Source organism: Hydra vulgaris, chromosome 13, assembly GCF_038396675.1.
Source record: "Hydra vulgaris chromosome 13, alternate assembly HydraT2T_AEP".
In the NCBI taxonomy this organism is placed as follows: domain Eukaryota; kingdom Metazoa; phylum Cnidaria; class Hydrozoa; order Anthoathecata; family Hydridae; genus Hydra; species Hydra vulgaris.
In genome coordinates this window covers 34839229-34962500 of record NC_088932.1, presented here as the reverse complement: position 1 = coordinate 34962500, position 123272 = coordinate 34839229, and the positions used below count along the sequence as shown (strand labels likewise).

The 123272-nt window shown below is 27.7% G+C and overlaps 3 protein-coding genes and 2 long non-coding RNA genes across 6 annotated transcripts; 1 reads left to right on the top strand and 4 right to left on the bottom strand.

Annotated features, from left to right (window-relative positions):
- The first annotated feature begins 8837 nt into the window (after positions 1 to 8837).
- On the top strand, positions 8838 to 47156 carry LOC124815289 (uncharacterized). The gene is made up of 2 exons (XR_010642836.1): positions 8838 to 9030; positions 46668 to 47156. It is a non-coding gene; the product is annotated as an uncharacterized LOC124815289 (long non-coding RNA).
- Positions 47157 to 48530: 1374 nt separating this feature from the next.
- Positions 48531 to 62676, bottom strand: LOC136089347 (uncharacterized). 2 transcript variants are annotated; one of them, XR_010642976.1, is made up of 4 exons: positions 62494 to 62676; positions 52450 to 52506; positions 48788 to 49033; positions 48531 to 48670 (listed from the first exon to the last, which is right to left on the bottom strand). It is a non-coding gene; the product is annotated as an uncharacterized LOC136089347 (long non-coding RNA). The 2 variants fall into 2 exon arrangements; XR_010642975.1 differs by lacking the exon at positions 62494 to 62676 and adding an exon at positions 52609 to 58523.
- A 6767-nt stretch (positions 62677 to 69443) lies between these two features.
- Positions 69444 to 71817, bottom strand: LOC100207920 (metalloproteinase inhibitor 2). Its single transcript, XM_065814949.1, has 2 exons — positions 71574 to 71817; positions 69444 to 70412 (listed from the first exon to the last, which is right to left on the bottom strand). Exons 1-2 carry the CDS (start codon positions 71677 to 71679, stop codon positions 69889 to 69891), a joined length of 630 nt encoding a protein of 209 aa, XP_065671021.1. The 5' UTR covers positions 71680 to 71817; the 3' UTR covers positions 69444 to 69888.
- A 9519-nt stretch (positions 71818 to 81336) lies between these two features.
- Positions 81337 to 101355, bottom strand: LOC136090316 (small ribosomal subunit protein uS11-like). The gene is made up of 6 exons (XM_065816763.1): positions 101005 to 101355; positions 100772 to 100917; positions 100455 to 100480; positions 85252 to 85326; positions 85011 to 85076; positions 81337 to 81799 (listed from the first exon to the last, which is right to left on the bottom strand). Exons 1-6 carry the CDS (start codon positions 101106 to 101108, stop codon positions 81695 to 81697), a joined length of 522 nt encoding a protein of 173 aa, XP_065672835.1. The 5' UTR covers positions 101109 to 101355; the 3' UTR covers positions 81337 to 81694.
- A 4974-nt stretch (positions 101356 to 106329) lies between these two features.
- On the bottom strand, positions 106330 to 108289 carry LOC136089841 (zinc finger MYM-type protein 1-like). Its single transcript, XM_065815931.1, has 3 exons — positions 108197 to 108289; positions 107948 to 108102; positions 106330 to 107770 (listed from the first exon to the last, which is right to left on the bottom strand). Exons 1-3 carry the CDS (start codon positions 108287 to 108289, stop codon positions 106330 to 106332), a joined length of 1689 nt encoding a protein of 562 aa, XP_065672003.1.
- Positions 108290 to 123272: the final 14983 nt, after the last annotated feature.

Genomic DNA, 123272 nt, shown 5'->3' with positions numbered 1-123272 from the left:
TCCAATAAGTCAAATTGCAATTTAAAAAATATTGTACGTATTGCCCTTTGATATATTATGATATTATTTTTTCAATTTAGTTCTTTGTAATGGTTTGTAACTTTGTTATGTTATAATGTATAATATTAATAACTTTTATTTATGTATAATGTTAATAACTTTTATGTATTATAAAATACCTTTATGTTCTAAAAAAATTACACTAACTTTATGTTCTACAAAACTTTTTTTGTTCTACAAATTGTTTTTTCCCCATTATCTCATTCTTATTGAAACATTCTAATGATTATCTTAACAAACTTGATGTATCTTCAAAATTGATATGTAGGTCCGGCAGGACATTGCAGAATGCAATTTTGATCAATTAACAGGAGTTTCACGAAATGGATAGGCTTTGATAAAAATTTGCAAGGACATAACTTTTGATTAGGATATTGTACAAAAAAAGTTGGGTACTCTTGTCCAAAATTGTTTTTAAAAACGCAAAATTTTGGAAAACATTTCCTAAAAATGAATATGTTACTTGCATAGTTTCAAACAGACTGTTCAAAATTAGATTAAACTTTGAACAGTCTGTTTGAAGTTAATATGCTCACTGGGAATCAACAGTAATGTATTATCCAAGCTCTAAATCTAAAGTTGATTGTTTAAGGATTATTTTAGTATATAATGTTAAATAATATTGGTTAATGGTTTAAAATTAAAGCGTTTTTACCCTTAAAGTTACGATGGGGCAAGTTGACCCAATGCAAACGGGGCACGTTCGGCGTTATAATGTTGACCATAATAATAAAAATAATAGGAATTGGTGAATTAAGTTTACATCAGTTTTATACCCCTGGGCCAACTTACCCCGTTAGCGGGCCTGTCAGATATAACCTCACAAAAGCAATAAAAAAAATGTATTAAAAACCGATTATGAACTTTTAATAACATTAATTATGGGTAGTCTTGGGTCAAGTTAACCTTTTTTCATAAAAATTAAAATAAAACATCAAAATTTAAAAGTTTTCTCATTCAAAAAAAAAAAAAAGCAGACCAACGTGCCCCGGTCTACACTGACCTTTATTAACTCTGATTTATAGTTTTTTTAATCTTCTATATCACTCACAAATTAAAATATAGAAATTTTTTTATTCAAATTTTTTAGGGGTAAAACGGCGTTGAACGTTGAAACGTTGTTGAACCACGACCAGGTACCCATTATAAACTTAATTTATAATTTCAATGACGTATTTATAAACAAGAAACTTAGTTGTAAAAAAATGTTTATGTTAAAGTAGTATGCAATTTGATGCAGAATTGCACTTCTCATTTAAACACTACTCGGTTAATAATTTACAGCGTAGAAAATCAAACTTTAACAATAAGCTTTGACTTATGCAGAGAATTACAGTATTGTAGCTCAGGATGAAGTCAAGAGTTTTTACTGAAATAGCATTCAATGCATATTAGATCAAGTTGCAATATACTATATACCCATAACTTATTCATAACATGCATATGAAGCATAATCCTGATATCGTGTATAAAGTGTATGGAATTATATATGAACTTTAAGAAAAATTAAGATAGATACGTATTTTTTTTTTATAGATAGTATAGACAGTTTTTAGGACGCGCATATGGGCATGCTTTTAATTTTTCGATTTAATATATTTTTAAACTTATACTTTGTTTAATTTTATTTGTACTAATAACATTTTTAATTACAAACGTTTAACGTTTAAAAATGTACGTGGTGTTATCGGTTCCTAAAAACTAAAAATCATTTAAACTTACGAGCGGTTCTCAATAGCAAAGTCTGATCTGAGTCTCCGCATTCTTTAAATTCATTTTATATTTATTTTATTTTATTTTAGTTTATCTCAGTAGTCAATAATTTTAAATATTTACAACAGTCCGTTAGGATTTTTTAAGTTTTAAAAAATAAAAAAACAATGCTTGCTACTTTTTGCATCAGTCACCTCTGTATTGACAGTCTTTGGTACTTGTGCACATCTGTCACACAAGTAGCATACCTTAAAACCTATTAAAAGACATTATGCTATAATGGTTCTCTTTTGCCGATTTAAATATTCATCCAGACGATTTTTAAACATGTCCAGAGAAGGTTGCGACAATTACTGTTTGCGGCAGGGTATTCCACTGAGAAACAACATAGTTTGTAAAGAATTTCTCTCTCTGCATGTAGTCAAGTACTTGTTTCTGTGGCAGTTGTTGATTATAACCTCACATAATGTACTTTGATGATGATGGGCGTCACAGTGGTACGTGGAAGTTTATTTCGTCAATTTTGTGCAAGTATTTAAACATCTGGATTAAATCTTTTGCTCACTTTTTATTGCGTTACATTTTTTTTTTCATCTCGACAATTTCACTGTAAAACAATTTACTAAATTGTGTAAAAACATAAGGAAATACAAAACAACAACAACAACAACAACAACAACAACAACAACAACAACAACAACAGCAACAACAGCAACAACAACAACAGCAACAACAACAACAGCAACAACAACAACAACAAAAAACAACGAACAGCAATACTTTTTTGCTTGTATTGATTGCTTTTAAAGCGCGACGATTATTCGATAAACAAGTTTTTTAAAGATTCTTCGTTAAACGTTTACGAGTAGCCGCTCGTTTTCATTTTACTTGTTGAACGATTACTGAACGAATAATATTGTTCGACATATAAATATTTTACGAATATTCGTTAAACAAATACATTCGTTCCCACTTATTCGTTGAACGAATAAAATAATCGTTCAGAAAATAAGCAGTACCGATTATACTCGTTAAAAAAATAATTTAGTTAGTATAATGGTCACTAGCTTAGATATATCTACAACATTTTTCAGATTTAATTATGCCACATCGCTGAAGTCGGTGTTAAATAAAGTTTTTTATTATATTTTTAAAATTTTTATCGTTATCCTGTATCTATCTACTTGTTACAGACCACCTGATGGCAATATTATCAATTTTTCATAATAATTGAAACAAGTTTTTATTAAAAACAACATCGAAAAAACATTTTTTATTACATATTAGAAAGTATATTTTTTCATAATTTCTTGCCTTTTAATGTTATCTACTTCATACATCGGCCAGGTGATAATTTTCATCTCCTTTAAGTTTTCTTTCATTAAAACCATCATTTCAATATTGTCAATGCCAAGGTTGTTTCTTCTTTCAGAATATTTCCTGCAGTTGAAAATACACGTTCCGAGGTAGCTGATGATGCAAGGATGCACAAGATCTTCCTTGCTAGTCTGCTGAGATAAAAAAATCTCTTATGGTTGGTCATCAAATATTCGATGATATCTGCGTTGTCTTTTGTATCTCCTTCATCAAAATAACGTGCTATCTCGCATTCGGCATAAGTTAACGGACAATTTCAGCTTATTTTTTTTTAAGATTATAGATTTTCAGTATCGCCAAGTTTATTTTGAATCCTTGTCAGAGCTTAAAACTTGTGAAATTTTATCGATTGGATTAAGAAATTCAATAATATTTAATTACATCAGATTATTTAGTAGTGGGCATCCAACCTTCAATTTTAGTTGACGTTTCGCTATAACAGATTGAATTTTAGATCTATAATTGATTTTAACTACCACAGGACAGAATTCCAACGAATTGGTACTTTCTGGATACGTCAAGTTCGTTGTTAGCTATGCTCAATAGCAATTTTCCTCAAAATACTCGTAGTATTAGAAGAACTACTGAAGTGCCTAACTTATTAGTTTAGCTTTAGTAAAATTACTAACCACTCAGGAACACTAGCTAGGGCTTTTGTGATAATTAAATGTATCTGATGATAAGTTAGGAAAGATAAGTCATCAACTTTGTTGATGACTTATCTTTCCGAACATTTTTGTTCGTTGCCCATGTATATGTTTTTTTTCTCTAAGTTCAAGCGTTTTATAAGTAATCTGGTTTTTCTACAATATTTTCAGTATGTGCATTAGGAAATGGATCAAGTTTAACAAGAAGTCGTTTAATCTGAAAACGTTTTGTAATGAAATGAAGAGAGAGAAATTGGAAAGCAAGATTATTACTAAAAGTTCAGATATCAGTAGTAAAGGCACAACCAGCAAGGTCAATCTTCTCATTGTCTATAATTTTTTCACATGATCACTGATGAACTTATGAATTTAGGAATTCTGTCCTGAGAAAGTGATTTTGATGAAACAGGATTATACTTCCACTTCATTGCTTACTTCATTATTTCATAAAATTATTTACAATCCATTATCCTAAAAGGTAATTGTTCGTGGAAGATCCACTTAGACAATGATGTAGTTATATTTACATTTTCAATACGGTTTTTGGGCCATGGAGTAACAATGCGAGAAGTTTTAGACGCTTTAGCAGTTTTAAATTTACCAGATGATGTTAAAAACTGAGGGTATGACTCAGGAGTGGCATCAAGATGGGCTGACTTGGGTGTACTGATGAAATCGGTTTCTAAAGAGTCGTTATCATCAATAACGCGAAGCTTTTTCGCAATCTATTGGGCATTATTGAGTTTCTCATATTCCATAAAAACTTGGCAGTGCTGCCCTTTTAGATGATTAATAAGACCTGAAGTAGTACCGGCTTTAGCAACAAGTTCTTTTTCGCACAATTACACCTTGCATGATTAGCATCAGTCATTTAAATTCCGAATACAAGAATTTCTGGGCATTTATAAAGAAAGGCAGCTTGCACCTGAAAAAAACATTCAATTGTTTAATCTAAATTAACAAATGTAAATGAAAGGAAATCCGTTTGGAATATCATTAGTATAAACAGGTAAAATTTCTTAGGAAACAAATACCTGTGCCAAAAATCGACACGGGTAATAGCTAGTATTTAACTAACTTTAGCATATTATTTCATATATATATTAAGTAAAGTAATAAATTTTATAAATAATTATAGCAAAAAACAAAAAAATTACAAAGCTTAAAATAATATTTTCGTTCGGAGTAGCCCCGGGTAACCCACCTAAATTAGATTTATTTCAACGAAGAAATTGCAGAAAAAAAATTCAGCTGGAAAGTTATTTTGCTGATAATTAACTTAATTTAAAAATTTTGTTAATATAATTGTTATATTATATTATCTATAATAAGTAACAAAACATTAATTATTAATACAAACAAGCTAATAAGTAATATTTTCTTATTCATTATAAAATGCGGTGCGGCCGTGGCGCAGCGGTTAGAGCGCTTGCTTTATAAGCAGGAGATCCAGGCCCGAAACGAGCTCTGGACATATTTTCGCGTCACTGTAAGGAAGGAGGCGTGAACTTCCTTGTTAAATGCACTTCCGCGGTGCTCTGTGACAAGACCGTTAGGACTTTTTGGTGCACCTAAAAAAAAATAAAAAATGAAAAAATATAAAGTATATAATATAGTACAAATAAGTACATAATAAGTACAAATCACAAAACCTATATATTTGTTTAACATTTTCAAATATTAAAAAATAAAATATATATAATTATAATATCATAATTAATTTGTAAAATACAAATTACATTCGTTTTATATTCGTTTAACAAATGGTATTCATTTAAGTAATAAAATTCGCTAAACAAATTTTGTTCGTTGAACAAATATTTATTCGTTGAGCGAATAAAAGTAAACCAATATATGTTCGTTCCCGGTTATTTGTTCGACGAGTATATTTTTGTTAAACGGTTATTATTTATTAAACGAATATAGGTTTACGAATATATTCGTACCCTGCAAATAATTTAAACGATTAGTTTTTAATTTAGCGAATAATTTAACCGAATAATTTACCAAATATTCTCTAATAATCGTCGTACTCTAATTGTTTTTAATAAAGTACTAATTTTCGACCATTATCGTTCATATTAACAATTAACGTAACTTTCGTAAAACTTTAATTACTGGTACTTTAGATAACTAGCTACAAATTCAAACGTGGGCAATTCCATTTTTAACTTACGTTACACGCGCAACAACTTTATCAAATATTTGCCTATTTAAACTGTATATTAAACTTTCAGCTACTTTGCATGAAAGCTGTTAGTCTAAAGAATAAAATAAGCTAAAAAGTTTTGAGTCTGACCAAAAAAGGGCGAATTTATTGCTGAAAATTCCATTTAACTTACGTTACACGGAAAACAAGGTAAAAATTGCTTCAACTTTTAAGTCAGATTTTTGCGAATCAGTAAAGCGGTTTGTATTAGAAACTTTCACAAGATGTTAAGAATTCTATTCCATTTTTAAAAATAAACAAAATTTTGTCAGAGGTGGCCGGCTAAGGAAAAAAACTTGTTTTTGTGATACTATATATTTAACGTACGTTACATCACTTACGTTACCGAGCGACATTTTCGTCAAATTTCTGTATCTATTATTAAGAGTTAGAGTAACGTAACAAAAGAATTGAACTCATTCATTTAAAAGTAATAAACAAGTTTTTAAAAGTTAACATCTTGGATAAGTTTTTATATAATTTAATTAAGTTGAAACATCTGGTATAGTATGTAAACTTATCCTTATAAATTTCTTTATATTAAATTACTATATTTCTAGGGGTTATATATATACCCTCGTTATTCAAGTTATGTAAAATAATAATATAAATAAACAAAGGAAATTTTAAAAAACTGGTGGCACTCTTTCGGAGTGATTTTTCATAACGTTTATGAAAGTTATCGAATCGAAACTTTAAAAAATTATTTTAGTATTACGACTTTATTAATACTTATTTAAGTCATTTAAATAAGAAAATCTTTGGTTTGTCGAGGTTTTTCCTTACGTTTATGCGTCTTGCCTTATTTTCATTAGGCTGAATTTTTAAAATGCTGCAAAATATTCACATTTAAATCTTTTAAAAAATATTTTTGACGAAAAACTACCATCACAGTTTAGGAGGGAGAAGGGTTCAGGTATATGTGATCGTTTGTTACAGGAGGGAAAGGTATAAGAATTAACAGATATAGGGTGGCGTGCTTTATGGATGACCCATAATTGCATTTACAAACGAGTTGTTTTACTAAAATAAAAATAAAAAAGATTCTAACTGATTTTTTTATATTAGGAGGATAGCAAATGAATCTTTTTTTTTTTTTTTTTAATGTCTAAATACAAATACTTATATTATTCTTATTTTTATTAATTTATGTGTATATATGTCAACAGAAATAAGAATACATAAACAAATAAAAAAGGAATATTATAAATAATTTCAATTAACATTAAAAAAAAATAAAAAAATTTTCTTCTATATTCTCCTAACCAACGCGACGAAATAAGTTTACTTAATGACGTAATTCATTTTATTAACGAAAAAGCGCCTGAACTTTAGTAAAGGCACGTAGTTTTAACAGTAAAGGCACGTAGTTTTAATGTTACACAAATTTAAAATTAAAATGTGCTTTAATTAAGCATCATTATTCAAAACTTCAAATGTAAAAACATAATATTTAATAATCTTTCGCATATATTATTAAAAAACCTAAGTTTTTTAACTAAATTTTAGAAAAAACAAAACTTTATCATTTTGTTAACTTACGTTACAAGAAAATTACAAAAGTTTTTTCGTTATTTTCTTATAATATATATATTTTATAAAGTATAAAATCTGACCAATAACAATTTGAACATGTTAGCTCCATTTTCACGCTAATTTAACTCCGATTGTGCAAATAAATTCATGGTTAAAATAACATTTTACTATGATACCTTTTTTATCATGCGACAATGAGAAAAACCGTAACTTTCGGAGGCATAAAAAATGACCTTCATAAATTAATTTTAGTAATAAAGGTATATTTTAAATAAACTTTCATGTGTCTACATCAATACTCATTTGCTAAAAGTTGACGAAAATGAGAATAAAAATTTACTACTTTTTCATTTTCCGCCCTGGAATTACCCGTATGTTTTTTTTTATTTTATTTAGACGCTGTTATGACACATATTCATGAACATGCTTATGAGCCTTTAATGTAATCATATCAAAAGAACATATAAAATGTTTTAATTTCTTAATTTGGCAGTTTCTATAGATCTTTTTTATTTATTTGTTATTATTATTTTTGATTTTTGTTTTAGGTATCTCAAGAAGATCGGCCTTGTCACAATGGCCTTGTCACAGAGCAAAGAAGAAGCGTGGATCTAGGAGGTTCACGCTTCCTTACCGACCGATAACGTGAAAAATGCCCAGAGTTTGTTTCGAACCCCAGATCTCTTGCTTCTAAAGCAAGCATTCTAACCACTTTGCTACGGCCGTTTTATTATTTTTAGGTGTCCCTAGAAGATCTAACGGTATAATTATTATTTCAGAATATAAGAGTTTTTTTCTTAAGAAATAAGCTGAAATTAAATTATTATTATCGTTTTATTATTATTATCATTTCAAAATTTCGTTTTATTTTTATTATCGTTTTATTATTATATCATCATTTCAAACTTTCAGAAAGTTTTTTTCAAGAAATAAGCTGAAATTTATTTTGTACTTTACCTCACTTTTGGTGATCTTTCTTAACGCTATAACTACAAACGTTGACTATAAAAAGACTTCAATATTAAATTAAAAAGGCTTGCAAACTTGATTCAATTTCTTTGAATCAAATTTGCAAGCAATTTAATTCAGATTACTTTGTTGGTTTACTTCAAAATGTTTTTTCATTTTATCTTTTAAATTCATTTGCCACGCTACTCAGTTAGCACAGCCTTACACTTCCTCTAAATGCAAAATAAATTAAAATACATGCCATTAAATTGAAAACTGAATTATTGAGTAATATAATTTGATAAACTCTTGTTTTCTAATTGAGTTTATAATTGTTTTCAGGTTGAGCATTTTCTGCATGGTTGGTTTTCAATTCACTTTATATTGTAATATTAAACGGTACGACGACGCTTTCATTTGCAGATATCTTGCTGGCATTAATTTATATTAGATAAATCATTAAAAACAAAAAAGAAAAAATTATTTCCATAAAAAAACCCTGTGGTTTTGGTATTTATTTCGAATTTTGGTTTGTTTCAGGTATGTGAGTAAATATTTTTGTTAGGTTCTTAACGATTTTAAAAACACCATTTGAGTGACAGGGAATGTGCGTTTAGGTTGTTTTAAATATTATAAAAAAGTTGCTTTTATTTTTGCTTTAATGGCGCCTAATCAATCAATATATTGTATAAATTAAACCGTTTAGTAGCTAAATGAACTTTAATATAAACTCACTTTTTCTTAATTAATTTTTTAATTTTCTTCTTTATTTTTTGTTGTTGTAATGTTTTGACATTAACATAGGTTTTGTTATTAACATAAATTATGTATTGTTTGGTTAAGTTATAAAATCTCACAGCATAAATTACGTTTTGTTTGGTTAAATTAAGAAAACTCAAAGCCTTTTATTCAAGCATATTTGATTTTCCAAGCTACTAAATACTAATTATTACCTAATTAGTAGATTATGTCTTTAGAACAAATTTTAACTTATATTTTGATTACCATTAATTTTTATAACTATTATTTTTTGTTTATTTTTTGTATAAGAGGAAATAGATCTTTCTTAGTCTATTTTTCTTGGGAAAAAAAACAGCCGAAAAGTTGTTTTATTAATACTTAAATATGAAATACACCAACTTACCATTTTGGGTTTATTACAATAAACACTTTTTTATTTGTTTCTTAAATTTTTAAATAAACACTTTCATTTTTTATCACTCATTTTATTTTACTTTCTTTTTTTTTCTCAGTTCAAGATAAATTTCAAGTAGATAGTAAAATTCGAAATAAAGGTTAAAGCAGATACGGACTCAAAAACAAATGAGGATAACATCATCTCATCGCAATCTTTTTCTAGAGTTTTTTTAAAAAAACATTAACAATATATCGTAGGATAAAACCCTCATAGTAATCGATAAATAAATTAAAAAAATATAACTAAAAGGTTACCGTTAAAATCCGTTTAAGCATAGTTAAAGAAAAAGAAAAAATGAAAAAGAAAAAACTCTCTAAAATATCAGATTTAAAAAAAATTATTTTTTTGTTTAAAACTGATTGAAATACAATCGTAAACAAACATATATTTGTATACGTTTGTATTCTTTTTTACAGGCGTTTAATATTTTAGGTCCTCGATATACTATACAATTTTCTGAGAGTTTGTTATATTTCCGAGGCAATTTATAAGTGTTAATTCCATTTGATCTTAAATTTTACTTTTCATTTAAATTTATTTTAAACATGTTAATAAAGTTTGTCTTTCATAAAAGGTTTTGAATTCTCGCAGAATATGATCCTGCGAGAGTGTTTTTTTAGTCAATAAATTTACACTTTTTTTTTTTGGGTTCTTGCCCATGGTATTTTGGCATAGTTGATGTAACAGTGAATTAGACCAAAGTATATCAATTTGAGACTTTGCATATAAGCTATGAGCAAAATTAATGAATCACGCCAATAAATGTCGATACGTCACGCCAAAACATGTTACATTAATTTTTAAAAGAAATCTCGTTGATTTAAAAAGCGTCATTTATTTTGGAAATAACATAATGATTTTTTAAGTTAATGTTATCTTTTTGAATAATCAGCTTTTTTTTAAATAAAAAAGTTTTAGTTTTAACCTTATCCAGTTCTTTCACCAAACTTATTCGAAGACATAATTACTACGTAAAAGAAGGTGGTCGGGCGGACGGTGGGGCGGTTCATTTGAATACTCAATTACTCAGCCCTTTTTTAAGTATAAACATATAAAAGCTTTATGATGTGGTTGAGGTACATTAGCTAGAATTTAGAACATACATGGTTAAATAGTTTAAGAGATAACTAAAGCTGTGGTTCAAGTCCGTAATCTTCACACTAGACAGTGATTAGAGAGCTTGCCTCTGAATCAAAAGTTTCGTGGTTTAATGCCAGATCAGGCCATATCTGCAATATCGGTAAGGAAGGAAGAGTGAACTTCCACTTTAAATGTTTTTCCATGGTGATCACTGATGACACATAAGGATAGTTTAGAAAATTCTTAAAAAGATAAAAAAGCTTTTTCAAAAATCTTATAAATTATTATCGGAATTATAATATGTAATAAATAATAGTATGTAATAAATGATAGTATGTAATAAATAAAAAATAATGGTGTATATGATTTTTTTTTTTTTTATATAAAAATAATAAAATGTTTGAAGATTTTTAATAAATAAATGTCATTGATTACTAATTAATACGTTTCAAATCAATGATTTTCAAATTTATTAAATCTACGAATCTTAATTTATTAAGATTCGTAGGTTTAATAAAATTTTCAAACTTTAAACGTTTTTCAAACGTCTTTTAAACTTGGCTGCTTTTTTTTTTTACAGGGTAAACATGCTAGTTTTTTCAATTTTATTTTCTGTTTTTAAACAATTGGTTGCTTAGCATCAGAAAATCATTTAATAAGACTTTTTAGATATTTCATATTATAGATTTTTTTAGAATGACTAGTCAAAGATCTTGAATATCCTATAGGCATTTAAATACACACACTTACACGCACACAAAAAATTGGTAATTATTTTAACTCATTTGTTTCAACTTAATGTGTGTTAAATATTTTTATTCGACATTCGATTTCAAATAAAATGGTCTACACCAATAAAGAATTTTCAAAAAGTTAAATAAAATTAGTATTTGAATAATATCTTTGTAATCTCATTAGAGTTTCGACAGTTTATAAAAAAATTGTTTGGCTTGTTTAATATATAATAGAAACCTGATTAAAAATATTTTTTCATTATTAGTATAATTCATCCAGAAAATATATAAATGACCATTGTGCAACTTTGATATAATTGTGCATCTATATAATTACCAAATGCAAGTAACATTATTTAATGCTTATATTTAATATATAATAATACATATATGTATGTATATATATATATGTATATATATATATATATATATATATATATATATATATATATATATATATATGTATATATATATATATATATATATATATATACTGTATATATATCTACTATAAATAGTATAGTAGATACTTCTATACTGTATACTACTATACTATATATAGTATAGTAGTATACAGTATAGAAGTATGCTTTGGGTTAATGTACTGCTGAATTATCCATTTTTGTGGCATTTTGTTTTTAGCATGTATTCATTGTAATATTCTTAACGATTTCCTTAAGTAAATTTTTGTCTATTATGTAAGTTATAGTTACAGTTATAGTTATTTGTCTATTATGTAAGTTATAGTTACACATGCAAAATTTGAATTTCCAGCAGAGTTTTGAAACACCTTTGAGATTGCTTTGTAACTTATCAAAATTTAAATAAAATTAAATTAAGGATGAAAAGATATCTATAACAAAAGTTTATTTAATAATATATTTACTTACGTAATTTAAACAAATATTAACAAATCATAATCAAAGACATCCTATGATTTATATTTCTTAAAACAAAATTAAGTTTAACAATTAAAATTATGCAAAGTTTAGAGGTCAAATTTTTGAATTAAAACTCGAACTTCAAAAATTCTTAAATTGATAAGATAATTGCATAAATAACTTTGATTTGAAAAAAATCATATATAAATTCTAACTTATGTATATAGTTTTTTTTATTTTTACCTTGACAGCAGTAAAAAAACCTAGCTGGGAAACATTGACAACGGTTTATATTTAAAATGTTTACTTTATATTTCAATCAAAAATAATATACATATGTCAATCACACCCAAATGAAGTTCTAATCGGATGCGAATGAAATATGTACATTATATTAACAACAAAAATGGATTAAGTTGTTTAAGCGTGGTTCGTACCCCCTAAAATAAATTAAGTGTTGACTTCTGTTAACATGAATAAATTAAGAAACAAATTTTAATAAAACAAAAAAATTTTTAAAACTTAAACGTAAAAACTTTTTTTTGCTTCTATTATGCTTGATAAGATAAAATTTAAAATTATGATTAAGGATGAAAAGTTTGCTTTATGAACTTTAAATTTTCAGGCTATCATTATTAGGTAATTGCACAGGACATAAAGTAGTTTCACAAGTTTTCAACGTTTTTTACAGAAGTTATTACAAAAATACTTAAAAAAATATTAAAAAATTCACTAAAAGAGCCTTACATTAGACGATACAATCTATATTTTCTATAAAAACTTGCTTAGATGCTGCAGGGGCGGATCTCAGATTTTAAATTGTGATGAAAAGTTTTTTATTAACCCACAACCCGCTTACCCTGAGCGCATAAGTATTGTCAATTTAAATGGAGGAGGGACAGAAAAAGGCGTAGCAAGGGTGAAGCGAACCGCTCAGGGTGACTTTATTTTAGGAGGAGCGTCGCTGTTTATGTCATTGAATAATAACTAAAATTGTTTTGTGTTGCTTTTGTAGTATCTATTTTTAATAGAAATTTTTACAAATGTTACTTTGGCTATTTCGTTTATAAATTAGACATGTAATTTTAAGACTAATTTTCTTAACAAAGTGCACAAATGAAAAGGTATGTCAAAGGACTTTGCCTTTCGACTGTAAACTGTCATTTTTCCTGAGTTTGCCCTCCATTTGTGAATTCTATTCTTCTCTTGATAGGCAGTTTATGTAAAACATGAGTAATAATGGCTGAGGTTACCTTCCATTTTTATATTCTTTCCTAGTCATGATAGGCTTGTTATGTAAACAGTGTTCCGTTAGGTTAGCCCACCCATTCTGGGTTCTTGCCTTTTTTTGATAGGCATTTTATGTTAGTATACTAGTAATGTTGCCTGTGCTTACCCTCCTTTTCTTGATTCTTTCCTAGCCTTGATTTAGGTCTGACATATATCAATTTTGTTTTTAAGTTCTTATTACAGATTTTTTAGATTAATTATTTCAAAATACTGCTGAGATATGTCAAAAGATTTAGTTTGAAGAGTAACAATGATTGCATTAAAAAAATCTATTAACTTTTTTGTTATAACTAAACTTACAATAAAAGAGATATATGTGATTAACCTTAAAAAAGAAGAGGATTTGGAATCATTATTACAGTTGTATTTCCTTGATTCATTTAATCCCATTTCCTTTAAATAACAAGTGAAAAATTATCCACAAAAAAAAATATTAAGACCTCTCGACTTCTGAATCCATCTTGTTTAACAATTATCTATAAATTTTTCCTGATTCGGATTTGAATACTTTTTGAGACAACTGCTATGTTTAGAAGATAAATTCAAAATATAAGAAAGATCTTTTACTTGACCTAGATAATTTTTCACTTTTTAAACTTGACATGCAACTGCCACATCTAAACCAAGTTTATGGTTTGCACAATGAACAAGAGGTTGTGTTTCAGAAAAACTTGTTTATATTCACCTACCACACAACCCGCACCATTATACTCAATTTCATTAATTAAGTCGAAAATATTGAAGTGTATTAAGGACATTTAGAAATATTTTCTCAGTATTGGAACAGTCAACTTCTTCATAGCAAAGAATTAAAAAGAAATTGAATGTTTAACTTTTTTTTATTAAAACTTTCTCAGTTTCTTTCCCACATGAATCAATAGGATGGTTATGGGAAGTTTTTGATATATAGGTTACCTATTTTGGACTTGAAGAATAATGGTTGTCTAACATTTGATCACCAGCATCAACACAAAAATTTAAAAGGTCTATAAAATTACCTACTCCAAGTTTTTTTATAGAAGATTCCCCAATATCAGGATGATAATTGCAATCATCAGGATGTCCGCAAAATGCAAGATCGTAGCAACCGAGAAATGTTATTGTTTTTATTATTGAAACTAATTTTTTCGGCTGTTAGAAAGAAGTTTCAAACGAGAATTATTTAAACCAACTTTAACAACAACGTGAAAGTAATGCATTAAACAAAAATTGCAAGGTGAAAGTAATGTATGAAACATAAACATAGACCTATCATGTAAAGCACAACTTTTCTATATTTTTTTAATATCACAAACAGCATTACTCCATTTATGATGAGGCTTGAAAATTAAATTTAATGATCCAGACTTATTTGGAACACTAACACCTAGCAAAGTACAAGACAGTAAGCTCCACCTTCTTTGCTCGGCTTTGCTAACCAAAGAAAACTGGCTGAACCATTCAATTTTATATGGTCTTTTTGTATTATAAGATATTGAAAAAAATATATAGAATTAGGATGAAATATTTTTTTAATCATATCTATCAAAATTGCATTTTCTTTGCCTACGCTCAAAAGTTTACCACAGGCATGATACGTTGAAACATTATATAGTCTTTATGTAAAGGAATATAATTAAGAATATTTAAGAATCTACAGTAGGTTCAAAAGGCAACTCTAAAAAAGACAATGCTTTCATGGTTTTTCAAAACTGATTTCAAAATGGGTTTTAGCATGTTTTGCAAAATTAACTTCTTCTGTGAAAGAAACATCAGAGGATTGTTTTTAATTTGTTTTGGATTTAGAACTAACAAAAGGTAAAGTAGCATCTCATTTTATAGTCAAGTATTTATTTTCACATGAAGTTAATCTGGACTTTTTAATAATTGGTACAATATGGTTAGGTGACCAGTAATTATTATTTTGCATTACTGACATAATAAAAGTATTACACCATAAAATATTTAAAATATATTGATTTTGATTTTAATAAAACGAAATGGAAAATTAATTGTATTAAAAAGTTTTTTAAATTTTCTAAACTAAATTCAGGGTAGTTTTACCATTTTTAATTGATGATAAAAAGCTGTTAGACATAAAAACAAAGAAAATTTGTTAGCTAGGCAGTCGATCAATGCTTCCATTTTGATGATTTTTGAATCTGATTTATTGTTTATTAATTTGAATTGATCTGAACATGCATAAGAAACACAAACTATTACCACACTGGAAAGATCTGAAAAGTTATTATTTTCAACCTGTTTAATAAAAAATCTCGCATAGTTAGAAGTTTTTTCAAACAATTTAATCGAAGTTAAAAGCTTAAAAACATTATTAAAAAAAGGTATACTAAAACAAGCTCAGCATCTATTTAGCTGGAATTATGAAACTTCTTTAACTTTAGTAATAGTGTTTTACCTTAAAGCAACATAATCTTTACTATCTTCTTGCTTCGAGATAAAACAATTCAATTTAGAACTTTCAAAAACTGCACTGGACACTCATTATTTAAAATTTTAGATTATATTTGTAATAAATCTTATCTGTAATTGTAATTTTTTTTATTGCAAATAGTTATTGAAAAAAAAAAATTTCAACTCTTCAGCTGGCTGATTTTTATATTTGCGGATATTTGGCCTCAATTGCATTTAAAACAAAAAAATTCGTTTTTTTTCTTCTAAAAACTGAGTACTCTAGTAAAGTCTTAACGAATTTGCGAGCAAAGAACGTATATTTGGCATATCAGAATTTGATAATTCGAAAGATTTGGAACTGACGCAATTGTCCTAAACTTTTTACAAAATTGAATGGTTATATGTTTTAAATGAATTGTTTTATCCCTAAGCAAGAAGGTAGTAAAGATTATGTTGCTTCAAGGTAAAACACTACTACTAAAGTTAAAGAAGTTTTATATTTCCAGCTAAAAAATAATATAAACTGAGCTTGTTTGAGTGTTTAGTGTTTATGTGTTTAGGCTTCTAATTTCGATTAAATTGTTTAAAAAAGTTTTTAAGAATTTTTTTTTGTGGAAAGTTTGTGGCAACTGTTGCAATTTAATAAATAGTAAAAGGTTTGAACCGTTTTTTAACCAATCATTTATGATTTAGAGTTGCGACAAGTTTGCGTCACTTGCTACAAAGTTTCAGAATCGCGACAAGTTTTGCGTCACTTGCTACAAAGTGATCGGAAAAGTGCGTGAAAAGGTGCAAATAAGATTGATCAAAGCGTAAAAATTTTAACACAGGAAATTTTGTCCAAGCAACGAATAAGTAACTACAAAAATCAAACCAAATTGAGTTTACATTAAAAATTTTTTTTCGACTTTACATTAAATAGTTTTTATTTTTGTAATAATTAATACTATGACTTTTAATTAAAAAAAAAGTACAAAAGAGATACACTTAAATTTAATTGGATCAGTAGCGACACCCTAGACCCGTTCTTGTAGCATGTATTATTAATCAGAGTCGTAGTAAGAGAAGTGCAAGTGGCACAATCGTACAGGGTGAAAGGTCACCTAAATTCCAAAAGGGCGCCAAATTTTAATAAATTTAATATTATTTTCTCGTTTTAATTTAATTTAAAGCTGAAAAATTATTAAGTCTAAATTTCTGATTATGTCCTATGTGATTAGGGCCTTCACCTTTAATTTTTCCTATATTAAGAGTAAATGACCTTTTTTTTTCAAATTTATTATAAGAACCTGCCATCTAACGCTCAGGACAAACCTTTTTCCTATACATATATATATATATATATATATATATATATATATATATATATATATATATATATATATATATATATATATATATATATATATATATATATATACTGGTCCTAATTTGCAAACAGCCCCCCTTTCCTAAAATTGGGGCTCTAGGTACGGCGCTGATTGTAGGTATGCATATTATATGCAATAAATGTTTATAAACAATAATGGAGATGACCAACATTTTAATAGTATTAAATTTAAAAAGTTTAGATCCTTCAACCAGGGGTGGATTCAGCACTTTTTGATGTTTAAGATAGCTTACTTCTAGACATGGAGTAAATTCCGATTATTCATTTGTTTATACTAATGTCAAATTAGTATGTCAAATAAGGATATTTTTTCAAAAATTGTAATGATTGAAACCTGCGAACAAAAAAAAAAAAAAACAAAGTTTTTGTTCTGGATACACCTTAATATCCACCAAAAAATATATATACATATATAACCATAATTTTAGAACTTTAATAGATTATAGTATGAAATTTAAAGATTATCTGTGAATATAAGTTTAGTTACGAATATTAAAAAAAAAATTTGTCAATTTTTTGCTCTCTCATTTGGGGAAAGAGGAGGTCAAAAATTTTTAGGCTTTTTTTATTCCCAGGCTCCACTTACCGCGATTCTTTGCAAAGCATTATTATTTGACAAAAGTATAAACTTTAATACGTTTAAACATATATGTCCGGAAATTGCTCTAACACCAAATAATGGTAAACCCACCCCTGCCTTTAACTAAAAAAGCTTATAAAAATGGTTTTAATGAGATAATATATGACATATTCATCACGTGACTATGTTATAAAAAAATAAAGTGCATATTGTTGCATTTCTTTATAAAACAAATAAAAAGTACTTTTTCATTTTCATTTTTTGTGAATATTGTTAAAAGTCTTTTAAATCTGGTATTATTGATAGGTAATACAGGTTATAATTCTGATGAAGATGAATCTTAGCAAAGTTCATTAAACAACGCTTAAGAAAAAAAAAGTCTATTAGTAGTATATTATAAAAAGTTTATAATATACTACTAATGCTTTAATTAGATTCAATTCTTGTCAATATAAAATCTACTCAAGATTGCTTAATTGCAGCTACAAATTCTCACAGTGTTCAATGAAAAATATATTACACAGTTGCATATCGTCTCGAATTTTATCACAAGAACAATCTTTTTTTAAGAATTGCCCCAATTGACACTACTAAGGCACCTAATCAGACTTAAATAATTAGTATTCCATTATATTATAAAATTCTAGTCCAAATATTTGCTGCATGTATTGACAATGCAGCAATCTATAATATTGACAAAAAGTAATTAAAGATTTTTTATTATGTTTATTATGCCAACATCACATAAATGTATTAAACATATTATATTATATATTAGCATATTTAAAAGGTACAAACTATAGATACGACAAGAGACCAAGAAAGTCCATTTAATCAAACATTAGCAAGCAATCAAAAACCTTAAAATAAACTAACCATTAAAAACCATGAAGTCTCTCATTTTGAAGGTGCTGTCAAAGTACCCGTACGCAAGACAATAATTTAAAGTTGCCCTTTTGAAAAAGGAAAAATGGTAAATTTAAGAAAACTAAACTGAAATACAGCACATTGCTCCTAACGCCATTGCAACATAAATTTCTAATTGGTTTTTTATTTGCCCTTTCTTCACTTCCGCCATTGGTTTGGTTAATTTATATCAGCAAAATGATCTGCAGCATCAAAAGGCGAATTTACAGTCAAATATGATTGTTTACATTTTTTGTATAACTGGAATTATTTACAACCCTGATAAAAAACATGGTAGTTATTTAGAATCTGCAACCACCTGCAACCACGCCTCATGGTAATAAATGACAACAATAAAGCTTTTTATCAGTCAGTATATGGTGAATGCTTATAAAATAGGTTCATACTAATGCTGTGACGCTGACGGTTTCTGGTGATAAAAACTAGTTCAAACAATATATTTTTAAAAAAGATACAAAATATTCTGCTATTTAAATTCAGTAATTTATCTTACTCATAAGCATTTTTATATTAAAATGTATAATAACATATGTTGTATTATGAGTTTGCAATCAAACTTCTTTGTGGGCTCTCATCAAGACTACTGGTCTTCAACTAATAACGACCAACAGTTTTTAATTCTCAAAATATTGTGTTATATAAGTCATTATTTTTTTTTCAAAGTACTCATTGCTGCAAGTACAAATGCAAAAGTTCAGTCGTATGTTGTTGTCATATCAAGAAAAATTTTGCTTAGTTTAAATAAAAACTTTTAGTGATTTGTCTATTTTAACAAGGACACAGAACAAAACATTTTTTATGAAAAACTGATAAGATGTCTATTAAGGTAGGCGGTAGTGGTGTAGTGGTAAAGCGCTCGCTTCATAAGCGAGAGGTTCGGAGTTCAATCCCCACCACGTACCTGGCAATACCACGCTTTACTTGTTTTTCCGCGCAGCGGCCTTGTTCGTCAAGGTTCGTGCTTTGGAGTTATAGAGTCGAGAGAGAGTTTTAACCACAATTAGGTAGCCCTCCTTGTCTGTGTTGGCCTTCTCGGCCTTGGGGAGGTGAGTTAAAAAAAAAAAAAAAAAGTCTTGCAATTCAAAAAATCCATAATCTTAGAGTTTTAATTAAGGCATAAAAATCAAGAAACAGTTCTTTTGATTCTATTAATTAATAGATAAAAGTAACTTTTGCATTGTTAAGTAGGGATATGCGGCCGTGGTGCAGTGGTAAGAGCGCTTGCTTTAGAAGCAGGAGATCCAGGTTCGAAACGAACTTTGGATGTACTTTCGCGTTCCGGAAAAGAAGGAGGCGTGAACTTCCTAGTTAAATGCACTTCCACGGGGTTCTGTGACAAGACTGTTAGGTCTTCTTGGGGCACCTAAATAACAAAACAAAAAAAGCAACAAAAAAAGAAGTATTGCTAAAAGAAATTTTGCGTTGTTTTTGTAGAGTTTTAATACGAAAATCAGTTAAATAAATGGTTGTAAGTGTCCTTAAAAAGTTTTATTCCCGAAGACACCCGTTGGCATGGTGGGTTAATATCAAGCATGGTTTTTTTCTGTAAATATATAAAATTGGATTTCATATATATAAAATTGCAAAATTTTATTGAATTTTTAAAAGTTATTGTTAATAATCAAAAAAAAATTTGTTATAAAAAAAAATCTTTAAAAAAAGTGAAAAAATACATCTTTTAAGACGTTTTTTGACATTATCTTTTTTCACGATGCCACATTTATAAAAAATTGCTGTTAATAAAACATCTATGAAACTTCCATCAATCTATAAAACTAATACAATTTTCAAAAAATTCCTAACAATCAACAAATAAGTCATTGAAAGATTAACTCAAAGGGGCAAATCTAGCATTTTTTGGCGTTTGAGATAACTAACTTCCAGACATAGAGCAAACTCCAAACATTTATATGCTTGTCGAATAAGGATGCCTTCTGAATATTGCGGTGTTTGTAGCCTGGGAACAAAAACACCACTATATTTGCGACGTAGCTAGCCTTAACGTAAAAGCAACAAGTTGATAAATATTTTTTAACGATTATAAAACAAAATAATATTCATCAATAAATTTAAAATTTATCGATAAATAGAATAATCTCTTAGCCTTCAAAACTTGTTTAAAATTAAATTAATATTCATCAACAATTTGATTTTTTTGATAAAATTTTTTTATTAAAAATTTTTCTTACCAACTTGTTGCTCTCACGTTTTAAGAAAAGGAAAAAATTTGGTGGCTATTTTTATCCTAGGTTCCAACCCTTGTAACTTTTTGCAAAGCATCTTTGTTTATTTTAATAATTAACATATATATGTTTGGAGTTAGATCATGTCTGGAAATTCAAACACCAAAAAGTGCTACATCCGCCCTTAAACACTACTTGAACGGTTTCCATATTTAGTAAATTAAATTATAAATGTTCGCTTACCTTCGTTTTGTTAATTTATCCTAGTTAGTAAATAGTTTAGTTCCTAAATATTTTCAACTGACAATCATTGTGGTATTGTGCAACATTAATAACCGTTATATTTAAATAAATATTAAAGTAATAAGGCTAATAATAGTTGAAATGCAGTTTTAAATTACCTAAATTAAATTCTGTTAGGTAATGTTTTCTAGTTAACTAACATTTCTAATAACAGCAACAAGACAACTAGCATAAAGTTAAAATCTTTAATGAATCATAATGTTTTCTAATTTTTAAGGTGCTCTATAAAATCTAATGGTCTTGTCGCAAATCACTTTCGGTTTTTAATTCTGCCAGGTTCATTCTAACCAGGTTATTTGTTTTATGATCAACATGTGAGTACTGGGGAAAGAACCCATAAAAGCTGAACTTTTTAGTACTAAGTTTCATTAGCTTATCAATAGCTTCCATTGTTTGATGAAAAAATATTTTTGTATAAGTATGCATATGGCCTAGTAGCACTTGTGGCCAAGGAGTTTTTCATGATAGGTACCATCTTTGTTGTGATTTAAACCAGCTAGATTTAAACCACTCTTGCATTGATGTATTTTATAATGACATGAATATTAATTTATTGCATATTTAACATAAATAAATAAATTTTTTTCTTTTCACATAAAACTTTCTTGTTGCAATACTTTGTATTCATAGGGTTTTGATTTTAAAACAACTAATTACTCCCAATTAAATAATGTTGGTTGTAATACTTTATAATCAATAGATAATACTTTTCTTCGTAGAATATTAGTGCTTACTACCCAAAGATTTAAATAATAAGTAAACAACTTTTTTATAATAACGACAAAATTGGCAATAGAAAAAAAATACAATAAAAAAATACTCAAATATTTAACAAAAGGTTAACGACTTATGAAATCGTAACTACTCTATATAAATGATTTATATTTAGCATCCAAAATTTTAAATATTATTATGTTTGCTGATGATTCGAATTTTTTTACTCAAACAGTAATATAAAAGATCTGTTTAGAATATTTAACAAAAATTATTAAAAATAAATGACTGGATTATAAATTAATAAACTTTCATTAAATGTTGAGAAAACTAAATTTATATTGTTCCACAAACTTTCTAGGGAAGATAACCATTTCTTCAAATTTACCCAATCTCGTTATGAATAAAACTTTATTAAAAGAGAGACAGCTGTTAACTTTTCTAAAAATTATTAGCAAACAAAAAAATGCATGTAGGATTATATTTGGAGTTTACAGAACTGTTAATGGTGAACCTCTTTTAAGGAACTTAATGCACTCAATGTTTGTAAACTTAATATATACCAAGTTATGCTTCTAATGTTTAAATCAAAACATTGTTTATCTCCTAATTTATTTCATTCTTACTTCACCGAAATTACTCATCAACACCCCACAAAATTTTCAACTAACAACTATGTCGTTTCAAGATCTTATTAAAACTCAGTTCATTTTAAACTCAATACCGTTTTATATAGACAACTTATATGAAAAAGTTTTTTAAAAAATATTATTAAAAGGAAAATTTTTTTAAATTTTTCCCTGAAACAATTCAAAAGAGAATCTATTAGAAAAAAAATTTATTTATAAGATTAAAGTTTTTTTAATGTAATTCCTGTTATATAGGCGAAATTTCTAGCCACATAAAATCACGAATGATTAAACACTACAGGACAGACAAACACATATGCAAACATCTTGATGCTAACAATAATTATTTTAACAATTATGATAATAATTCTTCTTCTATATTGGGTTCTGCCTCCAATAAATTCGAGTTTTAAGCTAAGGAACGTTTGTTCATTAAATAAAAAAATGCAGATATGAAATAACAGTTGAACCATTTTAAGATATCTCATTTTAAATAATATTACCATATTATAAGTCTTTAACTTTTTTGTTAAATATTTTTATATTCTTTTTTTTTTTTTTTTGCTGTTGTCTATTTTGTATTATAAATATAAAAAAGTTGTAATATATATATACATATATATATATAAATATAAATATATATATATATATATATATATATATATATATATAATATAAATATATATATATATATATATATACATACATATATAAATATATAAATATATATGGGCGCCCACAGGTTATTTTGATGCTTCAGATATGACACTTTCACGTATTGTGCTAACTCCAAACTTAAGCATGATCATGCCTATGTCAAATAAGGAGGCTTTGCAAAAAATCGCGATGATGGAGGTCTGAGAACAAAAATACTCTGAAATTTTGGCCCCCCTTGCCCAAAGGTAAGGGCAGTTATATAGTAAAATTTTAAACTTTGCTATTTTATACTAAATTTAAATTCATCGACAGGTTTTAAATTTCATTCAAAAAAAAATTTAAATTACAAAAGTCATTACCACGCAAAATTTTCGACCCTTCCACAAAAAAAAATAAAGGGCTTGTAGATTTTGCATTGTGATAACTTTTGTAATTTACAATATTTTTAAATATTTAAAACCTGTCGATGAAAATAAGTTTGTATAAAATAATAAAGTTTAAAATTTTACAACTTAACTGCCCTCACCTTTGGGCAAGACGGTCTAACATTTTAGAGTATTTTTTTCACGGGGACGTACAAAAAACCTACAACAAACGTTCAGACGGAACGTCTCGGACACGTTCTAAACTGATTCTAGATTAGACACTTAAAGGCGTCCTTTTAGGACGTTCTAAAGACGTCGTAAAAAGACTTAAATAAGAGCAATTCCACATCAAATCACCCAGTCCATTGAACCATGTGTCTTCCTTTTGTGTTATATTTTGACACATTATTACTAATTATAAAAAAATCTTGCATGCAAAATTTCAGCTAAAAAAGTTTAGCGGTTGACAAGATATTGCAATTTTAATACTGACCTGGTTTCCCAAAATGACCCGGTTTTCATAACACTCTGAAAAAACATTTTCCTTAAAATAATAAGAAATAAAAATGGCAAAAATATGAAAATGAACATATATAATGTTTTTTTGATGCTGAATTCAATAAATGTACTTAAAATGCTCAAATATAAAAAGAACATGCATTAAAATTATTAAAACAACTAGTTTTTATAAACCAACTTTGGGGCCCAATATCTCAAAACACCCCCATCAAAAAAAATTTTTTTTTGCTGTTAAAATTTTCAGCGGTTTATAATCTTACTAGGCACAAAAAATCTAACTGGAAAAACAGCTAAAACATACGGAACTTTAATTTCAAAGATGTATTACTTTTTCAAGAAATTCCCAAAAAATATTTGTAAATAAAATAAAGTTAATCGTAATTTAAAAAGTTACTTAAATATACAAGATTTGTAAAGGTATCAAAGATGAAAGTTATTTTGACTGTGTTTGTAATAGTTTACAATATTACTCCCATTTTACTTGTACTTCCTCTATTTCAGCATTTTCAAACACATAGTTTCTACCAGAACTAGAGCAAGCTTGTGGAACAGATAGTTTTTTCAATATGTTGGTGTTTGGAATAAAACAGTAGTCGTCTCTTTCAGGCCAGTTAAAACAGATTGATGGACCATTTGGATGAAGAAACTTAACTTAAGCATCAACTTCTTCTAAGTTGGTTTTAGTTACAATGCCGATCCACCACTTATCATCACAGACTACAGCGACATAACAACCTAAAGTGACAGTACCAAGTTGAGATATGTCTTGTTTCTTTTTAAGATTGTGGATTATTGTATTATTAGTGTCTGTACTACACCTCTTTGCCCCAACCTTGTTATCTCCAAGATGTATAAATTGATAAAAGCTACGAGTACCAGGTAGAGTTGTTACACCAGTGTACCTTTCTTTTTGCTCTTCACGTTGCAATTGTAAGTCCAATCCCTTTATGTAAATGAAGTTAACAACTTTGATTTTATCAATACAAAATTCATACATAACTTCTGATGTGAGAATTTGGTTTCTGTACGGTCGTTTTAAACTTTCTTGTGCTGTTAATCTCTTTACAGTACCACCAATCCCATCGCATGGTAACTTTCCGTGGGACGTGGCAAAAAAGTTCCATTCAATTTTAAGGCTAAATTCGCTCTCTAGTTGACATAGATTGTAAAAGCTTTAACAACTTTTGTACTGTCCTGCGCAACCATCAGTGAATAAATGTAATTTGGACAGATTGGAAAATTTTATTTTTAATATTGGTATGATTAGTTGGAATATTTTGTACACATAAGTTACATCATGTATAATGTCATCTGATATAAAACAGTAAGAAATATGTTTCAGTTCACCTTTATCATCTTTATATTATATGACTAATAGATGTAAAGAACATTGTTGGATGTTCCAATGATAGCTCTGTATTTCATCTTGGACAACAAAGCATAATTTTCAGCAAAGTCGCCAATAATGATAATGTTTGATTGATCCATATATTGTTTCAGTTGGTTATCCATATATTGTTTCAGTTGATTGATCCATATATTGTTTCAGTTGGTTAAGGTACTGTGATTGAGAGTGAGCAGTAAAAGAATGAGCTTGTAGCTTTTCAAAACAAAATAATAGTTTAACAAACGTTGGAACATCAGCTGTTAAACTTAATAGTGTTGCACGGTCAGTAGTTTGCCATTGCTTGTAGTGTATCTCAAAACCATCTTCGTATTCTCCAAATTCTCATACAAATATTTGGTGAGGGGTTCTTTACCAGGACAATCATCACACTGTGCAAGCATGCATTCTTTGTTTTCTACTGAGCAAACGGTTTTTGAAAGTAAGTCCTTATACTTTAGTCCAATATTTAAAGCATCTACTAGCAATATGGCATTTTGGTGATAAGAACAAACACAAACAGAATGTGTACCACTTGCACCTGGCAAAATGCACCACTTTGGTCTAAGTGAAGCAAATTTTGAGTAACTTATTTGTATTTCTGGATTGTTTTCTTTGTATAATAAATATAGTTCCTTTAAATTACACAAAAGCAGTTTTTTTTGTTTATGGACGTTCTTTTGAATGCTAACATAATCTTTTTTTCCAGGCATAGTTCTACATAAATCACTTGAATCATAAAAAAGTTGAACAGAATCTTCTATTTCTTTTTGTAAGACTTTCCCTTTATACAAAGGTGAGATAGCCAACAATCCTTTTTTATTAAAAAGTTGTCTAGCCTTTTTTGCTTGGTATTCTGTAACTGCAAAGTTATTTTGTACTTCTAATATTGACTAACTTGGGGGTGCCAGTGTTAGAAGTTGAACAATAGTCCTTTTGTCAGAACATAGAATTTTTTCTTTTATCAAGCTCATAATTTCATCAAAGTTTTCAGCCTTCTTTTTAATGTCATTTGGTTCATAACACAGTTTTGAGGGAACATTGAATTGACTTTCAGTTTTTCTAGTAAGGTTACTTACCATTTCGTTGATGCGCGCAACTTTTCGCTTTCCTTCTGAGAGTATATGTTTTGACATTGACATGACATTGAATGAGATTTTAGAGGAGATATATTAAAATTTTCAAGTTCTTCATTGATCTCCTGTCTTTTTAATTTGAATGATAATATTAGAAAATCTTCATCTTGTTCACCCTGACTTTGCTTCTCTTCTTCAAGATCTGCTTTTTTGGCAATCTTTTGCTTACAGGGTTTGCAAAGTTTCTTCCCAGGAGCAATATTTAAGCTACTTCTCATCATGTCTTGTGACTCATTTATCGTAACTACTCTAAGATTTTCTAAAAGTAATTAAATTGTACATATAATTGCATATAGCTTTATGTATTTTGTATATAGTATAATTGTATGTATAGTTGTATATAGCTTATCTGCACAATTGTAATAACTTGTAATAATAAACTTTTACAAAAGTTGTCAAAATTTTAAAAACAAATGCACATTCATTTCACACTAATTCAGTTTTTATATAAAACAAAATAGGATGTTTTTTTCAGTTGTTAAGTTCAAATAACTAAGTTATCATATAATTAAGACTTCCTTAAATATAACAAAATTGTTTTTTTTTTAAGGAGTCTTTTAACTAAATATAATATTTTACAGAATTCTATTTGAAAGTTTTTTAAAATAGCTTATTGAAAATTTGATACATCTTTGAAATTAAAGTTTCGTATGTTTCAGTCGTTTTTCCAGTTAGATTTTTTGTGCCTAGTAAGATTATAAACAGCTGAAAATATTAACAGCAAAAAAAAATTTTTTTTGATGGGGGTGTTTTGAGATATTGGGCCCCAAAGTTGGTTTATAAAAACTAGTTGTTTTATTAATTTTTAAGCATGTTTCTTTTATATTTTAGCATTTTAAGTACATTTATTGAATTCAGCATCAAAAAAACATTATATATGTTTATTTTCATGTTTTTGCCATTTTTATTTCTTATTATTTTAAGAAAAATGTTTTTTCAGAGTGTTATGAAAATCGGGTCATTTTAGGAAACCAGGTCAGTATTAAAATTGCACTATCTTGTCAACCTCTCAACATTTTTAGCTAAAATTTTATATTTTAACTTTTCTTTTAAAGAATTTGTTAAAAACCTCTTTGGCTGTTGCCAAAGAGGTTTTTAAAAAATTTAAAAACATATGGTTCAAAATTTTCTAAATTTTGGGTGATTTGATGCGGAATTACCCATAAGACTTTGCGTTTAAGTGCAATTATAAAAAATTGGTCTAGAAAATACGTCTTTTAGACGTTTTAGACATTTGTTATGCAATGAGCGTATTGTAGCAATCACAGAACTTGTTGGGTTTTAGGAACAAAAATTTAACATCCAAAAAACTTAACAAAAAAGGCAACCAGTGTGCCTTATTGATTAAAACAAATAAAACACAAAATTCAAAGTTTCAAATTACAGATCTAAATAACATTATTAAAACTGTTGTCGTGGTTTAATTTTTCACAGTCATTGACACCTTTCTATCCCGCGATCTTTTCAGAATATCTCAACGCAATTTTCTAGTTCATTCTCGGAATACTTGGCATGGTCTCTGCAAAATACAAAAAAATATATATATAAATAAGATTTATAGAACATAAAATAAAGAATATAATAAAGATTCATTGTTAAAACAAAGATTCATACATTGTCCCGGGTTTTACGTAGGAGAGCGCATCGCTAAACTAAATTTTCGTTACGTTTTCCCGAGGAGAAGCGTTTTACGTTTTAATTACATTTTAATGGACGTTTAACACATAGTTTAAAAGCCAAGATAAGCGCTCGCAACTGTTCTAAATAACAATAGTCAAACAATAGAAAACAATTGCGTCACGTTGAAATACATTTATATAACTATACATCAAAATGATAACTGTCTCATCTATCCTATTAAATAAAAAAACTTTATTATTCAAAGTATTGTGATTAAAATGTTTTACTATTTCGTTAAAAATTATTCTATCTATTTAATTACCATTGTGTAACTCCTGTATAACTATATAAGAAAAAGTTTTTAAATCATATGATTATTCTAGAACTCTACTAGTAAAAAAGATTCAAATACCAAAAAATATCAAAACAAAGTTGTGAGACAAAAAACGATTTGATTTCCATCAAGAAATAGAAGTTTAAATAGTTTAAGAAAGTAGTAAAATCAAAGTGTAGGGAGTAATGGTTGCCATCAATCTCAAGTTCAATCTATAAATGATCTATGATATGACCTACAACACGTAGAAAATTCTTTTTACTTTAAAATATTCATATTAGAATAGCATATGTTGCATTTTTACAAAAACATTATTTTTGACATCAAAGATTTTTTTACAAATAAGTTATTATAAAACATAGCTTGTATATTAATTAAAATGTTTTTGAATACATGAAGCATTTTTTGATACATTTTGATACATGAAGCATTCTCAATTACATTAAATGCATTTATATTTTGCAAAAGTTAGTATTTTACGAGTTATAAAACATTTACTGAAAGAAGTTAGCAAACTAAAAATGTCGGTTAAATGTCGGTTTAAATTTTGTAAAATTATTTCAAAAAATGACGCTAAGAACCCGCTTAGAATTTCAGTAATTGGCGCCTTTGATCTAAACAATACGTCCATCTAAAAATACGTCCGTGGTTTTTCTAAGGCAAAACCGGGACAATGGCAAACCTACATATTTCTAGTATTGTCATATATTAGCATACTTCCCATACGTTTTAAAAGGTTTTCTATATAATTTATTGCCGTATTTATAATTATCAATATTTACGTTAAACGTAATTCAATTGAATTTTAAAAAATATGATCTACGCATGTAATCCATTAACGTCTTAAGAAAAGCTAATCGATATAAAATAAAAACTTGTTCTTCAAATTGACGCTAATAGTATACACCTTGAGAATAAAAAAAACTTAACAAAATTTTGTTCAAGTTCTTCCAAAGTTTGTTTTGATTGTGGAATGCTTTAGCTTTGGAATTGTCGAAGTACTTTGATTTCATAAACTGTTTTTAGGTCAAACGCCTAACGTAACACTACTAATCGCCACGCCTAACGTCCTAATTATAAACGTTTCAATTAATTGATGAAAAAATAATAGTAATAGTATTTAATGTAATTAAAGCAATTGAGCCTCTGAAATGCATAGTGGTATAAGTCACTAATATCTATTTTTGAGATACAGAGGTATTTTGTAGACATCATATCATAAATCATCAAACTGTTTTAGAGGAAGTAAATAAAAATAGCATCATTATCGATATCATTAGACTTATACCACTCTGCCATGTAATAGAATAAACAAAATGCTAACCATTGGTGGCAATAACTCAAAATATTGAAAAAAGTGACTTATACCATTATGCATCTCATGAGCTCAATTATGAATACTTATAGTTCTATTGAAAGATAAGGATACAGTTTTGTTAAAAATTGTTCTGTGTTCAATTTTGATTATTTTTTTTTGTAGTTATTATGGTGCTCCCAGAAACCTAACGGTCTTATCACAGAGTCCCGCGGAAGAGCATTTAAGTAGGAAGTTCTCGCCTCCTTTTATACTAAATTCGCTTAATGGACTAGCCCGGCGTTGAATCACGGGTCTCTTTGTTCTGAACTCTAACTGCGCCACGGCTGTACGTTGATTAGAAAATTAAGTAATGGAGTTTCTTTAAATTTCTGAAATTTCTTTAAACTTCTTAAAACTTCTTTAAATTTTGAAAAATCACAAAATAGAATTAGATAAATGACAAAATAAACCATCAAAATCAAAAACAGGCAAAACAAAAAAACCGATGTTTTTTTTTGTGGATAAAAAAACTACCCTATTTTTATATTTATTTAAAATTTGATCATTAAATATATTTTTATACACGTAAAAAAGTAACGTATTTTTTTTATATACTCAAACAATTTTTTTTAAATAATAAAATAAAAGATAACTCAATAGCTTAAATATTCCCGGCCCTGCAGTCTTTAATTAGACCAGCTCACATAAAAATGTTGCGGTGGTCCACCGGCCTAGCCCACCACTGGAGAAAATGAAGAAGCTCTTCTTTTGTCTTTTTCTGATAACAAAATCATCAGAAAAAGACAAAAGAAAATTGAAACTTAAGGACGACAAGATCTAAACTCTGAATAAGAAAGTCATGTACAAGAAATTGATATCAATCATACAAGTTGCTCAAGGCCAAATTTAAAATAGTTTCTGTTACAGTACTTTTTTTTAGTTATTACACTTTTAATTAGTGCCACCTCTGTCAGATGTAAATTATGCTTATTTTACAAATAACTAAGCAATTCTACTTCTTGGGATTATAATGGAAAAATCAGGAATCTCTGAGGAAAAAATGTTTATAAGAAAAGAAATTCAAAAAACGAAAAAATATTACACATCAGGTAAAAGTTTGCAGTTTTTCACAAGAATAAAAAAAATTCTGGCAAACGATGATGGCCGTGTTTTTATTGCCTGATAGATTAGCTATTTTCGGGAAAAATTGCTGAATTTTTACAAAGAATTTTTTTTAAATTTAAAACATAAAGTTAATGCAGGTTTACAAACAAACAAAAAAATGAATTAATCTTTTGTACCAGTGAAATGTTGAAAAAAATGTTAATTCTTGTTAGAATACAACAGTCAAAAACACTGGATGCATACAGAATATTTCTGTTGTTCTCAAAAAACACTTTAATAAAATAATACACTATCTTGCTCGAAGACATTATTTTCATGAGATAATTAGTAAAGAAGTCTGGGAATAGTTATTTGGAAAAGATAGGTCTCCTAATTATGAAATGTTCAAGAGCTTACAAAAAAACTATGCCAAAAACAAAAATATTAATAAGGCGATAAACTACAAATCGCCTTGTTCTTTACAATCCACGTGTTTTTCAAAAATCTCATTAGACTGCTTTTCTTTTTTCAAAGCAAATATGTTTCTGTTTAAAATCCATGTTACAATACTTTTCAAACGATTATTTTAAACTTATTTGAACAACTTGCATTTCTAAATTATGCGAAGAATATTTCTAATTGATGCGAAGAACTGATTTTTCTGCTCTAACTTAACAGCTGCTTTAATGAGTTGAATCTGATAGATGTCACTATTTTTAAGTATTAAAATGATAAAAAATCGAGAAAAGAGAGAATTGACAGTCATTAAAAGACATAAAGTTTCTCACAGGCAAGCTTTACTATCAAATGCCATCATAGATAAAACCGGGTATTGCCAGGAAGCTCTTATAATATAGCCAACATTCAATAACTTTACTCAAAAAACTTGTCATGCCTTGTTTGGCAAAAAATTCACAACAAGCAAAGAACAGTTTTTGGCTTTTAAGTTTCTGCTGTGTATTTCAAACTTTTAGAAATTTTACTATATCACATAGCTTTCTTAAGAATTGAATGAATGGGAATACAATGATGGAGAGCGACATTTGAATTTACAGTTAGTTAAAGACCAAAATTTAAGTGATGAAGATGAGAAAGAAAGTTTTCAAGCAATGAAACTCCTCCTCTTGAAAATAAAAAGAAATTAATCAGAATGGAAAAAATAAATTTTGAACAGAATTAAAACATAAAAATTGTACAATTTTTAACTACGACACAGATTAAATGTAAAAAATATTGAATGTCATGCAAAATACAATTTTTTATCAAAAACATGTTTAAAAGTTTAACAGAAAACGTTCATAGATAAATACTCTTCAGAAAATTATTATTAAAAAAAAACCTTTAGTTCTTATAACAAAACAATGCATTTTAAATTGAGCTATGTTTTGGCAATAAGAGAAATGGAATAAAAAAACTTAAGTTAAGAGTTGAACGTTAGGTCGTCAAAAAATGTTTTTGCACACTATATTAATCACAAAAGTCTAATCTACCAGAAGCACTTTGATAAATTTCCAAAATAAATGAAAGAATGTGTATTTTTGATGAAATTAGTTTTTTATTCAATAAACACATTTGCAAAAACTTCTTGATAAAAAAAACTTTTGTAACCGATAAATACACTACTTACGTCACTAAATACTACTAGAGTAATTGTTTCCTAGATAAGGAGTGCTCAGGGAGTATTTATTGAATGAGAAAGAAGAATTCCATTAAATATTTATTTTCTAGGAAATAAATATCATCTTAAAAATAAGTACTCTCTTAACGTTGTTTTTTTAATTTAACTGATGTTTAACTTAACTGATTTTAACTTAACTGATGTTTTTTTAATTTAAATTAGTTAATGATAAACAAAAACCATTTGTTACATTGGGTACAAACAAAAATGGTTTTATAATACATAAGCATTGTAAAGAATCCAATTTTAGCTATCATTTTTACTATAACTGTTTTGAACCCTTTTTAAAATATTTTCAAAAATTTTTTTTAATTGAAAGTCCTTGAAATATATTTAATTATAGACAAAACCATCCGGAAACCTAACGTAAAATATCAAGCATAAAAAAATTGATAAAATTCAATAATATAATTACATAAACATAAACAAAAATAATGAAATATAGACATTTTCAAAAGTTCAAGCTCATTTAAAAACAATTTTGAGGAATATGAGAAATCGCTTCTAATGAGTCTCAGAGAACCTTCAAATTATTAAAAAAGAAACAAACTCAAATAGCAAAAAAAAAACTATTTGATAATTTTATGAGTTTAACATTGCTTTAACTATTCATGCGTTCATAAGTGATAACCTTGGCACATCGGCAGTGTTATGGAAGAGTGGTGGAGATGTGGGACGCGGGAGAAGTGGGATAACCTTAAAAATCCAATTAAGTGGGGTCCCTAATTTTTTTTTTTTAATGAAAATAAAACAAAAAATTGTAGTGATATTTTGAAAATGTATAAAATGGTTTTTTTTTAATCCCATTCAGCAATCACAAAAGTTGAAAAAAATGTTTAATAAAATCAAACAATAGCGAGCCATAGTCTGGTTATAAACAGTTTATCAGTTTAATAATTAAAATCTTCAAATCTATGATACTGTTTTCTTACATGATAAACCACATGATTATGCAAATATTATAATCTGCAAAAATAAAAATATTTTCAATAAATGAAAATTAAATAGTATTTCCATGTTTTTAGAAGAAATGTTTAAGCCAATGGCGCTTCTTACTTTTTATTATTAGATGTTTTATTTATCACTTTACCACAATAACGTTTGCTAATTTTATAAAGTTAACAGAATTCCTTATTTTTAAATTAAACTTTATATTTATAGAATTTATCGAGGGGTTTGGCGATAAGACATATTAGTCCTTTTCTTGCATCTGCTAACTATATATCTTGTTAGTAACGGAATGTATATATTTACATAGCAAAAAAACAAACAAACTATATTTGTGTAAAATTTTATTACTTGGTAAAAGAATAATAATTAGGTCTAGCTGTTGTTAGTCTATATGCGAGAGCAAAATGCAATAGATGGAGTTATAGTTTAAGAAGGTCACTTACTGTAGGTGGCGAGTATCCTCTATTTAAAAATTATTGTTTTTTACAATTTAAGAAATATTTAACTTTTAAAAAGTTAAATACTTCTTAAAAACTCAATTCAACATTATCATTTTATGTTTTTTTCAATCTTTATCACAAAAATGTTTTTATTAATTTATTTAAACATCGTCGTTAAAGATGTAAAAAAAATTTTTATAAAGTATAAGCTAATAAATAACGCAATTTCAATATGTTAATCGTTCACATTTTTAGCTTAACCAATCAACAAACCTTTTTCTTATAGAGCTCAAATATCAATCAGATTCAGCCGTATTTTTTTAATTGCCAGAGTTCATGTAGTCGTTAGCATTGAATGTTGACGTAATTGGGGCTTGTGTACAACTTTTCAAAATAGCTAAAATATTCATTCACGCATTCTTTCTTTTGAAATAAATTTACTTTAAATTATCTATTAAATACGACATACAAAATAGATTTTTAAAATACTTGGCCTGGTTGCAACATTTTATATTTTATTACGGCAAAATCATAACACATTTCATTTATCCTTTATAATGCAGGTGTTAACAGAAGCAAGTGTTAACAGTAAACAGGCAGCTTAACTGAATGTTAAAGTATGAATGTAAATTGTATGATCTTTTTTTTATTGCTTGTTTGTAACTCGAATTTTTGTCCATTGTGTCAAAAATATAAGAATTATAGTTTATTATTCAAATTTAGTTTTATCTATGATGTACATGATGTATTTTATTGGAGTTGAATGTGCACCTTTCATTTTCAGTTGTTTTTTAAATCCATATTCGTTAGGAAATGTAAATTGAGATGGGTTACCCACTATATCGAAATAAATTATATTCTTATATAATTAATGATAATCATCTTGACATGCCAATCCTTTTATCATGGTATGCAAATTCTTTTATATAATTTGTGTTTCTAAAACTTCGTACGTGCATATGTGTGTGTGTGTGTGTGTGTGTGTGTGTGTGTGTGTGTGTGTGTGTGTGTGTGTGTACGTGTGGTGCTAAAGTTGCAATACAATTGGAACTATGTTTGAAAAAATCATAGCAAAATAGTTACAGTTTGCTAATCAAAGATTAACAAGCAGTTTGCGATTTCAATTGTTGTATTAATAAACAATTTACAGTTTTGATTTTTTTCTTATGAATTTCAGGACCATTAGAATTCCATTTAAATTTTTTTTAAAATTACAAATGTCATTTTTTATAAACAATAAAAAATGAAGTCACACAACGTTTTAGCGTTGTGTGACTTCATTTTTTATAACTCTTTCGTTTATCCACTTTTTTTGCTAAATATTTTTTTGTCGGCTTTAGGTTTGCTACCTTTTCTTTCTGTTCGATTATTTGAATTAGCAACTAAAGTTTACCATAGAAGCAACAAAAGTTGAAATAGTAACATTTTACACATAAGCTTTCAGCCACAATTATATAATATAGTTTCACTATTTGAGTAGTGAGATTTTTTCCATTTTATATAATTTTTACAACTGCATGCACAAAGTTTACATCTAAGCTTCAACAATACATGACATTTTGATATAAAATTGACACTTCTAAAATCAATAATATTATTGTAAAATATTAGCTCTTTGATCAAAATAAAATAGATCTAATTTTTATGACTTTAACTTAAAGTTTATTTCAACTTTAATACTTCATTAATTAAAACTTAACTTGAGTATTCTTAGTTGAGAATTATTAAGTTTAAATATAACTAAGAAATTATAAAAATGTTAAATTGACGTTTTATAATTACAACCAACTGTATATTGGTAGAGTATAAAATTTAACTTGTAACCGTTTTTTGTTGAGCAACCTTGGTATTTAAGGTCAATAGATCTACACTTAGAAAGAGGCGTATATACTTAGTTAGAATCGCAATCTATAAGCTGCGATTTTAAATTAAAAAAATAAAGCAAATGCAAAGATTATAGTTGGATGTCAAGCATACAAATTTATGAACACCGTCCATGTATGAGTTTATTTATACTTTTTATCATTTAAATATTTTGACAAATTTAAAATTTGTTTTATTATTTAAGTATGTTCACATCTGTGGCGAATCTAGGGCGGAGCATGAAGGTATGCAACCCCTCGCCCCCCCCCCCCCCAGAATCTGAAAGTCCTATAATATCTTAATAATGGAGGACCGTTTTTTTTCAGGAGACGCAAGCGTGAAAATTTTTTTTTTTTTAAATTTAAAAAAAGAAAAAAATTTTTTTTTAGGAGACGCAAATGTGATACAAAGTACAAAAATAATTCAATATCCAAACCCCCTCCCCCGGGAGAGGTTTGGATGTTGAAATATTTTTATAAGGGAACCCTTCCTCTTCAACACAAAACAAACAAAAAAAAAACGAAAATTCTGGATCCGTTTCTGGTTCACATATATCTTATTTTTATTACTTAGGTATATTCACATTTATCTTTTTTTTTATTATTAAAGTATATTTACATTCAGCTTTTTATTATTTAAGCATATATGCATTTATCTTCTTTTTATTAATTAAGTATATTCATATTTATCTCCTTTTTATTATTTAAGTATATTCACAAAAACGCATGTGTAAAGAGCAACGAAAGAGCAAAATGAAAAAAAAAAAAAAACATAAAAAATTCACATTAAAACTAGAAATGTATGTCAAATAAAATTGTCACAATTAATTTTTTTAATATTTCTTTATTTCAAAAAACGTTTATTCGCAAAAAAATAAATGAATAACTATAAACTACAAGCATTATCGAATAAAAACTATAAAGAAGCCATTTAATTCCGTACTTATTCAATTTACTTAGACTTCTTGATTCTGAGTCAGAGTTTTAACTATTGCACCACGGATCTTTAACAGTATTTCTTAGTCATTAACGAGCCTAACCATCATTTCAATAGTATGAGTCATCGTTAGTTTTAGCGAATTTTTTCATGTGCAAAAAAGTAAAACAAAATTTTTATATTAATTTTTTTATTTTAATTTTATATTTCTATTATTGTTATAGGTTAGTTATAACTATAACTAACTAAAATTTTAATCTAAATGTTTTACTGGCTTATTTTATTACTTGTTAAGAATTTATATTTACATGTATTTTTGTCTCGTTTTTTTTCTGTTTTTTACGTTTTTGAAAAAATAATATCCTAATTCAATTAATAACTTAATTCAATAGTCTTATAATAGTCTTAGGTCATATAACAACCTAATAATTTAATGAATAGTTTTTTATAATGATTCAGCATCACATTGTTAACAATATTCTGCGGATTATACAGTTGGGGCAACATTGTTTTTTCTTTCATTTTTTTGTTGCGTTATTTGGCCAAACAAGGAAACTTGCATCATTGGCATTACGTTGGCGTAAAAGTGGCTAACTCATTGTTTGTAAAACATTGATGAGTTTTAAGTAAACCCAGCCGGCACAACTCAGAAAAAAGTTACAAATGGTTTCTGTTGCGTGTTTAAAACCTTCTATAACATAAAAGAATAACACGTGCCAAGCATGGTTTTCTTTCCGTAAAATTAATTAGTACTGTTTACCAAAAACACCAGTTAAAATATTAATGGTTTCACCGTTATAGAAACGTAGTATTATATAATAATAAGTTTCCGTAAAGAATGCGAAACCACTGATAAAAGCATGCAACTTTTAAATTTGACTTACAAACCCAACGATATATTACATAAACTAGATGTCTATCTTCAATCCAAAAAGTGAAGCCGCTTTTGCTCCTTTTACAAATAGCGGATTAAATTTGTAAACAAATATTATTTAACTTTTCTTTTTTTAAATAAAGTAAATTTATTTTAAACATAAATACTATTTATGTAAAATTGTTAAGAGGAAATTAGAATATTTGTAAAATGATAATTTATGATTCCTAAATTTATTTTCGATTAGAAAAGGATTAAATTTTTAATAGAAAAATAAAACAACTGACGTTTTTATGAATTAAAAAACTTTTTAATAAATATTGGCTCATAAAAAAGCTTTTATAAGTATTTTATAATTATTAAAACGTGTTTTTGAATTATCTTTTACTTATTGGAAACTTTTGACTTGCATTTTTAACTTTTATTTGAACACATCGGCTTCAGTTTTTGCCCTTTTTACAAATGGCGGATTATATTTATAAACAAAAAAAGCGACTAGTTTATTTAATGTATCATATTTATATCATTGTAAAAACCTCAAAAAACACGTGTTAAACTAAAGTAAAACTGCTCGTAATATATATTATGTGTTTTTGGTTTACGCCTGGGTCGTGACAGACACGTGTCTTAACAGATTTTAATTCTTAAAGTGAAACTGGTTGAGAATGATTTGTTTTTTTTTTGGTGCTTAATTATTTGAATTTAATTAACCTTTGGTTTTAACTTTGCGAACACTAGTTGATTTTGTTAATAACTTTTTGCCCTAACCGCTAGCTAGCTACCGGGTCATTCTATGCCAAGCGGTCTAGAGGTCCTCACTCGATCATCTCAGTTTTTGATAAAACTTTGTCGGTATGTAGTTACGCATTTGTCATGAACATTGCCAATGTTTCAGGTTAAAATGTTTTTCATTTCGGATTTTGTGGTACTTTTTGTAAGGCTATTATTTGATAATGCTATCTAGGTAGTAAGCAACGGGCGGGTAACCGTGTACTCGTTGACAACCTTAATCATATATAATGTTAAATATTTATCATATTTTATCTACAGTGCAGAGTCACAATCCGTGAATGTGCCAATCCTCCTTACTCTAACTTTAGACCTAACCCAATATCACATTGAAAGCAAACTATTTCCAATAGAGTCTAGTGTAAAAAAGTGATGCATTTGATAGTTTGTATAAACCAAGGGTTGGCAATCTTTTAAGACGGAGGGTCAAAATTTACAATTTATAAAAATTTTCTAGTTTTTAAAGAGCGACTAACATCTTGTTTTCAATATTATAACAGCATTTGTGCATGGAACTGGAGAGCCGGATTTTAACATTAAATTTGGTGTCATTAAAATACTGAAGGTTGAGTATGTGCAACACAAGACTACAAACGCTGCCTAACTTTTTTTAAATAACTAAATTTGTTGAAAGTAACGTTGTTGACGTCAACTTATCTTTGACAATCAATGCAATACTCATACTCCACACTGACACTGCTTAGTGGTAAGACATTATTATTTGTTGATAAACCAGTAATAGCAGCTACACTCAGCAACTGTTATTTGCACTTTCCAAAATTTTCCTTTTACATAACTGGCATGATCTCTTTCGCTAGCATGTTTTATTCTTAAAATTGAAATTCCAATCTCAGAAAGGCTAGTATTATTAGTGTTACTTGAACATAATTTATCATCTTTGTCATCAATATTGTTAACTTTTTCACTTGAGTTTGTGGTTGAATAAGCTTTGCGGCAATTTAGACACAATTTTTAACTTAGAAAAATGACTTTATTTTTTAACTTTGAAAGACAGTCTCCAGTCTCTAGGGCAATATATCTCAACCCTTTAACTGGGCAACGTTTGGCCTTACCAAAAGGATTTAAACAACAGCTCTGCAAATATGTGCATTTAACCAACAACAGTGATTTGTGGTGGAAACAAATTAAACTATTTTTGATTAAACTATAAGGTCGACTGACAATCAAGCTCTGTTCCTTAATCGAAAGTTTTGAGCAAAAGTCAATAAAACTCTTTTTTCGTGCATAAGCAACTTAAATGACATAAACTTCTGTCAAATTTTACAATAAACCCAGTATTTAAGTTTTATTCAATAGACATGTCAGGATATAGATATATTTAAAATAATTCTTGTTTTAATTTCATTTCTAATTTTTGTCTTCTAATAATTCTATTCAATATTAGTGATTTAGAGAGATTTGTCCGTAGAACAAAAATATATTTACTTAAAAAGTTATAAAATTAGCTCTACACGGCAAGTTAATTTACCCTAATACCGCTTTGAAAATGTTAAAGACTTTGTAGACCTTAGCTAATATAAATTAGAGATTTTAGTTCTTAGAAAAAATCTCTACAAAATGGTTTTCATAGTTTTTAGAAGTGTAAAATAAGGTCTTTCCAATAATGCAATTGAAAAAACAAAAAAATTTGCTCACATTAAGTTTTAGGGGTTTAAATACATGTTATTTTACGGTATTTCACCATATTTGTTACAGAATAACTGATTTTTTAATCTATATCATTACATTAGTACAAAAAACTTCAGAAAAAATAGCAATACTGATAAACTTTTTGTTCTGGAGATACGACCCTACAAAAAAACAATAAAAGTTTATGGTGTTGAACTTGTGACTCTATTTATTGAACGATAGACTAATTTCTATGCATGATATGAAAGTTGTATTAAATAACTTGCAATCTACACCTTCGGTTTACTAAGAATTCGCGTTTTTAAGATATATCGCGCTTTTATTGCAAAAATATAAAACCTCAAAAATACGATTTTTAGCTACTGACGGATATAGAAATTTCGGTAAGCCTTACAAAAATTACCAAAAAATCCAATATAACAAACATTTTGACCTGAAAATTTTGCAATGTTAATGAAACATGTTTGATTGCATGCTGACAAAGTTTTATCAAAATCTAAGATGGTTGAGTGAGGATGATATCGGAAATTTGACCGTTTGGCATGGAATGACCCTGACATTTAATTTTTTTGTACTATTAAAGGTAATTTAAGCAAGTTGAAAATTAAATTTATTTAAATGAAAATAAGAATAAGTAAAGTATCATTTAAAATTTTTTAAATGAGAATATAAAATATCCATTAAGAGATCCAAGTCATCATCAAGAACATTAAAATAAGTCATTACCATGAAAGTTATTATGCCATTATCATGAACATTATGTCGTTATCATGAACATTATTAACTCATTATCATGAACATTATTAAGTGTTATGAAACACGGCTAAATAAATAAGCTTTAAACCTGCAAAACTGCTACCAGTCGGTTGAATTTAGTTTATAAGTTTTCTTATATGCATATCATTGCTTATAATTCAAAAATGAATCTGACATAACTGATATAGTTTTATCATTAATTACGATGAAGACAGTTGACTGAAGTAATAGTTGTTTGCTTATATACAAACAACTGTTCATCCGGTCATACTTCCCCGTTATTAACACTGTTTCAACGGTTGTTTAATTTTAAGTAGGTTTGTTGAACTTTTTTTTGGTTGAAAAAAGATCTAATTCCTAATTAGTTTTATTTTTTCCTTTAGCGATTTTAGGCAATGAATCTCACAGCCACTCATTTACTAATTACCTTTCATTCTACCATTACCTCTGTTAAGTTTTTTTTGAAATCTACAAACTCTCCTAAATTTCATAAAACCCAAAAATTCTTTTATTTTTAGCATGCCAATTGCTGATCCGAAAAATCATTAAAAAATTGAAAGTAAAAATAAAAAAACGAAATTCATCGCTTAATAGCGATGAATTTGGCCAAAACATTGAGCGCTAAAATGTAACCAAGCTGTTCAAATTCAAAACAATTGTGGCATAATTTTTTTTTGTTTCCTTTATTCAGCTGCAAAATTTTGATTTGATTGCTAATTTTTCATTCTTTCCCAATACTTTTTTTTTTTTAATTTCTTTAAAATTTTATAAGTTCTCCGCGAACCTGTTTTAGCTAATAAAGAACAAGTTTAACATAATTAAGAACACATTGAAAAATATTGTTTAAACAAAATTATTTTTTACTATTTTATTCTCAGAAGTTTTTAATGTTCCAGTATTCCTGTTATGCCTAAGTTGATACTCAATGACTCGATAACCTCTAGAATGACTTTTAATTTGAAACCCTTGGAAACAACTTCATTTTAAACATTCAAATCATTTAATACCTCCAAACATTAAGTTCCTTTGAAAAGCCAAATAATATTTAATTTATTTCTTTAGCAAAAAAAAAAATGTATTTTTTTTTTTAAGTTGCTTAAATTTGAAATTAAAAATTAAGTGTTTAATAGCTGTATGCAGACAACATTAGGTTGCACTCAACATTAGGTTATATCAAGTGAAACAATGGAATAAGAATAAAGCAGAAGAAAGAAATCCCTACATTTGCATTCCGTTACTTTTTTTAACGACAACAACAAAAATCGTTTGTTAAAATTCTTCTTTTGGTAACGAATTTTTAAAAGTAACTACATTTCCTTTTAAAATTCTTTTTTAGGTAATGAGTTTTATCTCTGTTTTTTTGATAATAGCTTACAAAGGTTATGTTGGAACTATTTTATAATTTATTCTGCAGTAAAGAATCCCTATCTTTTAAAAAATATATTTTGAATTAAAAAGGTTTAGAAATATCTTACTAGTACTATTTGTAAAAGATGCCTTATTAAGTTTCGGAGTATAACCTTACAAAAACTATTCTTTAAAATATATATAATATAATATATAAAATATATTCCTTTTAAAACTCAATCTCTCAAATGCCGCATAATAAAGTTTGATCTCGTAATGATCTTTTACCTGTAAAATGATAAACAATCTTGTCATTGTGCATTTATAGGTATAGTTAGTATAATAAAAATGCACCTTTCTTTTTCTTCTTCTTCTTTCTAAATTTTTTTACATTTGCTTCTTAATTATATGTCATGCCTAAAAACAAGCTCTCCGTAATAAATGTAATATAGATACTCTGAGATCGTTCTTCTGCAAAAGAATAATCATGATATGAAATAACTATACGAAATCAAATAATAATAATAATAATACTAATAATAATAATAATAATAATAATAATAACAACAACAATAATAACAATAACAATAATAATAATAATAATAATAATAATATGTATATATATTATATATATATATATATATATATATATATATATATATATATATATATACATACATATATATATATATATATATATATATATATATATATATATATAATATATATATATATATATATATATATATATATATATATATTTAAACAATTTTAAAATGTATTCTACAAATAGAGTGGTCAATGATCCCTCAACTCAAAATCACTTATATATAATGATCCCTCAACTCAAATCAACTTATAACTTAAAAATTTTTTTTTCGTAAAGTGATTTTCTACTAATTTATATATATATATATATATATATATATATATATATATATATATATATATATATATATATATATATATATATATATATATATATATATATATATATATATATATATATATATATATATATATATATATATATATATATATATAATATTTGCTTCTACTCTCACATTCTTAAGGATTTTAATATAAATAATAGTTTTTACATTTTTTTTATGAAGTTGTAACATTTGTAAATAATTGTGCCAATTTTTAGCATTGATAAACTTAAATATGCCAAAACCTGCGAAATACGTCTTTTTGCATATTCTTTGCAACATTATTATTTGCGCGACAATGCATGCGTAATAAATGAAACTTTTGTCAACTGTTTGGTGTTTTTGTGACTCTGACTCATTTTTATACATCAATTAGTAATTTTAACTAAAAATATTAGAACTTTGGTGCCTAAAAATGGGAAAAGCTAAAGATATATCAAACATAAAAACATTCAAATCACTCCCAAAGAAAAATTAATCAGAATTAATAAAAACTTGATAAAAAAAATACCTGTACAAAGTGTTAGAATTGGAAAATATTGGAGGCCACGCATCACCACCCTGAGAAATGAATGGGCAGTTCATTACATTTGAGTTGAATATCAAAGAAAAAGTACAAAAGCAGTTACTAAAATCATGCAAGAAACCAGTATCAAGATTTTTAACAAAACTGCAAGACGTTGAATAGCAGAACAGTGGTTTAAATACTACAGACCTTCGAGGAAACCTAAACTTACCTCAGCGATAAAATTAAAATGCTTTACTTAGGCTAAACAACACCAACATACCTCTACTGAAGATTGGGAAAATGTAAGTAAATACTTGTTTAACTGTTTATTACAATAGCATCACTGATTAAAACATTTATATGAGTTTTTATATTATTATTTTTATTTGTTTTCAGGTGTGTTTCACAGATGAGTCCCAATTTGAAATGTTAATGGATAATTCTTCTTTTGTTAGACAAAGGAAAGAAGATAAATATAACCGAGACTGTGTTATGGAGACGGTAAAACACCCTCTAAAGGTGATGGTATGATCAGTTGTAAGTGGTAAGGGCTGTAGCCTTCTTTATATAGTTGAAAAACCAGGATAAATATAAAAAACTATTTGCTACCAAATTATTTTCTCAGTTACATGATTGGTTTCCTGATGCATACAAATGCATCTTTATGCATGATTCTGCTCAATGCCATAAAGCCAAATCAGTGATAAGATATTTAGAGTCAAAAAATGTTACTGTTTTACCATGGCCTGACAATTCTCTCAACTTAAACCTAATAGAGAACGCCTGGGAACTTTTAAAGCGGATAATTGGGCATGATACTAAAACCAACAAAAAGATTCTCATAGTTTCACAAAATAATCCCTGGCATAATAATCAGGAATTAAAAGCAAATGTAAAGTATTGCATCTAAAGTATGCCAAAAAGAATACAAGCAGTAATTGATGCAAAAGGCGCTCTAATGATATACTAAAAAATATTTTGTATTATGAGTTTTTATAAATAAATGCTTAGAAATAGTAACAGTATTTAAATAAGTGTTTTGCTTTTAAAAAAAATATGTTTATTTAAACTAGTAGCAGTAATATTTATATAAAAATTTAACATAAGAATACGTAAAAAAGCTTATAATGGTTAATATGATATTTTTTGCAAGTATTACTATATATATATATATATATATATATATATATATAATATATATATATATATATATATATGTATATATATATATATATATATATATATATATATATATATATATATATTTATATATATTTAACTTAATATATTCAGGCAAACTTACTAGCACAAATTAACTAGCGTAATTTTTTGAAAACAGTTCAGCACTAGAGATTTGACAGGCTTTTATTCCAAATTTTTAAAATGGATCTGGTGGCAGGTACTCGGACTCGGAACAGATATTTTCTTCCAGGTACCCGGAATCGGGCACTTGGTATAAACTGTTACATCTCTAATACTTGTGCGTATTTATGAAGTTTACATACTTGTGTGTATTTATGAAGTGTTTATTACATACTTGTGTGTATTTATGAAGTGTTTATGTAGTTTATGAAGGGCTTCTTTATAAAGAAACATTTACCATGTCAAAGTAGATGTTGCAATAAATTGATGCTACCCCCCAACGACTCTAATCATAAAAGTATAAAACTTTAAATTTAAGTTCAAATAGTTACATGTCAGAGCTTGACATAAAAATCATAAAAGTTTTATGGTAAATTTAAGTAAAATCTTTTCTTATAATTCTTAAAATGTTTTAGTTTTGCTTAAATGTTCTAATTATTATTTTTTGTAATATTTTATTATATTCACCAATTTCTATTTGGTATATTACTTGTTAAAAAAAATACAACTAATTTTGTTGTTGTTATTTCATTGTGAAAAATGATGGTTATTCATGGTTAGTAGCTCATATATAATGCGTTTTTTCAAAAAATAGCTACATATAACTGTGATGTTTCTCTCGTTCAAAGAATAACCACATATCATTGTGATACAAGTTTATACTGATGATAAGACAGCATCAGCTGTTTTCTTAAACTAAAATCACAAAATCATTTCAAAGGTGACATGTGTTTCATTTCCATTAAACCCTAAATAGTAAAAATTTAGATGCGATATTATATTTAAAAAAATATTTAGGAAAATATTTTTTTAAGTACAAAAAAATATTTGATAGTAGACTCAAAATAATCATTTTTTTTCCTTTTTTAATTCTAAACACTTAAAATACTTATAAACAAATATCAAATATTTTTAATATAAATTCAACATGATATTGGTTAATCAGAACAAATCCATTTTGTCGCAACTGACTATTTATATTGGTTTTGAAATAAAAACTTTTTTTTTACAAATTTAAGATTATATTGCTTAAACTATACGTAAGATCCTACATAAATGGTCAAAGGCGTTCATATAACTTGAATGAAAATGTTTCTAGCCTACTAGGTTTTAAAAATAAATTAGGAATTTAGTGAAGGGGAGAGATGCGACGATATTCACACAGGTTTTTTGACAAAACCAGGTAACTTCAAAAAATTAGAGTTTGTCCAAAAACTGAAAAAATCATAACACATATATAATATTTTAAATTAATTAATTAATTAGTTTTTAATACAGACCTCTGCCTATTAAGTAATTTTACAAAACAACTATGGTAAATAAACATATTATTTTGTAATAAAGTAATGACGGCCTAATTTTATTATTTTAGGTAAAAAGAATGAAGTTGCAGTTGTTTTTCTTGATTTTTTCAGTTGTAACTAATATGATAAACAGTAATGATCAGATTCAAAACGAGGTTATATCTTCAAAATTCCCTATAAATAACGAAAGAGCAGAAAAGAAATTTTCAAAACGAGATGTTCCATTATTACGTCTTTCAGACTTTAAAACTATCTACGAAAACATGCAAACTAATCTCGTCATTGAATGGAAAACTCTTATTGACAACAGTAACTTCTTTACCGAAAGTAAAGATTAGTAGAACACCATAGTATGGTGTATGGTGTGCATGGTGGATGTTCAACAGCTTATGAAAATTTTCTTACATGACGCATATCGATAATATGAAACGATAAGTAAGCAATATATGCAAATGACATATGTATATATAGCGTATATAAGGCATGCATATAGCATAAAATATCATACATAGAATTGTTACGTATGACATACTCGTATACAAATTACGAGACGTAGCGATTTAAACAAAACTATTTTGAGTTATTTGAATTTTTTTTTTTTTTTTTTACTTTTATCATTGAAGATTTAAAATTAAACGAACTTCAGCACAATTCGATAAAAACTCTAAGTAAAAGTAATAATGTATATATATATATAGTTGATTTTTTCTTTTAATTTTTATATTTTTTGAACAAAGTAATTTTTCAATTCATGAGTAAATTTCAGGACGTTCAAGGAGTACAAATGTTTAAATTTAAAAAAATGTTTTACTCCAAGTTTTATTAAAATAAAATTTATTTCAGTAATAAAAAAAACTTTTTTACTTTTTTTTTAGAAATTTTAAAGTCTTTTTTGATGTTGCACTAGATCAGAACCCTAGAGGTTCGTACAATTTTTAAAATAAGTCTCCTTTAACGTCACTTTTTTTTTATCATTTATAACTACGACAAACTGTTTTATAATTGTAAAAAGTTAATTGATATTTTTGAACGAATAACAGCTTTATTATAACGTAATAAAATAATTATAAAGAGAGAAATGACCTATTAAATCAACACAGTTTTCTTAATCTAAAATAACGAGTTCTTAACTACAATATTACAATATCTAAATTCTTATACAATATAACTCTTTATTATACTAATCAATTTAATAAAATTTGATATACTACTATATTTTTATGCATTTTATTATATATATATATATATATATATATATATATATATATATATATATATATATATATATATATATATATATATAATGAAATTTCACAGAATTTGAAGAAACAGTGTATTTTATATTTGAAATTTTTTTTTTCAAAAATATAGTTAACAAAGGAACTCTTAATAATAGTAGCGCTAAATTTGATCATTTTATTTAATATTTTTGCTTATCTTTCAATAGTGTGCATAAGGTAAAACGCCTGAGGTTTTTTTGGACTTAGTCCAATATAAATATTCATTTATATCCTCATATTTTCATAAATTCTAAATCTTTTAGTACCAGCCTATAGATTGAGAGTTGGTCTTTACAATTCCCATAGAATAAATGACCTTCTATAATAAATACGTGAGCTATAGCTCTTGAAAGAACCAAATAGCAACCATTAGCAAGAGACATATGTTTGCCATCTGGGAACTTTTACTTTTGTAAGTGTTTACCAAAATCAGAGGAGAGTCTACAAATAAAATGCGAGTGTGGGGGGAGGGGGGAAGGGGTGATTCAATAAAAAGTACCAACTAGCTTCTTAAAAAAAAAAATGTCCTCAAAACTAAAATTTACCCGACTAGCCAAATAAATTCGTGAAAAAAACCGACTATAACTTGAAAATCATCTTCTTTGGGAAGGTGGAACAACCACCACCCTTGCCATACTGTAAAATCACCTCTAGTCGCAATCAATTTTCTTTTTAAAAAAAATTTATTTTCAAGTCTTAAATAACTGGAGGATCAAAGTTTTATATACTTTTTTTTTTCATTTTAGTTATAAACTAAACTACAAATCTCCGGTCATTTAATTGCGTGGAATCTAAAAAAAAAGAGAGAAAATATAATTAATAGATAAAATGTAGAAATGTTTTTATATCATTTTTTATTAATTTAATAAAATAACAGCTGGAACATAGTGTAGTCACTTTGAAATTACCTTACTGAACAAGTTGCTGCTTTGGACTTCTGCTTTTATTTACATTGACAAATTACGGTTTGAGTCAGGCTTAGCACACACTACTTTCTTTTTGACTTCTTTGCTATCTTAGTTGCCAAGTGTTTGTTCATTCTCTCAACTTTTGCTGTTTCTTTTTCTCTTTTACTTCCGCCAGAATGGATTCAACTTGATCTGAAGTCATAATAGATGCTGATTGAAGCTCTTGCGCCATTGTGCAAACTTTAGCTAAAAATAGCAAAGAATAGTACAATAAAGAAAACATATTTTTGTGACTATAAGTTCACTAAGTTCAAAATTATATAGAATCAATTGTAAAATAAAGTTAAAAAAATGCCAATCAATAACCTACATATTAATTGGGCAAAGCAAAACACCTATGGTTGATCATGGCAGGACTAATAATAAACCTCTTTTGTTTAAAAGCTACCACAAGCTTAGGAGACATCATTTTTGTTGTTTAATCATCATTAGAAGATAAATAAAAATTAATTCTTCTATTAGAGGGTTGGCTTTTGGGAAAAATTGGATTTGTGGATGAGTTAGTTTGTGTCTTCTATCTCCTGTTTCGTTCAAACGCAAAATCAAACTAGTTATTTTGCTTGCTTGTTTTAGGCACATAAAATCTGGGAAAATACAATATAAAGTCATTACAGCTAAAATTCTGCATAAACATTTTAATTACTACTTTAGCAGTGGCTATAAATGTCAAAAAATATTACAGAAATTAATTATAGAACATATGATTTTAGAAAGTTGTTTAAAATTTAACTAGGTATATAATTTGTCCCAATTCTATATTGTGTTTACAAACAGTATTTATCATTTACCGGTTTATGTATGACCAAGTTGACTGTGCTTCAGTGAAACCTATTTGAAGAGATGAATTATCACTTGGCCTAGTCTGAGTACTTTCATTCAAATATAATATTGATTCTACTTCGGTTGAAGCTTTAACAAAGCCACCTTAATTGACACTCTCAAAAAGGGGCTGATCACCGTCAAGTCCCTCTTGTTAGGTTAACTTTGTGCAATCATTAGCATTAGGATTAAATGGCTGTAATCAGTAATTGATAGTTAGAAGTACATCGGGAGAAAAAGACTAGCAAACGTTTCTTTTGTAGGAGTTGCATTTTGTTTTATAACCCTCTGCCACCTTTAACCATTCTTATAGGTCTAAATAACCCTACATCAAGAGGTTGCAATATATGGGTGCAGTTAGGGGGTATCAGGATTAACATGATGTTGAAATAGGCCAGCTTCTTGAAAAGATGAAATTGAATGCGAGATTTATGTTTATCTGAACACACGAGTACTGGTTTTTTAAAATTTTGTCAACTATTGGTCAAAAGCATCGTAAAAGGTGCTCGTATAACACCTCGTGATTAATAAACCGCTTTCAAAATTTGCAATGGCTGCCAGTGAAGAAGGTAAAGATGCATAACGTTTATTGAAATACGCACATTAGGATATACTATAAGCGGTGGTGGCAATGATCCATCTGCACTATAAAAGCAAAGGTATGTTATCATGCCAAGCTAGGCATTCTAATGAACCAAAATTAAATGATGGGGGAGCATTTTGCAATTTTAATTAAAGTTGTGAAATTTATAAATAACAGAAGCGTTACGGAATTAGCAATTATTTATTAGCGAAGATTGTAATACTGTATACATATTGTTTTATTAAAATAGTTTTAGTTGTTTACAAAAAGGTTTGTAAACAACTAAAACTATCAATAATCTAAAGTGGTGACTACAATAAAGTGAGTTTTGCGAAGAATGGAAAATATTTAACTGCAACTTACACGGCTATTATTAATTAAAATTAGGCCATGCCCATTTTGACAAGTGTGCCAGTGTTCATATTTTATAATAAAGAAAAAAAATATCACTTTTTTAAAACTTTATTTTGGTGGCAATTGCTAGCAAGGGGGTTATTTTGCTTTCAGAGGTTGCCACCACCACCTTACGCCCACCCTATCAAATTCATCGACCAATGTTTATACGATATTCCTGCATCGACCAATGTTTATAAGATAATCCTGCATCCTAATAACAACCCAGAAAAAAAATAATGCAATTAAAGTATAAATAATATGTTTTTTGAGTAATTATTCAAAAGCTTCCGAAGATCATCTTCATAGTTTTCCTTTTCAGGAGAAAATATCAGACATATCAGTGAGTAAATTTTTTAGCACTCCAAAATAAAATTGTGCCTCGCCTGAAAACATATCTTCTATTCCAAACGTGTAGCTTCCAGATGACGTTGTGACTTAAAAACTACCAATCTCTCTAAAATTATACTTTGTGCCATCTGTATGAAGAACATTGTGTGTACTATTCAATATAGCCTCTCTAACCTGTGCTTTTGATAAAAGGTTCATTTCACTAAAAAATTCAGCAGCCAAAGATTTTTTTGGAAGTGTGCCACATAAAGTTCCAGCCATTTTTTGTAGTACAGTTCTGATAACTGATTCAACATTGTTAACAGAAACATTTTTACTTAAAAGGTCATAATATACAGAGCGAATTTCATCATTATATCTACCTCCTTCAAAAACATCAATTACATTTTTTTCAAAAAAGTTAACTTTTTCCTTAAGCTCTTCTGAAAGATTTTCAAAGTAATTTAAACTTTCCTTTAAGATTGAATCATTCGTTTCATCAGATGTTTTCAAAACAGTGTTGAACGTTTGATTGTGAACGTTTTCTAGCCATATCAATTTCTTTTTCTAATCTAAAATTTTTTTGCAACAATTGGTTAATCCTACAATCCTTTCTAACTTCTCTTTTGTTGACATTTCTGACATTATATTTTGACAAGATTGCTCGATATTTTCTTTTATATTCATTACATCTTTTATTAAATTGTCTATTTTGTAATTTAAGATGATTAATTCTCTGTTTGTATTTTTTATATGATAGGCCAAATCACCTGATAATATAGGTAGTTTTTTATCTGAATTGGAAACTGGCAGATTCACTTCATTAACTTGCGCTTCAAGAAGAAAATTTTCAGAATCATTTCCTAAAGGGGTGTATACAATAGAGTTTGGGGTAACAGAACACAAAAAATCATCATTAGCAATTTGCAAGTTTAAATCAGAAGATACAGAAACAGTAATTTGATTTGGAACAATTTCACTATTGTGGATAGAAGTTGGGGTAGAACAAGCATCAGAAGGTGACAAACCAACAACATCCGGAAAAGCACCAATAAATGATAAAGCAGAGCTTAAAAAATACTTTCTTAAATCAAAATTTTTGGCACGATTTACTTTTGCAATAAAATCTTTTGACTTTTGAAGGCACTTGATCAGCATAACTCTAGATATAGGGTATTTAAACAAGGATGTAAAAAATACTTAAAGATTTGGCCATGTCAAATTAAATTTATCTTTTTCTTTACAAATTTGTAAAAAATGGCGATTGGTTAAAACCAATTGCCATTTTTGAGGGATACAATGCCTCCATTAATATTAAGATAATCCATAACAGTGTCAGAGACTAAAATTAAAACTAAACTTAATTTATGTGACATAAAGAAAAATAAGGGGTGGATTATTTTGGTTTCAATAAATAGAATTAATAAAATGAAAAAAATTTGTGCTACAGTATTCCTAATTTATAATTTTGACTTACTTTCTTGACTTATAGATGGAGCAACCATTTTGGTGAGACTATTGTTAATGTCAACACCTAAAAAAAAGGAATTAAAATAATTATTACAAGAGTTCATAGTATTTAATCAACAAACAAATAGAGGCAAATAAATATAAAAAGATATAAAGAATTTCTTACACAACTCCATTTTCATAAGCTTTTGTTGAATACTATTTTTAGGTTTTTGTTTTGAAAAAAACAGTTTAAATAAGAGCAACCTGTAGTTAAAATAGTAAAAATCAAGATTTTAACTTTCTTGAAGAATGCAGCCCTTTTACCTGGGAAAAAGTAAGAGATGTATTTTCATTTGATTAAAATTTTGAGAATTATACTTTCACTTTCAATTTAATTTTCATAATCTAACCAAAACAAACGCAAAAATCAAAACAGATAACGTCATTAAATACGCGAACAAAAGCATATATATATACACATAATTTATATATGCAAATCCTAAGTACCAATTCTTTAGGTAAACTTAAGTAAATACTTGTTTTAAATAGAGGAAAGGCTAAACTTGCAATTTCCACCTGGACGTTTTTCAAAAACACTTTTTTTTCTATATAAATCAACCTTGAAGTTTTTAAACGCTGAGAACTAAAATTTTTTGTATAAATGTTAAAAAACGTCCAGATTCCATTAGATTCCCCGTCCTTTTCTTAATAAATATGGAAAGTTTCATAAAAATTAGATGTGTTTAAGATCTTAGGAATCCTTAACTTCAAAAGCTTCGTTTTAAAAAAACGTTCCCGCGGCAAGTTTTTTTATGAAAAGTGGTCTCAAGATATGGGTAATATATAAATGAAGCCATTCAAAGCTTAGTACTTTCTATATATGGTTCGAAAGAAATTGAGTAACACTAACTGATGCAAAAAACCTCAAGGCGCTGGCTTAACCATACAAAAAGATATAACAGAGCAAAGTTTATGAAAATTACGTGTTTTTTGTCAAACGTCAAATGTTTTTTGTTAATGTAGAATCGCTAACCTTGTAATAACACGCTGAATTAGATTTTCTTGTGGCAGGTCAAGGTCAATCTAATTTTCATGTAATTCCATATTATTTGCTGGACTATGTTTAAAATGTCCAACAATTCTGTGACATTTCGCTAGTGTTATGTTAAATGCAGTTTCCTCAATGGCAGATTTTATAATTAGCTGAACGGTATGTGCGAAACATGGAAGATGTTTGAAGGGAAAACTTGGTACAGCCTTTACAATGTTTCTACCGTTATCAGTACCAATAGAAAATATTTTTTCAAATAATCCCCATTCATCTGCAATACTTCTGATGTGGGTTGAAACATTGTCACTGGTGTGTCGGGCCAATGTTTGATGAACACCTAAGGCAAATTAGTTCAACATCCAGTTGTTATCTATTAAATGACATGTTAAACCAAGATGCATGACATTACCCATTGAAGACCAATGATCACAGGTAATTGCTATACTAGTAGCTGTGTTTATGAGGTCTATTTTTTTTTCCTCTCATCTTCATAGAGTATTTGCATTTTTATTTTTATTGTGTTTTGACAGGTAAGATTGTAACTGTAGTTGGACGGTGCTGTTCGAATGACATTCGTCAAACCTGGATCTGTAACAATGTTGAGTGGTCGACAGGTACTGGCAACCCAGCAAAAAATGGCTTCCGTAATTTCCTTTGATTTGTCTGGAGAAATTTGTTTATTTACACCCTTTTGTGATTTAATACTATCTTCAATTGTAAGTGGTTTTGACGAACTCGCGATCTTGTTTTGATTTTTACTAGTAGTTGCGAAGAACAAGCGCAACTTAGAAAAGGAAATAAAGGAACATAAGGCAAGCGAAGAAAAAGAGTTTTTGACAACAGAAATTGGGAAGGATGGTGGTTTAATTTTATGTAAAGAGGATTTGGAGCAAATCTTAGGTACTGAAAATGAAATTGTAATGCAGTTGCTAAGACAAATTAAATTTCAAAAAAAAGTACTACAGCAAAAATTTCCAGAAAAGTGGCTACAGTTAGGAGAAAAGGTAAAAGGTGAAAATTACAAAAAATTTGGTATAGAGGCGTTAAAAACAAACCTGCTATCAATTTTTAAGTTTTTAAAAGATGCTCCAGAACAACGAGCAAATACAATAAAATGTTCAGTCATCAGACAGAATAATGAAAGACAAGAAATGTTGTTAACATTAAAAAAAAAGGTCAGATTAGAGGGTGACACTAGATTATTAATGGAAACTAGAAAAATAATAAGAGCAGGCACATCAAAGGGAGGGGCTCCAAAGTTTTTAGGAAAAAGAATTAAACATAAAATGGTAGATGAAGGTGGAAAGGATGTATGGTATTCAGGGCTCGTAGTAAGTGTTTTAGATGACAATGAATTTGATGATGAATGCGAGTTTGAGATACTATATGACGGATTTGAGGATAAATACGATATTGAGTTAGTCAAAGAGTGGAGGATGAAATGTGTTGTGATAGAGGGAAAGGCTGATGGTTATGTGGAGGGCGAAGTTCGAAAAAAACAAAAATGTTGTTAATATTGTTTTTGACAATGTCAATCAACTTCAATTTATTGCATTTATGTTTGTTATTATTATTATTCAATTTAATGTTTTTATGTTTGTAATCTGTTTGGTCATCTGGAGCGGTGTTTGCCCACCCACAATTTTTTATATGTATATTTGATTTCTGTTGGACCTCTGCAGCCATGGCAACATACTGGTAAGTCATGCTTTCTATTTTTGTGCTGATGTACCGTTAATATATGTATCCTTTTGTTTAGGTATTTGTGAGTCATTATATGTATATTTTTGTAGGTGCATCTACAAGTCATTATATGAATACCTGTCTTCTGTTCACCTCTGCAGCGGTGTTGATCTACCGGTACATAATTATTTGTATGTTTGTGTTTACGCACCCGTAAGTCATTATATGTATGTTTGTGTTTATGTACCGGTTAGTCATTATGTGTATGTTTGTGTTCTGTTGGACCTCTGGAGCGGTGTTGACGCACCCGTAAGTCACTATATGTATGTTTGTGTTTATGTACCGGTTAGTCATTATGTGTATGTTTGTGTTCTGTTGGACCTCTGGAGCGGTGTTGACGCACCCGTAAGTCACTATATGTATGTTTGTGTTTATGTACCTGTCAGTCATTATGATGTATGTTGTTGTGATGTTATTGCCGCGATGTTTTGTGTTGATAGACAACTTGGCTTACCTTCTCGATGGTGTCTATTGTTAAAAATGATTATTAGTTTGTTTCGTTACTGAAACTTGCTACTTCTAATCATTCACTAAATGCCAAGAAATAAGATTTAGAATAAAAACATTTTTTTATGTTATTTTCATTTTTTTTATCTTAGGCGTTTTCATAGGTTCATATAAACAATCTTAAAGAGTAAGTTTCTTATTTTATACTTATTTAGTTTTAAATGTTTTTAATTTATATATTTTTAAAATGAATTAACAAAATATTTTTAATACGTTATTGTGTACCTGTGTTTCTAATAATAATATTTTTACATTTTTAGATATAATTTCTGCTGTTATACCTGCCTATTGCAGTTGTAAGTACTCCAAATTTCAGAAAGTTCGTTTGCTGTAAGTTATTTTCATTAAAAATTAAATTTTAACTTTATTGAAGAATCTTCCGTCTGTTAAATAGGTTATTCTGAATAATTTTGACAGATTTCGATGCCCTTTTGCAGTAATTTACTGACCGGTCTGTAAATTATACAATAATTTCAAAATGATGCATGATTTGGATTCCATGATTCCTTTATGCATATTTGTATGGTGTAATTATAATATAACCCCAAATTTTATTTTCCAAAACTAAGTAAATAAGTGAAAACCATCAGTCTGTAAAATAGATGATTCTGATTAATCTCGTCAGATGAATGGGACCATTATGAAAAATTTCGAAATGGGACCATTATGAAAAATTTCGAGTCAAATTTAATAACCGTTGAAAAATATCAAATATATTCAAAGTTATATGCCCAAAATATATGCCCAGTTGGTTTGTGCAGCCTATTTGCAGTAATTTACTGACCGGTCTGTAAATTATACAATAATTTCAAAATGATGTACTATTTGGATTCCATGGTTCCTTTATGCATATTTGTATGGTGTTATTATAATATAACCCCAAATTTTATTTTCTAAAACTAAGTAAATAAGTGAAAACCCTCAGTCTGTAAAATAGATGATTCTGGTAAATCTCGTCAGTTGAACAGAAAAATTTTGGGGTATTTTATTTACTTATACTTGTTGGATCACTATGAAAAATTTAAAGTCAAATGTAATAATGGTTTAAAAGTTATTCCAAAGTCAATATGACACCAAAACTAAGTAATAAGTTAAAACCCACAGTCTGTAAAATAGACAAATCTGGACAATCCCGACTGAATTAAATAAAAATATTTTGGTATTTTATTTTCTTATAGTTGGTGAATCAATATGGAAAATTTCAAGTCAAATGTAATAACGGTTCAAGAGTTATTCAAGAATCAATATGACACCAAAACTAAGTAAATAAGTAAAAACCCTCAGTCTGTAAAATAGACAGTTCTGGGCAATCCTGACAGAATTAAAAAATTTTTTTTTTGTATTTTATTTTCTTATAGTTGTTGAATCAATATGGAAAATTTCAAGTCAAATGTAATAACGGTTCAAAAGTAATTCAAAAGTCAATATGATCCAAAAATACTCTCTTTTTTGGTGCCATATCACTGCAAATTTTCCATACTTAAGCCCTATACCTTTCGTCAAAAAATCATCAATTTTTGCACTATAAAAAATTCAATAACTTTGGATCCGCTTAACTTCATAGGTCAAATGACCCCTCATTTTTTAAGTCAGGTCAAGCTCTACACAATGATATAAATTATATATGCTTTTTTGAATTATAAAAAAAACGTCTGGAATGACTAACAAGGTGGAATAGCATGTATGATATGCTGAGACGTATGTTGAAACATAAAAAAGCCATCACAGTAACACTTGATGAGCAAAACCATCACTTACAGACTTTGACAGAAAGAGAGTGGGAAAAAATAGAAAAAATTGCTGATGTTTTGCAACCATGCAAAGTGGCTTCAGAATTGTTAGGTGGTAATAAATATGTATCTAGTTTGGTGGTTTTACCAATTATATGCCACTTATCACGTGAAATGGTTATTCAAGATGATGATCCTCGTTACATCGCGCTATTTAAAGAAAAATTTGTAAATGAAATGGAGCGCAGATTTAATGATTTTTCGAATGATATTTAGTTGCAAATCTCGTCAGCATTAGATTCAAGATTTAAAAATTTATCGTTTATAGCTTCAAATGAAAGATCAAATGTCTGGCAGAGATTATCGAAGCTTCTTGAATCTGTTCCAGACCTCAGACCAGTATTAATAGAACAAGAACCAAAAGAGGTGAGCATTTTGTAGTAATAAATTTGATGTTGTTTTTTTTATTGAATAAATCTAATGGCATAATAATGGATTCAAAATTGCATTTATCAAAATAACCTTTTTTTATAGATAAATTCTATGAGTACTATAATATTAATTGAAATAGTTAAATAATATCTATATGCTTTATTTATGGTAATACTTGAATAATTATTTTGCAACAGGAATCAGCAAAAAATCTTAAAATGGCATTCAATCTACCAGATCTGGATGAAGTTGATTCCCTAAGTGAAGATGAAGTGAGTCGATATCAAAAAGAACTCTGCGCCAAAATGGATTCAGATCCTCTTCAGTGGTGGAAGCTACATCAAGGTTCATATCCTCGATTAGTAACAATGGCAAAGAAATATTTGTCAGTTCCAGCGACTACAGTTCCATGCGAAAGACTGTTTTCAACCGCTGGATTTATTGCAGACAAGCACAGATCATCTATGCTGCCAGATTCATTGAACATGTTATTATGTTTAAAAGACTGGCTTTAAGATACTTTTTATTTCAAGTTTTTCAAATATTTTATTTTTATTTGTTGTATTAGAAACAGTATAAACTATAATTAAAACTTTTTTATGATGTTTTATCATTTGTATGTAAATTGATCAAATGATTTTTAAAACTTTTCCTGTTTGTTTCTTTCATTTATTTAAATTATAGTGTTAGATTAATCGCGCGACTAATTATGATCAAAAAATTTAATCATGCGATTAATTGCGATTAAAAATTTTAATGGCATGCAAGCCCTAATATATATATATATATATATATATATATATATATATATATATATATATATATATATATATATATATATATATATATATATATATATACATATATATATATATATATATACATAATATTAACTCATAAAATTAAAAAAAAAAAGTCCTTTAGAAAAAAAGTGGTGGTGTTGTCGACCCTGCTTATTAAATCTTACTGCAAAGTCTATTTCAAGTAGTACATGTGCTTTGTCAAATAAGTTTTTTCAAAATATTGAGAAGCCGTTTGCGTCAAATACTTACAAAATTTTGATCAACGCGAGTATTAGGGTAAGTCTTTTAGTTATTATTTTTCTTTTTTTGTTTTGTAGTTTATATCAACTGAATTAGATGATCACATCAACTATAATCTTTTTTTACTTATCGGCATCGACAGAAATCTTTTTTTACCTATCTTCTATTTTTTTTTAAAAAAAACGCTGCTGAAATATAAGTTAAATACAAAAAATGTTATATGATTATAACAAACAGGTACTAGAAATTTATTTAACAAAGAAAATAGATTCTTTTACTTTACTACTCGCTTGTATTAAAAGAAATGCATGCACATGAATGCCCACCAATGAAAAAAATATATATATTTATAAGAATACTCTTAAAATGAAAGCGGCAATGATATATTAGGGTTAAAATAAAATCAAATATATAATTCTTAATAATGATTAATATATAATGATTAAAATAATATAAAAATATATAAGGCTTGATAATCAAAGTTTAATTTACCGTGTCATTGTGAAGCCAATTTAATTTTGTGTTGATTTCATATTCATCTTAGATAAATGTTACAGTATTTTTTATACGGAGTAGAAAAGGAAAGAAGAATATAAAAAGGGGAATAATGCTTTTTCCATTCCCCCTCAAGGAATAACGTTTTTTCCATTCCCCCTCAGGGAATGGAAAAAACGTTATGCCAACCACAAACAATCGTTTAAACACAAAAAATATTCAAAAGAGACTATGCTGTCAAAATACATTTGGGATTTGAAAGAAAAAAATTAAAATTTTAATTTACAACGAATCCAATTTTTAGGTGATAAATTGCAAGTCAAGAATAATCATCAAGAGGCTGGCTGGTGAAAAGTTCAAAGAGTGTTTTTGTGTACCAAGGATACAAGGCGGAGGAAGATCAGTTGTAATATGGTGATGCTTCTCCCATAAAAAAACAGGGTCATGCAATATTTATAACCGCAGAATTAACCAGTACAACTACAAAGAGATCCTTGAAAGTAAACTTTTATATATATATATATATATATATATATATATATATATATATATATATATATATATATATAAATTAGTAAAAAAGACTTATCTAATTTTTATCTTCTACTTTAAGTTTCACCATTGCTGAATCATCAGGAAGAGAGTAGTTAAAAATTTTTTTATAATAATTTATAACTTCCTGTAAAATATTTTTTTCTATAAATTGAAATTTTTTTTGAGATTTAGTAACTCTTCCTGATGATCCAGCAATAGTGAAACTTAAAGTAGAAGATAAAAGTTAGATAAGTATTTTTTACTAATTTATATATATATATATATATATATATATATATATATATATATATATATATATATATATATATATATATATATATATATATATATATATATATACATTTATAGATGACAACATATATAAATACATATATATGTTGTCATCTATATATGTATAAAAATATATTGTTGTCAAATATATATATATATAAAAAGCTCTGGCTGTTGGCAAAAGTTTACTTTCAAGGATCTCTTTGTAGTTGTACTGGTTAATTCTGCGGTTATAAATATTGCATGACCCTGTTTTTTTATGGGAGAAGCATCACCATATTACAACTGATCTTCCTCCGCCTTGTATCCTTGGTAAACAAAAACACTCTTTGAACTTTTCACCAGCCAGCCTCTTGATGATTATTCTGACTTGCAATTTATCACCTAAAAATTGGACTTGTTGCTGAAAATAACTTTTAACTATATATATATATATATATATATATATATATACAAAACAACTAAAAAGTTGCAAATCCTCAAACATAACCTATTCATCACAGGATTCGTCTGCTTTTTAAAACCTTTTTAACTAAACCTTTTTTTTTTGTAATTTTAAAACAATTCTCACCTTCATTAGCTGAAACAAAACATTCTAAACCTTGATAATTTTAAATTGTAAACAGTGTCTCAATGTAATGGTTACTGATCCATCAAAATTAGGAATACTAAACTTCTGTTTATATCCTTGTACGTGTTTATTTGAGCAACCCTTTTTTCTTTGAACAAGCTTTTTTAATTGATCTGAAAAGTTTTGTATCTGAATGAGGGACATCTATCAAGTACTTAAAATTTAACTGTATCATTTCCTATATGTATTAAAGAATAGACACTGTAAACTAGTTGATCCTTACTGTAAAGTTCACCAAATAACTGCACAAAATAAGTTAGTAACTGACCAGCAAAATCAACATATTTTTTCAACAAAATAAAACATTATAAAATTAGGACTGTAACTGAAAGTACTAAAAAGTTTGAATAGATTTTGGGCTAAGTCATCCCCTTTAAACAACTGGCCCAGTGTATACTAAAAAAAGTCTAAGTTCAGTTGCTTTTCATTTTTTAATATCTAATTAAGACCTTGGCTTTCTAGAAATTTTTTTTGGAATGTAACAACATATCTGGAACAATCTGCCAGATAAAGTATTGACTGTAATCTGAGGCTATTGACAATATTTGGGCCATTTAACCATAAGTTGATGAGTCTTCACATACCCCTAAGCATACTAGATGCATAAAGTCTAAAGGAAACTTTGTCAAAATTTAATTCCATTTAACACACCACTAAGATGTACAGAATGCTTTTGATGACAAAAATCTGAATCAGTGCTTAAAATTGATGAAATATGTGTGAGTATTATCTTGCCACACCACTCTACTTTTTAAACACAACGCTTACATCAGTTATAACCATTGTGCCCCTAATATACTTAACAAATGCTCTAGCTGGTGCATCACATATAACAGCAAGGATTTCATACTCAATATTTTAATAGATAAAACCATCTTTTGGAAGAATTTTGAACTCTACCAAAAATTATGTAGATAATCAAAAATAGAATTAGGTTTTTGGGCACCACTTTTTAAACAAATCTCTAAAAATCCAATTTGGGTCGTCCAAAATTGCAAGTCCTAGGCCTAGGCTCTGACAGCAACATTTATAAACAGCAAAAACTTTTTGCAAATTTTATTTAAAATTTTTTACATGTATGTTTAAATTTTGTCATTATTTTAGATTTTCATTGAATAATTTCCTACATATTTTTTTAATATAAAATATTTATGGAGTATTATTCTCTTTTACTTTCAGCTATCAAGCTGATTGAACTGATTTGATCAGCTTCAGCTTTATTTTGAAGCTGATGAGTTTAAAGCTGAAGCTGAAATATAAGCTCCAACCCCTAACTTACAGACAACATAGTCAATGTGATGCATATACTCTATCATAATACATGTGTTTTTTTATACTTGAATACTTATTTTTTTATTTTATAATGCATGTTTTTTTTTAATAAATATTTTTTTATAATATTTAATACTTAAGAAAGTATTGACTTTTGTGGAATATTCTTTAGATAAAAATATTATTTTCTTACATTACTCTAATCGTGGTAATAAACAAAACATATTTACTCCATTACATTTGTCCCTTAAAGTTCAGGCAATTCTAGCATTCATAAGCCTTTCACTAATTTTTATTAACAAAAGTTATTACCATTATTATTATAATTATATTTACTAACCTGCCATTACTAATAGTTATCAAAAATACATTCTGGTTGTTGAAGTCACTTTTACTCCTATCAGTATGCAAATATTGTTAACAGTCAGAGTGCACCAAGCAGAAATATTCTTAAACATGCTGCAAAATACAAGATATATACATAAGATACATATCATATAAGACCTATTACCTGGAACTTAATACTTTTATCCCAGTATTTTAAAATTAAGTTATGGAAAACAAAAGCAACTTACTATAACTCAGTTATAATAAATAAGCATATGATCATGATCTATATAATAACTTTTTTAGTTATCGTTATTTATATTAAAGATATCAAGTTAAATTAAAGTTTTATAATTAAAGTTTGAATGCAAAAGTTCATATCAATAAAAACTTTATCAATATTGTAAACATAAGTTAAGTATTATAAGTATTTACAAGTATAAGTATTGTAAGTATAAGTTATTATTAATAATAATAACTTATATATAAATTAATATATAACTGAATATATCATTTTATATATAATAATTATTTTATATATAATATATTATATATAGTATATTAATGATACTATTTATAATAATATATAATTATATATAAATAACTTATATATGAATAACATAATTTATACATAATATTATGTATACTATCAATCAATCAATCAAATCAATCAAAATTTATTGACAGGCTCAAGGCCCAATATAATAAATATACAATGGGTAAAATAAAGTGGATTAGAATAAAACTAAGACTAACGCACTTGAATATAAAGAAAGCCCAAGAAAAAAATAAATAAAATTAAAAAAAGATAAGAAATTAAAGTGTTATAAATATAACTCAGCTCTCCATTTAAACATCAGTGGAGACTGCAAGAACCTGCCTGAGTTAACAAAAGCTTTTATGACGAGGTTCTCGCTATTCTGCAGCAGTAACAGTGAGGAGTATTGTTGCTTGCAAATAACAACATTAAGTGAATGGGCACCATGTTTCACAAAGAATTCACTTGCACTGTTCCATGGTAGCTTGTTTAATATCAAGCGAAGTGCGTTATTATATGCAAAACATAGGCGATGAAATGAGTCTTTTCTCCAAAGATACCACAGCTAACATCCATAGATTGGGCTGCAAAAGGCATTAAATAACATGATCTTTGTTTGTATGTGAGTAGTTTGTATTATATTACTGTTAACATTACAAGCGTACAATTTTAAATCAAAGTCAGAAAATATCAATGATTCAAAAATGTGGTAGATGCATAACAATAAAACCATTTTTTGCATTAATATATAAACACTTAATATTTATATCTCACAGTGGGTAAACTTCGTTAACATCAGTCATTTTGCTTGCATAAAATATAGAAAAATCAATAGAAATAGGCGGATCTGTAAAAACGATTTAAAAGCTTTAAATTCCCTAAATATAACCTATTTATCACAACATTCGCCTGTTTGCTCTTTTTAAATGTTTCTGACTAAACCTAAGTTTTGATTAAAGCAGTTATTACCATCACTAGCAGAAACAAAACTTTATATTTTGATCATTTTAAAAATGCAAACAGTGTCTCAATGGAATAGTTACTTCATGATTAATTGTTACCGGAACATATGTTAAACATATATGTTAAACTTTGTAAATTTATTTTTTAAAAATATTAAAAAATTTATAATGGTAATAAATGAAATTTTAAAACGTCTTTGTAATGGAGTTTCACAGTGAAAAAACGCCGTGGATAGCCTACCGAAAGTCGGTAGCCAAAAAATAAATACATTGTAAAATTACATCGAAAAAATACATTGTAAAATTACATCGAAAAAAAATTTTCTCTTTAATTACAATGTAAATAGAATGTATACAAAAATTATAATGCGTAAAAGTTTATTTTTAAATTTATTTCACGCACAATCCCCGTCACATCCCCAGATCCTTCGGCTCTGATAAAAACCAGATAAAACCCTATCAAGCAAATTTCCTTTATTTTTTAACCATATGGGGCCCATCCGGATACCAAAGCACTTACCCCTTAAAATTCCGTTCCCGTAAGCCCAGACGAAAAACCCGTCTGTCAATGAGCTGGGAAGTTAACAACATTTTGGAATAATTTCGAGCATTAAATAGTTTTTATAGGAAATAATAATGATATTACTTCGCGAGGTTAGAATTATTTGAGAAAATCAAATTCAAAGTTTTAAAAGGACCTGTAGACCACTTAAACATAAAAGACGTAAACAAATTAGATTCATATTAATTTCCCATACTTGCTACCACAGTTTAAAAGTAAATACTTCAAAAGATATAATGTGCAGGTATCTGAATTACCACACCCTGATTTGGAGATAGAACAATATAATACACACTTATCTTATAAAGTACAATATTACTTTGTTCTATCTCCATTTTTTATATAAAAATATAATACAAATTAGTATTTTGTATAAATATTGTATATATTGTAGCAAGTTAAAGAACTGTTTGGCATATCTATTGTAATAAAATCTTACTTTAACTAGTAAAAAAACTTATAAATGCAATATTTATAAAGTTTAATTATCTAAAGTATGTACCAAGATTTTTACAAAAAAATAAAACTTTGGTTGAAATAAGCTCCAAGAACATATTATCTCAAAGATTAAATTCAGCAAGGTAAGCACATCTGGTTAATTCATTAAAAATATCAATTTTAATAAGAAGCCCATTTAACACCATAACATAAACATAAAACATAAATATTTTGACATTAAAATAAATTATTTTAAAATACTATTATAAAATGTTATGTCTATAGCAGGCATATACTTGAACATACTTTGAAAGTCCTTAGCTTTATCATTAGAAATTTGAGCACACTGGTTTAAGACAGAAGCCGTTGGTACAACAGCAAGAGGTCTTGCCACAGCTAATGAAGATCGTGGATTGTTAGGAAGACGCTTAATTCGTACTTCTGAACAAACATCAGTAAATGACTTTCTGTAGTATATATGATCTGCAAACTCTGCCCTGTAAACCAGATGCTTTATTTGGGTATAGGAAACAAGGTTTTAATTAAAATAGCCTGCAATAGCTGAAAAATGCTTAAAATCCAATCTTTTCATTTGGTTGACAGAAAAAGGATTTCTCTTTTGAATATTAGCAATTGCTCTGATTAAACCAAGTGGACTAAATATTTCAAGAGGAGCTAGAGCTCTATCAATTTGACTATGTATATTGTCAACCTCTTGAATACTAGAATGCCCTGATTCACAGAACTTTTGCTCTATTACCCTGATTTTTGGGTAACGTATCAAAAACTCACGTAAGGCAATGGACATGTGACTATTTCTATTTTGAGGCACGCAGGAATCAAACCATAGTATGAGTTTATTAACATCTGGGTGGTCAGCAATTATCTTCTCTAACAAGCATGTTACACTACTTGCAAGGTCATTTCCTGCACGACCTGAAATGCCTTCATATATAAGCTTATAAAAATAGAAAAGGAGAAAATGTTCCACGCAAGTCTGTAACCACAAGAAAAGACTGTTTAAATTCTTGTAAATTTAAATGTAGACAACATATCAGTGATGAAGAACGAGCACATATATTTTCTGATTTTTGGTCTATGGATGATACCCAAAAAAAGCATTTCTACATTAGAACTACTGAACGACTCCAGAAGAAAAGTCATTGAACCATCAATGAAAATTCGCGAAAAACATATTCATTTTATTACAGCTTTTTTGTTGGTGATTTGCAAACTCGAGTTTGTAAAGAATTTTACCTCACTACTTTAAATATAAGTAGTAGAAGAGTTTATTATCATCATGAAAACAAGAATGATGCTACTGGAAGCCTAGCCTTTTCAAAATGGGGGAAACACACCAAAAAGGTTGTTGATCAAAGATCAAAACAAAGTGTTAAAGATCATATCAATGAATTTCCACGTGTACCATCACGCTACTGTCGTAAAAGAACAAAAAAAGAATATTTTGAAGCTTTTTTAAATCTTAATAAAATGTATGAACTTTACTCTACTTATTGCAAAGAAAAGAATATTGCCCCTGTTAATAAGCATATGTATAGATTCATATTTAAGCATGACTTTAACATCGAATTTCAAAAGCCAAAAACTGATTTATGTGATACATGTTATGAATACCATAAAGTAGTAAATCTAACTGAGGAGCAAACCCAAAAATTTTCCAAACATGTAATGTTGAAGAATGATCGAGCAGAACGTGAAAAGTATGTTATATATATGTATATATACATATATATATATATATATATATATATATATATATATATATATATATATATATATATATATATATATATATATATATATATATATATATATATACATATTTTACCTTCAACGTTTTGTTGTAATTTTTCAACAAAAAAATCTACCGCGGTTGCCATTTTGATTTTAACGAATTTCAAATAAAAACAGATAAAACGGCGATAGCACATTATAATTTTAATTTTTAAACTGCATTAAGGAGGTGGAACAAAATGCAATGTCATGTATATTAGGAAATAATTTATTTTTTACTGATTTGGTAGTAAAAAACAAATATTTTAACTATAAAAAGAAAAAAAATTTATCTAACTCAAATTTTTTGATTTGTGGAGACTTGTTAAGCTTTTTTTTTGAAAGCGTAAACATTGAAGTAAATTTCTGGTAAATTTTTATTAATGCTAATAAGATAGGAAGATAGTGCACTCCAATTGACTACCTCAGGTTTTCATAAAAATGTTTTACGAGGAAAATATTTAAAAACTCCCGATGTCTAAATGCGGTGAGCAGTTGCAAAAGCTCAAAGACCACCAGCTGATCTAGTTTGCTCAAATTAAGTAATAGTGGCTCGATTTAATTGACATGACTTAGCCGTGTTAAATTAAGATTGTTTTAAATAGTTTTACTAAAGGAGCCAAAGTATTTTTTAATATTTTTAAATACTTTTTTAAAATTTTTTTGGTATTGTTTAAAAAATGTTGTGTAATAAGACTTTTTATAAAAAAAAAGAATTTATACCCGAGAAGTACAATTTAGATGAAACATATACTCTAACGTATATGTTATTGATAGGCCAACAAAGCGTTATTTTTTACTGAAATGGAAAAGAAGGCAATGTGTACGTTGTACTGAAATAGCACTGCGTTGTGCCACTGCTAGTAGTATTTTGTCAGTGTTATGCTGACCCAACGAAGGTTTATGACTGATTTCACGTTGATATACAATTGGTTGCTCTTTGTGACAACGTTTATACCACGAATGTTTCACAATCTTGTTTGTTTTGATAAAATGAGTTAAAATGTGTCACCTGTAATTTAACTAATCATTTATCTATTCAAAAACCTTAACGTAAAATGTTGTTGAAACAACTACCTATTCAATCCTGTTGCAACCAACCCATAAAGTGATTTTGTCCAACTGCAAAAGCAATTCTATAGCGCCAACTAAATATGTAAAGTGATTAACTGCAAATTTAATACAGTTGCACCAACTAACGCAAAAAAACTGTTGGCTCAGCTGTAAACCTAAAAACGGCGCTCAAGTAGTCATCCTAGTTTAAGTAAGTCATCCTAATTTAAAGATAACTTGGTATCTATAAACTAGATATAAGCTTTTAGTGCTTAATGTGTGCGTCAAATGAACCTGAAAATCAAGGTGGTTACAGAATAAATTTGTATAGTCAGTTTAACTATTGAAGATTTTATATATATATATATATATATATATATATATATATATATATATATATATATATATATATATATATATATATATATATATATATATATATATATATAATATTTGATATAGATTACTTTACGCGTAGAAAGATAAGTGGAAGATAGTTCCCTCTCATTACTTTGTGTACTAAACTAAAGTATTAAATTAAAAATATTAAAAAATATATTAAATGTATTTTTATAACTATTTTTAAATTTTATTACATTATAACTTAATATACATTACTACATTGTATATTTGTGTTGTGCGAATGATGGCATTTAAAATAAACAACATCCGCATATAATGAAGCAACTTTCTCCACTTTAAAAATTATTCTTCCATTTCCACATACAGAAATGTATTTACAAACAGGTATATGGAACAATTTACACGGCAACTTGGATAGACCGCAATAAAACAAAGTTGAATTTGTAAATTTGTTATTTCCGTTATATATGGATTGGAAACTTTAGTAATCATTATCCATAAGTTTCATAAACGTTTTATACCATGCAACTTATACTATTTTAGTTTTATGCACAATTCAAAAGCTTTAAAGAAATCAATAAAGTCAACTTAAAGAATATTCCATTTAAAGGAACTTTTAATTTCATCAATCAAGTCCAGGATTCCATGTTAGTTAAAGTGTTTTTTAAAAATTAAATTAGTTTCAAACCAATTAAATCATTATTTTTAAATGGGCAAAACTTTTGAATTGACAAATTTATCGATAGTAATTAAGTTCTTTAATAAAATATTTGGTTTCTTCAGCCAAATGAATTCCTCGTTTTTTACTTGTTTTAATTTTAACTAAGAATTTCATTAAACGATTTATCTGCGTTTAGAGTTTTAACTCTATATTTAAAATGTTATATAACAATGATTTTTGTTTTCAGTATTAGAACGTTTGTTTTAAATTTTTATAGTTTTTAGGTGACATTTTTTATATTCATTATAAAAAATTTTTTCTTTTATTTTACTCGGCATTTCATTTGTTGTGAAAAATTCTTAATCCATTTTTAATTAATTATTTTTTTCCTTATTTTTCATCTATACCTGAAGAGGTTTATTAAGTAGTCATGTCTTTCATAAATCTTACTAATACTATAAAAGCTTATTTACTACTTGAATTTTGTAGATTTTAAATAGTTTTGAACTATTGGACTATCTATTTGAAAAAAATTAATATTTATTTGAACGATACGAATAATGAAATTATTAATTAAATAATGAAACTCTAATTGCAATACTTTTTAAATAATATTCAGCTTTTTCATATTTATAACATTTCTTTTTTTCCTTTATAATTTTATTTTGTTATTTAATATGAGATATATTCGTGTTGGTTGCATGAAATCTGTATTTTTATATACTCTCTGCTTCATTGCGTTTTATAAGAAAAATCATTATTAAAGAAGATTTGGAGTTGTGTATCTTGTAATAATGGAGTTTTGATCGAGTTTTGCTTTATTTGTTAAATTTCTGAGCGATTTGGCATTACTTTGTCTTGAGCATATTTGACTGAGTTTTTAATAATCAATAAACTGCTAAAATGCCTATTAATGATCGGGCAATAAATCAAATCAACAAAGAGTTGACCAACCATTCAATGATCAGACAATCACCACATTAATGAACAAGCCATCAACTATCTATATGTTAGTTCATCAAACAATAAAGTTAACATCATCGTTCATTAAAGTTAACAGCTTTGTTTAAACACGTTAAAACCTTTTTTTTTGAAAGTTTAGTCCATTCGCAGGTACCATTATTTAATGTGCACACACCGTTCTGCTCATAACAAGCTCTAGATGTTCCTAATTGACATTGGTCAGGTTGAAAAAGCCCTCCAATATCTCGACTACAAATTTCACTATTGCAACCGGTTACCATGCAAGCGCATGATAGTTTTCCTTTCCGCATTGCTTTTTTTAAATGTTTTGGTAATAAAGACCATTCTTTGATTAGTCCACAACTTGTAACATAAACCGTATTTCGTTTGATACTTCCGCCTAATAGATAATGTTTATTCTTAATTAGATCGGCACTACAAAGATCTAATGCACGCGGAGTTAAAACAACTGTTGTTTGTCCCTCCTTGAATATTTCCGATTTTTGAAAGAAGACTTTATGTGTTTCAAGAACAAAATCCTGTAAGTATATATTACCAACTGACATGCGCATTCCCGTTGCAACTTTTCCTGATATCACTAAAAAGTACAAGTAGAAAACATGATTAAACAAATTTTAAAACTAAAATTACTTGCTAAAAAAAAGTTCTATTTGTTATATCAAGTATATGTTAGTACACAATTCAGAAATAATACATATTATTTCTATTGTCATAAGTTAAAATAAAATCTCTTTGAAAAGACTTTACAAACAAGGCTTTATTCTTAAGTAAAGGAAAAAAAATTTCAACGCCTTTATGACGGCTGATTTTATGACGGTTAGTTTCAGAAGTTAAACTTAGCAAACCTTGGCATTTGATTCTAGATTACACTAGCATTACAACTATTGTCTGTAATGATCTTTTTTATTTCTCACAACTTTATTATGTGTCGTTATTGCCTAAAAGGTATCAACTTAATTAACTATTGGTTGGTATTTTACTATTCTTATAAAAATTAATTTTTTTAGAATTTTTTATCCGATTTGTTTTTTCTTAATTCTCGGCTGTCTGTACGCAATCAAAATGTTGACGTCACCGTCACGACCTCAAATGCCTCTTTATAATTTTACCAATTTAAAAAAATTTCATATTTTTAACTAACTTTTAACTAAATTTCATATTTTTAACTAATAATTTTTTTTTCAGCTTATATAATTACGATATTATTAATTTAAAACATAAAAATAGTAATATTACAAAGAATAAGTATAAAGAAACTTTACGTGGTTTTTTTTCGACATGATCAAGGCCGTGTCCCTTAATCAAGTAAAAATCTGCAGCGGGACACAATTTAAAGTTGTCTATTTAATAGTACAGTCACCAGATGTAAAACTATTACTAAATAATTATTTAAATTTTTTTTACTTAAACTAATTGAATATAGTTTATTTGAATTTATTCAAATAAATAATTCAATTCTTTTTTATGAAACTGATTCTTTGTATTGACGAAAGAAAAAAAAAAAGATCTTTTCGTATGTCAATTGTTTTTGGAAAATAGAAAAACCAAAGCTCGTTTAAGTTATTTAAATTATAATCTATATTTTTCTAATATACTTAGAAACTTTTTTTAATTTTTTGTATTGAACCCGTTACAATGTTTACTAAAAGTTTAAAAATGGTTTTAATAAATATTAAACTTTATTCATATATTCACTCAGTGTAACTAAAAGATATTTTTAATCTAATTGTTAACTTACCGAAATCAGACTGACAATAAGCTTCGTGAAACGATTTTGGTAAACATTTACAAGAGTGTGTTAAAGGCACAAAGACTACTAAAACAAAAAGATTCAAGTTGATCATTGTATTTATCCGTCAACCTAAGTGAGCTTCGACGATCTGAGTGTGCTTTGACACAAAGTTAAATGGCTCAAACCTGTGATATGAAAGTTATAAAGACACGTAATCCAATTGGCAAATTTTCTGCGCCAGATTTTCTGATTGTCTACCCAGTTCTTAGTAATACTTCACTCTATTTTTACATCGTAAAGTAATTAAAAACATCGCTTCTTTGTGTGACTAACAAGCACAAAGGTAAACAGGCATTATAAATTTATGTCGGTGTTTTTCAAGTTATCCCAATCCCCCAATAACTTACTTTCTTTCAAGCTCGATTGGCCCGAATTGCTTCTGGAACAAAAACATTTTAAAAGTTGTTTATGTAAGTTTATTAAGATAATTACGTTAGATGATAGTCATTTATAATTGGTTGATTCACAACTTTTGCGAAGCAACCAATCTATAATGTAAACCAGCTTTTGTTAAATATCTTTTGGTTGGTTTACAAAATACTCATTTTTTTATAGTTATTTTACTTCTTTCAATAGTTAAAAGAAAAATAATTGATAAAAATGTAATAATAGAATCAACAAGCGGCGCAATTAGTTCTTTGCTTAATACGGATGAAGTTTCCAAAGTTCTTATTTGCACACGTGCACTCACACATAAATAAATAATAAATACACGTAAATAAATTATATCAGAAAAATTAATACACAGAAGGTGGAGCGTGAGGCTCGCCAGTTACGGATCCTTCTAAAATTTGCTGTTGATTTTTTATCGTTTCTTTAAGGTTTTATAATGTACTTTTAAAAATATTTCTTCAATTATTGACCAGTGTCCCCTTAAAAGGACTAGAGCTCATTAACTTTTACTACTTTGAAGTGTTGACTCATTTTTTCACAATTTTTACATTATTATTGTAATAATTGATTGTAGTCTTTTCTCCCCTCCCAGGGTATGGTTAAATAACTTACGGGCTGTGTTGTTAAACTACTCACGGTGTTGGACAACATCTAATACATCTAAAAGTTGCTTAACATGCAGTTTCATTTAATTTAGTTAAAATGTAAAAATTTAAAGTTTTTCAAAACTTATTTTAATTTGTGAACTGTATTAGCAGTTATTTTAAAATCTAAATTTTTAAAGTTTTCTTTTGATTTTTATAAAATTTATTAAAGTAAATTAAAGTTTTAGATTGTTTTATTCTGGTTTTTATTTAATATTTGTAGTTAAAATATATTAAAGTTTTTATTATTTTAATGGTAATTTTTAAAATTTGCATATTTTGATTTTAACCTGACAATAATATTTTTGGCCTAATTTTGTTTTAAGACCGTGTTCACAGTCAAAACAAAGACTTTTACCCAATTACAAGACTTAAAACAATGATGATAATCTTAATTTTTATGCACCGAAGGCCAAATAAACGGACCACTTTTTTCAGGCAGATTCTAGAGCGATTAAATTTTGAAACATATTACATCAACTGGTCAAGATTTTAGGAATTATTTTAAAAAATCAATGCACAAAGTAGAAGGAACAGAAAATTGATTGATGAAATGATTGAATTTTGTAGTTTGATGTTTGTTTAATTTTTGAAAAACTATAGAATATTGTTGGATATAAAAATTATTTTAGACTGGATATATATCAGCATTATAAATTTATCATTAATTTTTTTTCCTGTTTCGGTTACCTCTGTTTTTCAATCACTTTCTTTTTTTTTTTCTTTTTCCCTCTGATATTTAATTATGCTATTCCAAGATTATAATTTTATTTTATTTTTTTCAAAAAGTTGTTTTGCATTAAAACTCGCTTTTTAATGATTGTTTTATCATGCAAGCCAATTGCGTATGAAATTTTTTTTGTTTTTTGCGATGTTTCGCGGAGAAGATCCAAATATTTGCAAGTTTACAGTAGCTCACTTTTTGCAAGTTTATTAGGTTTGGCAATGTAATGTTTATCCACTATATAGGTCAACTTAGAACATCGTTTATGTAATTTTTTAAAGTCAGAATTAAAAACTTATGAGGTAAGTAAAAGGTTCCAAAAATAAAGCGCAAAATTTAAGAGAAAAAAAATTAACAATAAAACAGCTAAATTAAACTGGCTTTGTTTTTCAAATACGTTATTTGATACGTTTAAAAACAACTTTTTAAATGCTGGACAATATTTAATTGAATAAAAAAATTGTGCCTAAAGCGTCATTGATACGCGTAGAAGCGGTTTACTTTAACGAAAGTTTTCGTGAAATGACGCGTTCAGGTAGCAGTCGGTATACTATTGAACTATCAAAGCGTTACCGAATTGTATCGTTTTACCGAGTTAGTTAATTAAATTGCTTTTTAACTATATTCATTTTTAATAACAATTATACAAAACAATCAAAAGTATTCAAAATGTTAAGCCCATTACTGTTTATTATTAGTTTATTAAACGCATAAATGTTTGATTAAGACTAGACGAAACGTCATTGACAATACCAGATTAATAAAGGGAAAAGTAAGTACAGAGTCTATAGTTCACGTGGTGCATAGAATGTTTACTTTACACGCATCAACAAACAACTATGAAAAGAGGTTGTCCAAGTTCAATACAATTCTGTGCGTTTAAAATAAACACATCTATATTTATATACGTTTACAATAATAGATAAATATATTACCTACTCTAACATGTGCATGTATGCAGATACTAAGAAGTCGCAAGGGTGACTATATTGTAAAGGGTAGCATAAAAATTTTTAAATACTTATATAAGAGGCGCGGTATTAATAAAAATAATATTGAATTTACAATAATTACATACTTAGAATTCGGCGCCCACCGGGATCTTAAAAAACACCGCTTTAATAGTTAATGAAATTTTGATCACTTATAGATATGTGACAACCAATACTAATGTTATATTTTATAAAATTTTACATTTTGAAAATAACACCTGTTCTTGTGAAAGGCTGCTCGTTGTGGGAAGCAGCTGTTCCTAAATGCAATTCTTATTCACAGTTTTACAACAGCATATTTCATTACCGATCAAGAAGCTACAATTTGTGTTTTGTTCACGGAATACAAAAAAATGCCATGTAAAAGAACATTCAAATTGTAATGAAGAGACTCAACATCAGACGGCATCTTAATAACTTCTTTTAAAAATAAATTTTCTCATTAATATTTCCTCACTAATGGTATAAAGTATTTTTAATAATATAAAAAAAATGAAACAATAAAATAACTTTTTTTACAAAGTTTGTAGTTTAGTAAATAATAAAAAAGAAAATGAAAAGTTGTTTAAATATCAACTATTTTAATTTATTTAGCAAATTCAGAATTTAAACTACATATATACACCTCCAACTAGAATATTTCCATATGGAACTGATAGTTAAACTTTAGCTTTCGAGTACAACACGTTTTCTATTCATAGTCAACTGGAATAATTATTGTGCTTTTAAAACTTTTTATTATCATTAAATATAATTGCTGTTAATAAAAAAAACATATTTACAAAGACGTTTACATAAAAAAAATGGATTTATAAAAAACAAGCAGGTGTTCAATGAAGATACGGATGACTAAAGTCACCACCATTTTTTATAGAGCCCATACGTGGGCTTTACAAGTAAAAAATAAAATAAGATTGTTAAATTAAAAATTTTTATTATTAGTATTGTCAAAAACTTTTTGAAATTAACAAAGTTCAATAAATTTTTTTTCTTGCAGAATACCCGAAAAATTTTAGAAAATTTACATTATTCGATAAAGTAACTCGATTTTTACAATTATTACAGTTTTTCGACCTTTCTTTTTTTGGCGGTTTTAAGTCGAAGATCAGGGTACGTATTTTTTTCTTTTCTTGGAATATACAGTATATTATGTACTTCAATGATGTTTACATGCAGTTGTCAAGATTACAGCAATAATATATATTCGAATAAAAATATATTTTAACAATGTCAATAAAGTGTAGGCAAGATTAAGATAATAATATATTTCAACAATGTTAATAAACAGTAGTCAAGATTAAAACAATTGTTCAACAATGTTAACAAACTGCATTCAAGATTAGAACAATAATAGATGCATATTTTTTTTACTCAATATTTACAAAGAAAATCAAAAAAAAATTTTGTACTTATTTTACTTAGACACAAATGACGTTCTATGAAGTACGCATTTTCTTAATTGTTTTTTTTTAAAAGCGACATTTGTTTTTTCTTTTTCTATGTTTTGGCCAAAAACCTAAGACGACTTTAAACTAGTCCGTTTGTCAACGGAAACGGTAAAAAGAAGAAAAATATAATAACGTGATAATACTTAGTTAAAATATTAATTTTTCTGAAGCAAAACTACGAATGCTCCCAGGACTATTTTCCCCTTCCTCTCCCATTCCCGTCGAAAAATGAACAAGTGGAAAGGCACACTTAAACTGCCAAAAGGTTTTTGTTAGAAACGTGTGTAAAATCTGATTTGCTTTTTGATCATTTTCAGACTAGTCCGTAATCGGCATTCAAAGTATACTTCAGTAAATTTATTTAATGATTCTTTAGGAGTTTCAAGTAAGTTTTATAGACGTTCATAATTAAGTCATTTAATTAATTACTTTTGTAATATTTATACAGTAAAAAATCACTTTTAGGTGTCGTTTTTTGGTTTAATATCTCTATAAAGAAAATGAGATCTATAGTAAATCTATTCCCCAAGCCAAACACCCCTATAAATTAACTATATTTGGGCAAAATAAAATCACTAAACTTTTTTACTTGCTTTATAAACTAGTTTATTGAACAAAATACTTACTTGTATTACTTTCCAAAACATTTGAAAGTAGTTGAGTGGTGTCAACTATATTTATTAGAGAGTGGGTAAAAAATCTTTTGCCCAAGAAAATGTTGTTACATGTTAGCATTGTTTGCAAAGTGCATTTTTTTTCTCCCATTATGTGTTTTTTACGTTATCCGACGTAGAACATATATTCATTATCAAAACTTTTTAAAAACTGCACTTAGAAAACTTACTGTTTATGATTAAGCTATAGGTTTTTTTTTGTTTCGTTGCATGTTTACTTACTACCTTTGAACTTATATTTACGTTTTCTAATTGTGCAACAAGCTATTTTTTATATAAAAGATGTAAACAAACTTGTAATGAAAGTAGTTTTTTGGCAAGTATGCAAATATAATAAAAAGATGTGAGTTATTAGTAACTTTTAGGCTGAGAAACTTCTACTGAGGTTTCATTGAGCACTGGTAAAATATTAGGTGAGCAGGATGTTTTTGAGACTAAATTTTTCTACAAAATCCTGACTATAAAATTAAAACACCAGCTATGGTAGTTGTTGGGAAAGTTTGGAAAACTATAGTACAACATAATATAACACTAACAAATTATTATTTAAAAAACTAAATTATTTACAAAAAAATGTTTTCACATAACTAATAACGGTACAAGTAATTTCACATAAATACAACGGTTCAAGAAATTAACCATGTGCAAGTTAACCATGTGCAAATTAACCATTTAGAAAAAATTGTTAAAAAAAGCCTTATTATGTTAGAACAATTTTAAAAACAGCGGGAAAATACTCTCTTACCATTTGGTTGTACATACGTAAAGGCGGCAAACATTTGACAGCCTTAAACAAAGATGGCTTACAGTCAATGTTAATGTACTATGCTCTTGTCTATTTTTTTAAGTTTTTTTCCGCAATTCGCTAAGAAGAAGCCGCAAATAAAGTCAATCTTAAAAGAAAAGTACCATTTATTTTTATATTACATGATTTTATTATAAAATAGGTATGTTTGATACTAATTAAAAGTTATTTATTATCTGTTTACTGCCATCTGTAGTTAGTTAGAGGGTCGTAATTTATTGGATAAGAAAGTTTTAATAATTTAGGGCTGATCAATTACTCAGTTATTCCGTTGTTTATCTTAACTTTTAGTAACACGCATCCTTCATGTTTTTATAGCAAGCTAAACTTGTATTTATATTTTTAACATAATAGGTTAGATTTATCTAATAGATGACCAGGTGGTCAAATACTAATACAATAATGTGTCAACTTCTGAATCTGTCTTTTTTATTGTTTTATATTTATTATGTCTGCCATAAAAGGTCAATTTTATGGCAGACATAATAAATATAAAACAAAAGCCATCCAAAATGTAAGAAATAATAATACACCAGCCTGGGCAGCAGCTACATAGTAAACTAAGAATTACTCTAAAATATACCGCACCTATGAATAAACTTGTTTTACCAAATTTTGATTTTGATCTATCAAATTCTTTTTGTCTTCTTAAAAACAAAATAAAATTTTTTTTTTTTTCCCTCAATAACATTTTACAGTATTACTAATTAATTTATCTATTATTTAACTTTATTTTAAATTTTTATTATTTTTTTCTAAAGTTTTGTTGTTTACAACTATTTATATTATTTTTACGTTTATGTATGTTGCTTATATTGTTTAATGTTTTGCTTATGTAAAAAATTCTCTCTCTATATTTTACATTATTGTAACGTATACTTTACAAGGTATTCGTAAATTAATTTGTTTATTATTGTTTTAAAGGTTTTGATGATAAGATCTTAGTGTCCTTCTTTCGGAAACCTAGTTTACACTGTTATCACACTTTGTCTATGTATATTTATAGAGTACTTTTAATAGTTTATTTTATTGTATCACAACTAACATTGTAAACTGAAAATAAATAAATAAATTGGAAGGCAAGTCACTCATTGAAAGAAAAATAGGACTTCAAACCGTCCTTAGCTATAATGAGAAAATAGTTTGGAATGCTAACGAGGTCCTAAAAATGGCTGAAGTAGGATTTTTTGTAACTGTAAAATAAATTCAAAATAGTGTACACCAGTTGGTGCCTGACCTTAGTAAAGACAATCCTTTTACTAACAGTCGTCCTGGAAGGACTTGAATCCACGGATTTTTAAGAAGAAATAAACCGGAAGGAACTAAAGTCCTTCCAAGAAAGGTAGAAAAGCTAATATATTAACAAGTTAATTCAGATGACAAGAAGTGGTTATACATTACTGGTTACTAGCAATGCCAACAACAGTGTTATAACATTATTAGTGATCTACAAATATGAGCGGCTGCCTATGAAATAACACGAAACTTTTCATCCAGTCGTGCGCTAGAAAAAAGTGATGAAGTGATGAAAAACTAATTTATGAATTCTAGGCAAACTTTTTTCACCCTTTGTGAAACCTTAGCATACTTGTTTCACCCTTGGCTTACAGTAAATAATATAACTCTTCTTGTTATTTTTTATTTGTCAATGAACATGTTTTTAAGTATGCAAACAAGTCAGTTTTGCAACCAAAATGAAATGAGATTGGTAAATTTATATCATAATGCTATGCACATTTTACAGCCTAGGAATGTTGCAGTGTTTCGCACATTAAAAGAGAATTGGAAGCAACTTGTTCACGAGTGGCGAAGCAATTATTTAGATGACCCTATCTTGAAAAAAAAAGATTTTGCTAAACAGCTAAAAGAAATAGTAGATAAGCATGTTACTCATTCTGTTGTCTATATCCTTAAGGGTGGACTATATCCTTGAAGTCCAACCGTACTGAGGGTTCCAGGATATAAAAATTAAGAGATAAAATATTACTGGGCAAAATGCTGTGCCAAATGACGACATAAATTCACGTTTAAAATATGTTAAACAGGGAATGCAATTCTTAAATGAGAAGAGTATAGGGGAGAAAAATTTCAAATTCCAAAAGGCTTTCTCCCATAGTTGAAGGCAATGAAAATACCACAATCGCAGAACCATCATATGTACTGTCTCCCATAGCTGATTCCAATGAAGATACCGTAGTCGCAGTACCTTCAAATATATCTCCCAAAGCTGAAAGAAATAAAGATACTGCAATCGCTGGACAGTCAAGTATACCATCTCCGTTTAAAAAAATATAGATTCTGTTTCCATGTTGTTGGCAAGTGAAAGCAACAGAAGAAAAACAAAACAAAAGAAAAAACATCCCCTATAGTGTCTGGGGAACCTGGCCCTTTGCATTTACAAAAAAAAAAATGAAATGGAAAGACTGAAAAAAGAAAGAGCAGATGAAATGGAAAGAAAGAAAAAAAAATGCACGATAATGAGAAAAAAAAGTAAGTTAAAATTAAAGAAAAGGAAACGGTATGAAGAGTTTAACTCAGACTCATCTATCTATTTTTATTCCTGAGCTAAGCGATGGTGAAGAATCTGACTGGTATAAATATTCATCAGATGAAGATTTAATTACTCTGTAAACAGATGTCTTTGTAATTGTAGAGTATGAAGGAAGCCATTTTACAAGGAAAGTTGTGCAAGTTGAGGCTAACGGCCACAATGATTCAGAGTGGAGTTTTTTCTTATCGTTGGTCAGATGAGGAAGATAAGCTAGTATATATTAGGGAGCAAATACAAAGGAAAACCCGCCCTCCAAACTTATGTTTTCGACGTGGATTATAACTTGCACCGGAAATGAATGCTTATTTGTCATTTCATATATAATAAAAATTTGCATTTGTTGACATAAGAAATAAAATAGAAAACGTTGTCTTTGTAGTATTCTTCAGGTGGGGCCTTATACCAGAAATGAAAGCTTATTCAACGTTTTTTGTATTTGTGTTGCATCGCTTAAAATATATACAACGTGTCTTTGCAATCTTATTTTAAACTGAATTAAAAAAAAAAAATACCACGGCTTTTATTTTTCTCTTATTTAACATACGGTTTCAACTACTAAAGCAAAGGATGGTCAAATACTGATATTTTTTTTTAGTCGGTCAATTTTTTTAATATATAATTAATATTTTTATTAAAAATCTTCACTTTTAATTCTTTATTATTATAATTATTATATTTTAACTTGTAAATTTTATAAAATATTAACAAAATGTTTTCAAAACAACAAACAAAGAACAACAACAACAAAATTACTAACGTTAATTGATGCTTTAAAAAAAGAGCTACTAAAAAAATTGTACTTTGTAAAATAAAGCTACAGTATGCTAGAAGATATGGTATGCTAGAAACACTAATAAAACAAACTATACAAAATAAAAAGTAAACAGAAGTAAAACAGAATGCTAGTAGATAATATGGCAACTTATTAGAACTATAAGACTCTGTAAATGAAAAACAACCTTATAGATATGGCAGTAAAACGGAATTTTCTCTCTTAAACCGTCAATCACTGGTACCGTTACCTTAATCTATGTTAAGTTCATCTTTAAAGTCAACTAAAAAACTATTGGAAATTTTTGTGAGGATATGTTACCACCTTAAAATTAACCCTCTCGTAAAATCATCGTTTTGTATAATCCTCTTCTTATACTTTTTTTTTTAAATTAGAATTTCCCACTTCCACACTAACCCCTCTCGAGTTTTTGTGGCACCTTAATATAATAAGAGCTCTCGGACCATTTCCTTTTTGATTCTTGAATAGATTTCCTAATTCTCATATTGCGGATTTAACAATAAAAAGTTGATCTGGAGCAATATTCTGCCAAGTAGTGGTTTGCTACAAACTATTTATCAATTGCTTAGTCATGACTTTAAATTTTGATTTTTTTTTTCTTCCTTTTTTGATCAGATAAATTTCCAATAAAAAATGTACTTACAAAAAAAAGCCAATTATTAAAAAAAAAAAAATTAACTTCATCAGTAGACAGTGATTAGATTTAATTCTTGCGCTAAATTTTATTTGAAATAAGTTATCTATATACTTTGTCTAAAAATTAAAACGTTTTTTAAATAAATTCTATATATTTTAAAAAATTACTGTCTTTATTGAACAACTAAAATACTTTATTGTTGCTGGCATTTAAAAAAAGAGTTTCATTACTTCGGTCTTTTAAGTTATTATCGGCTAACATAGGTATATACCTAATTATTATTTACCATAGAAAACGGTCAACCCAACACAAGCGCATTAATCTAGTAATATTGTTTAAAAAGCTCGGGCATGAAACAGTAGTAAATTGCTTCTGTATTATAAGACAAAATGCCCTATCTTCAAGGCTACAACCTTCGTTGTTTTTTTGGTCGAGGTCCATTGTGTGGAATAGGGGTGGTGTCAGTTATAGATACTACATCAAGAATGCTTGCCAATGCTTTCACAGCATCCTGAAAAAATAAATTTAAAAAACTAAAAATAAGTTTTCAAATCAGAAAGATAATGCCTTATTTCTGTACTATTGCCTACTAATGTTAATAAACAACAACGATGAATAAAATGAATAACAACAGAATGAAGAACAACAAAATAAAGAACAACGAAAATAATAAACTACAAAGTAAATATGAACAATTAAATGACCATGAATAAACACTTATGAAAAATCACTGAACATGAAACAAAATTCAAGATTAATCAATAATTTTACAAAATCATTTACAAATAAAACCAACTTAAAAAACTATGAAAATATTATTTTTAAAATTGTAAATAAACAAAAATCTCAAACATTATAAAATTAACTATACTGATGCAAAGTTTCAGAAGATTTTTGTTGTGGCTTTACACAATGTTAGTAGCTATGCAACTCTGTTATAGCCTTATGAGGGTACATATATAACTCACTTTTATGGTTCAAAGGCCAGATAATAGTAAAGTTTCACGACCTCGGTGGTAGTTCTTATAGAGCTGTTCCATTAACAGCTGTAAAATATTAGAATATTAACAGCGCTTTGTTGTGCATGTGACGCATCTGCCTTAATACTTTTGGTGTGCAATGTCGAAATCAGATGAGGAGCCCTTTGTTACGAGTTTTGGGTTGATTAGCAGGAAGCAAAAAAAAGCTTCCTGCTAAACAACCTTAGCTTATTGCTTATTTCATGCACTATCAATGATTGAGTCAAGTTCTCTATTAATTTAAAACATGAATAAAGTACTTAAAAATATTAAACATAAAATACGACCACTACTACTAAGTTATTTTAATTTCTTTACAAATACTTTTGACCTTCAAAGTAATCATCTCATGAATCTTATCTTTTCCAAAATTCATCAGACCAGAGTGTAACCACTCCTTGTGTGATTAACTAAAATTCAGCTGTATCATCTTTGGACATATTGGCCATATTTTCTGATCATATTGACATTAGCCAGTTAATATAAGACTTGAAAGCTCATCACATTAAATGATTTGGAACTAGTACCACTGACCCATTGGGTCTAAAACTCAAAGTTTTTGTGTTTCTCAATTTCTTATATGGATAATTAACTTAGTGACTTGTTTTCCAGACAACCCTAATCCCTTACATTCAATCCTTTGTGTAATGCCACTGAACCTAACTTGTGCTCAACTATTATCCTGTCATCACACTACATACAACTAGTCTAAAACTGGATATTCAGATCATGGTATTATCTCACTAAAACTTGTATCTTGTACTATAAATTGTATATTAAATTTATCTTATCACCACACTGCTTAGAACAAACTTAAGGCTGACTGAAATTCTTTTTGTGAATAGTTTTGTAATGGGCTTCAAGTGATGTCTCTTTACCAAAAGTTTTGCCTCCTTAATTACCTTCAAGCTTCAGGCAGGCGCGAAAGCTTTTATTTTGTCTTATTGGTTTTAAGTCAAACCTCCCTCTACACCATGCTTTCCTCCTTTTCCTGCAGTTGCTATTTCTGATTGCAATTAGTTTTTTTCCACAAAAAAACCCATCGATTTCTTTCAATAATAGTCTTTTCACCTGTCCAAGGATAAGGCAGAATTGTTTGCAAAGATTTGCGAAGAATTTTATCTAAATTATCTTCTGAGCCTAATGAACACAATCCTTTTGTCATCCCAAAAAAACAGATTAATCAATTTTTAGACATCTAAATCACCGTTGCTTCTACTGTTTATATTCAACTCTTTACAACCTGTGATCGAGATAACATTTCACAGCCTTACAAAAGCGTTTTCCAGAAGTCTCTTTGAGTCAAACACTCTGAAAATTGATGCAAACTTTGATCCTCTTGTTCTACTGCTGATTTGTTAATAGTTAACACCAATGTTCTATAGGGCATTGGTGTTAGCAAGTAAAGCAAACCTCGGAATTAAGAAAATTGAGGAAAAATAGAGGTTGCAAAAAAAAATTGATACAAAGGTTTTACCATAAAAACATCGAAACAAGGTCGGCAATTTTTTGCCGACCGCAAACAATTCCGAGGGTTGCTGAAGTGATAAGGTAAGAGCTAATAAATATTAATACCCTTCATATTCAATAAAGTCTGAAATTCTGGTCTTCTCCATAGCTAGCTTCATACTGAATACATAGGAAAGATTTTAAAAGCATTAAATCATTGCTTCAAAATGCAGTATTAAAGTTACCTTGCAAAACACTATCTTTTATTTATAACTTTTGGGGTACCACAAGAATCTATCCTTGGTTCCATGTTGTTCCAAAATTAATAATTTTTTGAATAACCTTAATGCTAAAGTGGCAATACTTGGTGATAACAGAATTATATACTACAGTCATGACAAAAACCAAGTTTCAGTTGCTATGGCAGTATATCTTGAATATGATTTCTATACTTTTACAGGTTGTGGCTGGTGAGTTTTACCTAATCAAAACTCAGAGATTACTGCTAATAATTATAGCAGTTGATGTTTTCTATTTTGATGCAACTGCCTTCTCAAGTTTATGCTTTCTCAAATTAACTTTTATTACTGATTTCTCTTGGAAACCATATATACAACAAAACGCAAAGCACCGTTAAAAGTTAACTCTCTGAACTGTGCAGGACATTTATTTTCGTATGTAATACTGTTGTCATATATGGACTGGTTTTTAAAGACAAAGTCCAAAATACCATTGTTAATGTTGTTAGACCTGCTCTAGCTGCAAGTACAAATCTTTGGTCCATTGTTGTAGGGTTGTGTTTTTCACACTTTTCTATAAACCTATAATAATACATAAGCTCTATAAAGTGAGCTATCATCACTTGTTTCATCAACCAAAAATCTTGCATGATTTAACATTTAGTCATCATATTTGTAAAAGAATTCTTCAAAAATCAGATTCTTTTACTGTAATTTTTGTTTCATGTTCAAAAAACTTTTATTAACCTAGAAATTTTTCTCAATCATCAATGCTTTTAAATTCCCTTCATTTTTTATGTTTTTTTTCTGAATCATAAATTTACAATTTTTTAAATCTTCTGTTAATTACTTCTTCTGGGCTCAAGTCCATTCCAACCAGTTTTCTGACAACTCTTTTATTTTCTGCCCATTAACTCCCAACTTAAATAATGGTTGCTTGCAGTCTTGTTGAAAGTTGAATTATTAAAAAGATTTGATAAAAAAATAATCATAATAAAAGCAGTTAAAAAAATACCATGCGACCCGGACCCATACCCCTTACTTTCAAACGAACTTTATTAACTCCAAGATCATTAGCTTTCTAAACAAAAAATTGTAAAAAATACTTGTAGATAAAGTAATACAACAAGAGCAAAAAATATGCCCAACAGTATAAAGAAAATAGATTAACAATGTAATGAAAATGCTAAATAATATAATGAAATTAGAGGTGTTCATGAAAAACTTATCAAACATTAAATATTAACCACTTATACCTTTGCTAAACTTTCTGCTGCAACCTTTCCTGCATAATTTGTTCCTCGCTTTGAATTTTTAAAACCCTCAATACCCTATGATAATATGACAAAACCAATTATTTCAAAAATAATATTTATGTTAAAAACATTAATTTTTTTGAAAGTAAAAATTAAAAAAAAATAAAATAAAAAACGACTTGTTATCAGTAAAAAAATCTAGTTTTTAAATTTTTAAAAAATGTTTTAAAAACCATATAAGCATTTTTTCAAAAGTGTTCAGCTCCTCCCCCTTGGTTTTTTTAGAAGCGTTCAACTCCTCCCCCTGGCTTATTATATTATTAGTATCATGACAAATGACATTGTAGGAATTTTTCATGTTATTACTATTTATACTACAAATTTAATTTCAAAATTAAAAAAAAATATCTGGAAAAAGTAATTTGTTGGTTCTCTGGATATTGTATTTCAAAGTTAGATTAAATTTGAAAATATTTGATCAAACATAGTTAAATAGATTTTTAAACTTAGAAGTCCAAACAATAAAATCACTAAATTTGTTTTTTGGCTAGATCAATCACAAGTTTATTTTGGCTTGTCTCGTCAAATGTCATGCTTCAATAGTACACAAAAACTGACTTTTCATCATTTTTATCTTTATTTTCATCTAAAACGGTAAGCATTCCATGCTTTTTTTTAGTACCTAGGAATACAAAAAAGTAGTTACTAAATAGTTAAAAGGACTTACTGTTTATCTCAAAATTTTTTTCAAAAATAAAATGCTATCAATTTTTGTGACCACATAAAAGTCCTGGGTTTTAAGTAAAATTAAATAATCTTCTTTTTACTCTATCATGCTATTTTTTTTCATTTTTCTCACTTTGATTATATTTCAAGAGTATTATTATTTTATTTGATAAATTTTTTTATTTTTATTAACACAAATTATAATAGGAAGCTATTGCTATTGCTAATGGTGTGGGACCTGCTAGTAAACAGGTTTTTTTTAATTAGATTTTAAATCAAAATGAAGGTTAAAAAATAATAAAATTGTTTTGTTTTAAGGTCTTGAAGAGCTACTTGCTGGTAATTAAAACAAAATATCTCTTATTGAAAATTTTTCAAACAGAACTTTCAACAATAACGGTGACAACTAAAAAACGAGATCGGATTTAAAGACACATATCTCTTTAAAGAAGTAAGATAAAACAAAAAAGAAAAATGTTCTAGAAAGTATTTTTATTCTAGTTTTTAAATATATAATCAGTTGTTCTTAATTAAACCATTTCTTCTGACTTTATCAACTAGGCCTGGTATAGACTGAGCTAGGTTCCGTGGGAGCTCTAGGTTCCGTATGAGCTTCCGTATTGATTTTATTAAGGCAATACTTGATTTTAGAACATAATTTTTTAAGATTTTTTGCATGCCAATTATTCTTGTAGACAAGCCCTTTCAAAATACTCCAAAAATTTTTGAAAGGGCAACATTCTGGCAAGTTTGCAAGGTTATCCGCATTCTCAACATAATGCACGTTTTCCTTGTTTAGGCACATGATTACTGTTTTTGCATAGTGAGATGATGCTAAATCTGGCCAGAATACATATGCACCATTTGAATGATACTTATTAATGAATGGAATAAGACTCTTCTAAATACATTTGTTTAAATAGATTTTTTGATTTACAGCCAGTCCGCTTGGTACAAAATAAGGTTGAGAAACAGGATAAACATTGAAAGGCTCAAACTCAAAATGAGTTTGAGCCTTTCAATGTTTGTCCTGGTCATTTTTTGAGCTTTTACTCCACTTCCTTGAACTCTTTGGTACTCATATTCACTTTCAGCACATTTAATTATCTTGTAGATAGTACTTTTAGGTATATTCTCAACTTTAAAGTGATCATAAGTGAACTTTTTACCAGCATCTTTGTAATTTAAATAAAATTCATACACACGTTTCCTAATCTCTTCTTGTTTTGAATTTTTTTTTTTATTCATTTTTCTATAAAAAATAAAAACACATAAAATATTTAAAAACTAGAATTAAAATACCTTCTAAAACAGTTTTCCTATTTTTAAAATCTTATTCCTTTAAAGAGATATGTGTCTTTAAATTCAGTCTCGTTTTTTAGTTGTCACCCGTTAGAGAGAAAGTATGTGCATATTATTTCTACATGTTTGGAATAGAATAAAAACAAGGAAAGCAATGTATGCATTTTGTCACAAATGACAAAATTGTTGAATTCAATACTTTAAATAAAACCAGAAAAAATATTACAGCTTTTCTTAGGATTAGTCCAATTAAATTCGAGTTTATAGGAAAATTTCACCTTGTCAATGATTCTAGGAAACAATGAATGCAAAATAAATAATATAAAATAAAGATAAAGTACAGAAGAGACCATGAAAAATTTATCAAACAATAATTTTTATTATAATTATCAATTATTATTATTAAAAAATATTATACATTTATTGATCATAGTGAATACACAAAACAGTTTTTATCCATCAAATTGAAGTACATGAAATTCACCAGATATGGAAAACCTTGCACAAAAACTTTTTGTGCATGGTTTTAACCAAAAACCCAAGGTTTTACCCCAAAAGAGGTTATCTACAAGAAGCAGGTTTTCAAATCCAAAATGAAAACATAATTAGATTTTACTTTTTCAAGTGGAATGTTTTTATGGTATTTCTTAAATTATATATTAAAGTATTAAAGATTGACAGTAATGTTGTTGCAACTGTAACCAGTGCATTTTATAAAACAAATTGTCATAATATTGCTTTATATTCCAGAAATTACAAAGAATATTGCATAGAGGCCATTGTCAGATTCAATGTTAATATAGTTTTAAATTGAAATAAACTTGATAATAAATGACTGTCTGATTTAAATGACACCACTGCTGTCGGCTTATCTTCTGGATTATCTTTTTGATAAAATCATCCAAAAACATATGTAATTCAGGAATTCAGGAATCACCCAAAAATCCTTTTTGGGTGATTCCTGAATAATTTACAACTTACATGAACAATTCGTTCCATAAAAGATGACTTTAGTAGAACTTGAAAGATCAAAAAATATTTTAAAAACTAAATACCACTCATTAAAGCTAGGTTCGCTCTTTCTGAACTTGAAAACATAAAATAGTGATCATGTATTATTTCAAATGATTGCAGTGTGCCATGATACAACTAACCAGTCAAAGTTTGAATGATCAGTCAAATGACCATATTGTTGGTTATGATGTATTATATGATATTAAAGAATAAATACACAGTATCACTTAGTAGATGAAAAATTTAAAAGTATATATAAATTTATACATAGAAAAGAATAGATATAAACATATATATATATATATATATATATATATATATATATATATATATATATATATATATATATATATATATATATACATTTATATATATACACACACACACACATATATATATATATATATATACATATATATATATACACACATATATATATACTTATATATATACATATATATATACTTATATATATACATATATATATACTTATATATATACATATATATATATATATATATACATATATACATATATATATATATATATATATATATATATATATATATATATATATATATATATATATATATGTATATATATATATATGTATATATATATATATGTACATATATATACATATATATATGTTGTTGTTTTGATTATGTAATAATAATCAATTTTTTCGATTTGAGAGTGATCACTATAAAGTGAAATAATCACAAAATAGATCAATAAATAAATAAAAAAGTAAGATGAAAAAACAACTTTTTTACGGTACTTAAAGTTTCATGCCGTTTGCGGCACTCATCAGCCATATATTTAAATCAAGAAAAAACCGTTCAAAAATACAATTAAAAAACCGTTACAAATTTAAAAAAACAATGGAATGAGTTCTGACGTCAAATAATAATAAGAGTAATAATAATGACAATAATAATAAATATAATGATAATATGGAAAAACATCTTTTTTAATCGCCAGTGTCATATTGGGAAAGAAGGAATCTGTTTCTATGTCTACACTTAGAAACAATCTCACTCCTTTTATTCAATAAATTAGTATTTTTATGATATAGAATTTCATATTTTTCGGTGAGACATGATTTGCAAGATTTGGATGTTGGATTATATGCTTTACATCGCCTGAGAATTTTCCACTTATCTATAGGAACTAAATTAGCTCCTTTTAACTTCCTTACATGTTTAGAGAGCTCAGTATCATTTTTGCATTTAGAGATAATAAATGATTTAATGTGATTAACGTATCTTAATTTAAATGGAGTCTCACTTATCCCAATGTAGGATTTTTCATTAAAAGATGAAAATGAGAAGGTTATCAGTTGTAACAGTTGCTTGATATACAATGTTGCTTGTTAAACATTTATTAAATAACGGACAAAGATTTTTATTATAGCAGTTACAGTCCTGTAGATTAAGGTTTGTATTGTTGCATAAAATGTATTTGTTGTGCAAATTTATAATAGAATTTTACACTTGGCATACAACTGTAGCTGACTTTGACTGTGTTCCTGTTAAAGATTTTATGCAGTTTGTTATTATAAGGAAAATGTTGATCAATAAGTTTCAAAAAACATTTTCCCATGTTGGTGCTAACGTTTTTGCTAAATGGAGGGTTAAACCAAATGATGTTGCAGGCTCTGTTCCGTTTTGGAGTTGATATTGTTATAGGATTATATGTTAGACTACATTTATAACCAGACTTTAATAAAGCTTCATTATATAGAGGAATAGCAGGGCTTGTGATGAAGAAAATTGTCAAGCGTGTTATATCGCGCTCGTAAAATTAGAATATGTTTTCATCAAGCGTGATTATGTGCGCTCGAAATAACGTTTGCGAGCGTGATCATGAAAATTGCTGAAGGCGATGCTCATAAAAAGCTTTTTATTTTTTTATATCTTTTTTTATTTGTTACATAAATTCTTTCATCAAAAAATGTTTGAATCACACTCATGAAACTACTTCAATGAAGTAGATTTTTATACTTCCAAACTTCTTGTATATTGTCAGATTGGTTTTATTTTTAACTATTTATGTTATAAAAAAATAATATCAAACAAAAACGCAACTTCTTATTGATTTAGTATTGAAGTATAATTTAGTGACTTAGTTATGATTCTTTGTTTTGATATATTATTTTAAAATGTTACGCTGTAAACTTAATTAACGGTTAATGGTTTTTATATTTCTTGATAATTTTTATTCAAATTAATTATTTAATTTTTTTATAAAATTTCTTTTTTTAAATTACGTTTTTTTTATCTTAAAAAAATAACACAAGAATAATTTGAAATAATAATAAATTAGAATAATAACTTTTCATTTAATAAATGTTGACGTCATTACTTTGTTTCCTTTTCGAATGTGATTGCAAACATTCTAAACAACAGAATCGTTTTAAATTTGAGTTAAAATAAATAATAGTTAATAAAAAACCTATACTATAAACAAAAACTAATTTTAAAAATTACTCTATAATTAATATATATTTTTATTATAAACAATGTGTGGAATATTACAAACAATAAATCAAATAAATCTTACTTGATATTTTCACAAGATTAAAAATACTCTGCAGTTTCAATTTTCTTATAGTGGTTTTCTAATTTTCTATTCTTATTTTATTTGCGCATTTTTGTATTCACATTGTGTTTCCACGTACACATTCCATAATTGAAATTAGTGACTATTAACGACTTCAAACTGCTCATTCATTACGTTAGCGCAAAAGAGAACGATGTAGTACTTTTTATATTTTATATTAGTGCTTTGATAATAGAATATCTTTAATAAAAAATCTTTTTTAAATATTTTATGAAAATAAAAAAATAATCCCGAACTGTTGGACGAGCGTTATTTTATACGCTCGTTATAAGCTGAACGAGCGTTGTTTATTGCACCTAGAACGTTTGAAAATATCATTTACGGGCGCGTTTCATTCGCGCTCACTTCATCACAAGCCCTGAATAGTATTTTGAAATATTTCTTTGTTAGATGAATTTGTTGACAATCTAAGTTCAATCAAATGTGGTATTTGTTTTAATATACTTGGCGGGTGATTTGAATCAGCATGGATGTAATCTTATGTATTATTAGGTTTGAAATAAGAATTAAAAGTGCAGTCACTAAGATTTAGAGTTATGTCGAGGTAGTTGACAATTTTCATGTTGCATTGTATAGAAATCCATAAGCCATTGCATTTAAATATTTCGACAATATGCTTATTTTATTTTACAGAGCCCGCAACATCATTTGGTTTAACCCTATATATATATATATATACATATATATATATATATATATATATATATATATATATACAAACACACAAATAAATATACATATATATGTATATGCATTAGGGTGATGCATAAAAATAAAATTTTAAAATATGAAAGTCTCACCTTCTAGTATTGTTACAAATAATATAAAAAATAAAAATTTTCAGCTTTTTAAAATGATATTTAGGGGTAGCTCAAAAGGTTTAAAATTTTACACGGAAACTGGTTTTGTGAACTTTTTTTGAAAAAATCACATCACTGCCAGGCCACATATTTTGCATTAACAATACATATTAATCAAACTAATTTAATCATATTAATTAATAAATTTGAAATTAATAACAGTAATGAAAGTCTATGACTAAAACAATAAATTCAAGAAAGTCAATTCATTGGAGTACTCTTCTGATGTCCCTCAAAATATAAAGATTTTTTGCCATTTTGAATTGTTCTCTGTCTTGTTGCACAATGTGCAGAAAAAATTGTCTCTGCTCCTCGTTCTTGGTCAGTATTTCATTATACTGTGTGATTAAAGCTACAGCTCTTTCAGCACAGTCATTAACAACTCTCAATCCATTTACTCTGTCTTTAGCCTTTTTGTAAATGCCATCTGTGTCCCAGCTAACTGGATCAATGTCAAGCAAAGCCTGTTCATCAATTCCCAAAAGTTGAAAGAATGCTAATTTTTTTTGACGTGACAAAATCTTCAATCGACTACAAATGAATATCATTAACATTTCCCAATCTTTACAGGTTGTCTTCGTGTGGTTCGTTATTCAATCTTTCAATCATTTTTTGTTTTGTTTCATGTGATACATTACTTGAAAAAAAACTCAATCCAAGGAGTTCTTCGCTCAAGTACCATAAATGGCGTTTTAATGCAGCTGTTGCTTTCTCGCTAACTTTTTTGTTAATTATTTTGTACGATTCAAATTTCTTCATTAATTTCAAATCATTAGCAGGAGCTTCGGAAGCAAATGGACTAGAAAACCATGTAGACATGTACAGAAGAGTAGAAAACAGATTGAACTCCAACAGGGATACCTCTTGTTTTGTAGTAACCTCAAACTGCTTTCAGAAAATGTACATTTTTATACAGTAGATGACCTTAGCCATCCACCATGCGTGGTGAAATGCACCTGGCACATTGAAATGTTGTCCTCTAGGAGGGATATTGCCAAGAAACATTATTGTCAGTTCCGAAAATTCCCTATAATCATGTCTTAGTTGGCTAACAGTTTGTAAACAATTTTTTGCGAAACTAACAGCAGCATCTTTGATATCATTTAAATAAATATTGTTTGGACCACTGAACAAGTTTTCATCAAGACATTCAAATTCATTTTGATCAATATAGTTCCAGTTGTCTTTGAACCTTTTGAATAACAAAATATCTGGTCTACTAGATGGGCCTAAAAGACACTTGAATACATCTGATACAATAATTTCATGCTATGATGACGGCATGCTAAGTGCAATTGATTTTTCTCGAATAATTTTTCGACAGCCAGTGTTACTCGATGTAGTGTCGAAGCACATTCCAACAATTTCTTTTTTTACTCCCCTTTCTGTTAAGTTAGAAACTGTGGCATCCGCCATTGCTGCACCTGTTCCAGTCACAAGTTTGGGAACTCCAAGCAACTTTTCCGTATTTTCTCCTGTTACCAAAATTGCTAAATCGACTTTTTCCGAAATTGAACTTGTAATGTCTGGTAGTAATTTGCTGTCCCAATGTACAACTAGCGGTATATCAGGATTAAATTCACTTTTTATATGGGCAGCTGCTTCTTTTCTGTTTTTAATTCTGGCTCTTCGAATACTACTAAACAACAGGGATAAATCTTCAACATTATATCCTAAACTCTTGGCAGTTGCAACAATAGTAAAAGTTGCCTCTTGATCCAACATTTTTGTTCGGTCTAATGCAAGCTTCAATGACAATTGTTGCGGTTTTGGATTTCTTCGGTATTTTTTTTGTTGACATCTTTCTTTTAGGTTCGAAGTTGCCATTTAATTCGCATTCATCCGATTCAGTGTTGATTTCAATATCGTCATCTTCCAAGTCTGGCAAACACATTGAAGGAGCTTTTTAAATACTTTCTTTTAGTATCTTTTCCCTTTCTGTACATTGTTCAATTTGTGCTTTTCTTTCTGCTATTGTCTTCTCCTTTTTAAACAATTTCTGATCAACTGCAAGCATGCATCCTTGTCTTCCCGCTTTTTGCATTCTCAGAAACTCCTTGTCCTCTTCAATTTTCATGATATTCATTGCGTTCTCATGAGCTATATCAAATAACTCTTCTATTTCATTCATAAAGTGAGACTCACATTGTTTTTGAGTTTCAGTGAAACGCTTCTTGTTCTTTCTTAACTTCTGGTAAGTGTCAACTATTTTTTTAATCTTCTTTATAACATGGTGTTCGGCCCGGACAGGTATTCTTGCCTTGGCCCAAAAGAACATAACTTCTCGTGCGACAGAAACAGCACTTTCATGGATAGTACATTTTTCTTGCCCATGCTGGTGAAAAAATCGAGACAAAGCTTGTTTAGTTGAAGGCAATTTACTACCTAATAGGGCATCACTTGTTGGACCAATAAAACCACATCTCAGTTGCACTTCGTGTTAGTCTATTTTCCAAACTAATTTTTGCTCAACTTGTTTTTGGAGGATTTTTTTTGCGGAGGTTTTTGCCATTTTCTACAAAAAAAAACAGATTAGTGATATTATTTTAATTTTATTGCAAAATATGTAGATAAGTGTATAACCACACTCTTGTATATAAATATGATGTTTATTGTTTAATACTCTAAGATATTGGTGATTTAACTTTAACATCTAGGTAATATAAAAAAACGAAATGGAGTACCTGTGAAAAAGTATGAACTTTTTCCTTTGTTCAAGTTTGAAAATGAATTGTCAATATTTAAAAGATCTTAGTCATACTTTTAAAACCAACAAGTATTTTTGGAATTCAACTTTTAATACATAGTAATATCATAATTAAAATTTGATTGCAATTTTGTTAAAAACAATATTGCAATTTTGAAGAAGGTTCAAAATTAGGCTATGCCTAATTTTTACAGAAAGTGTCAGATTCATGCAGAAAGTGGTTATGGCTGCCTCTCTTAATTACACTTGCCATTTTATTACTTTGATTCCATTCTATATCTCTTATTTATCCTGACTATAAAAACTGCTATGTTTTTAGATATTATTTAGATATGCAACTGGAGGTGAATATCTTATAAAACTTACACTTATTTTTTCACCTCTCATTACACAGTATTCTTTGTAGAAAAAAAATAAAAGATTCAACCTTACTACAGTAAGATTACACTTGTTAGCAAGACCAGGTCTAACACATGCATATTTATACCTTGTCTAAAAAAGAAAGGGTATCATTTGAAAATTGTCAAATGAGCAAAAAATATATATATACCCGATGTTTTGGGTTTTGCTGAAAAACATCTGGTTTTGATGTAAAACATCTACTTTAAAAATTAATATAAGTGCTGAGACGGCATACAACTTATTGCAAACTTAACTATGACAAAATTAGCTATATCTTTATTTTATAATGTAAAAAGTTATTTTTAAAGTCCTTTAGAGGGAAATAATAAATTTATAATTTATTTCTGATTTTTTTGGGTTGAAGTAGGCTCATAGTGAGGGGGTTGAGGGGTGTCCGATGAGGGAAGGAAGACACAATCAGACATTTTACTCCAGCCAGTCACCCCCTTGCCTTCAAAAAAAAAAAAAAAAAAAAAACCTCCCAAAAAAAACAACTAATATTTTACTAATTTTGTTATGGCAATAAAAGTTTTGTTTTGTTACAAATTTTTCTATTTAGCTTTTTAGAGGCAGCATAGAGCAATAATTATAAATTTAATTATAAATTTATTATTTATAATTATAAATAATTATAAATAATAAATTTATTTATTAAAGCTAATTTTTTTGTAAAGGAAAACATTTTGTTATCTTTTTAAATAAAGCCTTTTATGTCCTTCCTCGATTAATTTGTTGCTTCTGTTTAGATTTCATGTTGTAAATATTTGTTTCTTGTTACTTAGGAAGAATTTTATATCCCTTGAATATTACATGATTGACAATTGTTGAACAAAATAATAAAGATTAATGGAAAAATTTCAAATGGGTCATTATTTTTATATTTGCATGTTATTTTTTCAAATATAGTTAAGTATGTATGTATAATTGACAAAATTTAGCCACATAAAATTTTTTTCCTGTTCACTTGTCTTTATGTGTTTGAAAAAAAAAAAAAAAAAAAAGAATAAAAAAAAAAGAAAAAAAAAGAAAAAAAAAGAAAAAAGGGGAGGGTGTAGGCAAAATCCTAATTACATCCCGCTCTCCTCCCCCCCTCCCTCATTTTGAGCCTAACCACTAAAAAATTGAAAATAAAGTATTAACTTATTATTGCCCTCAAAAAGACATTAAAAATAACTTTTTACAACATAAAATAAGAAATAGCTGATTTTGTCATGAATGTGAGCTTTTGTCATGAAAGTGAGAGAGAAATAGCTGATTTTGTCATGAAGTGAAATAAATTATATGGATTCAGCATTTTATAAGCTTAAAAGGCTGCATTAGAAAAGTCTTAAAATGCAATAATATATTTATTATCATTAGTGATGTTTGATACAAATATTTTAAGTTGTAATAATGCATAAAAAATTGCCAAAGTGACATCACTATTTTCTCTATCAAAATACCCCAAACTATATGCCTTTTTTATTCAATTTACATGTGGAAAATTGTTTATGTGCCAAATCTCAGGATGATATCTCATTTCATTCATAAAATATTGTTATTAAATGACAAAAATAGGCTGTATAAAAATATGCCAAGTCAGCATAAAAAAGAAAATGGAAACATGAATATCTCACGATAAGGAATTGGAGGTTCTAAATTTCAGATTTTCCTGATTATCATAAACCCTATAACATATAAAAAATTAAACAAAACCAAAAACATGAGTTGACACGAGCCTACTGTTTTGACATAGAATTACCCATTAACCTTGGGTAGGTGGAAAAAATAAAAGTCTTATAAGATATTTCTCAAGTAGTAATCATCATCACAAATTGCTCAAATATCATAAATCATTTTCTTTATTGCAATACTTGCTATCCTCAAAATTTCAGAGGTGATATGCGTGCTATAAGTTTGCCAACAGCATGGTAGCATTTGTCAGCATAAAATTCTCAAGACTGCACTCTTTTTGATGTTATTTCTGATCAAATTGACCAAGCCCTCTCTCTTGCATCAGCTTTATGCATCAGCTAATATTGTTGCTGTCAGTGTCTTTAATGCTTATCACACTAAATGGCTTGGCTTTAGTGTCAGTGACTCTGCGGGCATTAAAGCCTACAACTTTAGCTTCTCTCAATCCCTAACTAAAATAGTAAACTTTCCAACTCGCTTTGAAGACAACCTGAATAATTTACCTTACTCTACTCGACTTATGTCTTGTTTCTGATCCTAGTCAGTGCTCAGTTTCTCCACCTTCACCTTTAGGTACTTCTGATCACAGTTTAATCTCTCTAAAACTATTATCTCACTCTTGTTCATCATCCAAATCCCCCTATTATCGTACCTCTTACAACTACCTATAAGCAGACTGGGACTCTTTTTGTGATGGCCCTTGGATAGAAATCTTTCGTCTTCCTGTCGACAAATGCGCTTCTTACATAACTTTGTGGATTCAGGCTGGCATGTAATCTTTTGTTTTCAATCGACAATTCCAGGTCAAGCCTCACTCTTCACCATGGTTTTCCTCACATTGTGCTGCTGCAATTGCCAATCAAAACCATTACTTTTATATCTATCAGCAAAATAATTCTCCAGAAAACAGACGTCTGTTTATTAATGCTAGAAACCATTGTAAAAAGGTTTTGCCTGACGCCAAAGCCCGCTAATCTCAGGTCATGAAATCTTATATTTCATCACAAAAATTAGGTTCTCATGGCTTTTGGAGAATCTTTAATTGTATCAATACTAAGGGCGAATCTGTAATTCCACCTCTCTTTTTTGGTTCAGACTTTGTCACCTCTCCTAAAGACAAAGCTGAATTGTTTGCTAAGAACTTTTCATCAATATCATTTCTTGATTCCACTAGTTGCGTTCTACCTGATATAGCCATCAAACAGGTTGATCCATTGCTTGACATTCATATCACTCCAGCTTCTGAATCTAAAGTGATTTCCTGTTTAAACTCTTCTACAGCTTGTGGCCCAGACAACATACCTGTTTTAGTCTTGAAGAAGTGTTCTCCAGAGCTGTCATCTATACTTTCAAAGCTATTCAACAAGTGCTTATCAGAGTCTTGTTTTCAAGCCTGCTGGAAAGTGGCAACTGTTATCCTTATTTTCAAAAATTCTGGAGAGCGATCTGATTCGTTTAACTACCATTAGTTTTCTTCCTATCATAAGCAAGGTTTTTGAATCCTTAATTAACAAACACTTAATCTCTCATCTTGAATCTAATAACTTACTTTCTGATCATCAATATGGATTTCGATCTTCTCACTCTACAGCTGATATGCTAAAAGTAATAACAGATAGGTCTTATTGTGCATTAGATAAAGGTGATGAGGTTAAGGCCATTGCTCTTGACATTTCTAAAGCTTTTGATAAAATTGGGAATGCTGGTCTTCTCTATAAACTTTTTTCTTGTGGTATATCTGGTAAGATCTTTAAGATTATTGAATCCTTCCTTTCCAATCGTAGTATAAAAGTTGCCCTCAATGGAAAGCACTCTTCTTATTCTGTAACTTCAGGGGTTCCTCAAGGTTCTGTCCTTGGCCCTGTACTCTTTTTGATTTACATTAACGATCTTCCAGATATTCTCACATCTAAGGTGGCATTGTTCACTGATGATTCTACCATTGATTCTTGTCATGATAAGAAGCCAACACTCTCTAATTGCTTGGAGGGGGCATTTGAGCTTGAAAAGGATCTCATTTCTGCTACAGCATGGGGCTCACAGTGGCTGGTAAACTTTAATTCAGATAAAACTCAATTTTATCAGCCAATCGTTATCACAATAATTTAGATCTCCCTATGTTTATGAATGGTAATGTACTCAATGAGTCATCTACCTTTCATCTTCTAGGATTAACTCTTACTTTCAATCTTTCTTGAAAACCATATATCAAATCCATTGCAAAATTAGCATTTGCTTAAATTGCATCTCTTTATCGAGCTCGACACTTTCTTATTCCAGATTCTATTCTCTCTCTGTAAATCTCAAATCCGGCCTTGTATGGAGTTCTGTTGCCATATCTGGGGCGGATCTTTTAATGATGTTTTTTCTCTTTTAGACAAGGTGCAAAAATGCTTTGTAAACATAGTTGGACCTGCTCTTCCAGCCAACCTCCAACCATTATCACATTGTGGTAATGCTGCTTCTCTTTCTCTTTTCTGAAAATACTATAATGGGCACTGCTCCAAAGAGCTAGCATCTCTTGTGCCATCTACTAAAATTCATACTTGTGTTACTCGCCATTCAATTAAGTCTCATCCTTTTTCTGCGACTGTTCTTAAGTGATTCAAAAACTCTTATTCGTCTAGTTTTTGTCTAGAACATCAGATCTTTAGAATTCACTTCCTTCATATTGCTTTCCTGATTCATATAATTTGCAATCTTTTAAGTCGTCTGTCAATTGTTATCTTGCTCAACAATCTTTATCTTTTCTTTTCCAATAACTTCCAACTCTAACTAGTGGTTGTTTGCAGCCTTGTTAGAAATGAAGACGTTTAAAAAAAAATAAAATTAAAAAGTTTAAAATCGACTAGTTATAGTAAAGAAACAGCAACCACAATTTTATATTAGTTTAAAAAGTATTAAAGATAATGAGCTTTTATTACATACACTGTAAACTTAAATTATCTACAAAATAAACCGAATTTAGAACAGTATGCTCCATTTGCCCATTCAACTGCACAATCAAAAGCTTATTTCTTAGATTGTGTACATAATAAGTACTGAGTATTCTTTATGTACCCATGAGCATTCAGTATTCATTATATAACCATGAGTATTCAGTATTCATTATGTGCTCTCAAGTATTACAATACTGATGTCCCAAAATCAAAGAAAAAAAAAGATTCATGTTTATGTTAAGTTAAATATAAAATTTTTGGAATCAAACAACCTAAGTTAAAAACATTACCATTGAATTTGTTAACTTTTATGTGAGAACAAGTTTTAGTTATTCATAGTTTATTTTTTTTCATTAAATTTGTAAATTTATTGTAAATTGTCATTGAATTTGTAAACTTTTGTATTAGAACAAGTTTTAATTAGTTAATTTTTTAGTTGCTTGGAGTTAAATGCAATTCTACTATTTCCATAATTTCTGTAAAATACATATTACAATATTAAATAAGAAAAAAAAGACTATTTAATAAAAAGGAAATACAGCAATTATAATACAAATAGAGACAAGGTTTTGGGCATCCGTATAGTATGCATTTACAAAAGTTAAAACTTTGCCCTATATCAATATAAACTTCCTAATATAGTTTATAAATAAAATCAAAAATTTTACAGACCAGATCTTGTATTTGTTGTAGAAAGATATAGCAATATTTAAAAAGGAACTTTAATACCAAAGAAAAAAAATGCATTTTTTAAAAGCCTGACAGTTGCACAAAGCAGACCTTGCATACCCAACATTTATACAGATCTGCTCTCATAATGCATACATACTATATTGATGGTTTCTATTTTGTTTCATAGACAAAGCCAAAAAGAGGGGTTAAACATATTAAAATGAATTTAGGTAGTTCTTGACAGTTACCAGTTATTTATTTATTCAAATAATTTAGACTCACAGCTGAAGTCCAAGTTGCTGTTATACCTAAAAAATAAAAAATCAATCATAATATTTTTTAGATAGCATAGCAGATTGATCAAGACATTGAGATTATAATGAAAAAACCCAAACCCAAAGTTGCCAATAATCTTTCACAATTGTTTCCATACCATTTAATTTATTTATACCTTTTAATTTAAATTTAATTACAGGATTTAAATACTGCGATGTGTAACTTAAAAAAATAATGCTTTTGTATAAAAAGAATATTACAAACATATAATGTAGCTTATAAAACAAAAGTTTACACCAATTATACCATATAAATATTCTTACCTTTGTGATCAGTCAAATAACATAAAGTATTGTTATAAGTTGCTTTGACTATAACTATAGGTAAATCTGAAAACTCTGTTTCTGGTTTTGTAACTAAATTTGATGTAGGAAACTTTGATTTCTTTTTTACAGGTACGTCCTTTGGTCTAAATTATACCATCACAGCAAACTATATATAGAACAAAAAACAAAGACATAAAAACAAGCAGCTAAAACTTTTAAATAAGACATACGCAACTGCTTTTACATTCAAAACATTGAACGTTGTAAACAACTTGTTTAAATTATTTTTTTGAAACCATGTAACTATCTTTCCAGTTGTTGATGTTGAAAACATGATAATATTTTCTATATTAAAAAACTAGATAGAAAAGTAATGAATAAAATAAATAACAAAAAAGGTTTAGTTAGACATAAAAAAATAAAAATAAAATGTGATAAGACAAATATAGATAAAAATAATATGCTAAAAAATAGTAGCAAAATATAGACAAACAAACAAAAAGTTCTTTTCAATTTTATAGTCCTTCTTGTTAATGTTTTTGCTTTTTATTATTGTTTTTGCCATTGTCTTTTTAAATTCTAGAGATATATTAGAGAAAAATTTACATCCAATACATGATGTAATACATTCATGCTCAATGCATGTGCAGTACACATGTGGTAGCATGTAAATACATAGTAAATATACAGTACAAAAATATAAAAATTAATTATGAGTTTTTATGAAATAAATGCTTTTGAATGATGATTTATGATTGATTTTACTTAAGTTTAAAACAGTAAACATATAATCTGAAGATTGTATAATACTTAGAGGGAAGTGAAGTTCCTAAGCCATGGTCAAAGCATCTTTCCTTATAAAAGGCAGCTCTGATACAAAATGTATAGTTTAATTTTAACTAAGGATCTTGTTTAGGAGCTTTTTAACCTTAGAAGATAGTCTATATAGTAGTGGTATCACAACAAAATAAATTGATCCTTTTCTTTAAAATAAGTAAAAACTTTATGATGGGAACTTAAAAAAATTTAATTATATTTTGCTTTGCTTGATAAATAGAAAAGAAATATGTACACCAAAGTGACCAATATCCTCCTTATCTTCCATTAACCTTAAAACCTTGTGCATATTTTAATTCTACTTAGTAGCACTCTTTCATTTACAAACTTGTAAAATGTAAAAGATATAAATTTTTGTTGGTACTCAGAGTTTCATGCTTGGCAGCAATCAACAGCCATATATTTTTAAATAGAAAAATTAAAAAACCATTAAAAATACAAATTAGGCAATGCAATCTGATTCAATGCAATGTGATCTGATGTCAAAAAAATAATTACATGATGTCTTAGTCTAACTTTACCCTGAATCAAATTGATAAAGAATGAATTTATTTCTATGCTGACATTTCGATATAATTTCAGTTTTTTTAATCAATAAACTGTTGTCATTGCTTGAAATAATTTCATATTTTTTATTCTGACATAATGTTATATTTTTCATTATGAAATAATTTTATACATTTCAAGTCATAATTTGCACAATTTTGTTGTTAGGTTATACGCTTATTGTGCCAGTTAGGTATTAATGAAAAATATGATAAATATTTAAAAAACGAATACAACTTTTTAAATCAACAATTGTTATAAGTCAACAATATAATTAATATTTTAGTGAAATGTATATTTTTCATGTTTTATTATTATTATTATTATTATTATTATCAATATCATTATTATTGTGTACAAACAAAAAAAAAATAACGAAAATAACAACAACCTTTTGCAAAATAACAACATTTTACAAAATAATAACATTATATTGTATCATGTACATGACACAATGTAATGTTGTTATTTTGTAAAATGCTTACAGCAACATTACATTGTGTCACGTGACACAATTTAATGTTGTTGTAATGTTGTTTTAATGTAATGTTGTTATTTTGTAAAATGTTGTTGCTATTTTGTAAGATTTTTTTTTTAGTGTGTGTATATATATATATATATATATATATATATATATATATATATATATATATATATATATATATATATATATATATATATATATATATATATATATATCAAAAGTATAATAACTCTATTTTTTTATTAAATGAAATTATTAATTTCAATGTTTTTGTTGTAACTATGAATAATAAAATTTAATAAATTATTTAATAAGTAAATTTTTAATAAATTGATATTTTTTTTACAATAGTTATTTTTATCTAGTGATAAGATGTTGCGTGTTGTCAACTATTAACTGTTTGTCACTTTCCATGTCTGTACGTATTGCTCAATTGCTGTTTGAAAATTACATTTATGTAGACTCATTTAATATAGATATTATTAAATTTTTAATTGAATGTTCTTTAGGATGATTCAAAACGAGATTTTGAAATTTTAATAAAACACAGACTTAAAAAACTATTGTTAGTATTTGTAATAGTATCAGAATATAATGACTTTCTATATCTGCGTTTTACTAAAAACTTAATACCTTATTTTGAATCATCCAAAAGAACGTTAAAAGAATTGCGAGTGTACTGTAAGGAAACACGCATTAGTATGCGTGTTTCCTTGACCCTTCCTTACCGCCCTGACCCTTACCGCCCGCCCTAACCCTGACCCTTCCTTACAGTACACTCGCAATTCTTTTCCGCAAAAGTATTGTAAAAATCACCTTGATTTAAAAAAAAAGTAGATTCTGTGTCAAACAATTTTTTCTAAAACGAATTAAACTTGTTTATCAGGCGACTAAACGACCCTATATATTAATCGGTTATATTGACACGGTTAGCTCGAATCCATATAATGTTAACCAGGCTGACCTAAGTGCGCCACTTATTTGGTTTGTACACATCAAGGTGTCCAGTGATGCAAATTTTGAAATCTGTTAATTTTGTCCGCAGAAAATAATCTAATTTAAATGTTCTAATCAAGTAAAATTTTAACTTTATAGTGCGACAATAAAAACACCTGTAGAATGAAAAATATTTAAATGTAGTAACGTGTAAATGGCAAAACCAAACTCAAGATAAAATTTCGATGGATTGTTTTACTGGTTAGTGATTTATGGCAGTTTTATTTTATATTTTTATATTTTTTTTGCTACTTAGACCACAAAACGTCACCGGATACTGTGATATTTAATCATTACTTTCAATACAAAAGTTACATGAGTGTTCAATCAACATTGAATATGTTGTAATATTAATAAGTATTATTATAACTGTTTTATTGCTAAATGTATCATATTCATTATATAGAAAAAAATATTGATTTGCTATGAAGCGTAGTTTGAATATACGGTAAGCTCTCTTATCAAGCCTCTATTCCGACGATGTCCTTTAAGTCCACAAACATTAAAAAGATTAATCTTTCAGTTAAAGACAACCTGCTTAAATCCAAGCCCTCAGTCGATATATGCGCACTAACTGTGTCTATGGCTATATAAATCAATCAATGTTTGTACACTGCGATGCGCCTATCCCTATAATTCCCAATTTGCCTATCCCTAAAAATCCCGGTTTTCGGACGTAAAGGATGCTCAAATGGTAGAAGTACAGATGGAAGTGCAACGCTTGAAAACATCAAAGGTTCCGAATACTGTCAAAAAAACCATGCGTGAAATAATAACAATTGGTCAACGAATGTATATATGCTTTTCTTTAACTTTTTTTAAAAACTTTTAATTTAACCCCCTTTTGAATTTATATGTTATAAACGTTTTTGGAAGTAAAAATAACATTTTGAAGCATTTAAAGTATTAAGCAACATGGTTCTTCGAAGACCAATAATGAGCGAATTTGTCTTTCTTTCGCCAACAGAAATCGGAGCAAGATTTAGATACAATTTAGAAGAAACAGTTCGTTGGTGCAGAACTCATGTTTTACTGGCGGAAAGTATGAGTTGTAGTGTATGTGGCGTCCTGTGCACACAGCAAGGAGAAAAACACCCCCAGACCATTACATTGCCTCCACCATGCTTCACGGTCTTATGGCAGTAACGTAAATTGAGGCGTTTTCCGGCTGGTCGACGTACGCGGCAAATGCCATCGCTCCCAATGATGTTGAACTTCGATTCATCACTGAACAGGACAGTTCGCCATTTCTGCACATTCCAGTCGATATGAGATGTAGCAAACAGGAGTCTTTTCTTCTGGTTTTTTAGTGAAATCAGCGGTTTCTTTGCAGGGCGTTGAGAAAACAATCCGGCTTCAACAGCACGTCGTCTGATTGTTCGGTCCGATACAGGCAGCTCTAATTGCTTTTGTATCTCGACTGATGATATCCAGGGATCTTTCTTCACGGATCTGACAATCATAGAATCCTTTCTAGAAGTGGTGGCACGCGGTCTTCCACCTTTGTTATCTGCTGCCAACTTTCCCGTAGAACGATATTTGGAACATAGTCTTGATACGGTCCATTTTTTTACGCAATATTTATCACAAATACTTTTTTGTGACATTCCACTTACGTAATAGCCAATAATTTTCTTTCTTAGTTCCAATCCAAGACTGTCGGGAGCCTTTTTTGCACTTGAAATCATAAAAATAATAAAAATAAATAATCATGCTTCTCAAAGCTTACCGTGTTACATTTACCTTGTGATGATACAATAATGCTCTGTGGAACACAACGTCTAGGTTGGATGTGGACTGTATTGATGTAATGAAACACTTGTTGTATTTCACTTCTTGTATTGATGTTCTTCGATAAAACACTTGATAAAACTCACTTCGATAAACTGTCTTGATAATATTGACTGATTGACTTCCATATACTGACTGAATAACATGTCGATTTACATGTCTCTTATATAGTAAAATGAACCTGTGTGAACCTGTTCTAGAAGATTCCAGATGCTTCTTTTCGATGCTTCTGGAAGCTTCTGGATGTGTCCGGATACTTCTGAGTGTTTCTGGATATTTCTGGATGCTACTGGATGCTTCCAGATGCTTCTTCTGGAAACTTCTGGAAACTTCTGCCTGCTTCTGGGAACTTCTGGAAACTTCTGGATACTTCCTTTAATTATTAAAAAACTTCCGTGACGTTGACACGGACCAGAGTTTAGAAAATGAAACAAATCAAAAAAGTTGCACTTGTTTTGTCCGCTGCAAAATGGCACTTATCAACAAAATTCTGCCTGTGTGCTGTCACCTGTCAGCTAATTGCTCATGTCATGGCATGCTATGACTCCAGACTCCTGAACTGTTTGCTGTGGTAGTATAGTTCGTTTCGCTTTTAAGACATATAAAATTAGGAACACTTTTTAGCATTGTTAGATGTTGGTTGCAAATGTTTTGTCCAATACTGTATATGTTATGCATGTATTATGTATATGCATGTATTATGTATTATGTATATGCAGGGCCATCTTATCCATTAGGCACTATAGGCACTGTGCCTTGAGCCTACGAATCTACAGAGGCCTACAAAAGAAATGAAAAAAAAAAGAAATTTTAAAGTGTTTTTCATTTCATTAATAAAACAATCATACAGATGCAGCATAATATTCATAAGTGATAAAAATGTTTATAACAAACAGTATAATTAGATGACATTAACTTTTCGACTTTTGGTATTTGCAAAATCAACTATAACATCTTCAAATGTCATCTCCCGCATTAATTCATTTTCAATTGATAGCAGTGCCAGGGAGGATAATCGGGCTTGTCCCATAGTTGAACGCAGATAGTTTTTTATCAGTTTTAATTTTGAAAAAGAACGTTCACCTTCTGAATTCGTGCCTAATATAGAGAGATAAATCCTGAAAGCGATATTAACATTTGGAAAACTTGCAATTAGTTTATTGTCTATTTGCAGCTTAATCTTATCAGACACCAATTTACCATCATTAAACATTTGAGGAAACAGCAAAAACTCATCGGTAAATTCGTCTTCGAGGTCTGATAGATACAACTGAATTAGTGCCTTGGTTTTAGTCATTACTTCCTCACTCGACAAAGATCTGTTGTCAAGGAGAAAGTTAAACTTTTCGTACAATACTTTATAAGCTGCTCTGCGTTTTTCCATCTCATTATTAAGTCTGTCTATGATAACGTAATACTGTTGAATACGGAAATTATCAATGGTTCTAACATTTAAACTGGGATTAATTGTATCCATAACTTCGTCATCAAATCGCTTCCGTATTCGTTTGCGTTGTGTAGCTTCTTTGTAATCAGATTCTGTGAGATCTTTTGCCTTGCCTTCGAATGTTTCAAACTTACTGCGTGTATCATGAAAATACTGTATGAGACCATCGTACAGTTTAATGATGGTGCACAGCTCAATACCCGGCTCCTGTAAGGCTTTATTGACAATATTCATCTTTTGAAGTAAATTTTTCCAAATCACGCACATTAACGCAGTTTCAAAGTAGTCTAAATGTTTAACCAGTGATTTCGCTTCATGAACAGCTGGTGGTGGTTGATGTTTGCTGTTAGTGACTTCACATAATGCTTGACGAATTTGTAAGTAATTTGCATAGAAAGCTCTTGTGGCATCACTTCTAGTTGACCTCCTAGTTTCTGATAAGCTTTGTAAAACAAATACGTTTTCTTTAAGAAGTTCTTTAAGAGTTGACCATCTCTTCGTTGAAGCTGAGAAAAAATTATAAACTGACTGTATGACACCAAAATAATTTACAGCTGCTGAACAACACTCCACGGCAGCTGAACCAACTAAGTTTAGGCTGTGGGCACATGGAACCCATTCTGCTAAATGATTAATCTCTCTGAATCTAGCTTGCACACCAGAATATATTCCACTCATATTGCTAGCATTATCATAAGATTGCGATCGGCAATTTTTGATGTCTATTCCATGAAACTGAAGAATACCAACCACAAAATTAAATACGTATTCTCCATCATGGTGTTCAATTGGAATAAATTGAAGAAATCGCTCTACTAAATTTCTGTTTTTGAGTACATAGCGAATAACAAGTGTGAGCTGATCTACATGACTAATATCAGCGGTTGAATCGGTGCTAATTTCATATTATTTAGCATTCTTGATTTCAGAAATTATTTGCTTCAAAACTGTGACTCCTAATATATTAATGAATTCGTCGCATATGTTTGCTCAAAGATATGATACATTTCCTTTTCCTGGATTTCCATATCTTTGAATGTGTTCTCTTAGAAATGGATCAAATTAAACTAACAGATCAATACAACCAAGATCATTTCCATTGTTAGGAGAGTTATGCAATTGATTGTCACCACGAAAAGTCACAACAACAACCCTCTTCAAGACTTCAGTCCAGTATTTGCAAAACTTCTCGTTTTCCTTCTGACGTTCAACATCAATTCGAGTAGACTTTTTGTATTATATTATATTTTTTGTATAACAATTACATTTTTCCAATCATCGAAACCAGTTATAAATTGATTCCTTGGTGCATTATTAGTACCAGCACTGCAACCAAATATCTTGCAAATATAACAAAACACTTTACCAGTTGAGGGCGTATATATGAGCCAATCCCTGCTGACGATTTCTCCATTTACTAGTTTTCTTATAAAACATTCCTTGCGTACATATCTAATCTTTTCACCAAATTGTCTACCTTTTAAGCTTAAATCAGATTTCAAATTCTGTGATGGGATATTCTCTGCATAATAAGCTATGAGATCAGCATTTATTTCCCATTCAGCAGGATCATTTGAAATAGATTCCTTACTATTCCTTATTCCAATACTAAATCTGCTACTGTTGGTTCCGCATCTGCTTAAATAACTGGTTCACTTGTAAAACTCATTGCACAACCGCCTTGTTCCACAGTGTCAGTCAGCATTGGTTCTGGCTCTGGTATTACTATTCCTGGACTTGTTGAAGAAACAAAAGAGTTTATTGAAGTGTCATTGCCAAAAGTAGCATCTACTTTATTAACATATTTTAGCAAAGAACCTTTCATTTTTTTTAATGCATCATCTTTCCTTTGCTTTTTCTGCCGTTTAATATAGCCAGACTCGTGCTTTCTCTTGTACCCATCGCCATCGGACATGACTTGAATTTCTGAAAATCATAATAAATATTCAGTATAGAGTAGACATAAAACATAAAAATAAAATATGTTAACCCATTTAAAGAAGGGGAAAACATTTTAATATATTCCGTAAAACATTACATTTAACAAAACTTATTAATAATTTACAAAAACGTAATCATAACAAATAAAATACCTACCAAATAAAATCGTACTTTTTAAAATAATACGTGGAATTCTGAGAATTTCATTTTTAAATAAAAGTAAACTATTGATAAATTTAAACAAACGTTTAAAACAAATAACAAACCATAGATTGCTGAATTTTTAATGGCTTTTCATGATCATAACAAAAGTAATGATAGTGAGAGAAATAAAATTAATGAAATGGTCACAATTTAATTTCTTTAAGGCATAACATGTGTACAGATACAGAATAATCAAACAAACAGCAACTGTAGGCCCATTAACGACTACGTACAAAAATTAAAAAAATAATGTAAATTGAATAACGTGTACATGACATTTAAATTAAAAGAAAGGCCTACAGCTACATTTTTATGCAAAGTGCCTAGAGCCTACAACGCTTCAAAAACAGCCCTGTATATATGCATATTATGTTATTGTTATGTATATGATATAAAGATGTAAACTTATTATTTTAAAATCTCAATAAATTAGAATAATAATGTAATTTATTCCCTAGTCTTGTAATTTATTCCTTGGTCTATAAAAATAAAATAAATTAGAAAATAAAAATTTCATTTTTTAATTACTTTTTTATTGCATTTCATGTTTACAATAGTTTCTTTTTTAATAAATTTTGTTTTGAAATACTCTTATATAGCACAAAAGAATTTTTGTGCTATATAAGAGAATTTCAAGTTGTGTGCATGCAAATTTGGCAACATATTTCAGTTACCTTTTAACGTAAAAACCACGTTAATTACCAGTTAATTAAAATGGCTAAAACATCCATCAGCAGTTATTTTCAAAATAGCGAATATTAGCGTTTATAGTGGGATCTTTTTAAACTTTGATGTCGAATTAAAGCACTTTCCGTTCATTTTCAGAAATATGTTTTTATACGATTTTTAATTAGAATAAAATTCTCCATCAAAATTAATAAATAAAGAGGGGGGGGGGGGGGGGGAAGAAACTGCAGTAGCGTCTATATATATATATATATATATATATATATATATATATATATATATATATATATATATATATATATATATATATATATATATATATATATATATATATAGACGCAATATATATATATATATATATATATATATATATATATATATATATATATATATATATATATATATATATATATATATATATATATATATATATATATATATATATATATATATATGTATGTATATATATATAGACGCAATGTTAATGTATTCTACAAATAGAGTGCTCCATGTTCTTAAAAAACAGAGCAATAAAAAATTAGTAAAAATACTTGTCTAATTTTTTCTTCAACAACTTGATTCTCCATCAGTAGGTTCAGTGCCGGTTTTAGCACTACCTGCGCTCTGGGCGAGATTTTTACGGCGCCCCTTGCTCAATTTAACCCCATTCAAAAATAAGATAAAGGGTAAAATAACCAATTAGTTTCGCCCCTTTATATTTGGCGCCCTGGGCCATCGCCCAACCAGGCCTTGGCCTAACGCCGCCACTGAGTAGGTTCATCAAGATGTTCATCAGACCTTCAACATTCTTCCTAATGAACCTACTGATGGAAAAACAAGTTGTCAAAGAAAAAATTAGACAAGTGTTTTTACTAGTTTATATATATATATATATACATATATATTATATATATATATATATATATATATATATATATATATATATATATATATATATATATATATATATATATATATATATATATATATATATATATATATATATATATATATATATATATATATATATATATACATACATATATATATATATACATTATATATGTATATATATATATATATATATATATATATATATATATATATATATATATATATATATATATAAACTTGAAATATGATTTTTAACCAATATAAAGTAAAAGATAGTCAAACCTGTGAACGAAAGTAAATTTATTTTTCTCAAAAAATTTAGTTTTGGAAAAAATTTTCTAATTTCCAAAAAATCACTAATACAAAGTATTTTTATATTTATATAATTGAGTAAACTTTAAACACTAGAGGCCTTTCATCAGTAGTGCTATTTTGGTATTTTAACAACCTTTGTAACAAAACCAAAACAGCACTACTGATGATTTTTTGAAAAGCCTTTAATGCTATAAGTTTAATCAGTTATATAAATATAAAAGTCCTTTGTATTGGTGTATTTTTCGGAACTTAAATTTTTTTTTCTAATAATGAATACTTTGAGAAAAATAGATTTACTTTTGTTCACTGGTTTGACTATCTTTTTCTTATTTTACACTGTATTTCATCGGTAAAGACTCATCAGAAACGAATGATCAAATTAATAAAACTTCAATTTATACCAAAAATTAAATTACAGGAAGTCGCAAATGTCTAAAAAAATATTTAATGTATAGTCCAACAAATTCACAAATCTCTGCTCCGTCATAACTACCCATTGCTACATCAAAGCAGCCATGTATGTTTTTCTTTTTCCAAGTTTCCTTATTAAAATAAAGTATTTCAATCAATAACAGGCTGAACCAAAACTCCTCTAATGAAAATATATTCAATTTCTCTAAACGAATATTTAAACATGCTTTAAAAAAAAGTGTTTTTGAAAATTTTAAACTAAAATTTGATCCTTAAAAAAAGAGTACAAAAAAGCGAAATAGAACTAGAAATGTAATTTGGTTCAACCCCCCATATAGCAAAAATGTTTCCACTAACATAGGAAAGGTGTTTTTAAAATTGGTTGTTAAGTATTTCCCGCCCTCTAATATATTACATAAAATTTTTAATCGAAATACAATTAAAGTTAGCCACAGTTGTACAAAAAATATGGAAAAAATCATAAAAGGTCACAATAATGCTTTGTTAAACAAAAAAGAAATCCTTAATAAAAAACAACAGAAAATTGTAATTGTAAACAAAAAAACAATTGTCCAATGAGTCGAAGTTGTTTATCAAAAAAATGTGATATATAAATGTGTTGTTTCTTCTAAGAATGTACCTGATAAACAATATATTGGCATAACAGAGGCTGAATAAAAAAAAACGTTTTGCCAATCAAAAACAATCTTTTAAAAATAGAAAGTATTCAAAAGTCACCATGCTGTCAAAATATCTATGGGAATTAAAAGATAAAATTATTGATGATTTTATACTGAACTGGTCGGTCCTTAAAATAGCGCCTACATATAACAATATTTCCAAAAAATGTATACTTTGCCTACAAGAAAAATGTGAAATAATTACACATGTAAACCAAGAATATTTATTAAACAAAAAATCAAAATTAACTTCTAACTCCTGGCACGAAAATAAGTTTTTCCTAAAAAACTATAAAAAGAAATGAAATAATGAAAAAAACTGTAAAAATAAATGAGCTCAAATAATTGTTACATTAAGTCTTTTTAAAAAATATTTTTCTAAAAAAGCATATGTAATCATTTCCAAAAAAATCTTTTTATAATAGTGTCAGCAAGTTCCACAAATGTGTGAAAATTTACAGTAGTTAAAATATTTGCGATTTCCAGTAATTTAATTTTTGGTATAAATTGATGTTTCATTATTTTGATTATTCACTTCTGATGAGTTTTCATTGATGAAATACAGTGTAAAAAAAGAAAAAAAATTTATTGAGTGATTTTCAACTAATTTATAACTGCTCTGTTCTTTTAAGAACATTGAGCACTCTATTTTGTAGAATACATTTTAAAATTGCTTAAATATATATATATATATATATATATATATATATATATATATATATATATATGTATATATATATATATATATATGTATATATATATATATATATATATATGTATATATATATATATAAATATATGTATATATATATATATATATGTATATATGTATATATACATATATATATATATATATAGATATGTATATATATATATATATATATATATATATATATATATATATATATATATATATATGTATATATATATATATATATAAGTATATATATATGTATAACTATATATGTATATATATATATATGTATATATATATAAGTATATATATATGTATAATTATATATATATATATATATATATATATATATATATATATAAAAGGGCTGCCTGCAAAAAGTTCACAAGTCCATTTTTGGAAAATATGAGATAACTCTTTTAGTTTGTAAAGGGACTTATAATCTATCATATCCAACTATTATTTTTATTTGAAGATCGTAAGTCCCATTAAAATGATACTTTTAGTATCAGAGATCTGGGTTTTTAAGCTGAAAAAGTGCAGAAGTCCTTGCAGGCAATTAGCAGGAAATTCCCTGTCACGTGATAACGTAAATTTAACAGTGAATACAAGCCATCATAGCGTCAAGTAGGAAGCGAAAAATTGATGAAGAAAGTTGGAAACGAAATGAAAAGAAGAAAAATAAGATAGATGGTAAGTAAAACTGCTGAATAGTTTAATAATTAATTGCTTTTCTATTAGTAATACTAACAATATGATTAAAAATAAAATGTAAAAATTGTTTGTTATTTTCTGAAACTGAAAGTACCGTAGTAAAAGTCTCTAACTCTTTGTTTCGGAAAATTCGTAGGTGTTTATTTTATTGCAATAGTTTTTGTACTTATATTGGTAACCTGTAGTAAAACAGTAACTCTGTTTAATTATATTTATTTGATATAAAATGAATGAAACAAGCAGGATTATTAATAAATCTGCCAAAACTAGTTCATTAATATTAATAATTTTTTATAGTAATCTATAATAGTTTTTATAGTAGTATAATATTAATAATTTTTTATACTACTAATACTAATATAGTTAATGAAATTTCATAACTAATTAAAAAATAAAAATGTAAACATTTTTTAATATTTCCACTTTGTTATTACTCAGCAGGCATTCTATATTTATAAGCACTTATTTTATTGTAATGGTGTTTGCTATTGTGTTGACTTTGATTTGCAAATTAGTATATTAAATTACAATGTATATAATTCAGATTTTTATGACTGAATCAACTGTTTGTATTCTATAGAAAACAACAATGCTGGACATCAAGTATTACCTAATTGCAGATGTGAATGTAGACTGAAACTTAAGGATGATAAAATATTATATTTAAACAGACCATTCCACTCACTGACATCTCCTTCTCTGCAAATGGCATATCTAAGAAGTTTTACTCTCCCAACTGAGACAAAAAGACATCGTCATAGAAAATTACCAGCAAAGTACTCTAGAAAAGTGTTTAAGTACTCAGTACTTGTACCAAATAAAACTATACAATTATGTAAAAAAGCATTTATGGCTATTCTTAATATTTCTGAAGGAAAGGTTTAGACGAAAAATTACATCAAAAGAAGGGAGAAAAAAATCAGTTATAGATGCCAGAGGTCATCATGACAACAGAAAAAGAACACTAGAAGAACAACTAAATGGTGTACGAGACTTTTTAAAAAAATATCCGCATCGCCAATCACATTATTCAAGAAATGAAAATAAGATAAAAAAAATTCTTGATTCCAATCTCACCATCAAAAATCTATACGAGCAATTTTCTTAAACAACATTAAATGAAAGCATTTCAGAACACAAATTTTTGTCATATTTTTTATTACGAATTCAATTTTCGTTTTGGGACACCAAGATACGACATTTGCGAAACATGTGAAAAACTGAAAGTACAGAAAGATGCAGCAGTTAGAAATGGAGACAAAGTTTCAGCTAAAAGTTTTTAAGTCCAGCATGAAATACATTTAAGAAAAGAATAGGTTTTCTATGGTGAACTAAAAAAATATCACTTTGAAAAACCAGAGGATAGTCTAGTGTTATGCATGGATTTTGAAAAAAATATACCCCTTCCTACAAGTAACGTTAGTGGTGAATATTACAGAAGACAGCTATGGATACATAACTTTAGGATCATTGACATTATTTTTAAGAAGACAACTCTTTTTTGAAATGCAGAGAATGCTGCAGAAAAAGGTCCTAACGAGATTGTTACCTTTTTAGATGATTATATCAAAGAAAACAAACAATCAAAAAATGAAAAGCTGATTCTGTTTGCTGATAACTGTTATAGTCAGAACAAAAATAGATACCTATTTTATTATTTAGACAGTCTTTGTGCTAGAGGAATTTTAAAGAAGTGGTTATAAATTACCCCATTTCAGGACATTCTATGATCCCCATTGATAGATCATTTGCAAAGGTTAAAAAAAAGAAGAAAAAAGTTGAAAAGTTGATCAAGCCAGATGAATGGGTAGACATCATGAAATCCTGTAATAAGAAGAATCCATTCAAAGTCATTTTTGTTAACTATCCATTAAGGTGTAGCCAAGAGGCAGAGGGTGAAGAAAGAATAATAAAAGTTATGGACTAGAAAACTGCAATAGAACCAAGAATAAAATCATGTCTCAATAGCCAAGGTACGTACTGTAAGATTTAGCACCAACAGTATAATAGAAACACAAGACACTATGACTGGGACTTTTGAAAACATTGCATTAGGGAAAAGAATGTTTTGTAGGAGAGCTTTTATTCAACCAAATATTGCATATGATGGTAAATTTATACCAATAAAATCTGCTAAAATAAAAGACATAAAATATCTTTTACAGTTTGTAGATTCTCAGATAGCAGGTAGTCCTTTCTATTGTAGCATTTTAGGAAACAGCATTGTAGAAGATATTATTGAAGTAGAGGACATTTCTGATGAAGTTGAATGATATCATAAACTACTGTTTTTTATATAATAAATATCTCACATTTAAGAACACTGTCTTATGATAATCACTATTATATAACCATCTATGATACAGATGTGCTTTTAATATTATTTTATTTTAACATGGGTTGACATGTATTTTGCATTGTATGTTTGATTTTAATATATTAAAATACTGTTTTTTAAATAATAACTATCCAACATTTAAGAACACTTATGTTTATCACTGTTATATAACTAACTATATCACAGATGTGTATTTAATTTTTTCTTAACATGATTTGACATAAATTTTGCATTTTATGTTTAATTTTAATTGATATGATATTGAATTTATAGAAATTATGTAATAAAAAATCTGTTTTATGTTCCTAAACAAAAAAAGAAATATTTGTTTTTTATATTTGTTATTTTTTTTACACTTTTTTAAAAATAATATACTTGGACTTATGCACTTTTTGCAGAAAAAGTTCAAAAATACCTATTTACATGAAGTTTAGTTTTTCCATTAAAAGCAGAATATTTATGTTTAAAAACTTTTTATTGCATTAATATGTGTGCAATTACATAATACATAAACTGATAGAAGCTTTTAAGCCTAAATGTATAGTCGGATTTCAGGATTAAATGAAAACTTTAAAATGCTTATATCTCAGAATGAAAAGTGACTTATAAAATTTTTGCAGGCAGCCCTTCATATACAGTATTGGAAAAAACTAAAGCAGCTACAAAATGATGAGAGTTAAGTTTTAAATTTTTTTGATTTATTACCTAAAAATAAATATTACAATAACAAACAAGTTTAAACATAATATCCTACTTTTCAAAATTTAAGTAATGATTATTCAAAATATTTTAATGAATTTTTTTTATTTTGTTACCCTACCTTATTTTATAAAGTTCTTAAAAAATTATTTTTGTTTTTTCAAAATTTAATAATTAAAAAAATAACATGAAGCAAAAATGTTTCCTGTGAAAAAAATTAAAGCAACTACAAAATGATATGAGTTAAGTTTTAATATTTTTTTGATTTATTACCTGAAAATAAACATTACAATAACAAACAAGTTTAAACAAGTTTCTTATGATATGGTTAAAACAAAATTTTTTTAAAAAAATAATTCACAGTCAATTTTGCAATATATGAAGAAAGTTGTGTACTTTAGCCAATTGAGCCAATAAAAAAATTAATATGCCGAGAAATAAATACAATATTTTTACAAGAAATTGCATAGTTAGTGATTATAATAAAGGATTAACTCAAAAAGAATTAGGTGAAAAGTATAATATTATTAAATCTGTAATATCAAGATTAATAAAAAAATTTATTATAAATGGTAATGTAGAAGTAAATCATAAGGGAGGTCGTCCACGAAAAATAACCTCCAGTGAAGTTAAATTAACTATTAGACAAATAAAAAATATCCTGCAATTTCATCCACTGAAGTTTTAAGGAACTTAGAGTTAAATATAACAGACAAAACCATCAGAAATAGAGCTCTAGAGGCTAAATTATTAAGTCGGCAACCAGCTTGGAGGCCAGTCATATTTAAAAAAAATCGACTAGCAAGGATAAATTTTGGAAAAACTTATGGGAAATGGACTCATACAATGGACGCAATAATGGAAAATTGTACTTTTTTCCGACGAATCCAAATTTAATTTAGTTCAATCTGATGGTATGAAACATGTTAGACGACCAAGTGGGACAAGATTATTGCCTAAATACTGCAACTTGATAGTAAAACATGGAGATGGGTCTGTGATGACGTGGGGATGTTTTTCATGGGGTGGAGCAGGACCTGTTGCGAAAGTAAATAATAAAATGGATCGTTTTCAATATAAAGAAATTTTAGAAACAAAAGTGTTACCATATGCTGAGGAGGAAATGCCCATTCGTTGGAGATTTTAACATGACCGGGATCCTAAGCATACATCAGCATTCTTGACAAAATGGATCGAAGATAATAAAATTGAATTAATAAAGTGGCCCATTCAATCCCCGGATTTAAATTCGATAGAGAATTTATGGGAAATTGCAAAAAAAAGATTAAGAGGGCGCAGATTTTTCAACCAAAATTATTCGAGGCCATTGAAAGAGAGTGGATGTAGATTCTAAAAGAAACTATTGAGAACTTGATAAAATCAATGTCAAAGCGTTGTGAAGATGTAATTAAAAACAAGGGTTACTCTACAAAACATTGATTTTTTTTTTTTATATAATAGTTTATTTAATTTTATCTATTATAAAAAGTTGTATTAGTTTTTTCCAGTTAAAAAATGCTATCATTTAGAAAAAAATGTTTTCTTTTTTTTAATTTAACACATAAAAATTTAATAATTTTCAGGTAACCTATGTTTTGTTATAATAAAAATTAAATTTATTTTCGATAATAAATAATGAGTTTCCTAAAAAAGTATGATTTTATAACCTGAGTTGCTTTAGTTTTTTCCAATACTGTATATATATATATATATATATATATATATATATATATATATATATATATATATATATATATATACAGAGGGCGAATGGTATTATAAAAGGGCGATTATGTAATATAAAAGTTGTATCAAAGTAAATGTGACAGCGACTGTGACACTAAGAATCCTTCGGAACTACTAATAATTTAAGTCATTGTATTTTATGTTAAAGCAACAAAAATTAACTAAAGCATGAATTGGAAAAAGTTAGAAAATGTTTATTTTACTTCAAATTTTTTTTTTCAAAACTCTCAACTTTAAATTTTTTCTATTTTTCACTAACTACTATTAATTTAGTCCTGAAACAAATAAATATGTTTTAATAAAAAATAGGCTCTGACCAAAAATGAAAAAATTGTTTCGAAATCTCATTGCAGTATATTAAACAAACTTCTTATGCTTTTTACAGCAAAATTTTTTTCCAGTTTTAAGTAAGATACCTCAATGTGATGCTTGGATTGCAAAACAGAAAATATAAGGAATTAGTAAATTATGAAGAATATTCTTTTGTTTTGTAAAAAATATAGGTCCACTAAACGGAATTTGTTGATGATTGTACTTCTTTTAGTGAGATTTTATATCTTATTTAGATTCTTATATCCACATTTAAATGTGATTTTTGTTTGAAACTAAGATAATAATTTTGAGAAAAAGTAAAAAAAATATGTAAAACGCAAGACAAAAGAGCTGATTTTTAAAATAAATATTCTTAGAAATTATTTTAAAAAATTATCAAGCAAATATCATCAACTACATCATAGTGTAAATCAGCTGATCAAATAAGATAAGCTAATCTTTGGTGTTGATACTAACAATGTTTTGAGAGAAAGTCTTCTGAAGTTGTAACCCATTTAGTATGAGCTCCGAGGTTGTACTTAAGCATTTGCATTTCTTTTAGCAAGAGCTCCAAGGTTGTATTTAAGCATTTGCGTAATATGTCCTGAGACATGCAAACACTTTAGCAAGTCAGAATTTATTTATCTTCTTCGTAAAAATATTTTTCGAAGCACACAAATTTTATCAATTCAGTGTGGTATAATACTGATGTTATTTTAAGAATACCTTTAAATAAAAATCTTAAAAATTTATAAGAACATGAGAAAGTTTTTCTTTTGTGTTTGATAAAATGAAAATCAAGAGTTTTTTGTATTCAATACAACTAAGAAAGTTGACCTAATTGAAATGGAATTTTTAAATGGCACTTTTGATGAGTTTAAAAATAAAACTAAAAGTATGTAATTGTTTATTAGAGGGATGTTTTCATCCTTCTGATATGCATTTGGAACTTTTGCTTCTAGTAAATTTAAAGAGATTCTAAAGTACTACTAACATATTCTAAAAAAAAAAATATTTTTTAAATTAAATTTTTACTCTATGGCAGCAGATAATGTTTATACAAATTGTTAATCTTTCATAATTCATCTTGTTAAGAATTACAAAAATAGTAAGGATAGTAGTGTTTATTGGAGATATTTGATGTTTAGGTTAATATTTTAATTCTTTTTTTTTTTCGAGGATTTTTTCATCTTCATAAATTTTGATGTCGTTTAATAACAACATTTTGGACAAAATTATTTTTGTTTATTAACATAAATTAAAGTATTATTGAAAAAAAGTTTGAGAAAATTTTTTTTTATAAATATTTTCAGTTCGAAAATCACGAAATATACATTTTTGTGATGTATCTCATTTAATCCAAACTACTCTAAATAATTATGAAAACTCTCATTGGAACCAAAATTCTCAAAATCTAGTGGTAAATTTGATGATTACAATAATGATAATGATGATGATGATGATGATGATGATGATGATGATGATGATGATGATGATAATGATGGTGATAAAGACGATGATGATGAAGATGATGATATGATGATGATGTCAATGATTATTATTTTAATGATGATGGTGGTCATTATTTTTTTTATTTTAAATGAATATGATTTTATGAATCTTAAAACTATAAGTCATTAAAACCTTTTTAAGGTTAAAGCTCATGTGGTGACGTGGTTACATTAAATATATATGAATGGGATCTTAGCATGTTTTATGATGATGTTGGTCCTTAAATTGGGCATAAACTTAGAGAAGTACGAATTCAAAAATCTAAATTTAGCTGCAGAAGGAAGGATGTACACTTTTTTAAATCGAAAAGAGTAAAAAGTGTTTTCTTTAATAATTCTGATATTAAATTTTTTAGGTTTGAATATTGCTGGTGATCGACTTAGTTACGAAAATTATCATGGAAGAATGCAAAAAGTTTGAAAAGTTGATACTACTGACAAACTCTAATCTGCCAAGGAAGAAACCATGCCATAAATGTTCAATGAATTACAAATAAATTATGGTGTTAAAAAATATGTAATTATAATTATTCAATTTTGATTATGAACATTATTCATTATCAAAATTGATTATTTATTACTTGAGCTAAAATTATCTAAAATTATACCATAATTTATTCGTATACTTAAAAGCTAGCTTTTGTATAAAAATTTAGTATAGAAATTTTAATAGAATTTTGAGGTTTTGCTTTTTCTTTATTGTGCATCTCTATTAGCTGGTTCTTAAAACAAAATTTTTGATAAATATTTACTGCCACCTCATTAATGTGTTCTATATAGAAAAGTAACACTGGATTTAAAAATATTTTGATTTAAAAATATTATTAAAAATATTTTGATTGTAGCACTGTTACTATACTGTTTGTAGCAAACAGACCTTGGAACATTAAACGGGTCAGTAATATTATTTGAAAAAAAGTTATAAAGCCTAGAGACTTAATTTTGACTTTGATAGAGCCAATTATTAGAGTTTGTATCAACATATAAGAAACCAAAGAAATTTCTCTAATTTGCCCCATTTGAAATGAACTGATTTTAAGAAGCTTATTTAAAAAAATAATGCAATTAATAACAATCTTATGCTTTATTATCACCTATTTGGTTTTAAATAGTATAGTTTGTTGAAATTAGTTGGGGTTCAGCTTTGCTCAGGATATATTTAAAAATATTTACCTACTTTCCTTGTCGACCTTTTTTTACATCAAAGCTAATTTTTATTAAAAATTTGCTGCTATAAATTAGATCAAAATTTTTAAACTGATTTCAGTTTTCATCTAAATATTTTTAGCGTTCAAAAGATTAGTTCATATAAAAAATTAACAACTGCCAATTACGTATGGAAACGACGGTTTTTAATTCATTTTTAATTGTTTCTACCTATGTCAAACTACTGGAAAGTTGTTGAAGGGTAAAAAACATCCAGTGGCGTAGTGAGGTGGGGTGGGAATCACTTTTTATTGGACAGCAGATTAATGAAAATTATTAATTTTAATTTAAGTCGAGAAATGGCTTTGAATTATGAAAGATTAACAATTTGTATAAACATTATCTGCTGCCATAGAGTAAAAATTTAATTTAAAAAATATTTTTTTTTTTAGAATATGTTAGTAGTACTTTAGAATCTCTTTAAATTTACTAGAAGCAAAATTTTTCCATTAAAGGATCGCTTCAGTGTTTTCTTTTTTTTTATATGCTTTATATTCTTTAGATCTAAATACTTTACTAAAGTATGGCTGCATTTCAATTTTCTAGCAAGATCTCTATGCGACTGCCATTTGCCTTCATGGAGCGAACGATAGATTTTCCTTTATATTTATCTTTAAATCTTTTCTTTTTTCTACTTCCTGCTTCTTTTTACAAAGAATAAGCCTGCTCATAATTGCCCCAAAATAAATTGAAATGAGGATCAAGAAACATCAGTCAAAATGTAAACCTCCGACAACGATTTTAAAAAGAAACATGTAAAAATTATCGATATAATTCTTTCTTACTCATTTTAATCCAATAATAATGATAATAAACACTTTTTACCGTTACAATTAAACAATATTGCGTTAGTTTCTGTGTGCAAAAGAATTTTAAAGTAAATTTTTAAAATGAATTTGGGCACTTACAAAAAAAAAAATACTTATTTAGTTCTTAAATAATTTAGAATATGATTTTGCATACAAAATAAACAAAGTAAATTATGTAATACAAAAAAGAGGTTCTAGTTAAAACCAATTTCTTTGATAAGTGGGGGCAATTATGAGCACTTCCATCTATAACACTTAGAAAACACTTTTATCATTGAGTATACACAAATAAATAAAGAATATATATTAATATAATTAAAGTATTATATATTGTTAAAAGTAATAAATATTATTATAAATAATTTAATTTAAGTAACAGGGGAGCACGTTGGCTCACGGGGTGGGTTGGCCCATTCGAGTTTATTCAAAGGCTAGATGCTTTAACAAGCTGGGAATCTAAGTAAAGGTTGGTAGTAATTCAATCAATTTTTTCAAAAAAAAAATCATATTTATTGAACCATATTTGAGTGTGTGGAACCGTTTTAACAATTTTTGATACATCAAAGTAAATTTTGAAAAACTTGTTTACGTGTTTATACTCACTGACGTTTGACAGAACAGCATTATTCAAGTACCATATTTAAAGCTTATAGTGTAAGGATTATTTTGCAAAAACACCAAAAAAAGCACATCTCAATAACTTTATTATTATTTGCTTTTGAGAAAAACTGTTTTGAATGTGTTTAGAGTTGCTTAAATTTCTTCCCAGCTAGTTTGATTATTTTTTAAGAAATAGTTTTGTTGTTATTGTTAACTGAGCGTTAACTGAGAAAATACCCGATGCTCCACAAAAACCACAAGATAGGTATACCTAAAAGCAACATTGTTGTTTTTAAAATAACATTTTATTGGCTATACATGTGTTCTCGCTTTTTACTATGATTATATTTGATTCTATATAACCTCTTGATTCTAAAGATGTTATTGCAGTGTTTTAAACAAAGTTTGCTTCGTGTTTTTTACGTATTAAAAACCAATAACATTTTTAGAACATAATAATAGCAAGAATTTATTAAAACTTACTTTGTGTTTGAACCTAGAGCAAAATCTAAATTTTTACTTGAAAGTTATTTTTTAGTATTTAGATATGTTCTGTAAGCGACTAAAGTACTCTAAAATGTTTAACGATAATTTTTTCAATCAAATAGAGTTAGAAAAAAATAAAATAGATTTAGC

What these genes read in the sequence shown, in the direction of transcription:
- LOC100207920 (XM_065814949.1), bottom strand. Translation starts at nt 71,679, where the DNA reads ATGATCAACTTGAATCTTTTTGTTTTAGTAGTCTTTGTGCCTTTAACA. An exon ending in TTATTGTCAGTCTGATTTCG is followed by an intron (nt 70,413 to 71,573) that starts GTAAGTTAACAA and finishes TGTACTTTTTAG; the next exon opens with TGATATCAGGAAAAGTTGCA.
- LOC136090316 (XM_065816763.1), bottom strand. Translation starts at nt 101,108, where the DNA reads ATGTTTTCAACATCAACAACTGGAAAGATAGTTACATGGTTTCAAAAA. An exon ending in TTATTTGACTGATCACAAAG is followed by an intron (nt 100,481 to 100,771) that starts GTAAGAATATTT and finishes TTTATTTTTTAG; the next exon opens with GTATAACAGCAACTTGGACT. An exon ending in CAGCAGAAAGTTTAGCAAAG is followed by an intron (nt 85,077 to 85,251) that starts GTATAAGTGGTT and finishes TTTTTTGTTTAG; the next exon opens with AAAGCTAATGATCTTGGAGT.
- LOC136089841 (XM_065815931.1), bottom strand. Translation starts at nt 108,289, where the DNA reads ATGGAGAAATCGTCAGCAGGGATTGGCTCATATATACGCCCTCAACTG. An exon ending in GATATTTGGTTGCAGTGCTG is followed by an intron (nt 108,103 to 108,196) that starts GTACTAATAATG and finishes TAATACAAAAAG; the next exon opens with TCTACTCGAATTGATGTTGA. An exon ending in GATCTTGGTTGTATTGATCT is followed by an intron (nt 107,771 to 107,947) that starts GTTAGTTTAATT and finishes ATATGAAATTAG; the next exon opens with CACCGATTCAACCGCTGATA.